This window comes from Ictidomys tridecemlineatus, chromosome 12 (genome assembly GCF_052094955.1).
Source record: "Ictidomys tridecemlineatus isolate mIctTri1 chromosome 12, mIctTri1.hap1, whole genome shotgun sequence".
Taxonomy (NCBI): Eukaryota; Metazoa; Chordata; class Mammalia; order Rodentia; family Sciuridae; genus Ictidomys; species Ictidomys tridecemlineatus.
The window spans coordinates 76,636,773-76,780,951 of record NC_135488.1 but is presented as its reverse complement, the minus strand read 5'-3'; the positions used below and the strand labels follow the sequence as shown (position 1 = coordinate 76,780,951).

The 144,179-nt window shown below is 34.4% G+C and overlaps 2 protein-coding genes and 1 long non-coding RNA gene across 8 annotated transcripts; 1 reads left to right on the top strand and 2 right to left on the bottom strand.

Moving 5' to 3' along the window:
• Nucleotides 1-16,654: 16,654 nt before the first annotated feature.
• LOC120884957 (uncharacterized) lies at nucleotides 16,655-19,518 on the bottom strand. The gene is made up of 3 exons (XR_005727418.2): nucleotides 19,380-19,518; nucleotides 18,908-19,121; nucleotides 16,655-17,903 (listed from the first exon to the last, which is right to left on the bottom strand). It is a non-coding gene; the product is annotated as an uncharacterized LOC120884957 (long non-coding RNA).
• A 27,045-nt stretch (nucleotides 19,519-46,563) lies between these two features.
• Cfap36 (cilia and flagella associated protein 36) lies at nucleotides 46,564-77,469 on the top strand. 2 transcript variants are annotated; one of them, XM_005322023.5, is made up of 10 exons: nucleotides 46,570-46,908; nucleotides 50,786-50,850; nucleotides 51,448-51,549; nucleotides 60,537-60,651; nucleotides 64,501-64,588; nucleotides 66,370-66,421; nucleotides 69,452-69,554; nucleotides 76,162-76,301; nucleotides 76,646-76,795; nucleotides 77,307-77,469. In XM_005322023.5, the coding sequence occupies exons 1-10, from the start codon at nucleotides 46,794-46,796 to the stop codon at nucleotides 77,406-77,408; spliced, it is 1,032 nt and encodes a 343-aa protein (XP_005322080.1). In that variant the 5' UTR covers nucleotides 46,570-46,793; the 3' UTR covers nucleotides 77,409-77,469. The 2 variants fall into 2 exon arrangements, with proteins under 2 accessions (XP_077885285.1, XP_005322080.1); XM_078029159.1 differs by lacking the exon at nucleotides 76,646-76,795 and having other exon boundaries at nucleotides 46,564-46,908.
• A 2,431-nt stretch (nucleotides 77,470-79,900) lies between these two features.
• On the bottom strand, nucleotides 79,901-143,316 carry Ppp4r3b (protein phosphatase 4 regulatory subunit 3B). Of its 5 annotated transcripts, none has more exons than XM_013357190.4 (16): nucleotides 142,692-143,316; nucleotides 141,122-141,177; nucleotides 130,615-130,713; nucleotides 124,387-125,010; nucleotides 116,686-116,763; nucleotides 115,659-115,775; nucleotides 113,716-113,832; nucleotides 103,836-103,967; nucleotides 102,157-102,259; nucleotides 99,114-99,155; nucleotides 97,063-97,221; nucleotides 93,735-93,904; nucleotides 91,722-91,861; nucleotides 91,178-91,341; nucleotides 89,601-89,803; nucleotides 79,901-81,611 (listed from the first exon to the last, which is right to left on the bottom strand). In XM_013357190.4, the coding sequence occupies exons 1-16, from the start codon at nucleotides 142,831-142,833 to the stop codon at nucleotides 81,516-81,518; spliced, it is 2,442 nt and encodes an 813-aa protein (XP_013212644.1). In that variant the 5' UTR covers nucleotides 142,834-143,316; the 3' UTR covers nucleotides 79,901-81,515. The 5 variants fall into 5 exon arrangements, with proteins under 5 accessions (XP_013212644.1, XP_005322081.1, XP_040127289.1 ...); XM_005322024.5 differs by having other exon boundaries at nucleotides 91,178-91,362; nucleotides 142,692-143,314; XM_040271355.2 differs by lacking the exon at nucleotides 115,659-115,775 and having other exon boundaries at nucleotides 91,178-91,362; nucleotides 142,692-143,314.
• Between the last annotated feature and the right edge of the window lie 863 nt (nucleotides 143,317-144,179).

The window sequence follows — 144,179 nt, the reverse complement described above, 5'->3', positions numbered from 1 at the left end:
GGAAGACTATCACCAAGATCCCTGCAGGCCTGGTCACACCAGAGGTATCCATGCTAGCCCACTTCTTTTGATTCTTCTTTCACCCTTCCTATAATCTAATACTTCTATATTCACACCTCCTACCTCATAAACCCCACACCCTACCCCCACCCGCTCTTTGTCTACCATTAGATACTGTAGACCCATATGCAAACCTACTATTTATATTGTAGATACTAGTCAAACACATAATTTCTGTTTATTGCAACAAAATGGTAATTGTCTAAATAGAAGCTATTTGGTCTAAGGCTGCATATTATTTGCATTGGGTGCTGTGAATATTGCTCTCATCTTTAAAGGTAAGGTATTGGTAACCTGCAAGGACACTACAAGATTATAGGGTAGAAATTGTAATGCCTCAGATATGCACTGCTAGAGAGGAAGACACATGAACAACATGAGAAAACAAGGGAAGAAGGTGCCTCAAACAAACCAAGATGCTATAATAATAGAATCCATTGATGGCACAGTAGCTAAAATGTCAGAGTACATTTTAGTACATAACTAAAATGGTCTGCAAAGCACAGAATGATATAATAGAGCAAACACAGGCAACAATTGATCACTCCAACAAAGAGATAATAGAGCAAATACAGGTAGCAAAAGATTACTTCAAGAAAGAGATAGTGATTCTGGAGCATTTTTCTTTTCAACAGTCTCAAGCTTGAAGGAAAAAAATATACCAAATAAAAAATTCATTAGAAAGCATCACCAACAGACTAGATTACATGGAAGACAGAACCTCAGACAATAAAGACAAAACATACAATCTTGAAAATAAAGTTGACCACACAATGAAGACAGTAAAAATCCATGAACAGAACCTCCAAGAATTGTGAGATAACATGAAAAGACCAAACTTAAGTATTATCAGGATAGAGGAAGGCACCTAGATACATACTAAAGGAATGAACAATCTCTTCAATGAAATAATATCAAAAAATTTCTCAAACAAGAAGAATGAATTGGAAAATCAAATAAAAGAGGCTTACAGGACACCCAATGAATGTACAAAATTACAACAGCTCCACACAACAGCACATTATAATGAAAATGCCTACCATACAGAATAAGGATAGAATTTTAAAAGCTGCAAGAGAAAAGTTTCAGGGGTAAATCAATTCAAATCTTAGCAGATTTCTCAACCCAGAACCTCAAAGCTAGGAGATCCTGGAACAATATATACCAAGCTCTGAACGAAAATGGATGCCAACCAAGAATCTTAAATCCAGCAAAATTAAGCTTCAGATTTGATGATAAAATAAAACCCTTCCATGGTAAAAAAAAGAAAGTTAAAAGAATTTACAACAAGAAAGCCTGCACTACAGAACATCCTCAGCAAAATATTCCATGAGGAGGAAATGAAACACAACAATGAAAATCAGCAAAGGGAGGAACTACACTAAAAGAAAAGCAATCAAGGGAGAAGCCAAGTCAAAAATATAAACCAAAAATAAACCAAAATGATTGGAAATACAAACCACATTTCAATAATAACCCTGAATGTTAATGGCCTAAACTCATCAATTAAAAGACATAGACTGAGGGCTGGGTTGTGGCCAGTGGTAGAATGCTTGTCTAGCATATGTAAGGCACTGGATTCAATTATCAGCACCACATAAAAAAAAATAAAGATTTTAAAAAAAATAAAAGACATAGATTGGCAGATTGGACCCACCCCTAAACAAAACCCCAACAATATGTTGCCCTCAAGAGACTCATCTCATAGAAAAAGACATCTACGGACTGAAGGTAAAAGAATGGTAAAAAATATATCATTCACATGGATCATACAAACAAACAGGGGTTTTCATTCTCATATGAGATAAAGTGAACTTCAAACCAAAGTTAGTCAGAAGGGATAAAGAAGATCATTCATACTGCTTAAGGAAATCATACATCAACAAGACAAAACAATTATAAATATCTGTGCCTCCAAACAATGGAGCATCCATGTATCAAACAAACCCTTCTCAATTTCAAGAATCAAATAAACCACAACACAATAATATTGTGTGACTTTAACACACCTCTCTCACCACTGAACAGATCTTCCAAACAAAAACTAAACAAGGAGATTATAGAACTCAATAATATAATCAATAATTTTAGACTTAACAGAAATATATAAAATATGTCATCTATCAATAAGTGAATGCACTTTTTTTCTCAGCAGCACATGTATCCTTCTCTAAAATAGACCATATGTTATGGCACAAAGCAAGTCTTAGCAAATACAAAAAAATATAGATACTACCCTGCATTCTATGAGACCATAATAGAATAAAATTAGAAATCAATGATGAAATAAAAAAATAAAAGCAACTCCAACACCTGGAGACTAAACAGTACTCAGTTGAATGATGTATGGATAACAGAAGACATCAGGGAGGAGATACAAAATTCTGAGAGGTAAATGAGAACTCTGATACAACATACCAAAATCTCTGGGACACTATGAAGGCTATGCTAAGGGGAAAATTTGTTGCATTGGGCTCATTCATTAAAAGAATAAAAATTCACTGTTGCTCTGTAGCATAGTTTAAGATCTGGTATAGTGATGCCGTCTGCTTCACTCTTCTTGCTAAGAATTGCTTTGGCTATTCTGGGTCTCTTATTTTTCCAGATGAATTTCATGACTACTTCTTCTATTTCCATGAGGAATGTCATTGGGATTTTGATTGGAATTGCCTTAAATCTGTATAGTGCTTTTGGTAGTGTGGTGATTTTGACAATATTAATTCTGCCTATCCAAGAACAAGGGAGACCTTTTCATCTTTTAAGATCTTCTTTAATTTTTTTCTTTAATGTTCTGTAGTTTTCATTGTAGAAGTCTTTCACCTCTTTTATTGAGTTGATTCCCAAGTATTTTTTTTTTTGAGGTTATCATAAATAAGGTAGTTTTCCTAGTTTCTCTTTCAGAGGATTTGACACTGATGTACAGAAATGCCTTTGATATAGGGGGGTTGATTTTATATCCTGCTACTTTGCTAAATTAATTTATTACTACAGAGCAGGAGTAACAAAAATGACATGGTATTGGAACCAAAATAGACTTGTAGACCAATGATACAGAATAGAGGACACAGAGACAAACCCACATAATTACAGTTATCACATATTAGACAAAAGTGCCAAAAACATATATTGGAGAAAAGTTAGTCTCTTCAACAAATGGGGCTGGGAAAACTGGAAATCCATATGCAGCAAAATAAAATTAGCCCCATCTCTCACCATACACAAAACTCAAAATGGATCAAGGTCATAAAAATTAAACCAGATACCCTGTGCCTAATAGAAGAAAAAGTTGGCCCAAATCTCCATCATGTTGAGTTAGGCCCCAACTTGCCTTAACAAGACTCCTATAGCATAAGAAATAAAATCAAGATTCAATAAATGGGATGGATTCAAACTAAAAAGCTTCTTCTCAGCAAAAGAAACAAATAGTGAGGTGAAGAGAGAGCCTACAGAATGGAAGCAAATATTTACCACATACACATCAGATAGAGCATTAATCTCTGGGATATGTAAAGAACTAAAAAAACCCCACTAATATTTGAATAAATAAATAAAATTGATAAACCCCTAGCCATGCTAATGAAGAGAAGAAGAGAGAAAACTCAAATTACTAACATCCATGATGAAAAGAAAAAATCAAAATGGACACTACAAACATATAGAAGATAATTAGAAATTATTTTGAAAATATGTACTCCAATAAAATAGAAAATATCAAAGTCATCAACAAATTTCTAGAGGCATATGATATGCCTAAATTGTGTGATATGCATAATTTAAACAGATCAATTTCAAGCAAGGAAATAGAGGACACTGTCAGAAGTCTACCAACCAAGAAAAGCCCAGGACTGCATGGATCACAGCTGAGTTCTACAAGACCCTTAAAGAAGAACTAACACCAATACTGCTCAAACTATATCATGAAATAGAAAAAGAGGGAACACTTCCAAATACATTCTATGAGGCCAATATCACCCTGATTCCAAAACCAAAGACACATCAAAGAAAGAAAATTTCAGACAAATATTTCTAATGAATATAGATGCAAAAATTCTCAATAAAATCCTGGCAAATTGAATACAAAAACATAACAAAAGGATAGGGCATCATGATCAAGTAGGGTTCATCCCAGAAATGCAAGTTTGATTCAACATATGGAAGTCAATAAATGTAATTCATCACATAAAGACACCCAAAGATAAAAATCATATGATCATCTCCATAGATGCTGAGAAAGCATTTGATAAAATACAGCATCTTCTTATGTTCAAAACACTTGAAAAACTAGGGATAACAGGAACATACCTCAACCTTGTAAAGGCTATCTATGCTAAGCCCCAGGCCAACATCATTCTAAATGGATAAAATTTGAAAGCATTCCCTCTAAAAACTCGAACAAGACAGGAATGCCCTCTTTCACCACTTCTATTTAACATAGTTCTTGAAACTCTAGCCAGAGCAATCAGACAGATGAAAGAAATTAAAGGGATACACATAGAAAAAGAATAACTCAAATTGGCACTATTTGCTGATGATATGATTCTATACCTAGAAGATCCAAAACATTCCACCAGAAATCTTCTAGAACTAATAAATGAATTCAGTAAAGTAGCTGGATTTTAAAAAAAATAAACCTATAAATCAAAGGCATTTCTGTACATCAGTGACAAATCTTCTGAAAGAAAAACCAGGAAGACCACTATTTACAATAGCCTCCAAAAATAAAATACTTGGGAATAAATTTAACAAAAGAGGAGAAAGACCTCTACAATGAAAACTACAACATTCTAAAGAAAGAAATTAAAGAAGACCTTAGAAGAAAGAAAGATCTACCTTGTTCTTAGATAGGCAGAATTAATATTGTCAAAATGACCTTACTACCAAAAGCATTAAACAGGTTCAATGCAATCCCAATCAAAATCCCAATGGCATTCCTCATAGAAATAGAGAAAGCAATCGTGAAATTCATCTGGAACAATAAGAGACCCAGAATAGCCAAAGCAATCCTTAGCAAGAATAATGAAGCTGGTGGCAATACTATACCAGATCTTAAATTATACTACAAAGCAATAGTAACTAAAACAGTATAGTATCGGCACCAAAATAGACCCTGTAGACCAATGGTACAGAATAGAGGACACAGAGTCTAACCCACATCACTTCAGTTATTTTACATTGGACAAAGGCTCCAAAAATGCACAATGAAGAAAAGATAGCCTCTTCAACAAATGGTGCTGGGAAAACTGGAAATCCACATGTTACAAAATGAAACTAAACCTCTATCTCTCACCATGCACAAAACTCAGCTTAAAGTGAATCAAGGGTCTAGAAATTAAACCAGAGACCCTGCGTCTAATAGAATAAAAAGTAGGCCCTAATCTCCACCATGTTGGTTTAGGTCCCAACTTTCTTAATAAAACTCCTGTAGTGCAAAAATTAAAACCAAGAATTGATAAATGGGATAGATTCAAACGAAAAAGCTTCTTCTCAGAAAAAGAAACCATCAGTGAGGTGAATAGAGAGCCTACATCTTGGGAACAAATTTTTACCCCTCTCATCAGATACAGCACTAATCTCTTGAATATATAAAGAACTCAGAAACCTTAACATCAAAAAAACAAATAACGCGGGCTGGGAATGTGGCTCAAGCGGTAGCGCGCTTGTCTGGCATGCGTGTGGCCCGGGTTCGATCCTCAGCACCACATACCAACAAAGATGTTGTGTCCACCGACAACTAAAAAATAAATATTAAAAATTCTCTCTCTCCTCTCTCACTCTCTCTTAAAAAAAAAAAAAACAAATAACACAATCAATAAATGGGCCAAGGAACTGAACAGACACTTCTCAGAAGAGGATATACAACAATCAACAAACATGAAAAAATGTTCAACATCTCTAGCAATTAGAGAAATGAAAATCAAAACTACTCTAAGAGTTCATCTCACTCCAGTCAAAATGCAGCTATTAAGAATACAAACAACAGTAAATGTGGCCAGGATGTGGGGGAAAAGACACACTCATAAATTGCTGGTGGGACTGCAAATTGGTGCAGCCAATCTGGAAAGCAGTATAAACACTCCTTGAAAAACTGGGACTAGAACCACCATTTGATCCAGCTATCCCACTCCTCCATCTTTACCCAAAGGACTTAAAAACAGCATACTACAGAGACACAGCCACATCAATGTTTATAGCAGCACAATTCACAATAGCTAAACTGTGGAACCAACCTAGATGCCCTTCAGTAGATGAATGGATAGGGAAACTTTGGTATATATACACAATGGAACATTACTCAGCATTAAAAGAGAATAAAATCATGGCATTTGAAGGTAAATTGATGAATTTGGAGAATATAATGCTAATGGAAGCAAGCATTATATCTCCCAAAACCATAAGCCAAATGTTTTCTTTGATATGAGGATGCAGACTTATAACGGCAAATATTGGGGGAGCATGGGAGGGATGGAGGGACTTTACATAGGGCAAAGGGGAGGGAGGGGAGATGAGGGGGCAAGGCGGTAGAAATGATGGTGGAATGAGTTAGACATCATTACCTTAAGTACATGTATAAGACATGAATGGTGTGAAAATATTCTGTGTACAATCAATGTCTTGAAAAATTGTGCTCTATATGTATGATATGAAATGAATTGCATTCTGCCATCATGTATAAACAAATCAGAATAAATAAAAAATATATACATATGGGTGGAGCCTGGAGTGTAGTGGACATAAGGTGCCAACTTCCACATTGTCTTTTTAATGAAGCTTCATGGGCTATCCTGTACACAGACCCCACATTGATCCTCTCATTTATCAACAAATTATGCCTGGATAAATTTGAATTGTCAACAGCTACTAAGATCTTTGCTTTGATATTCCAGATACAGACAGGTAGGATTTACACAGATATATGAGAAAGAGAAAAACAATTGACCTCATCTTTACCTCACAACTATTCCCAGGGGTTCAAGTCAGAAACCTGGGAATCATGTGGATTCAGTCCCCACATCCAGTTTGTCAGTAAATTTTTTATTTCTTTCTCTTAATCAGTTTTAAGTTCATACCCTCTTTTCCATTTCCAGTTGTTACTTCAGACCAGGCCAACATCATCACTGTTTTATAAACATAACATCTGTAGTCTGCTAGGGCTGCTATAACAAAATGCCAGAGACTAGGTAACTTAAACAACAAAAATTTATTTTCTCATAGTTTTGATAGTTAGAAGCTCCAGATCAAGGTGCTGGCAGACTTGGCTCTCGTGAAGCCTCTCTTCCTTTCTCTTTTTGCTGTATTCCTCACATGGACTCTTCTTTGTGGCTACATGGAGGATGAGAGAAAGATAGAGATCTCTTGGGTCTTTTTCTCTTCTTCTAAGGCTACTAGCCTTATTGAATTAGGACCCCATCCTTATGGCTTCATTTAACTTTAATTACCTCCCTGAAGGTCCTATCTCTAAATACAATCACATTGGGGTTAGGGCTTCAACATATGAATGGCAGGGTAGGCACCAAAATTCAATTCATATCAGCCTCCACACTACAGTCTTCTAAGTTCTCGCTTATGTGCTTAAAATCCTTCATAGTTGTGTGTCTCTCAGGGTTCTTTGGGTGGAGAAATTGACTCTGCTCATCTTAAGTGAGTTTCGGGAGCTTTTAGAATTGAAGATAAGGCGGGAGGGCCAAGCTTGTAATGAGGAAGTTCCTGGAGGTTTCAGTAGCAGGGATCCCTGGACTATCATGGTTGGACACTTACACTACAATGGGTGGACTCTTTCTGCTTCTATTCTTCTTATGTTACATTGTTAAAGATATGAAATTTATAGTATACAACATTATGAATATACTTAAGTCCACTGATTGTAAACTTAAGATCACTTAAATGGCAAATTTTACATTACAAAGTATTTTAATACCATAAAATTTTTTAAAATATTTTTTTAGTTGTAGATGGATACAATATCTTTATTTTTATTTATTTATTTTTATGTGGCATGAGGATTGAACCCAGGGCTTTGCACATGTTCTATCACTGAGCACTCTACCACTGAGCTACAACCCCAGCCCAACCATAAAAATTTAATAAGGATCTTGATATAGCCAAATACTTAACATATTCTGGAAAACAATGAAATATATGGTTTTAAATCTCTTTTTTTTTTAGGGGGGTGGTACCGGGGATTGAACTCAGGGGCATTCAACTACCGAGCCACATCCCCAACCCCATTTTGTATTTTATTTAGAGACAGGGTCTCACTGAGTTGCTTAGTGCCTCACTTTTGCTGAGACTGGATTTGAACTCATGATCCTCCTGCCTCAGCCTCCTGAGCCACTGGGATTACAGGCATGCGCCACCGCACCCGGCATAAATCTCTTTAGAGATTAGATGACTCAGTAATATGTGAGGTTTAATAAATACAAGCAAGTTAAATAAAATTGATACCCTTATATTTGACTTTGGAGATCAAAGAACAAAACAAAGAGGCAGAGAAAGAAGATGAGCAAACCTGACATTTCTCCCTTCATCCACTGAACACCTGTTTTTGTAGGCTTTGTCACTTAGCACTAAACACTGCAAGGACTTTTGGAATTCATTATTTTTAGCACAAAGCACTTTCATTAAACTAACTTAAATTGTTCAAAGGGTTTATAGTAATAATTCTTGGAAAATATTCCTTGATATTATAACCAACATTTATTTCCGAAATATCTGAGGACAAGGGGAAATGGAGAAATGAACGGATAAAACAGACTAGCCATGAATTGATCATTGTTGAGAATGAGTTTTGGTTCATGGAGATGCATTACACTATCTGTTTTATTTTTGTGTATATTTGAATTAACCACAATAAAAAACCTTAAATTCTAAAAAAAGAAAAAGAAAACAGAACTAGCTTAAACTAAGAAAAGAGAAAAAGCCCAGAGACAGTATGCCCCTGATTGCCCCTGACTATATCAGGGGGGTGAGAGGAAAGTCTGAGGAAAGAAGCCTATAGGGACTTTGGTTTCAGTACCAGGAGCACATTTGAATTTATCCTGTCAGTGAGACACAAGAGTGGTGAGATAATTCCCCCAATACTAGGGTGCAGTAAGTTACAAAGAGGGATGTGCATTTGTTTGCATGACTCATGAGGCATATTATCCATTTTCTTCCCTCATCTCCTGTCACCCTGTTCCTCCTTGCACTCCAACCAGGCCAACCAACTTGTGCTCTCTTGATTCTGTGCCTTTCCACCTGCTGTGTCCACTTAATAGGTCTCTCTTCTGATTGTTCCCTAGTGAAGGCCACACCTTCTTCAGACTCAAATCAGACATAATCTTATATTAAAGCCAGATATTATTTTCTACCTCTTAAGTAAGCAAAACATTGAAATAATTTAATAAATTGGAGAGGATGGCCTGAAATGCATACTCATTTATTGTGCTTGGCTTTATACATTGATATGCTTTGGCCATCTACATCAAGATCCAGAAAATGCTTGATTTTGCAATCTCAATTCTATTAACTTTAATTCAGTAATCTCAATTCTGGGAATCAATCCAAAGTAAATAATCCATAACATATTAAAATGTATTAATGAATATACATTACAGTAATTACAGTAGTAAAATGCTTGAAATAGTATTAATAAGGTAAATATGTGCACATGATGGAATACTATAATAAATTGAAATGTCTAGCTATTTATTAATTTATATAAAAACTAAAAAATTTGCTACGATGCCTTCAAAGGATTATATTAATCTGCACCCTTCCCAGCACTGTCCTTGTTTTCAATGACAATGGACACTGTCATTGTAAAAAATAGCTGTTGATGGTATCTTATATCGTTTTATATATTATTTCATAGTGGAGAAATACTAAAATTATATTTTTAAAAAATTATGTCATTTAGGGAGAAATGTGTATCAGATAACATGGTTAAATGTCAGTGTTTTAATTTCTTTTGTTTTCTGTCATTTAATACAGCTTAAATTTTGAATTGAGTTAATGCAGGGTAGTTTTTGCTCCTAAAAAGAACTATCTATTCATTGAAGGCCTGATGGTGTCTTGTTTGGTTTTTCTCTAACTTAGCCATATTTATTTGATTAATTTAGTCCTAATTGTCTATGAAGGACAAATTTCTCATGTGTATATTTGTATTCAACCAAATAAGGAATCAATAAAACATATCAGAATCCTTTAAAATGTTCTACTATTTAGGCTTAGTAATTATGTTTCTAAAAATAAATATTAGGTTTAAAATCCAAATGGTTTTAATATTTTAAAATTATCAAAATAGCACAGGAAAGCTAAGAAAAGCCTTATACTCTAAAATGGTCTTAGTACTTTAAAATTATCTAAATAGTAGGATAAATTTAAGCAAATTATATTTATAGGTGGTTTAAGAACATGGGAAAATGGTATAATGTTAAATAGAAAAACCACTATTCAAGATTGAATATTTATTATAATCAAAACCATGTGAAGCAAATTTATTATGATAAAAGCTATGTAAAATAATCTATTGTGATAATAACTATGAGAAATAGTATTTAAAGTACTACAAAAACTCTGAAATACTCATTTGGCTCTACTGAAAGCATGAGAGAATAGATTATTTTCTTTCTTTCTTTCTTTCTTTTTTTTTGAGAATAGAAGATTTTCTTTTTTATTTATGCCTGTCTATATTTTTCAAATTTTTCTACATTTACCATGTATTACTTTTATATTTAGAAAAACAAAAATATTTAAAGACTATTTCAGTTGAAATAGACAGAAATACAACTCTATGCAAAAAAAAAAAAGAGAGAGGAATTGAGAGGAGTAAGAAGATTGGGGGGTGGGGTGGGGAGAGTGAGAGTGTTCCTGGATGGATTTGGCTTCAGGCCCAGATGGAAATTATATCATCAGGTCTCTTTCTTTCCCCCTCCCCCAAATCTCGGCTCAGACTCCTCTGTGTAGTGACCTCATTTTTTCCATCTTTCAGGCTGCCAGAGAAGTAGGTTGCCCACTGCTCTAGGCTTACATCATCTGCTTTAGGAATCCCAGAGGAAAGAGACCTTTCTCTCCCAATATCTCAGTATCAATTCCAGAAGACTCTTATAGCCCTGTTTGGGCCACAAGCCCACCCCAAGAGTAATCACATGCCTGGGGAATGGAGTATTACAATTAGGTGGGATTGTGACATATGCCCACATCTGTCCCAGAGAAGAAAAACAGTGCCATGCCAGCCAAATTAAGTCAGACTTTGGGCAGCACAGAATGCTACTATGGTTCACTGTCTTCATCCACACTCTTGCCTTTCCAGATGTGCAATTCTAAAAATGTTCTTTACTGAATTTAATGCAATATCTCCCTGTACAGTTCATCTCCCAATGAAACAATCCATTCTCATCCAGTGACCATATTATGTTGAAGTCTAGGAATTCTGGCTGATATGCTTTCTTTTCTCTTAGTCACATGGAGATGGGGTTTCTCTGGTCTTGTGATACAAATATCATCTAAATTTGCTTCTCGGTCAATGAAAAATTCTCTTTAGTGAGTCAATCTTGCTGCATGGATCTACAGGTGTGAGGAGTGAATCTTTCCCTGCCCCTCACATTTTAGACTGCACTACTTCAGCCACTGACTTCTTATTGTTCTGATTATGGAGACTGGATATTGGCTTAGGCTTTGAACAAAGACACGATTATTTCCAAGGTGGGTTTTCTGGCAATACAACTCCCTTCAGACCTGATGGATTTTTGCCAGTTGGATATCTGGGTATTTCACAGACTAGGCACCAGCAGTCTTACCTTGCACTTGAAGTTTCTGTTTCTTAGCTCTTAGCACAGTATCCCCGCTATACCCATCATATAGGCTCTTATAATGGCTAACCTGCCCCTAACTCTGTGACCGTGGTAATGTTTTGCCACAGGTATTGACTTCAATTATGTTTATCATAGAATAACAGACTTGAAAGGGGCAAGGGAAACAGGCTTCTTGAATTTGTAGGTCCTTACCAAGTCCCCAGTGTATTTCCTGCTTCTCTCCTTTGTATTAACTTCAATTTAGAGTATAAAATTCAGTTATTTTTTTTTTTACCAGAGTTCAGCAAGTAGAAATATTATTTGGCACTCCATGGTCCAGGCTGCTTGCTAGAGGCAGAATGGGTCTCCCTGTGTGCTATTGCTTTTCTGCTTTCAAACAAATGAGTTTAGATTCAAACTTGTCCATTTGCCTAGCTCAGCAGGGCTTCCTCCTAGCATCTCTATATTTGCATCATCCCACCTCACAGTAATGTTCAGAGAAAGTGGTATTGTGTTTGACTGGACCTAGATTATGTGTTCACTTCTAAGGGGGCATAAATTACTGAAGAAAGAGAACATCCAGGAAACCATGATGAAGCAGACTACAAGGTCCAATGTAAACTTTACTTTAAAAAAATCTTTTAGTACTTCATATAAAAATTTTCAAAGCTATAATTGTAAATATGAGTAGAAAAGATTTTAAAGATCACACCCTATTTTCTTTTTCATTTATGGTATTAGGGATTGAACCCAGGGCCTTGGACATGCTAGTCAAATAAATGACTTACAACTGAGCCACATTTCCTAAACCTTGTGTTTATATTGTATTTTGAGACAGGGTCTTGCTAAATTGCCCAGGCTGGCTTCAAACTTGTGATCCTCCTGCCTTAGCCTCCTGAATCACAGGGATTACAGGTGAGTGTCACTGTGCCCTGCTGCCTATTCAGCAACTTTCTTAGCTTTTCCTCTACAGGCAGTTTCCAAATATTTAACATAGAGTCTAAATTTCAAAAGTATTTTTATTTTTTTAGAAAGGGCCTTCGTTAGTGTTATATCCATCATTTTTGTTTACATAATATTTTGCTTTTATTGTAATACCTTCTTTTAAAACTTCCATTTATATGCTTCTAATATCAGTGAATACCTATATTTTAAACCTAAAGGAATTTCCCCTCTAGTCAAGAGATTTTAGCCAACTCTGAACCTCCTCACACAGCAAAAGCACTCTTGGTTCCCAGTCCTTTTGGTTTGCATCTTCTGTCTTATTTTCTACCATACCCAAATCCAATCCCCAGATCACTGCAATAGTGAGCCTGGCACACTTATTCATGGATGTAGACTGGAAAATATAACTTTAACATACTGCTAAATTCTTTTTGAAAAATAAACTTTTAATTTCAGAATAATTTTAGACTGATGGAAAGTTACAAAGATAGTACTGAGAGAGTCCTTCCATGTCCTTTATCCAGTGTCTCCTCATGGAAACATCTATAGCCAGGATATCTCTGTCAAAACAAGGAAATTAGCATTTGTATATTATTAACTAAATGCCAAACTAAATGGATTTTATGTTTTTCTACTAATTTTTTTTTTCTATTCCAGGATCCAATCCAAGATTGCATATTACATTTAGCCTGCTAAATTGTAAAACATTTTCAAGTCATTTCCAGTTAAGCTATGACAATAGGAAGAGTATGGCATTTTAATATTTAAGATAAAATGATTCATTAACTAAAATAACATAAGTCATTAAGATACCACTTGTACTGTGATTATGAGCTCCTCCAGGAAAAGTCTCTGTCTTTTGTTTGGCATAAATGCTACATATAGTTTCATAATTCTCTACAGGATGTAGTTTTCACAGCAGTAAGTATTGAAAGAAGTACAAGAAATTCAAAGCATTCTTACTTCTGGTGGAAAATAATCTCATTCTTCCTAATGTAATTAGAAGAGTTGGGATTTTATTCCCATGTCATGCCATAAGTGTAGTGTGAATATAATTTATTAATATGTTACAAATCTGATCCAATCATCACAGTCTGAGCCACAGAAACCACAAAGACCTCACAATCAGATTCTTGTCTAACCAACTTCTCTAGGGGGAAGGATGCTTGCCAACAAAACCCTAGTACAGAGTCTCTCTAGGAGTAATACATTGAGTAATTTGGGGGAAAGTAAAAGTTACTCTGCAGTTTTGTTTTGTTTTGGTACTGGGGATTGAACTCAAGGGCACTCGACCTCTGAGCCACATCCCTAGTCTTATTTTGTATTTTTTATTTAGAGACAGGGTCTCATTGAGTTGCTTAGTGCCTCGATTTTGCTGAGGCTGGATTTGAACTCATGATCCTCCTGCCTCAACCTCCTGAGCCCCTGGGATTACAGGCATGCACCACTGCCCCTGGTGATTGCAGTTTTAAATAAAGGGATTTCAGACTTATAGAGGTCATCTTATATTTAAGACCTTTTTTAAAAAAATCACGTATTGGGGCTGAGGTTGTGGCTCAGTGGTAGAGTGCCTACCTCACACATGTGAGGCACTGGGTTTGATCCTCAGCACCACATAAAAAATAAACAAATAAAATAAAGGTATTGTGTCTATCTACAACTAAAAAAATATGTATTATCATGGAAGAAACTTATATTGTGTTAAGATATTCAGTTTTTAATTATAATAAAAAGTTATAGTTATCTTTTCTTTTGAGACCAATATTTTAGGTATTAAAATAAAGAGCTATAAAGAATTCTGCTTCAAGTCAATTCAGTACTTATTCAACCCAGGAGAATTATAGAACTTTACTAAGTATATATTCTATCTAGTTCCTGCTACAAGTAATAGTTATTTTCAGATACAATCATCAATCACAGGATGACATGTAAGATTTTTATGGAAGCTCTCTCTCTCTCTCTCTCTCTCTCTCTCTCTCTCTCTCTCTCTCTCTCTCCCTCTCCCCATTTCAGAAAAATAAATCTAAAACTTATCTAAGTTATTTCATAAAACCCAAAGAAATCAAAGACAGAAGGAATGCAACAAGGAGTAAGAAAATATTTTGCTAATCATTAGAGTATAAAGAAGGCAAATGAAGGTATTATGTACCTAGGTTTTTATTTAGCAATTTGTTTTCTGAAGGAATAAAGAAAATAGTAATTTTGCTTATTAATAAAAAGGAAATGAAATATTTACATAGTACCTTATTGTTTTTTACTTGCTCATCATGTATGACATCTTAATAATTAACTAGTGATTTTGTATTTTAGGCACATCTACAATGGGTGTTGTCACCAAGCAAATAATGTCTGATTATCCTTTTGAACCTATTTCACTTTTTTTTCTTTTTTAATCTTGTAGTGCTTGGGATTGAATTCAGGGCCTCACACATGCTAAGTAACTCTCTACCATTGAGTCATATCCCTAGCCATAAATCTATTTCAAATGTAACGCGCTTTTTGAAACTGATTGCCTTCCCCACTCTAGCTCCTGCACAAGGCAAAATCTGTACTCTCTCTTATGTGCTCCCAAAATACTTGACCACTAATTTTACTTATTTCTATGATAACATGTATCACATTGCCACTTCTTTTAGGGACACTATCTTATTGAACATTTTATCCTTATAAAAAGTCAGTGATGGTGTTATGGGCCAAATCCCTGTCCCCTGCCCCCCATCCATTTTTTGAAGTCCTACCTACAGTACCTCCAAATATGTTTTTATTAGGAGTTAAGAGCTTTGAAAGTGGTAATTCAGTTAAGCTGAGGCTCTTAGGCTAGGTCCTAATCCAATATGTTTGGTATCTTTATAAGATAATATTTGGACACATAGTCACAGGGATGTGTTCAGAAGAAACTAAACCTAGAGGCTTCTAGCCTCCAGAACTGCAAGACAATAAATTTCCTTTACTTAAGCCATCAAGAATGATATTTTGTTATGACAGCCCTAGCAAGTCTATACAGACACTCAGGCAAATGACACTTGGAAAGTGTATAAAAAGTGGTAGTTTTTCTGCATAATTGGCAGTTATTATGTATATACATTTTGTATTAGGTTATTTATCATTTATTTAGCTTTTAAAAATTTATAGGTCTCTGCATTCATGTCTTCTTTGTGGTTTCTTTTAAGTTTTATAGGTGGTTATTCCTTTGTGTGTTAAAGGCAGTTGAATGAATTATTGTTTTTTTTTTAAGCTTTGCATCCAAAATAATTGGAAGAATTCTTATCCATTAGAAAGCTTCTTCCATGAATAACATTTATTCCCTTAGGTAAATAATTGTGTCCTATAATTTTCATTTGTAGGAATTGGTGTAGAAAAGGGCATACACATAGAAAGGGCATAGAAAATTTTCAGGATTCAAATTAATTCAGAAGGGAAATAGCTCTGGATTTAAATTTTCAATTGTTTTTTTTTTTGCAAATTTGTATTATTTTTCCACAATTCATTTAATTTTTTCAAAAGATTAATTCAGAGCCAGGAAATCAAGTAAGAGTTGATAATCCTTTAATTAAGCATGAGGGGAAAATTCCACATTAAAAAAAAATTGGGTCATAAAATCAAGTCCTACCTATATGATTTGTGGAATCATAATGAAAAATATCAATAGGATCTGGTCATTCTCTGTTCTCAGCATTGCAAAGGATTCCACTCAGATTTACCTCATCTTGAGGACCGTGAAATTGATATGACTTCAACTCCCTGCTCTGACTCCATTTTCTACTCTTCTCTTTTCTCTCTGTGTTTTGCCACAGAAGCTTCCTTGAGGACCCTGAACATGCTAAACTAATTCTGTCTACTTCGAGAACTGATTTTCCTGAGAGGCACATGACTCATCCTTTTCCTTCATTCCAATCTCTCTTTTACTGTCACCTGATCTGGCTTTCTTAATCATCCAGATAAGGAGCATGTCCTGTTATTTTTTTCAGGACATCTATTTATAACTGGCCATTATATACTTACCTGTTTATAATCTTTCTCATTGCTACTAGATTTTCAGTTTCACAAGGATGGGGGTTTTGTTAATAAATGTTGGTTAGATGGGAATATTTGTAGTATCAAATGTTAAAGTCTGAGATAACAGCTTTTAACACTACTTAATGGTATAATGAGCATTGCAATGAAATAGCCAAATAATGTGGAAGAGATGTATTCCACTAAAAATTGGGCACATTATGTTTTCCCAGAAACCACTCTATTTGTTATTTTATACCGGGTAGTTGATCCTTTTGAGGGTGTCCAATCTATTCAGAACTTTCATTCAGTCTTTTAGAATTGTGCTTAATCTTCAGAAGCAAATCCTCAGTAGTTATAAAAGCAACACTATCCAAGAGAAATATAATATGTGCTATATGTAAAACTTAAAATTTTCTAGTAATAGCAACATTTCTTGTAATAGCAGCTATATTTTAAAGTAAAAATAATACTTTTGAATATTTTATTTAACTCAATATGTCCAAAATTTTATCATTTCTACATGTAATCATTAAAAACTTGAATATTGATAAGACATTTTACCTTCTCTTTTTTCCATACTGTCTTCAAAATCTGGTATATTTTACAGTGGCAACACATCTCAATTTAAATGATAAATTTTAATAGTTAAGGTAAAATGTGTTCAGTTTACACCAAAATAAGAAAGTTGTGTGCAACAGAAAAATATTTCACTTTGCTTTAATCTTTAAGTTAGTTAATAAAATTAGATAAAAAAATTCAGTTTGTCAATTGTGGTAGTCACACTTCAAGTGCTCCATGGCTACATGTAGCTGATGGCTTCTGTATTGGGCACTGAAGGATATAGAGCATGGGAACCAATCAGATTGTGCCCCCTCCAGAAGATTTTGAATTTAAATTGTGATACACAGAGAACGGAGAGTTTGGACTGGTCATGTTAACGGCATAATAAAGGAAAGGAAAGTTTCCAAAGCAGTTGTTACCAGGGTCTCCAGAGCTTCCTTGGCTTCTGCCCTTCATGGTTGGTTGGTCAATTCTTTGGATTCTATGTGATAGATTCATATGTTTCCAATAAGATTTTCCCCCTTGAGCCAGCTCATCCTGGTTTCTGTTGCTTGTAATTACATTAAATACCTAAATGAAGGGGAAAAAAATCTTAACACATTTCCTTAAAAGGAGACACACAAAAGGACATAATTATGCATATCTATATATATTTATGCAAAACTGCTTTGAAAAATCATAATTGTCTAAGGTGTTATCAACTCTTAACAGAATGGGGCATAGTATAGATAATTCAAAAACAGTGAATTGATACAAAAGAAAGAATATTTATTTGATTTTTGGAATAAATTTGTGTGAACTGTGGGGTGGAGATGAGGACAGAGCAAAAACAAGATACAGCTTCCTAATTGTTTTACAGGGAATTTAATCAGCATGAATTCTCCAAGAATGACGCTGATCACGCAGCAGGTGCCAGATAAAAGCATGATGATTAACCAGCTGTCGTTGAAAGAATGTGATCCACAATCAAACCGTTTGACAGAAGAAAGCCAGGATGGCTTTTAAAATTAATAACGACAGGGAATTCTACATGCAAATAATCTAGAGATGGTGTTGCTGTCTTTGGTTTCCTTACAGGGTAAGAAAAAGATAATCATACTCTGGGAGGAAGGTATTTAGTGTCTAAGACTAAATGTAGGTTGTTTTTTTTTTTTAAAAAAAAAAAAAAAAAGACTAAACACAGGTAAACACATTTTCCAGTCATTTGTTCCCAGTCCTGAGTGTGTAAATGGAATGGCTTTCGGTTGCAGATACCAAGTCTATGTGATGAAGGGGGATGAGGGAGGTAGGAAAGGGGCGCATATAATCATGAGTAATCTCCTCTGATCCTGGGGAGCTTTGGATTTTCCTCCTCTTAGCATCAGAAGCCAACATTTAAATTTCACAAGGTTGAAAATGGGTGGGGGTGAATGTAATTAAGCCTCTATACTACCAGTTTACAGAAGGATCAGATAAGGAATGCACACAGGGATACAACCAGACAAATACAGCATATGGAAAACTCTACAGAACAAATGTCCTGGCTTTTCCAATAAATAATAAATTCTAGATTATTTTGAAAATGGCACAATTACGTTGGGGGACAGCGCCTCCTCAGGTAGAACACTGTTTAAGCTGGGTTCCCTAGATGCAAATTCTGAGGTGGAGAGTTGCCTGCAGAAGTTTACTGGAGAAATGCCTCTGGGGAAGTGAGGAAGGTGGAATGGTATGCATGAAGTGGAATGGATCTCAGTCAGGTTTCATTCCAATCCTCAGTTGTCCTATAGGGAGTTCTGGAGTAGGGATGTCCTTAAAAGGAGACACATAAAAGAACATAATTATGCATATCTATATACATTTATGCAAAACTGCTTTGACTACAGCATATGGAAAACTCTACGGAACAAATGTCCTGGCTTTTCAAATATATTTACAGATAAATGTATATAAATTTATATATAAATGTATAGTTGTATAGCTGTCCCAAACTGAGAGAAGGGGCCAGGTTATGTATTGTTACTCTCAGCCAGTCATTTGGTTTGGACTTCCTACTGGTAGAGTGTGTACCTTTAGGAGAGGCAGTTTCTTATAGTCCAAGGGTATTCTTAGTGAGGGATACATCTGTAAGACAGCAGCTGACATTCCAAGCAGCTAGGAGATGAGAGTATTGGCCATGAAGAAGAAAGAACTCTGAAAAAAAAAAAAAAAAAAACCACACACACACACACACACACACACAAAAAAAAACATTATTGATTTTTTTCTTCTGTTTTTTTTTTTTTTTTTTTTGGTACTGGGATTGAATCTAGGGGTGCCTAACCACTGAGCAACATCCCCAGCCCTTTTTTTTATATTTTATTTAGAGTTAGGTTCTCACTGAGTTGTTCTCATCAAGAACACCTTGGGAGGCAGGGAGATTTCAGGTTGGAGGACAGCCTCAGAAATTAGCAAGACCCTAAGCAATTTAGCAAGACCCTGTCTCAAAATAAAAATAAAAAGGGCTGGGGATGTAGATCAGTGGTAAGGCACCCCTGGGTTAAATTCCCAGTACGAAACAAATAAAAAAGTGTCCACTACAATAATTCAAACCAGAATTTAATTCTGAAATTATCAGTAATACTTAGCAATTATTCAAACCACAATTTGCATAAAAATATTTTATTTAAAAAATCTAAAATATTATCACAAAAGTTTTGACATTTTATATCTTAAATTATTATACATTCTTTTTTTTTTTTTAAAGAGAGAGTGAGAGAGGGGAGAGAGAGAGAGAGAGAGAGAGAGAGAGAGAGAGAGAGAGAGAGAGAATTTTTAATGTTTTATTGTTTAGTTCTCGGCGGACACAACATCTTTGTTGGTATGTGGTGCTGAGGATCGAACCCGGGCCGCACGCATGCCAGGCGAGCGCGCTACCGCCTGAGCCACATCCCCAGCCCCAAATTATTATACATTCTGATGTAGAGAAATAAATTATTATGCTCTATTCATTCACTAAATATTTTAATTATATAACCATTTTTGAAACTCTTGGTGAGGAGGCCCTTCCTCACTTGGCTGTCAGATTGCCATATTTATTCCCCCACCTCAGTGACCACTCCTTCCTCATCTTTTCTGATGACTTTCCCCCAATTCTGGCCTCTAGATTTTGGAGTGCTATAATAGGCTTAGTCCTTAGATGACTTCTTGCTTTTTTTTTCTAGTTAAATTTAATTTTCTAAATGTTCTTATAACTTTAAATATCATGTTGTCTTGACTCACAGATGTTTATCTCTTCCCTGCACTCTAGACTTTTGTATCCAAATGCTTACTCAATGTCTCTACTTGGGTATCTATATACATCTCAAACTTACCACGTGCAAACCAAACCCATTATTTTCTCCTACTCATTTCCTACAAAACTGCCTCTTCCTATAGTCTTTAAAAATCTGTGAAAATAACAGCTCCACTATCCCAACTGCTCATGCCCAAAATTTTGGACTTATTTATTGAGTAAAGAAAATTTCAGGGCTGGGAATGTGGCTCAGGCGGTAGCGCGCTCGCCTGGCATGCGTGCGGCCCGGGTTCGATCCTCAGCACCACATACCAACAAAGATGTTGTGTCCGCCGAGAACTAAAAAATAAATATTAAAAATTCTCTCTCTCTCCTCTCTCACTCTCTCTTTAAAAAAAAAAAAAAAAAAGAAAATTTCAAATAGTATTCAATTCACTAGTAGATACTTCATTCTGCATCTCTAACTTACAGGACTTTTAAATTTTTTCACATGAACACCACGCCTAACAAAAATTAATGTAATTCTTTATTTTTTAAAAAATATTTATTTATTTATTTATTTATTTATTTTAGTTCTCGGCAAACACAACATCTTTGTTGGTATGTGGTGCTGAGGATCGAACCCCAGCCGCACACATGCCAGGCGAGCGCGCTACTGCTTGAGCCACATCCCCAGCCCAATGTAATTCTTTAATATCATTTAATACCTAGCCTATATTCAAATATCCTTTATCATTTCAAAGATGCCATTTGTTGTTTTATACAAACTAAGATTGAAATAATGGAGGAACCCAATAAACAAGCATAAAATTGATCAGGTGAAATCTATACTACAGAGTAGGCCATGGGGTGGACAGTAGAAAGGATCAATTGGTTGACTATTTAACCCAGAATGCTCAGGAAAGTCCTTTCTAACAAGATGAAATCTGAGCAGAAATAGCAAGAAATTTCGGGGAGAATATGACTAACTGTCAAATGCTGCAAATAGGTTACATGTAAAGTAAGGACTGAGAATTGATCTTTGGACATGGCAACATGGAAGTAATTATTGGGTACCTTGATTAAAATTGTTTTTGTGAATGGTGGAGATAAATGACTGATTGGAATGAGTTTCAGGAGAGAATTGGAAAAGATGAGGTGGAAACATAAAAGAGTTGTCTGTACAACTCTAAAGAGAAGTATGTGTGGGAAAGCTGACAAGTGGGGTACTGGTGAGAAGAGATGTGGAGCCAATAGATGAGTTTTTTCCCCAATGGGGAAATACTACAACATGTATGGTAACAATGGGAATGATTCAATAGAAAGAAACGATGATTGTTTTACTCTGTTTTGTGCTTTTATAATAAAATATCTGAGACTGGATACTTTATAAAAGGAAAGAAGTTTTGGTAGCTGAAAGTCCTATATCAGGCAGCTTCATCAGATCAACTCCTGGTGAGGGCCTTCTGGCTACATCACACCATGATGGATAGCAAGAACACATATGGAAGAGCACACGAGTGAGAGAGTAAGCAAAAGGGTAAGGTGAGAAAGTTATATTCACTGTATAATAATTTGCTCTCAAGGTAATCAATTTAATCCAATAAAACCTAACCCATTCCTGCAAGACAGGTGTTAATCCCTTCAGAGGGTGGTGGCCCCAATGACCTAATCATATTCCACTAGGCCTACTTCTTAAGGTTCTACCACTTCTCAGTACTGTTACACTGGGGACCAAGATTCCTGCATATGAATCTTTGGGGGACAATGTATATCTAAATCATAGCAATGATGCAGAAGAGAGAAAGAACAATTTATGGAGACAGGGCCTTGAGTAAGTGAGAAGGGATTCAATCCAATGTATGGATTGACTTTACACAGGCAGATGGACAGTGTATCCATTGTAACAGGAAAGAAGGCAGAAAATGTGGGCAATGACACTGGCAGACCAGTAAATGTGATGGTGGATGTGGAAGTTCTCAGCAGGGTACAAAGTTAAGTCATCAATAGAGGGTTCAGAAGGTGTTAAAGAGTTGGAGAAAGGAATAGGAATAAAATAGCACATTTGTGACTCTCTCTTTAGGAGAAGAAGAGAGTTAATGGGCTAAGGGATACACTGGGACTCTATTAAAGGCCTACCTGAGTGAGATTATGAATTTTCAGTATCGTCTGCATACTTGTTCGTTTTTTTCCAATCACATTGAACTTCTGGGTGTGACACAGGGAGAGAGCTGGGCTTATTGGGCCTGGAATTTGGCTGTCAGTTACAAGAAAGGGAAAGAGAAGTAACAGATTTGAGAGCATGCGAGAATAATTATAATGTAAGATCATAAAATGGAAGCAGAAGAAGCAAACAGAAGATGAGTGAGAACCAGTGAAAAGGTAATAATGGCCCATAGGTCAGAGGGAGTGGAAGACTTGTGGGAGTCAAGGAGTAACCTGGAAAAATAGATAGTGGTGATAGACAAAGTAAAAATATACAGTCTAAGAATAAAGGAATTGGGAAGATATGCAGTCTGATGCACTGATAGTGGGAATGTCAATTGGTATCACCTCTTTCTTTGGGATGGGGGGCAACATGGAAATATATATCAAAATAATCTACCTATTCAAATTGGATATGCAGGTCAAAAGGATCTATCTATCTATTAAATGCCTTTAAACTAGCAATTTGTCTTCCTGGAATTCAGCTAACAGTTATAGATGCACATTTGCATAAAAGATAGCAGGGTGTTTTTGCAGCATTGTTTGTAACAGCAAAAGACAGTAAACAATCTAAATATCTATCAGTAGGTGATTTCATAAGTAAATTTTGATACACCTCTACACTAGTACAGTATGAAGTCATCTCAAAAAAAACCTTAGAAAATCATTATTTAAAAACCCCAATGATACCTAAACCAGACAAGGACACACCAAGAAAAGAATACTATAGACCAATATCCTTGATGAACACAGACATAAAAAAACCTTAATAAAATGCTAGCAAATAATATTGAACAACACAGTAAGAAGACTGGACATCATGAAGTTGGTTTAATTCCACAAATGCAATAATATTTCAAAAAAGTAATAAATGTAATTTACCATATAAATAAGGACAAAAATCACATAACATTCTCAATAGATGGAGAAAAAAACAAAATTCAGTGCTCATTTATGATAAAATCACTGAAGAAACTAGGAATAGAAGGAACATCATAAAGACTATATATAACAAATCCAAAGTCAACATCATAGCAAATGGGGGGAAAACGAAAAGCATTCCCTCTAAGATCAGGAATAAGACAAAGATTACACTCTTACCATTTTTTCAATACAGTAGTTGAAATTTTGGCCAGAGTTATTATGCAAGAGAAGGAAATAAAAGGCAGACAAATAGGAAAGGAAGAAGTAAAATAGTCACTATTTGCAGATAATATGATCCTATACTAAGATGATCTGTAAAAGCTTCACCAGAAGCTCTTTATTTCTAGAGCTAATACATTCAGCAAGGTGACAGGATACAAAATCAAAATGCAAAAATCAATAGCTTTTCTATACACCAACAATGAATCTTATGAGAAAGATATCTGGAAAACAATTCCATTTACAGTAGCCATCACCAAAAAATTAAGTACCTAGGAATAAATTTAACCAAGGATGGATTAGACCTCTACAATGAAAAATATAGAACACTGAAGAAAGAAACTGAAGAAGATGGAAAGAGCTTCCATGTTTATGGATAGGCAGAATTAATATTGCTAAAATGGCCATATTGCCAAAAGCAATCTACAGATGGATTCAATGCAATCCTCATCAAAATTCGAATTACAGTCTTCACAGAACTAGAAAAAAAAACAGTCCTAAGATTTGTAGAGAAGAATAAAATACCCAGAATAATCAAAGCAATTCTAAGTAAAAAGAGCAATCCTGGATTCATTACAATACTGTAGTTTAAATTATATCACAGACATATAGTAACAAAAACACTGTGGTACTGGCATAAAAACAGACACACACACAAAAAATCCACATAGATACAGTCATCCAATTCTTGACAAAGGTTCTGAAAACAAACATTGGAGAAAAAATAGCCTTTTAAACAAATGGTGCTAGGAAAAGTGGATATCCATATATAGGAGCATGAAACTAGATCCCTATCTCTCACCCTTCACAAAAGTCAATTTAAAGTGGATCAAAGACCTAGTAGTAATTAGATCAGAAACTTTGCAACTACTAGAAGAAAATATAGGTCCAACACTCCAACATACTGGTGCAGGCATTGACTTTTAACAAGACTCCTAAAGCACAAGAATTAATAAGTAGGGCTGAGGTTATAGTTAAGTGGTAGAGTACTTGCCTATCATGTGTGAGGCACTGGGTTCAATCCTCAGCACCACATTCAAATAAATAAATAAAGGTATCATGTCCATATACAAATAAAAAATATTTTAGAAAGAATCAATAAGTGGGATTGCATCAAATTATAAAGCTTCTACATGGCAAAGGAAACAAGACCATGAAGAGAGAGCCTAAAGAGTGGAAGATATTTGCCACCTGCTCCTCTAATAGCAGATTAATATCCAGAATATATAAGAACTCAAAAAACTTAACACACACAAAAATTAATAAATGGACAAAATAACTAAACAGGCAGTTCTCAAAAAGAAGAAATACAAATGGCCAACAAATATATGAAAAATGTTAAACACTCCTAGGAATCTGGGAAATGCAAATCAAAACTACCCTGAGATTTCATTTACTCGTGTTAGAATGGGAATCATCAAGAATACAAATAATAATTAATGCTGGTGAGGATGTTCGGGGAAAATGTACACTTATACATTGTTGGTGGAGCAGCAAATTAGTACAGCCACTCTGAAAAGCAGTATGGAGATGCCTCAAAAAATTAGGAATGGGGGCTGGGGCTATGGCTCAAGCGGTAGAGCATCGCCTGGCATGCGTGCGGCCCAGGTTCGATCCTCAGCACCACATACAAAGAAAGATGTTGTGTCTGCCGAAAAACTAAAAATAAATAATATTTTTTTAAAAAATTAGGAATGGAATCACTATATGATCCAGCTATCCTACTCCTTGGTACTTATCCAAAAGAACTAAAATCAGCATGCTATAGTGATATAGCCACATCAGTGTTTATATGCAATTCACAATAACCATGTTATGAAACTAGCACATGTGCTCATCAGCAGATGAATGGATAAAGAAAATGTGGTGTACATACATATTGGAGTTTTATTCTGCCACAAAGAAGAATTAAATTATGAGATTTGCTGGTAAATGGATGGAACTGAAGAACATCATTCTAAGTGAAATAAACCAGACTCAGAAAGTCAAAAGCCAAATATTTTCTCTTGTATGTTGGAGCTAGACCAAAATAAAGAATAAAAAAGTGGGAGTAGGGGAGAATCCCCATGAAAATAGAAGGGAGATCAGTAGAGTGCAGGTAAGAGGCTTGAGGGAGTGGGAGGAGGAACTAGAAAAGAAACAGTGGAAAGAAATTGGCCAAATTATGCTATATACATATATGACTATTCCACAATGAATTTCACTTTTATGTATATCTGTAGAGCACTGATTTAAAAAAAACTATAAATAAATAGAAGGAAGACTACTCAAATAGAGGAAGGGGAGTGCGGAAGGAGGAAGGGAGAGAAAGGAAAAGTACTGGAAACTGAAGAACAGCAAATTATATTCCATGCTTGTATGGTTATGTCAAAATGAACCCTAAATTCATGTATAACTATAATGCACTAACAAAAATATTTTGAAAACACTATATTTTTTAAAAAATTTTACTTATTTTTAGTATGTAAAAATCAAATTTATTTTTAACTGATTCATAAAACATACAAATTATATATCTTATATATATGTGTGTGTGTTTTATATATATGTGTGTGTATATATATATATATATATATATATATATATATATATATATATATATATATAGTACCAGCTGATGTTCTGTTAGATGTATACATTGTTTAGTTGCTTTATGGTGCTGGGGATCAAAAGGTATTAACCATGCTAGACAAACACTCTTACCGCTGAGCTATATCTCCAACGCAACATTGTACAACCAGGTTAAACTTATCTAAGTCCTCAAGCATTTATAACTTCTTTATAGTTAAAACATTTTCTACTCGATTTTTTGAAAGATACAATAAATAATCTCTATTTACATGCACCTTCCTGTAAAATAGTACACCAGAACTTCTTACTCCTATGGAACTGCAATTTAGTACCTGTTGACTAACTTTACCAACCCCCTTCCCTCCAATTCTCCCCAGCCTCTAGTAACCATCATTGCTGGGTTCTCTCGACTAAAAGGCTCAGGGATCACTCTAGTTAAACTGGGCTAACTGGGATGCATGAAATAACCACACAAGAGACACTTTTTCTTTGGGGTTACTGTGGCGGCTCCTCTGACCTTAAGGGTCCGCAGGAAGAGAGAGAGCGAAAGCACACGCTGACCCCTTTTATTGAGGAGAAGCTATTCAAATGAGGCAAAGGGTCAGGTTTCAGGGGGCTGAGTCTATCTTCATGATGTCCACTGTCAGCAGGTTGACTAACACCTGGGTAGGCCACACCCAAGGGCACAGTAAGAGGGGGGACACACACAAGGCACTTCCATGGAAGATTCTATCCTAAACAGGGCAAGGGGTTATATTACAAAGGAACAGGTGAGCATAGCTTCACCCATGGAGCTGTAGCAAGACACACACATTTCTGTGACTGAGCGCCTCAGCACCTAGCTGGGGAGTGTAACTCAGTCACCTGTAAGGTTGGCCTCCCACACATCATTTTAATCTCAGTTTCTATGAGATTAGCTTTTAAATGTTTGACATATAAATGAGATCATGAGGTACTTGTCTTTCTGGGCCTTGCTTATTTTACTTAATATATAATGATCTCCAGTTCCATCTATGTTGTTATGAATAACAAGATTTCATTCTTTTTTATGGATCAATACTATTCTATGGGGTGTGTGTATACCACATTTCCTTTTTCCATTCATCAGTTGATAGAAACTTAGGTTGTTTCCATTTCTTGGCTATTATAAAGAGTACTGCAAAAAACATGAGAATGTAGACGTCTCACTTAACATACTGATTTCATTTCTTTGAATATATACCTGGAGTGAGATTACAGACCACATGATAGTTGTATTTTTAATTTTTTGAGGAACTTCCATACTGGTTTCCATAATGGATGTATTAATTTACATTTCTACCAACGTTGTGCATAGATTCTCTTTTTTCTACATCCTTGCCAGCACTTGTTATCTTTTGATAGATAGCCATTCTTACTGGAGTGATGTGATATATCATTGTCTTTTTAATTTACATTTCTCTCAAGAATAGTTAGTTTCATATTTTTTTCATATTTGACTATTCATCTTCTTTGAAAAATATGTATTTCGATCTCTTGAGCATTTTAATGAGGTTAATTTTTTGTTATTGAGTTTCTTATATATTCTGGCTATTATTCCCTTATCAGATACATAGTTTGCAAATATTTTCTCCCATTCTGTACATTGTCTCTTTACCCTGATGATATTTTCCTTTGATATGCAGACGTTTTTAAATTTGATGTAACTCAATTTGTCTGTATGTTTCTGTTTCCTGTACTTTGGGAGTCTTGGCCCCCAAATTATTGCCCATTCCAATGTCTCAGTGTGTTTCTCTATTTTATTCTAAATCTTTCATCCAAAAACTCTATAATCTTAAATTTGGACAATCTTTATTAGGACTTGAAGAGTCCTAGTAGAGAAGAAAATGAAATAACCTAGTGACTAATATTTCTGTCAACAACTTTTATAGTTATGTCACTGTTTTTCAGTAGTTTTTCAATTTTTAGCAGCAATGCAATGAACAAAACAGAAAACTTAAAATATGGTTAATAGAGAAAATATAAATGCCAACTTTTATAAATTTGGGGGATGGGTACGGGGATTGAACCTGGGGCACATCCCTATTTCTTTTTTTGAAGACTAGTCTCAATGAATAGAATAATTTATAAGTAATTAAGAAATAGTAGTTAAGGTTCATTGTTTAGAATTAAACAAAGTGACCATGAAGAACCTTGAAAGAGAAAGTTTAAAAGTGCTTCCTGGGGGCTTGGATTGTGGCTCAGTGGTAGAGTGCTTGTCGTGCACGTGTGAGACCCTGGGTTTGATCCTCAGCGCCACATAAAAACAAATAAACAAAATAAAGAAATTGTGCCCATGTATAATTAAATTTTTTTTTAAAAAGTGCTTCCTTCTGGGAAGTCCAATTAGGCATGGAAAAGGGTGGGAATGTACACCATGCTTTTTCATTCATATATTAGTAAGCCTTGCTAATATATCATGCTTTTCTATGTATGTCATTATTGTGATAAGATGTCTTAGAATAAGGAAATTTTAATAAATATAAGAGGGAATAACTTATGATTCATAGTGGGCTACACAAGCACAATAACAACTTGGTGTTTAACTTAAATGAGTTTTCACAGAGGTTCCAGGGTGGCTTGGTTATTGGAGGATATATCACAGTATAAACAGGAGAGGAGCCTGATGTAGAGGAAGGAGGAGAGATAGAGAGAATTACAAAGTAATTAAAACACAAGGTTTGGCTATCAGAGGTAATTTTTAGTATGGTACATTACATTAATTATTTTATTCTGTATCTCATCATGTCCCAGCAACTAGGAGCTTGGGCCAAAGCTAGGGAGAGATGGTTATAATTTAGAAAAGAGTGTGTAAAACCCCTGAGTCTCTAAAGTTGTGGTTGCACAAAGCAATACTGCTCTGTCTGGAAGTGACAGGGAACATTGCTATCCTCTCGCAAGACAGGGACCCAGACAGATACTCAGGCCCAAGAAGAATCCTGCTGGCCACCAAGGCCTTTTTTACATAAGCACATGTAGCCCCCAGTGAATTCTGGGGGAGATAAGACTGTGCATTGCTGTGGGTACAGGGTAAACTAGAAAAAAGAAAAAAGTGTGTGTGTGTGTGTGTGTGTGTGTGTATGTGTGTATTGCCGAGGAATCAACCCAGGGCTTCATGCATATTTTACCACTGAGCTATATGCCCCCAGCCCTATTTTCTTGATGTTGTTATAATCCACAATAGCTATAGCTTCATGTGGCCTATAAAAACATGATAAGCACAGCTGTTTTTATAGCAAAGGGCATTAACAGAATTATACTATGATTAAAGATAGATTTTTAAAATGAAAACAAAATGCTATAATGGTAAGTCTTAAATATAATGCAACACTAAAATAGAGTTTTGAATTGACAGAGATGCAAGGATAAATCTTTTGGGTTGAAGCATTATGGGGGATAAAATGGGATAGATTATATTATTGTTTCCTATTATTTGCTGCCCTCCTTATGAAAGCATTATGTTCTCCAATTAAATTCAATCATTTGACTTGCTTTGGCCTGTAAAATGTATTCAGAAGTGATATATGCCCCATATCTGAACAGAAGTAAGAGATAACCTGTGCCAAAGATTTAACTATAATCATTGCAAAACAACAACAAAAATGAATTCAAGAAAAAGGGGAAAAAGCAAAAACAAAGTAAAAAACAAAAAAAGGAACCTTCTATGATTCAGACACGAGGCAGTCATGTCCTATATGTAGGCTGCTCCTTTAGTCTACATCCTGGAATGAAGATCTGGAAAAGGACTATAACCAACATGTACAGTGAATGACTAGTAAACCTTTGCTGTTATCAAGCCACTGTGTTTTGGGAGAAGTTTGTTTTGCAACATAATGTACTATTATATATCATAACTTTAAAAACCATTTGCTACCAACACCTGGAAAAACTAGTTAAATTTATAACAGACATAATTTTAAGTGCATAGACTCCTGAGAGAATAAGGAAAATCTCCAGGATCTCTAAATGAAAGGCATACTGAAGCAAAATTGGTTTTCCTAAAATGGCACTGCATCTATGAATAGTAATAAGAAAAAAAAAGTGCAATAAATTAACCAACCTTAAAACTGTAGACAAGAAAATGCATAATTCCTTGGAGAAAAGGGGAAATACTAAAAGTTAAAGCAGAAACGAACAAATTGAGTAATAGAAAAGCAGAACACAAAATACACATACCCCAAAACTCGGCTTGTATAAAAATTGTTTTCTAGAGTATTATCTCACTGTTGTGTTCCTTTTTTTTTTCTTACCCTTTGGCTCAATTTCCAAAATGTCATGTTTGATGTTCACTTTGAAAAAATGAAAACATTTCAGCACACTAACAAATAATATTTAACAACAATGAAGTTACATATAGTCATTTAATTATAAGTAGATGTTTTTGCTTCCATAAAAAATAAAACATGGGGCTGGGGGTGTGGCTCAAGAGGTAGCGCGCTCGCCTGGCATGCGTGCGGCCTGGTTTCGATCCTCAGCACCACATACAAACAAAGATGTTGTGTCCGCCGAAAAAACTAAAAAATAGATATTAAAAAAATTTTAAAAATAAATAAATAAAATAAAACAGAAAATGTTCTCTGTTGGAAACTCTACATCTTCATCAAATAGTTGTCATGGTTTAGATCAGTGTTTTTCAGTTGAGTGTTGCATCCCACTAGTAAAACATGAAAACAGTTTAGTGGTGACAACATATTAAAAATAGAAACAAATAAAATTAAAAATATCATAGTGCAATGCATACAGTAAAAGTAAGTACTGCTTCATGAAACATTAGTTTAATTCTATAATAATATATGTACACTGAGATTAAAATGTGTATCTTATAGTAAGTGGGTTGAAGTAAAAAGAAAGTTTGAAAATCACTGATTTATGCCCTTGTAATCAAAAGTGATGTAATATTTCACAACTTGTAAAGCTTGGTCATGGCCCAGTCAGAACTAAAGCTAGCTGCAGCACTGGAAAACTGGTCTGCAGGGTTATATTTTTGTGGTGGACCGCAGGGAAAGGCCAAAATGACCAAGGCAGCAAAGGGCTTAGGGCAGTGTCTCTATGGGTATATTGGTGGTTTAGTCAGCTTTTTCAGAGCTGTGACCAAAACACCTGACAAGAGCAATTAAAGGAGGAAGAATTTTGGCTCCTAGGTTTCAGAGGTCTCAGTCCACAGACAACTGACTCCATAGCTCTGGGCCTGAGGTGAGGTGGGACATCATGGTGGAAGAGTGTGGTGGAAGGAAAGCAGCTTAGGACATGGCAGCAAAGGAGCGAGAGAGAGAGAGAGAGAGAGAGAGAGAGAGAGAGAGAGAGAGAGAGAGAGAGAGAGAGAAAGCTCCTCTCACCAGGGACAAAATATAAACCCCAAAAGCATGCCTCCAATGAACTACCTCCTCTAGCCACTCTCCACCTGCCAACAACTACTGTCCAGTAAATACAAAGCAGCAAATTAATATAGAGATTAGGTTAAAGCTCTCATACTCATTCATTTCACCTGTAAACTTTCTTATATTGTCTTACCCATGAGCTTTTGGGGATACCTCCCATCTAAATCAAAACAATTTGTTTTCATTGCTGTAGTACATAGAAAATTACCACCTCCAAGAGGAGGAAGGGGAAAATTTAAGCTACACCAACTAATATAACTCAATTCATTGCTTTCACCTCTTCTATGTTTTTTCTAGAAGCTTAACCTTGAAATACCCAGACTCAGGAGAACTGAGAGAGAATCACGCATAAATTTAAGAAAAGTATATAATAGAAATAATCTTCCTTTTAACAAGTGAAAATTTTAAATACATACATATGAACTCATTGTCTTCATGAATGTTGATTTTCATTGGTTATAAGATATGCATTTTATGATTTCAGCAAGTGGTAGTTTTTAAAAAGTGAAGTTCCAAGAAGCCATGCCAACTTTTATAATTCTAAACCATTTCACATTCTTGAAAAAAAGTCTCCAGAACAGCATTTCAGAATGATACCCAACAAATAAAGTCTGAAATTTAAAATGTCTATACAAACATACATACCCTGTCAAGGCTCAAAGTTTACTGGAGAAACTCATGCCTTAGAATTATAAGATCTTTTAAAATCAAATATTCTTTACTTTACAGTAGAATTTTCAAAACAATCTTCGAAATCATCTGTGCATGTTTACCATTAGGACATTCATCCTGTTCAGCATTTGTCTTGAATGTTTTATATGCCCATGAACAAAACAGGAATTAACTCATTTTTGAGTCATATAATTCCAGCCACAAAACCCCAGTGAATTTGAACAAAGCACTGTATGAATCAGTGTAAGAGTAGAGGAAAAAGGATGTTAAAAAAGATTCCATATCAGGTATCAAATGGCAGTAACATGAGTCTTTTTTAAATGCTTGCAGCTATGCCTAGGAGGAATCTAAAAGGAGGTTAATGTTGGGACATAAATCTACTATGCTGTCACTGAGTTGTGTAAAGATATTGAAGGACATAAATATATGTAGCTTTTGCATTTTTGGTGATTCATTTTTCTTCCATTATAAAGGAGACTTTAAATATAATTAGTAAGCTAGATTTCCCCCCTATAAATCTCATTGGCTCTTGCTACTTGTGACAAATAGAAAGATTTTGATTGTGGTGTTCCTCCTCCACTGTCAATTTGGAAGATAAGATGTTTTCTAATTGGAAAGGTAAATTATTTTTCAAATCCATACTGGCCCTTCATCAAGTTAATTTCGGTATGTCTGCTCCTGGACCTGTCCTGTACTGGCCATGCTTCTCTTTCTCAACCATCCTTGACTCCTTGTCTTGGTTTCATGCTACTGCCATCTTTTTTCCCCCCTTAAATTGTAGATAGACATGTCTATGTTTATTTTTATGTGGTGCTAAGGATTGAACCCAGTGCCTCACACATGCTAGGCAAGTGCTCTACTACTAAGCTACAGCCCTAGCCCCTATGCCATCTTAATAAGTGTCAACAGAAAGATTTCCCAAGGAATGATTATAAAGAGATTGATTAGTGTTATGTACTCATCTAGCCCATTCAGAAGTGATTTTCTATCAAATGTAATTGATATCAAATTATTGAACATCTATTTAATTAACTGATAATATTATTGTGCCAGTTATTTTTTTTTATTGGCTCATTTTCCCTTCGGTACTACTCTGTTTTCATAACTGGAAGGGCTGGAAGCTTCTATACTTCTTTTTTCTAGAATCCTTTACCAACTGGCTTCTGTTTAGGTTTGGCCACTGGGAGTTACTGATGGGAGATAAGAAATCACTCTGGTCTGGCACCAGCAGTGGAGATGTCTCAATGGCAGATCTGGCACTGGCTAGACGGTCTCTTTTCTGTGAGAAGCTTCAGCACCAGCCATGCAGTTACCTCTAATAGCAAATGCAGCTTTCTTATCTCTAGGCAGAATCCCTTCCTTTCACTCTATCTCCTCTAGCTAGTCCAATACCTGTATCACTGTTTTCCAGAATTAAAATCCTTCTCTAAGAGAGGCACAGTGGTGTATGCCTATAATCCCAGCTACTTGGTAGACTGAGACAGGAGGAACATGGATTGGAGATCAGCTGAGGCAACCCAGAATACCCTATGAGAAAAACAAACAAATAAACAAAATATTCTGTTTGAGCTATGTACAGAGGTTTCTGTTTTCCTGACTGGGCCAATTGGACTGATTATAGACCATACTATTCCCAAAGCTCCAGAGCTTTGGGAAATCAAGGTTTTTTTTTTTTTTTTTTGTTTTTGTGTGTGTGTGTGTGTGTGTGTGTGTGTGTGTGAGAGAGAGAGAGAGAGAGAGAGAGAGAGAGAGAGAGAGAGAGAGAGAGAGAAAGAGAGAGAATAGCGTAATGCTACTCTGGTAACCACTTCTCCCCCTAAACTCTTATCAGGCAAGATTTATGCAGTTCTTAGTGCTAAGCACATGACACTCCATCCAAAGGCAATGAATCTCGTGGTTTGGCTCATTTCAGTGGTACACGTGGGATAACCACTGTGTGGTTTGAGTACTCTGGAATGTAGCTTTGGGCAGTAGTGAATGTTCTTGGCCTCTGGGCAATACAAATAGGTTTTTTTTTTTTTTTTTTCTGTTCAGGGGTATGTGAAACTGAAGTCTTGGGCTCTGGTAGTTATTTGAAAACTCATTAAGAATATTTAGCAATTCATAAGAGAGGAAGGAAGATGGTCAGGCAATGGAGGATATAGGCATCTAACTGAAGGCAGACTGTTTGACAAATAGCAATATTTCTGGGTTTTATTTCATTGACTAGGCACTTAAGTAGGAAACCCCCAAAAGAATGTGTTAATGAGGGTTGGGGTTGTAACTCAGGGGCAGAGCACTTGCCTCACATTTATGAGACACTGGGTTTGATCCTTAGCACCACATAAAAATAAACAAATAAAAGCATTCTGTCCGTATACAACTACAAAAAAAAAAAATGTGTTAAGGAGAATTAGATTTCCTTGGATGGTTTAGGCCACATTGGAAAGGTTGCCTGTGGCTTTCACAATTTCTGGGCTCTTCAAATTCTCTATTCCAAAAACCAGGTAATGCATTTATTTGGGGCCATCTGTACTTAATGTCTCTCTCCCTCTTTTTTTTTTTTCAATTTTTAATTTGTTCTAATTATCTGTCTCCCTCTTGAGGTCTATTTTGTTCATCATTGTACCTCAAAGCAAATTGCTACATACATTTATTTATTTTGTCCTTTATTCATTCAACTAATATTAATTGCCTATTTTATTTCAAAATCAACAACATAGCAATAATCTCTTCCAAAATTTCAGAAGTTAATATGGCAACAACTTGAACATTCTTCTTCTATTTTTAACCATTTATTTATTTATTTATTTATTTATGGTGCTGATGATTGAACCTAGCCTCACATGTGCTAGGCAAGCGCTCTACCACTGAGCTACAACCCCAGTCCAACAAATGAACATTCTTAAGGTGACTTTTCTTCTAACAAAATATTTTCTGGGCATTTCTGAGTTTCTAAGTAGAAGCTACTCTTTCCAAATGATCTCTAGTTATTTTGAAGACTAATTTGCAAATATTCTTCTAACTCTGGTGGGAAGAGCCCTGTATCTATATGTGATAGCCCAGTGCTCACAACCTCAATGAATCTCAGCATTTAGTGAGCATAACATATGTGTAATGAATAGATATTACTTTTGATTAAGAAAATAGACATCAAAAGAAATTACTATTTGAGTAAAATGCTTGAAAAGATGGTAAAAAATAAATAAAATATATGCATATAAAATATTAATAAATTATATATAATGAAATAACATTTGTAGGTATCAACAATATTTAGTTAGACTTATATAATTGAAAAGGAATCCTGATTTACAATAGCACAGACATGAACACATTAATGACCATTAATGGAAAATTTATCACCAGGGCTGGGTTTGTAGCTCAGTGGTAGAGGCTTGCTGAATATGTGCTAGGCCCTGGGTTCATTCCCTAGCTCTGCTAAAAAAAAAGAAAGAAAGGAAATATATGTGTATGTATATCCACCAATATGAAGGGAACTGGAAGATTTTTTTGATAGATATTAAGAAAAATATTACCATGTTTTTAGAAGACTAAAAATTTTAATAATATAATTTTCCTATCAATTAATTAATATACTTAGAAGAATTAGGCAAAATTCTAATAAAAATAATTTGGGAAACCTCAATAAAATAATTTTGAGGTTTATGTGAAAAAGTAAACAGGAAAGAATAGCTAACATCTTTAGCCATCATAAAAAAGAATCTAATATGACATGAATTTAAAAAATGAAATCAACATACAGAAATAAAGAGGACTGTCTCATGTTTATATTATTTTCATGTTTGCATTATTGTTAGCAAAATGTTTTCTTAAGGAAAAATTCAAACAAAGTTTATAAGTTATAAATTTATGAGGACCAAGATCCTATTGGATTATATCTTGTTAAGATATAAGCCAAGGGCTATGGTTGTAGCTCAGTGGTAGAGGACTTGAGGTAGCATGGGTGAGGCAAAGATTTGATCCTCAGCACCACATAAAAACAATTAAATAAAATAAAGGTTAATTTTTTAAAATTTTTATTTTTTATTTGTTCTTTCTAGATATACATGAGAGTTGAGTGTATTTTGATATATTAAAAATACATAGAGTAAGTATAATTTGTTCCAATTAGGTTCTCATTATTGTGGTTGTACATGATGTGGAGTTATACTGGTAGTATATTCATATTTAAGGATAGGAAAGTTAGGTCTGATTCATTCTATTGTCTTTCCTATCCCCCCACTCCACCTTTACGTTCCCTTAGTTCTCATTTGTCTAATCCAATGAACTTCTATTCTTCCTCTCCCTTGTTGTGGGTTAGCATCCATTTTTAAGAGAGAACATTCTGCCTTTGGTGTTTTGGGACTGGCTTACTTCACTTAGCATGGTAGTCTCCATTTCCATCCATTTAACAGCAAATGACATTAAAAAAAAAAAAATGTAAGCTAACCTTCCCAGGTACTGATTTGAGTAAGTTAGTATCTTTTGTCTTCTTCTTCCCCAAGAGTTCAAGAGAATTCAGGGGTTACTTCTCTCACGCCACTAGGACTGGCCTCCACTACCAGATTGCATGGGCTATTTTTTTTCATGATAGATATATTTCAAAACTTGAGTTTAATTTGTTAAGTATTATTAAGTATTAACTGTTAAATCCTGTATTTCAATGTTTTCAGTATCTGAATTCCAGTCACAATTTCATTTAAATTAATTTTCTTTTTTTTTTATAATTAGGTAGCTATCATTATTCCTAACTACTAACAATTATGATTTAAAAGATGAATTTTAAATGATGAAGCTTTAGCTTCAAATGAATGGTTGTTCTAACCTCTCTAAAGTAGTACTTAAAATGTGTTAATCAAAAGATAATTTACTGAAGTAATTCCTTGATCTTACTAGGTCATTTGAAAACATAATGTTTTAAAAATATACATTGACACTGCTTCTACAGAAATATAAAAAACAACATGTGCAAGACTTACCACCAAACCTTAATAATGGAGCTGGATGTGGAGACTACATGTAAAACTGGTGTATACTGAAATACTTATTTTTAGCAAGTATAAAGGGTAATTATCGTAATGGGTGCAGTGAAATGAATTCATCTTTTAAAAGCAGGTCAATGACATAACTACAATTTCTATATTAAAGTGCCAATTCTATTCTTGGAGTTCTCATTAAATTTTTTGCAAGTTCTTAATAATTTCTTAACCAGTGACCATTTTATTGATATAATTATTCACATAGCAAAATGTTCAAGTCCAATATTTAAATCAAATCACCTTTTTTTAAATAAACTAGCAAAAGTTCAGTAGGGTTGCATGCAAATTTATAAAGATATAACTGAGGGCTGGGGTTGTGGCTCAGTGGCAGAGTGCTCGCCTAGCATGCAAGAGACACTGGGTTCTATCCTCAGCACCACATAAATATAAAATAAAGATATTGTGTCCATCTAAAACTAAAAAATAAATATTAAGAAAGATATAACTGAAAACATGTAAACAAAGGGGAACAGCAGCACAAGATATTAATATTAGAAAAAACACATTTCTCAGAATGTCAAAAGAAGGTTGCTCAACATAAATAATTTTAGTAAGCGGAGACTGATATTAATTTGTTAAAATATTGGCAAGTGAAATTTATTTTTCATAATAAGGAAACATGTAGTGTGAAACATTGATAATTTTTTCCAGTACTGGGAATTGAACCTAGAACCTCACAGATACTAGCCAAGCACTATGCTATACCTTCAGTCAACCCTTTTTATATTATATTGAGACAGGGTTTTGCTAAATTGCCCAGACTGGCCTTGAACTTGAGATCTTCCCTCAGCCTCCTGGGTAGCTGGGATTACAAGTAGTTCCACAATGCCCAACCACATTTATCATTTTTAATGCACCCAAACTGATGAAATTTTATACTTTGAATTTGTGCTATCTAATAGCGTAGCTACTTAAATTTAAATTAATTAAAATTAAATAAAAATAAAATTCATTTTCTCAGTTGCATCAGCCACTTTTCAAATCCCTGGGAATCACAGTGAATGTAGAGACATGTTGGGCACACAAAATAGAACATTTTTATCTTGGCCGAAAGTGCTGTCAGACAAAACTTCTTGGAGTATGACCATTTGTACATGGAAGAATCATAATTAAGTTTACAAAAACTATGTTTTAATTATCCAAGCCATAAGTTTCAGAAGCAAGATATGCAACCAGATAAAACAAGGGTCAAATTCCTCGATTACTTTTTTTTTTCTCAGAGAAAGACTTCTTTGAAATAGTAATACTTTCTAGTTAGTAAGAATCACAATGGCTTATTGTAAGTATTATATACTATATACTAATGCCTAAAACATAATATTGTAAAGAATAAATATGCAGCAACTTTTGACTTAGCATAACATTTCATGTGCTGATTATTGGGCATCAGTTTTGCTTTCTTTGATTGAGCAGAGCAACTATTTAAAAAAAAAAAAGCATTTGTCTGTTTTGTGCAATAGTTTTACCAATAGCACACGCAGATAAAGTTAATCTTTTATGATGGTTTTAGCGGGTATTTCTATAATGCTTTGGGGTGGAAAAATAACCTTTACTGATGATTCTTTAAGGTTTTAAATGGTTACCTCCCTTGAGGGACCTTGTCCCTAGTTTGAAAATGGAAGAGGATTTCTCTTTGAGAGTCTTGAGCTCAATGTCTTGGATTCTAAGAATGAATCTTGAAATTCTTTTTACTGTTTACTTCCGAATCCCCTAAAAGGGAGATTATCTGTAGCTTCCTCACTATTTTAGAAGGATAAAGCACAAACCAGTAGCCTCTAATAGTGAATATCAAATGATTCATTAGCATTCAGAGAGAAAGTATTAGAATTTCAACTTATATATTTTATCTCACCCTTTTAATTAATTTCATCTCACCTAATTTTAATTGTTGAATTTTGTTTTTAAGTTATATATTACATAATTATTTATATTCATATGTATGTACTTAGCTCATAAGTAAATATATATCATATAATAAGGGGAGTGGTCAAACTTTTTTTTTAACTGATAGATTAAAAAATTTAGGAACCATAAGTCTAGGCTACAGCAGCTGTCTTCAAGTGAACTAAAATCAGAGCTAAGTAGTACATATAAGCATGTTCTAAAAATTAGTTGTCCTCCTCAAAGTCACTAAAAGAAAAAGAAAAAAAAAATCAGGAAAATAAGTAAGAAAACACAAAGGAAGATATATGGAATAGTCAACTCAGTCATAAAAGGTAGAAGGGAAGAGAAGAAAGCAAAACAGAGTGGGAAATTTATACACAACAAATAAAACAATCAAATAATGAAAAAACTAATAAATAAAGAAATGAGAAAAAAGAAAAGGAACAATAGACAAAAGTACCCTGAACATTTAGAGATAAATGAATCATATTCTGTTCTGAAAATAACTGTCAAACACTTGGAATTTAGAATGCACTTTGTCTTGAGCTCTGTATTCAGGGTCTGGCATAGTGCTCTGCAGAGTATGCACTCAATGAGTAAAGAAAGGATCTTAGGGGCTGGGAATGTGGCTCAAGCGGTAGCGCGCTCGCCTGGCATGCGTGCAGCCCGGGTTCGACCCTCAGCACCACAGCACCCTCAGCACCACATACCAACAAAGATGTTGTGTCCGCTAAGAACTAAAAAATAAATATTAATAAAAAAAAAAAGGATCTTAGCTTATAGCATTTTATAGCAAATGAACATCCTGAGTTAGGATATGAAAAGTCAATGCATTTTTGTTACTTTTTAGCTATTTTAAACTGAGCTGCTGAATATTTTTATAGATTTTGAGAAATGAATAGAAAACAACTTGAAAAGAGAATGGACATTCTGTGATGCTACATTTGCAAATACAATAAAATTATCTAAGGATTTGCGCTCTCTCCCTCTCTCTCTTTTGCTCTTGTTCTCTCTCTCCTTCCTGGCTATTATGTCCTGAGCTGCTTTCTTCCACCAGGTCCTTTTCACCATGATGTTTGGACTCATCTTAGGCCTAGAGGTATGGAGTTAGTTGACCATGGACCAATGAAACTATGAAATCAAAATAAACTTTCTATCTTTAGAACAGAAAAAAAAATCTAAGGAAGGATTCATTGAGAGAATCTGAAGATATGGCAGGTATTCATTTGTAATCCCATAGAAACATCCTCTAGTCCTTTTGCAGTATGTAAGCCAAATATCAAGTAAGAATATTTGCAAAGGACCTATAATTTAGAACTTCTAAAAATTCTTTATGTAGCCAGAATAAAAGCAATTTACACCATTAAAGTAGTGACCTTTCCCCCTCTCTTTACTTGAAAGCTGAATCCATACTATTTAGAGTAGCAATTAGGTGGTTCATTACTGAAGTTCTATATGCTCTACAAATTATATTTGAAAATGACACTTCTGCATTGGTATTTTTGGTCTATTGCTAATGATAACCTTAAGCCATCTATCTGATCGAGAATGCAAACATGTTTTGTTAGAGTTAAAAATCAAGAGGGGTGTGGTGGCACATTCCTGTAATCCCAGCAATTCAGGAGGCTGAGGCAAAAGGATTGCATGTTCAAGGCCAGCCTCAGCAGTTTAGCAAGGCCCAAAACAACTTAACGGGAGCCTCTTTCAATAAAAAAAATAAAAAGGGCTGGGGATGTAGCTCAGTGGTAAAATATCCCTGGGTTCAATTCCCTGTACCACCCCCCGCCCCAAAAAAGTTCACACAATGGAAAATAGGTAATATTAAAAAGAACTGGGTAGAAATGTTTTCATTAATACAGAAAAATTTTCATGACAGATTATAAAGTTAAAATTGGATGTTACCTTGTTGCTTCTGTGTCAATACTGAAAAAATGCAAGCCCTGACTTTGCAATGACCCTGGTCAAGAGACTTGACTTTATAGTCCCAGTTCTCCCATCTGTTATGGGATGAATTGTGCCCCCTTTCCAAATTCATATGTTGAAGTTCTACCCTCTAGTACCTCAGAATGCAACTGTATTTAGAATATAGAGTCTTTGAAGAGGTAGTTAAAATAAAATGAGATATGAGGGTCCCTAATCAAATATAATTGATGTCCTTATAAGAATAGGGGATTAGGACATAAAACAATATAGATGGAAGTTCCAGGGAGAAAAATGACCATTTGTAAGCCAAGGGAGAGGCCTCAGGAGAAACAAACCTTATTTTCACTTCAATCTCAAATTTCTAGACCCCGGGTATGGCAGAGCATGCCTGTAATTCCAATGGCTCCAGAGACTCAGGCAGGACGATTGCAAAAAAAAAAAAAAAAAAAAAAAAAGGTGGGGATGTACCATAACACTAAATCTCCCCTGGGTTCAATCCCTAGAATCCACCCCCACCCCTGCCAAATAAAAAAAAAAATTTCTGTTGTTTAAGTCACTCAGTCGCAACAGTTCTAGGAAACTAATGCACTAAATTTTAATACCATCTTTATTTGGGGAAATCTTAATACCATATTTATTTAGCTCCTAAGATTGCTTCCACATCAAATAGATGTAACACTTTGGTAAAATATAAAGCACTATATAAATATATCTGTTATTAAACACAATCCCTAAGAAACTGAGAAGAGTGAAGTTATTCTGTTTACATCACAGAGGCTTAATGCCAGAAAGAGAGATGCAGAGAAGCAGATTTGAGTAATACTGCAGTAAAGTATACAAGGAGGACAGTAAAAGGAGAAACAAAATAAGATAATTGTTCTTTACTGCCCCACTGCAAATTGTTTTAAAAAACCACCACATATAACAGTTAGATGGCAGAAGTGCTCTGTGTGTGTGTGTGTGTGTGTGTGTGTGTGTGTGTGTGTATTACAGTCTCTTCTTTAACATGTTTCTTTAAAATGACAATTTATTCACATGTAGTAGATAAAAAAAAATAAGAAAATTGCCAAAATGAAACTTTGTGATTCTCCTCCTCCTCCTCCTCCTCCTTCTCTGCACTGGGAATTAAACCTAGGAGTACTACCACTGAGCTATATCCTTAGGCCTTTTTATTTTTTATTGAGATAAGGTCTTATTATAAATTGCCTAGGCTGGTCTGGAACCTCAATTGAGATTTTCCTGCCCCAGCCTCCTGAGTAGCTGGGATTACCCAATCGAGAAATGATTTATCTAGAGATGACTATGCTTTGCATTACTATGAAACATGGAAATTACTACTGATTGTATACTTGACCATGCCATCTTCTTATTCTTACCCCACTGCATCTGCAAGCATTGAACTAAGAATGTGTACACTGTTCTAGTTTGTGTTTATTTTGTGATTGAGCACATGTCCTATGTGTAAGTATCCTGGTTATAAGAATCTCAAGTAGTGAATAAAAAAAAAAAGCCTTCCATTTTAAGGTGAAAATTGAAATAATGAAATAATTTGAAATAAATGAGAAAATGTGTGGACCCGAAGGAATTCACATTACCCACATTTAGGAACAAAGCTGAGAAAAAATGGGGCCAAGCTTGTGCACCACATTTAACTGCCTCTACTGGAACTGAAAAACATTTGGAAGAAATTGAAGATAAAGACTGTAATATGGAGTGAAACTGATAGCAGTTTGTGGCCTAGGCTAATTAGAAACCACACAGATTATTTTCTTTAAAAAAATTTTTTTTTTTTTAGTTATAGATGGATACAATACCTTTATTTATTTATTTTATGTGGTGCTGAGGCTTGAACTCAGTGCCTCATATGGCTTGGCGAGCACTCTACCACTGTGCCACAATCCCAGCCACCCAGATTCTCTATGAAAGGAACAAACTGGCAGAAGAACAAAGTGGGAGTGATAATGGCCAAATTATATCATTATATTGTGTGCATGTATGAATATGTAGCAACAAATCCCATTGTCATGTACATTATGCATCAATAAAAAATGTGTAAAAAAGAAACAAAGTCACATTTCCATTTTAAATTATTATTATTTTTTGGTACAGGGGATTGAACTCAGGGGCACTCGACTGCTGAGCCACATCCCCAGCCCTATTTTGTATTTTATTTAGAGACAGGGTCTCACTGAGTTGCTTAGCATCTTGCTTTTTGCTGAGGCTGGCTTTGAACTTGAGTTCCTCCTACCTCAGCCTCCCAAGCCACTGGGATTACAGGCGTGCGCCAGTGCACCCAGTCTTAAATTAATTTTGAAGACAGAAAAACAGAACAATAAATGACAGTAATCCACCTTGGTCACAGTATTTTAGCCTAAGAATGATAATGTCTTTCTTTCCTTTTTCCTCTTCTCAAGAATTCAAAAACCACAACACTTTACCACATGAATTTCCAGCAAGTGGTGTTTGGAGCATGGATATCCCCTATGAAAAATATAACTTATTACCTTCCATTTAAAGTCTAGATGAAAAATGTAAAACTTCTATAAACAAAAGATAAAAAATTAAATTAAAAGGCAATCTCACCACAAAAAAGGCAATCTCACCACAAAACAAAGAAGTAAAGCATATGCTAATTAACTCAATTTAATCATTCCACAATATATACATATTTCAAAACACATTGTGCATATATATTTCAAAACATGTTGTACATGATAAAGGCAATTTTTATTTACCAATTAAAAGTTTTAAAAAAATTGGTGTTGGGGATGCGGCTCAGCGGTAAAGTGCTCACCTAGCACATGCAAGGAGCGTTTGATCCTCTGCACCACATAAAAATAAATAAATAAAATAAAGGTATTGTGCCCAAACACAACTAAAAACAAATTTAAAAAATTTCTGAAACATCTATCTACAAAATTTTTTTCTTAAAGTGAATATAGACAAACAATTCATTGTAACATATGGCAAACATTCTTAAAGTAATGTATAAAAAGCTCTTATGAATTAATAAGAAAAAACCCTGAACATTCTAATAAGAATCAAAGATATGAAAAGATAACACAAGAAAAAATACAAAAGACTAATTAACATGAAACTGCTGGATTTCAATAAAAAGTGCAAAATAAAATTATATATCTTTTTTAAAAATTTATGTATCATTCTTAACCTAGTCTATTGGCAAAGACATTTTTAAAAATTTTGTTCTAATTAGTAGGCAAAGACGTTTTTTATTAAGATTTTAAAATCAATTTGGTAATTTTCCTTTCGAGAATTTATCTAAAGGAAATAAAAAAAAAAGAAGGGATCAAAAACATATATGGAGGGCTGGGGATGTGGCTCAAGCGATAACGCGTTCCCCTGGCATATGCGGGGTGCTGGGTTCGATCCTTAGCACCACATAAAATAAACATGTTGTGTCCATCGAAAACTGAAAAATAAATATGAAAAAATTCTCTCTCTCTTTCTTCTCTCTCTCTCTCTCTCTTAAAAAAAGCATATATGGAAGTATGTTCCTTACAAAATTGTCTGATTTTAAAAAATTGACATGATTTTTACATTTAGTGGAAATAAGGAGGTGATCAAAGAATAATTGCCATACAAAGAGAAATTTTCTGGAGGTTCACAACACCTAAAAGGGGAGAAAAATGTGTATAAACCTCACAGCAACTACACTGGATAGATGAAGCATATTAACCACATAGTGAGTGAGTTACAAAATCATTAAAGTTTAATTGCCCAGCTAAGATGGAAGCGGACCCCCTCTTTTAGAAGCTGTCAGGGCCATCACAGACATTTTGACTTCATGCTGGAGGGTGGTGCTGATGTTGGAGCTCCAAGACTTGGGAGTCTGAGCTCTTGGTGTGACAGAATGGCTAACCCTTCTGCCATTCCATAGATTCTCAAAGTGTTGGTCAAACTCTTGTGTTTATGTGTACATTTAAGTCCCGTATTTGAAGTCAGTAACTCACAATGTGAGAAGTGGTCCAATAAAGTTTGACAGAACATTCTGGAGGGCAGGAGTTTGCTCATATTCTCGAAGAGAGTGGGGAGTTCACTCGAAATTCTCACACAAGGGATCTGATAGGATGTCTGATCTTAAAATATGCGGACAGGTGTGTGTGTGTGGGGGGGGAATTCTTTAAAACAAAAACATCATGTAGCAAACTACTTAAGCGTTTGGAGTCATTCAAAGCTACCTCACAATGATTCCATTTTAGCAATCGAGCATTGTTAAATAATAAATTGAGGATTGTCAAATAAATCAGGGTATATATTCTCTCGTTGAGCAATTCTGTTCAAATTTATCCCTAGGAATTGAACTGACAATTCTTACAGACACAAATGTGTTTATTTTAGCAGTTTGTTGAAGCAAAAAATAGTTGAATAACTTATGGCACACCCAAACCATGGAGTGAAAAAAAGAGAAAATAAACCTCAACACATTAATGATCACACTTATGTATATAAGTAAGATACTGTGTGTGAACTGAAGGGTGGTTTATGGCTATGCAGTCATGAAGAAAGAAGCTTTACATCTTTATGTAAAAAAGTATGTTAAGAAAAAGTGCTTTGTAACAGTACATACAATGATCCTGATTATGGGATATATTATAAAGTTGCCTGAAGTTATTTGGGGGCCTCAAACACTTTGACAATGTCCTTTGAACACCAGTTCCACAATGGACCCTAACCTGGTTATTTGACATAAGATTTGGTGTCAAAGACATTTATTTAAATGAATGTTAACTTTGATTTTGCCTCTGAAAAGCTCCTGATTCTAGTTAGAGCTATCTTAGCTTGAGAGTTAAAAGAACCCTCTGGTGCTGACCCATGCAAAGTGATTGCAGAGCCAGTAAGTAAACCTTAACAGATCGACTTTTGTTCAGCTTTGTATTTTCAGACAGCTCTTTAATTACAAAAGGTTGTGGGAGGGAGTATGAAACTGGAGGGGACTGAGGAACTGAGGTTACAATCATGAAATAAAACCTTTGAAGCCTTGTCATTCAGAGACTCGTGGCAGCCTTCCGCTAGAAGAGGGAACCCCGAGATTGCTTCTAGGACCTCTGACCAATGCCTACACTTCTGCTCTCCGGCCTAGCAACTCCGGACCAATGGGTGGAAGGCTATCTTTTGATCCTCTACTGTTCCCTTCCAGCCAATCGGAAACGTTCTTTAAAAGCCCCTACTCCTCTGAGGTGTGCAGGCCAGGGAAGCTGGCTTCACTTCCGGGCCGCAGTCTGGGGCGGCTGCGACTGTTGCCATAGCTACCGTTTTACGTTAACTGGTTTGCAGTTCTCATCCAGGTGGCCCCAGCAACCCTTTCCCCGACTCCCTCTAGGCTTCCTGAAGCCGGAAGGCCTTAGCCAGCTCCCGGAATTTGGCCTAGGGATCTGCGTCGCCCCGTGGGGGCGGGATGGCTACGGAAGAAGAGGACGAGGTGGAATGGGTGGTGGAGAGCATCGCGGGGTTCCTGCGAGGCCCCGACTGGTCCATCCCCATCTTGGACTTTGTGGAGCAGAAATGTGAAGGTAAAAACCAGAGCCCGAACTGACAATCTTATTCTTGACTCTCTCGCACCAGCAGTGTCAGGGAGGCGGTCACCACACATCATTTCATCTCCTCCGTCTCCACCCTGGCCGACCAGATTTGGAGCTAGTTCTGTAGGAGGAATTGCATCCACTCCCCCAGATCTGAAAATTCGGACCTAGACGTCCTCCCCAATCTGCTGCACGCCGCGCGTCCGAAAAACATTAGACTTTTAATTCTATGTTCGGTTTTTCACCCCATCCGCACATTTCTGCCCTGGACCCGTGGACTCTTTTTGGGTGGGCTTCTTTAACAGTTTCCCCAGTTACCTGGGAGGAGAAGTGCCAGTTTTCCTTTGAGTTCCTTCTGATCCCTAACATTTTCCTCTGTGGAATCAGTGTAGGAAATAAAAAATAATTCACCCCGACCTGTTGACGAGCCAAAGGAGGGCATGTGATTACTCCCGCAGTACCAGAGCCCGAGATCTCGCTGGGCTCTATTCTGCTTTTTGAGTTCTCTACTCTCAGCTATACCAAAAAGGGGGAGATAGCGGCATATGTTTGGGTTCTTTTTTCTTTCTTTCATTCATTTTTTTTTGAGACATACAGACGTCACATAATAGTTCCTTTGAAGGATAGGCACCTCCGGTTTCTGACCAGTTCACACTTATTCAGAATTCAATCCTGTCTTCACAGAAAGGGAACCAGAAACTATGTCATGGTCAAATGTCTAGATGTTGTCTTGGTTATTTAGCTTGGGCAAGACTTAGAGTAATAACATCCCTCAGTTATTTGAATGTCTTTCTTATAGGTGTTGATGGTAAGGACTTGATGGTCAGAATCAGTGGGATAGAGCTGGGGTCAGTGGGTACAAGCTGCAAGGAAACAAATTTCAGTGAAGGAAATGCTTGGTATCCAGGATGCTAAGGCCTGCCTGAAAAGGTAATGAGTTCCCCCAGGCATTAGCAGTGTTTGAATGGATCAGATAATGACTTAATGGAGATGTTAGAAAGGATTCAGCTATTCAATGGTTTATCATCCTGGATAATCCTTTAAGACTTCTTTCAAGAAGATTCCATTAATCTGGGAAAGATGAAATTTTGTTTGACCACTGATTCTTTATTATATTCTCATTGTTATAATCAAAGTCAAATACTAGTTATTAAGTGTTGTTTTTAAAGGTAATTTTTAAGGACAGTCAAAAACAAAATAACGTACTGGTACTTCTTTTAAGCATTTAAAATGCCATCATGATACTAATGAGGCATGTTGAATTCTGACCTCCTTTAGAAGAAAAAAGAAATTATGTCATCTATTAATTCCATTTATCCCTCTGAGACTATATGCTGAAATGAAAAATAAAAGAAGCACTGTTCATCTTTTTATTCCCAAGTGTCAAAAGTGCACTGAGCACAATGGAGCATCCCTATAATCCCAGAGACTTGGGAGGCTGAGGCAGAAGGATCACAATTCAAGGCCAATTTAGCAAGACCTTGTCTCAAAACACAGGACTGGGTATGTAGCTCAGTGTGTAAAGCTCCCATGGGTTCAATCCCTGATAGATAGATAGATAGATAGACAGACAGACAGACAGACAGAGGCTGCATCTTAGTAATAATATAGGCAATAGTGTAATTTTACAGAGAAGCATATCTTCAACCTCATAAACACTATAGTGTAGTAATTTGGTTTTAGAATGAACTGAAAACAGCTTAAGTAGCAGTTGTATAGAATGTATATGCAGTGTTACAGAGTGGCTGCAGGATAAATAGAAGAAACATGCCAGTGACACTTGAAATAACTGTTTATAATTCACTGACTTGAGCTTAAAATGTGCTATTCTCTACTTTAGATGATTTCAAGATTAGTTTGTACAACTTCATGACATCATCATTTACTTCAAATAGTGCGTTTCCTTGAACCAGAAACTAGGGATAGATATGAATAACAAAATCCTGTACTTGAGAAATATATAATGTCATAGAGAAGACAGGTAAATAGAATAAAATACAAAGTGGCAGGTGTTATAATAAGGATAGGTACATTGTGTTGTATATTATGGGCTGAGAGGAGAGACCTAACCAAACTAGTACTTCAGAGTGTGTTGCAGATCATAGTAATATGACATGACACTTGGCAATATCTCCCCCTACCTTCTGCCACAGTACTGTATTTTGAGACAGGATCTCACTATGTTACCCAGGCTGGCTTTGAAATTGTTGTCCTTCAGCCTTAGCCCCCAAGTAGCTGGGATTCCAGGTGTGTGCAACAGCATCAGGCACTAGAATGGTTGGTAGAGAGGGGACAGGGATGGAGTAAAGGAAAAAAAAAAGGCATGGGTTTTGAAGTGGTATGTGTTATGTTTGGAGTGTTACAAGTAGTTGTGTATTGTTAGGAGGACAAGATTTGGATTTTGGAGTGGTGGGAAGTGAGGTGAAACTTGGGATCAAATCCTGGAGGGTCTTGATTGGCCTTCTAAGGATTTTGCATTTATTCTGTAAGAAAGTGAACAGTTATTGGAAGAGTTTTAACTTGAATATTACAGAAGTTAGTTTTGCCGATTAGGAAGATCATTCTGGAGGAATGAAAAAAATATTTATTGTTTACAATTCATGAATGTGTCCTGGTTTCTTAATTAGATTATAGATTCTTAATCTAAATTGTTTCACGAATAACACTCAGTAAACATTTGTTTTGGTTTTATTTTCACTTCATTTATTCATCTGTGGTAACAAAAATGGCCTAGTCACTTTGAATACATTTTACATTAGCAAAGTTCCAGTACAATAAAATAATTTTGAGACTGTTATAAAAGGGATTTAATGTTTAATAATATTCCATTAGAAGCTTATGAAGAAATTGTTGCCTTATATTGTGGCAAATTAGTTTTCATCTTAAATATGAAGGAGATTTTGTTTTAATATTTTTTAAATGAGAGAAAACTTGTTTAAATTAATATTATATATTATATGTATTTGTGTATATTACTTAATTTTAATAATATATTTAACATTGTATCTAATATATTATCATGTCAGTGTATATGCTTATTTTTAAAAGTAGCAATTTGATATTTTACTCTTTATTTTTACCAGTATGAGGATTGAACCCAGTGGTGCTAAATTACTGAGTTACACACCCAGCCCTTTTTATTTTTTATTTTGAGGCAAGGTCTCGCTAAGTTGCCCAGGCTGGCCTTGAACTTGCAGTCCTTTTATTTTAGCCTCCAGAGTCAATGGGATTACAGGTGTACACACCACTCAGCCCAGCAGATATTTTTAATTTTTTTAGGTCTTTTTTTAATGTTTATTTTTTAGTTTTTTAGGTGAACACAATATCTTTATTTTATTTTTATGTGGTGCTGAGGATCGAACCCAGTGCCTCACACATGCCAGGTGAGCACACTACCACTTGAGCCACATTCCAAGCCCCAATTTTTTTAAATCTTTGTAATCCAGTATATATTTATTTTCATGTGAAATAATTGGTCAAAATTTGGATCTCATAAAAATTTACAGTTTAGCTAGGTGTGGCGGCATATACTTGTAATCTCAGTGGCTTGGGAGCTGAGGCAGCTTCAAAATCAGTCTCAGCACCTTAGCAAGACCCTGTTTCAAAAATTAAAAAAAAATTTTTTTTTAAAGTACGGGCATGTGGCTCAGTGGTTAAGTGCCCCTGCGTTTATTCCCTGGTACAAAAAAAAAAAAAAAATTACAGTTTAAAAAGTAGATTTACATATCTAAGTTGTTTTAAAGAAAAACTGCAGAAATTCAAAGCTGAAGAGCTAAATTATCAGAATGATAGTTCCATTTGTAAAGAATGGATTATAAATTTGTATTAGTGAAATGATTTTTTTACACTATATTTTTCTCAAATTTAGTTTTTGATGATGAGGAAGAAAGCAAATTGACTTATACAGAGATTCATCAGGAGTACAAAGAGCTTGTAAGTATTTTTCACTGATTTTAAAAGGTAATTAGAATAATGATGCTTATAATTTTCTAAATTAAAAAAAATTGATGTTGCTTCATTAAAATTATTTAATTTCACAAATATTATCTATCCTAACAGTACTATCAGTTGTATTAGACTCAGTGGTTTCTCTGAGCATCTCATTTTTATGATTTCATATCTCTTCCACTCTAGAATCTAAGGACTGGAATTATAATTATAGGGATCTTACATTTGATCTTTATATTTTATCATTTTTGGCTGATGCCTGCAGGGAAATGTTAGTTTTTCACTTAGTTATGGTTGTCTTATGATTTTTAATAATGACTGTTGCGTAGCAGAAAAGTTCTGCTACATTGAATTTTATAATTCTGACTTTTATTATTTCTAGTAGAGGAAATATGATTTTATGTGATTTTCTGAAAAAAATTAGCTTTTGTTATATTTTGGTGAAATGACAATATTATTTCAATATAATATTACATAGATTAATGCAAAAGCATTTGAATTATACTTTTTTAAATTGAATACTTAATAGGTATACAATAATTTAGAATTTTTCTATATAAAAGTTAAACTTTCCCTTCTTAGGTTGAAAAGCTGTTAGAAAGTTACCTCAAAGAAATTGGAATTAATGAAGATCAATTTCAAGAAGCATGTACTTCTCCTCTTGCCAAGACTCGAACATCACAGGTTTTTGCTTTTTTGTTATTCTGTTACCTTGCAATTGTAACAAAAATTCCCAGGGTTTCTCTTAAATTTAGTATGTTTGATTGCAAAAGTATAATATTTTAGACATTGTAAGAGGTGAAAAAGATAATTCATTACATAGGGGTTTTCTTTTACAACAACCTTAAAAAATAATAATTTGAGGCATTAATGAGCTGATACAATTAAAAATGAACTTTCCAAAATCAACTGTAATAAGATTGCAGGGTTTATCCAAATTACTGTTTTATTTATATAGATCTCTGATAATTCTGCAGTTGCCCTTTTAGTACATCCATAGTTAATAGTTACTGGGGCTTTTTCGTTTTGGAACTATTTCTGTTGTCTCAGTTCTGTAGTGCTGGGCTGCAGTAGGTATTATGTGTAATTATAACATTTATTGAGGACTTATGCTAGTTGATGTTTTAGACACTTAGTCATCTTGATCCCTCTTAAGAAACTGGTATTTTAACTTTCATCTATATGTGAGAAAACTAAAGCACAGATAGATTAAGTACCCAGTCCAAAGTCCATAGCTATTAAAGTAGTTGAGCCAGTATAACAACACAGGCCATTCAACTGAGAGCCCTTGCTCAGAGGTTGAAATAGAGACATGTTGCTACAGGTAGACTTTTGAAAAACTTAGTTTGGTTTGCCATCCTCTTAGTGAATTTAAAAATTTCTTAGCAAGATGATAGTGAGGATTGTCTGTGATGTGACTCCAAATTATATTTTCAGCCTTTGATCTCTTGTTCTCTTCTCCAATACAGAATGTACTATTGTCATTTCAGACCACTCACTCTTACAAGCATCTGTGTACTCAGCTTTGCTCATGCTGTTTCTTCACCTAAGATGTATGGCCCTACAACCAATGCACTCCTTAGGGCCTGGCTGAAATGCTACTACTTATGGAAGTAGTATGTTGCTCCCTTAATCATTAGAGGGTAGAACTCATTCTATCTCACTGGGTACTTTTATATTTTGGATATTTTTGAATTATAGTTTTCTACTAGTCCATTTGCCCTATTAGATTGTAAATCCTTTGAGCTGTTTATGGTATCTTTGCATTTCTAGTTACTAGCTTAGAGATGAGAGCTTAATTTGTAGTAGGTAGTTTACAATAAATATTTGTTAAATTATCTTATTATTATGTCCTTGAAGAGATTGTTTTGATTATTTAATCTGGCATTTACTGGTACACTTCTCTTTTTTACAGTTTCTTCTCATTTAATGATCATCTCTAATTCTAGAGATAGAAAATCTTTAACATAACATTTTACAGAAAGTGTGTACACACTAATGTAAACAAATATTATATCAGTTAATAATTCTATAAAGCAAAAGTTGTTTTACAGTTTACCTATATATATTATATATTACACATATATATTATATACCATCATTTTAGTTTATGAAACAATAACAGACATTTTTTCTTTTTATTTATTTTCTTCTTTTTAATGGAATAGGAAGAATTTGAAAATTACAGATGATCCTCAACTTATGAAGGGTTTAATGTCCTGATAAATCCATCATAAGTCAAAAAGCATTTAATGCACCTAACCTACTGAACATCATAACTTAACAACATAGTACATTATAGAGTATCACTTGTTTCCCTTTGTGATCATGTGTTTGTCTGGAAGCTCACTGCTGTTGCCCATCACCAAGAGCGATTATCATACTGCACATTGCTAGCCCATGATAAGATCAAAATTCAGAATTCAAAGCATGGTTCTACTTAATGTATATTGATTTTGCACTATTGTAAAGTGGAAAAACTCTAAGTTGGCAACAGTCTATAACTATCTTTTGTTTGTATTATCAAGATAACTAAATTATTTGTGAACGTAGATGTTCAGAATTCAGATATTATGTTCAGATCAAGATCAACAACAGTTTTCTAATTCATTCTACCGTATACCTTTTAATTTGCTTAGAATTGATAGTACAGTTTTGTTATATACAACAAAGCAGGCCTTTTGAGATGGTTGGATCCATCTGCTTATGAGTCCTTAATCTTTCATTTACTATGTGTAAGATTTTGGCAAAAGCTCTTGTACAGTTTACCTTCTTAACCCTTTCTTTAAAAAAAATACTTTTTTAGTTGTCTTTGTTTTATTTATTTATTTTTTTATGTGGTGTTGAGGATTGAACCCAGTGCCTTACCATATGCGAGGCAAGTGCTCAATCACTGAGCTAAAACGCCAGCCCTCTTAACCTTTTTGATTCTTAGTTTTTGCATCTGTTAAATAGGGATAGTATATACTTTGAAATGTTTTTTTTTTTGAAATTTAAGAGATAACATACATAAAGCATTTAGCACAATGTCTGATGTATATCAGGTGGTCTATAAATAAATGGAAGCACTTCTTAATTAAAGATAGCTATTTTGGTGCTTGATTAGGGTCATGCGTTCAATCCCCATGTGGACTAGTTAGATTTATTCTTTACTAGAGTAAATTCTTAGTTATCAGATACTTAGTAGCAACATTTAATCAGTATAAGGATGTCACTGTTACTGAAAAAACACCTTGAAGCACTTTATTTACTGCTTTGAAGCAACCTAATCTTTATACAGGAAAATCAAAATGTTGATTCCAATATTGGGGTGTCTAAGAAGGAATTAAAGAAACAAATTGCTTGCCCTGGATAATTTAGGAGATAATTTTTGGTTTGTTTCGGTTTGGTGATTTGGTTTTGATTTTCTATACAGGCTGCCAGTTTTCATGGATTTGTGCAATTAAAGGAAACTTGGAAAATTCTTTTCATTTCATTAGTTATCATTAGATCTAAACCACTGGTTCTGGCATATTCTTTGTGGATTAAAGCTAGAAAAAGTGGCAAGGAATGCATCAGATGAAGCAGTGTAATGATAAAAAGGTTCAGGGGCAGTGGTTCCTGTCTGCAATCCCAGGGACTTGGGAGGCTGAGGTAGGAGGATTGCAAGTTCAAGGGTAGCCTTAGCGACTTAGTGATGCCCTAAGAAATTTACTGAGACCACGTCTCAAATAAAAAATAGAAACTGGGGATATAGCTCAGTGGCAAAACATCCCTGGGTTAAATCCCCAGTACAAAAAAAAAAAAAAACAACCAAAAAAACAAAAAACACAACAACCAACTTTTTTTTTAAAAAAAAATGTTTTTTAATTGTAGATGGACACAATACCTTTATTTTATTTATGTATTTCTATGTGGTGTTGAGGATCGAACCTAGTACCTCATACGTGCAAGGCAAGCGCTCTGTCACTGAGCCACAATCCCAGACCATAACCAACTTTTTAACAGCATGTTTTTCTGTTATACACATGTGATTTCTTAAAAAAAAAAAAAGTTCATGAATTAAAATATCTTATACCAATTCAGAAAAATATGACAATATAATAAATAGTGAGATATTTATCATTTCAGTTGCCTATAGTTGAACGTCAGGATTTTGTAGTATTTTGCAATTGAAGTGGATAAAAACAATATCTGCTTGTGAGGATAAAACTTATCATTAATTTCAATGCATGACAAAATTCAGGGATTTCTAGAAGGGTTTTTTGTTTGTTTTGTTTTGTTTACTTGATTTACATTGACCTTTATAAGATAGAAATTAATACTTGCAGAAACATTTCTCTTATAATAATTGGCACTGTTAAGAAGATTACATCTGTGATGTTACTATTGAATCTTTTTTAGTATTAGGGATTGAACCGCGGGGTGCTTAACCACTGAGCCACATCCCCAGCCCTTTTTTATATTTCATTTGTTGCTTAGGGCCTTGCTAAGTTTCTGAGCCTGGCTTTGAACTTGCAATCCTCCTGCCTCAGCCTCCTGATCTGCATGTGATTTCTGTGATTACAGGCATGCGCCATTGCTCCCAGTTTACTATTGAATTTCTAAAAGTACACATAGGATAACAGAAAATATTTTGTGTGAGTCCTAGTAAGATTTTAAAGAAGCTAGTAATATTTATTCTTTAGAGAAATTATAGGCTTATAAAAAATGAAGCATATAGTTTCCCTTATTAAAATATTGCATTAGTATTGTATATTTGTTATAACTGATGAACCAGTATTGATACATTAACCCTTCCTGTTGTATACTTGTAAGGGCTTTGCCAAATATAGAATGCCATGTAGCCACTATTACAGTGTTGTAGAAAATAGTTTCACAGCATTAAAAATCTCCTCTATGTTCCATATATTCATTCCTCCTGGCCTTGTTTTAGTTCCCAAACAATGTTTGGTGTTTTTATTTTCTCAGTAATTTTACCCTCTCTAGGATGTCATGTAATTGGGAACATAGTATATATCCTTTCAGACTGATTTCTTTTAATAAGCAATATGCATTCAACTCTTCCTCCATATTTTGTGGCTTCATAATTTTCTCACCAAGTATTATTACATTGTATGGATGTACCACAGTTTGTTTTTCCTTTTATTGAAGGATATCCTGATTATTTCCATTTTTTTTGGCAATTTCTAATTTTTTTTAAGATTTTTGTGTGGACATTATGATTTTAATTTGTTTGGCTAAACACCTGTGAGTGGATTACTAGGTCATCTGATAAGACAAAGCTTAGCTTTTTAAGAAACTTTTAAGCTGTCTTCTAAAGTGTCTTTACCATATTATATTTCTGTCACCAGTAATGGACAGTTTCTGTTTTTCCACATCTGTGTCAATACTTGGTATTTTTGGATTATAAACGTCCTAATAGGTGTATAATGCTATATTGTTTTCTTTTGCCCATTTTTCAGTTGAATTGTTTGTTTTCTAATTGTTAAGGTTTAAGAATTCTTTGTATTTTTAGGTACAAATCCTGTTATAATGCTTTTCAAAGTAGTTTGCAAATTTTCTTTGGGTTTTTTTTTCATTCTCTTAAACAGTGTCTTTCACAGTAGAAATTTTTAATTTTAATTAAGTCTGATTTACCAGTTTTTTCTTTCATGGAGTTTGCTTTTGATGTTGTATCTAAGAAGTCGTCACCAAATCTAATTATCTAGATTTTCTTCTATGTTACCTTTTAAAGCTTTAGTTTTGTGTTTTTATATTTAAGTCTGTGGTTACTTTTGTGATAACTTCTGGTGTAAGGCCAATGGTTAGATTTTTTTTTTTTTTTTTTTTTTTAGGATGCCCATTTTGAGTTGTTCCAGCATCATTTGTTGAGAAGACTATCCTTTCTCTATTGAATTGCCTTTGTTTCTTTGTAAAAAATCAGTTGAGTGTATTTATGTAGGTGTAATTTCAGGACCTATTCTGATTTCATTGATCTGTTTATCTACTACAACACCAATATACCACCATCATGATTATTATAACTTAATAATAAATTTTGATGTTGGATAGTGTTAGTTCCCTGACTTTGTTCTTTATCTACGTTGTGTGATTATTCTGGGTCTTTACCTTTTCATGTATCTCTTAGAATAAGTTTTAATATCCACAAAGCAGTTTGCTGGGATTTTTGTTGGGGTGTGTGAATCTACAAATTAAGCTGGGAAGACATGTTAACAGTTTTGACTCTCCCTGTTTATGAATATGGAATATCTTTCTATTTCTTTGGATCTTTAATTTCTTTCATTAGAGTTTTATTACTCCTTATACAGATCTGATACATACTTTGTTAGACTTATTCCTAAGTACTTCTTTTTTATCTTTTGTGTTTTTAATTTCAAATTCCAGTTGTTCATTGCTGGTACATAGGAGAGCAGTTAACTTTTATATGGTAAAATATATCCTGGTTTAATTCCTTACATGTTCCAGAAATTTAAAATTTTTTTCTTTTTGTATTTTTCTAAAGACAAGTCATGTTATCTGTGAACAAAAACAGTTTTCTTTCTTCCTTCTTAATTTCTTATAACTTTATTTTGTTTATTTTTTCATCTAGTGCTAAGGATGGAACCCAGTGCCTCACACATATAAGGCAAGTTCTCTGTCATGTAGGCACAACCTCAGCCCTCTTCTTTCTTAATTAATAACTTTCTATTAACTCTTCATGTTTTATTTTATTAACTAGAACTTCCAGTATAGTGTTGAATGGGAATGGTAAAAGAGACCATTCTTGCCTTATTTCTGATCCAGTGGGAAAACATCTAGTTTCTTACCATTAAGTTTAATGTTAGCTGTATGTTTTTAAACAGATGTTCTTTACTGGGTGAGGAATTTTTTAGTCCTCATTTGCTGAGAGTTTTTAATCTTGAATGGTTGTTGGGTTTTGTTAGATTCCTTTTCCATATCTGTTATTATGATCAGATGATATTTCTTCTCTGCTCTGTTGATGTTTGTTATATTTAGTGATTTTCAGATGCTGATCCATCCTTGCATACCTGGAATAAATCCCACTTGGTTGTGGTTTATAATTCTTCATATACCTTGTTGTTTTTAATTTGCTAAATTTTGTTGAATATCTCTATATCTTTGTTCGTGAGAGAGATTGATGTGTAGTTTTCTTTTATTGTCTGTCTGGTTTTGGCATTAGGGTAATACTGGCATCATATAATGAATTAATTAGTATTCTCTCTGCTTCCATTTTCTGGATGATATTGTAGAGAATTGGTATAATTTCTTCCTTAAATGTTTGGTAGAATTCATCAGTGAACCCATTTTGGTGCGGTATTTTCTATTATATAGGATTATAAGTTATTGATTGAACTTCATTGTCAAGGCATAGGCTGTTCAAATGATCTATTTCTTCTTTTGTGTTTTGGCAGATTGTATCTTTTAAGGAATTTCATATATATTATCAAATTTATGGGCATAATTACTCATGGTATTTCTTTGTCATCCTTTCAATGTTCTTAGGATCAGTAGTGATAACACTTTTTTCATTTTTGAGATTAGTAGTTTGTGCTTTTGCTCTTTTCCCCCTTAACCTAGCTAGAGGTTTAATAATTTTAACCAGCATGAAAAGGTCCAGAGCAATTACTTTTGTATTCATTCTTCAGTTTATAAAATGTTTTCTCATTTTATTTAATCCCAATACCTAGTTAGAAAGTTGTTCTGTATTTCTTTTATTCTAAGAAGCAAATTTTTAAAAAAATTAGAATTCTATAGTTATATATAGTAGTTGGGTTCATCTTGATAAACTCATATATGCATTGAATTCTATTTCAGTTTATGATCCTCCCCCATTTTCCTTCCTCTGTTCATCTAGATTTTCTTTTGTTCATCTATTTATTTTTATTTGATTGGTTCTTTCTACCTATACATAAAGGTGAAGTTCTCGGTGATATATTTATATATGCAAATACATGATTTTTTAAAGAAATCATTCTGCATGAGGCAATTTTTATCACAATATCTTTAAAGTAGGAATGCATTTTATAATTGATGATATTATAGTTTAATTGGTAGTGTTTTTTTCTTAGTGGCATATAAAACAGTTGTTTATCTTACTAATCTACAGTATTAGGTTCAGTGAAGTACTGTATAGATATTGTTGTTAATATATTGATTTTACAGAAAAGAGATTGAAGCTCTGAGAATTTACATGATATGTTGAAATTCATGGGACTGGTGCATAGTCAAACTGAAAGCAGGCTTTTGCTATCAAGGATTTTTTTCTTTTCCTAATGTATGGACTCTTCCTTTCCTAATGTATCAGTGGGTCTCAAACTTTAATGTTGCAAGAATTATCTGAGGAGATGTGTGGGCACCCATCCTCCAGAGATTTAGATGAATTGTATCTATGGCAGGGCTCAGGCATATGCATTTTATTAATCCCTCTTTCTTGCATTTATTAAGAGGAATCAAGAATAACATTTTGAGGAACCTTGTATTATAAGTTCCAGAGAAGTTATTTAGTGGCATAATCCTATAAATCGGACCCTGGTAGACTTCAGTAAGCAATCACAGAGACTGCCCACATTGTTTTGAGTACTGAACTCTGGGCAGCAGCTTTCAAACACAGCTGAAGCTTGTTTGTCAGGTCCTGCTTTGGGGCTTTCTGGACTGTATTTGTAAACTTAGTGGAAAAGAAACATTTCCTCTTTTCTCTCTATAGTTGACCCCATGTAGTTGTCATATAGAACTGCTTTTTCACTTTATCTTTGTTTTGTTCTCCTGCACAAATCTAGGATGTAAGCTGGTTGATGGGGGAAGGGCTGCTTCCTCTTTCAAATAGATTTTTTTGATGAGGCTTTTGTTGAGGTGTTCTCTGTGACAATATTGCTAATGCCTACATGTCCTTCATTGCCTCAGCATGATTTTGTATGGTCAGCTTTTCCAGTAATATCATGTAAAGCTGGAAAGAATTCTAAATAAGATCTGTTTTTAGGCATTTATATTTTATTCTACTTTTTATTAATTAGTTTGGAAATTGATTTGCTCTTAATAATATAATATTCTCAATAGTTAAGGGAAGTATTAAGTGTGCACCCTAATATTAGACACCTTTTTTAAAATTTCTTGTAATTCTCAGTTGATTTTACATCGTAATTTCTAACTCTGCTTCTTTCTAATAACTTTCTGCATATAAGACAACTACAACAGCATTCACATAATTGTTCATTACACTTACTTTCCAGATTCCATTTATTGACATTTAACTTGGTACTTTTTATTGATTAAGGGATAATTTTTGTAGTTACTGAATTTTTATTAAGCAATAAAATTTAAGTGACAGGAATATAAATTAAATAGATGTTATTTTGGTAGAAAAACAAACCTAAATACTGAAGTGGTAACTTCAAAAAGGTAAGCCAGATTCTTGTGTTGTTTTTTTCAGAGTCATTTAGTACTGGCTCATTTGGAAAATGTATCATGGTTAACTTTAGCTTAAGCATGGGATTTGGAGAGTTATCCTCTTGAGAATTGTATCTTAAAGGATTTTAAAATAAAATCTTAAAATTGTCCATTTGAGTCATCTAACCATAAATGGTAGAGCACTCATGAATTAATGTACTGTTTTGCAATGAAAATTATTTGAATGTGTGGGAAATAGTTTTAAAAATTTAGTCTTCATTTAACCTCCAGATTTCTTTTCACAGGCCATTTTGCAACCTGTGTTGGCAGCAGAAGATTTTACTATCTTTAAAGCAATGATGGTCCAGAAAAACATTGAAATGCAGTTGCAAGCCATTCGAATAATTCAAGAGAGAAATGGTAAAATGTTGAAGTTAGAAATCTAAGTGCTAATGCTTTTTTTTAAAAATTCTAATATGATCTTAAGTGAGGCTGCTTTTTATACATTTATTTCAAGTTTGAAAGTCTTTAGCTGATGTAAGAGACTCAAGAGTGTAGCTGGGTATGGTGGTGCATGCCTGTAATCCCAGTGGTTGGGGAGGTTGAGGCAGGAGGATTTCGAGTTCAATAATGGGGGAAGGGCTCCTTCCTCTTTCAAATAGATCTTTTTGATGACACTTTTGTTGAGGTGTTCTCTGTGACAGTATTGCTCAGCAAAAGCAAGGTGCTAAGCAACTCAATGAAACCTCAGCAAAAGCAAGGTGCTAAGCAACTCAGTGAGATCCTGTCTCTAAATAAAATACAAAATAGGGCTGAGGATGTGGCTCAGTAGTCAAGTGCCTCTGAGTTCAATCTCGAGTACTCCCCAACCTCCCACCAAAAAAAAAAAAAAAAAAAAAAGTGTAAACTTCCTGATCAGTGTATATTGGACATCTCAAAGAAAGCAGACTTGATTTTCTCTTTAGCTTTTGTGTTTATGACACTTTGTATTGGTTATAATTACTGCTAAGAAAAGATTACTCTGCTAGCTTATCATTGTTAAGACTTGAGAAAGAAACTGTGGTTCATGTATATGGGAATCAGTTGGAAGAATTGTTGAAACACATGATAACCTCGGTTTCTGATTTAGTAGGGCTGGGTTGGGACCTAATAATTTTCATTTTTAACAAACTTCCAGCTGATATTGAAGCTGCTGGTCCTGAGACCACACTAAAAACCACTGGTCTAGGGCAATATGATTATTGTACCAACATCAACAGAAAAGAAAACAGAAGGCTCTAGTAACCCTCTTTGACTTTATTTTTTGCCTGTCCCTGTGCTTAAACTCACCTCCCCTGTAGCCCTTTTTGCTTTCGTCCTCACCCCCTTTTTTGTACCTGAACTACATTAAATATTCTGACTTAAAACAATCAAGTTTCTAATCATACTTCTTATTAATATACCGTCTCCTTTTCAAAGCAGATTCTCATCTCTGTTTCAGATTTCTGGCTCTGGTAACGTTATCTTAATTTTTATGTTTTCCTTTGCTTGATAGATTGCTACTGATATTCTTTGTCATGGCCTATAACCTCTTTCATAGTTTGGCAGCAGGACCATACTTTTGATTGTTTCCTGAAGAAATGAGAGCTAAAGTTCAGTTGTACTGTTTACTCTTAAGTGTCTAGAACATGCAACAATAGTGCTTCTATTGCAAACTCTTGAAGATTCTCCTTTTCATTTTTCTGATGCGAGTGGACTCTATTCCTTAGAGCCAGCCATCATCTTAACCATCCCCTAAACTCCCAAGATGCTTTCCACAGCAGGTAATAGAGCTGTTGTCTGTGGGTAGGAGATAATACTACCCTAACCATGAAGAATGCATAACACAGTGTTGTTACTTTTGTGTAAATAAGTTTGGAAAATAGTCTCTTTTTGTCTTTTTACTATGGTTTGATCTATAAAATCTTTTCGTTTTAATATTCCTGAGACTATCCTTTATTCTGACCTGTGGGATAATTATTTTATGTTAGTAAAATTTGTTTTGAGAGAATCAGTTTTGATAAGAGAAACAGTGAACTTGACATTGGACACTACATTGAAATTTAACTGGAAACTATTTAGATTTTAATAAAAAAGGGAGTAAATACCTATAGCTTGACTTCCAGCAACAGAACACCCCCATGAAGAGGTCTAAACAATTAGAAATAATCATCTCATAGAACAAGTCCAGAGGAAAGGAGAAAAGAAAGACAGGTCCAGGGTTGGTTCGTTTGGTGGCTTAGTGATATTATCAAGGACCCTGACATTTTTTATCTTTATATTCTGCCATTCTCAGGATCTTCTCTTATGATTATACTCTGGCTATATCCAATGCAGGCTTAATAGAATCTCTTGAAGAAAAGGAATGCTTCTTCCTGTTCTTCCTGTAAATTTCTTTTATGTTACTAAGATAGCACTTTCATGAAAGCCCTCTAAGAATTTTCTCCTCAAACCCTATTGATCAGGCTTGGGGGTCACTTGCCTTTCTGGCATAGTGAATGAACCTATTATGGTTGGTTTCAACCAGTCAAAAATTACTCCTGGGGTAGGAGAGACCCAGCCTCTTAAGTAGTTGGCTGTCTGATGGCTACACAAAATGTAGTATACATTAATGAGGGAAGATGAGAGTGATAATATGGAGTAATGGCTGGTATCAGACCACAGTGTGGGACAGTTTGACTACATTTTAACATAAACTAATTCTTAGTTTCTGCTACAGAATTTTCATACTTGTATTTAAGAATATTGCTTAATTTAGATCTAGAGATTAGTGTCTTAGAAAACTGCAGGCTATTTGAAAATTGTCTTTGTGGTGAGAAAATTTTGAAGGCTCTCTGGATTTTGTTTGTATCATATCTAAGAATTTGGGGAAAATGCATGCCAGAGCATTATTGTGATGGTTTTGAAGTACATTGCATTATTCCTCCCTTAGTACTTTTAATTTTCCCTACAAAGATTATTATTAGAAGAATAATTTTATGTCCTTTGAGCAAAATTGCACATAAGATTGGCGAGTTTTATAGATGTCAATATTCTGGTTGTGATATTGTACTATGTAGTTTTGCAAGATGTTACTCGTGGGAAAAATTGGGTCAAGAGTATATGGCATCTTTCTGTTTTTTTTTTTTTTTTTTTTTTAACAACTGTGTGTGAATCTGCAATTATCCCAAAATAAATTGTTTAATTTTGAAAATGCATCTAAATATCAAAGGGATTAAAATAATGAAGCTACTTTACTTTAGAGCAGATCCAAAATCCCATAGTCATACATGGATGAAGAAATAGAAGGAAAAAAGGAGGAGACATTCTGCTAATTTAGAAAGTAATTATTAGAGATAGAAGCAGAACACTTATTACCACTCTTCCTGTTTACCAGGAATATATAAGTAAAAAAGTAAATTAAACCTACATTTACAAAATTACATCCTATCAGTTTTTATTGCTTTGGGCTAAAGTTGATATTGCTGTGGTTTATAGTTATTAGATCAATATATGAACAAAAGCTCCAAGGGCAGATATTGCATTATTCATCTTTTTAATACCTCCACAAAGTGCTTAGCACCATGTTTCTATTGCACATAGTAAACAGAACTCTTTTTTAGTAACATTTAATAAATGCTATAATATAATGTTAACATATAATAAATGAATGAAGAGTATTAAATGCCTTTTTTTTTTTTTTTTTTGGTGGTGGTGGTGGTGCTAGGGAATTGAACCCAGGGCCTTGTGCATGTGAGCTATATCCCCAGCCTAAATGCTGTTTTAACAAAATAATATTTTTTAAGCTCTTTCAATTTAAGAGTCACCTTTAAGAACATATTTTTATTATTAATCCTAGCTTAATGATTTCAGTGGTATATTCTCAGATATTGTATGATTCCAGAAGCCAGAAACTTATATTGTTTATTTCCAGATATCTTTTGTATACGTGTGTGTGGTATTGGGGATCAAGTCCAGAACAGATAGCATGCTAGCCAAGTGGTCTACTGCAGAGCTACATCTCCAGTCCTGATGATGATTATTATTTTTAATAGCCAACACAAACAATTACTGAGATATATTTCTAGATAAAATTTTGTTTATTTTTGGTGGGACTTATTTTCTAAAATGAGAAAGAGTTAAAAGATAAGAATAAAATATTTTATTAAGTGATAAATTGTAAACTAATTTTACCTGATGAACTAGAACAGTCAAAAATAAGTGTTTTCAGTTGAGTTGATATTATTCCATGTGGTATTTGATTTTGAACAGGTATGTTACCTGACTGCTTGACTGATGGTTCTGATGTGGTCAGTGACCTTGAACAGGAAGAGATGAAAATCCTGAGGGAAGTTCTTAGGTATACTTCTTTATAATTATTTTGGAATGAATCATTAGTAAATTAGTAAGATAATAACAGTAATAATTATATGTATGTGCTTTTATCCAGAAAATATTATAAACTAGTAAAATATCTAAATTTTCTACTAAAGGCCTTCAAATTTATCATTTTATAACTATGTGAGTTATCCCACATCGAAAATGTTTAGGATCAAAAGTGTTTCAGGTGTCAGGTGTTTTCAGATTTTGGAATATTTGCATAAGCCTTACTGAGAGCATTCCTAATCTGAAAATCTAAAATTTTTTGAGCATTGTGGTGTTGTACAAAAAATTCTGAATTTTCATATTAGGAATGCTCAACTTGTATTATATTTATTTTTCTCTTAGCCAGGAATTCTAGCACTAGGAAAGCCTTCTACCTCTGAATCACATTCCCGGCCCCTTACATTTCTTAATTAATAGGAAGAATTATTTTCTGGTGACTCATGCCACATTAGCCCAACTGAGTCTATTTTTTTTCCCTTTACTCTCACCATATAATTAATCACTAATGGAAAAAAAAGTTGCAGTATACCCAGCCTGAACCCTGGTGAGGTGGGGAGTTAAGCTGAATTCTTCATGGCTTCTAGATCTTAGAATTAGCAGTAGTTAAGTTGTCACATGGTAGGAGACTTGTCTTCCAGACTCCACAGATGCATAGCTGACAGGGTGACTGGACAACATCGGGAGGTGTTTATTCCAGATTAGTATTTTGCAGATCTCTTCTTCTTTGTAGTACATGATTTTTCATCCAAATGCCTTATGTGGGGTAGACATGCAACCCACGAAAGGGGCCTATGCAGAACTAGGAAAGCTTAGTGGGCATTTCTATGGTCTCCTGACCATTATGGAAGTTTTGGAAGGGAGGGGAAATTGTAGCATCTAATTTTTAACTGTGAGAATGTACTAAGATTAGAGGAGAAGGATACCTGCATAACTGTGGAGTGGAGTACCAGATGATCGTTGGGTTAGATGGCCTAGTGGAAACTATGACAGGTGTCCCAATTTAGTGCTTAACTTCAGTGGGTTTGAGTGGTTGTAGGGAGTAAAACAGATGTGTAGGTTGACCTGGCCCTTTCTTGCCAGATCTTAATTTCCATGGCACAGAATGCTTTGAATTTAAAGATTTGAAGATAGCAGGGTATTTGGTACATAGTAATGGTGAAGTTTTGACTTGTATTGGTTGCATTGGTTAATATGTGATCTGAAAACTGATCCATTGTGCTTTTAGACTTTATTTTCTAAAAGCTTTTGAGGTGGATATACTATGGTACAGGTTAGTTATGAACATGTACAAATGTTACCCTCAGCTGTTTTCGTAAGTCAGACTGCCTCAGTGAGTAGTTTGTAAAAATTGATAGGCTTTGGCACAGTGGCATCAGGAATGCTTTATGATAGTTCAGATGCCACTGAAAAAAACAGAATGAGGGGAGAAATGGCTCTTATGGGGGGTATAATTAATCTCTCTAAAGAAAATCAAAGTATTGATTAATGGAATTTGCTATTCAGATTTGGATTTAGGATTTCCCTTCACAATTCTTAAAGAAACGGTAACCATGTATTTTATGTTACTAAATTTTATTGTGCAGTATATTGTCTATTTCTCTTCAGTTGATTGTAAGCTTAAAGCCTGGCAGTATTATTTTCCATCTCTGTGTCCAAAATGCCTTGCTCACAGTTAGCATGTTGCTTAGTTGATCACTGTTTTTTGACCAAAAAACAAAATTTACTTTTTTTTAACCTTATATTTGTATATTTCAGAAAATCAAAAGAGGAATATGACCAGGAGGAAGAAAGGAAGAGAAAAAAAAAGGTGCCTGCAGAACATATAAATACAACAGGAGTATATTCAGTTGCTGTTATCTCTTACTAATTTTGCACATAGTTTTTGCTGTTAACATTTAAGCTTCTATGAAACTACACAGTTCCTCAAGTAGTCATATTTTCATGGCAAGTCTAAGCATTTATATTTAAAGTTTTATACTTTTTTATGCATGAAGTATATACTTTCTTTCCTACAAGAGTGTGTAACCTTATACATTCTTATATAGAAAGTATTTTTTGGGGCAGGGTGTAGCATAGTGGTGGAAAGTATATGCGTAATGTATGTGAGGCGCCCTGGGTTCAATCCCTAGTACCAAAAATAAGTAATTCTCTCTTTATAACTTTATTCACTTTATAAATCTTCAAGCAACCTATTTTTTAAACTCCATAATAAAGACCAAGATCATGAACTTCAAAAACTGTAATACATTTTATGTTTTGGGGAGTTCCTTATAAAAATCTCCCTTAATTTTCTGAATAAAAGATTAAGAAAAATATTTTACTTTTCCATTCTTGACTGCTTTAGTGTGTTGAAACAGCAGATACAGCTATTACCAAAGGTTCCTTGCAGGCTTTAATATTATCATGTAGAAGCAGAATGATTCAGTACCATATTTCTTGGCATACAGTTCTTCCATTTAAGAACCATTTCCTTAAAGTGCCTAATCTCACCTTAATCAGATAATCAATGACCACTGTTGATAAAAGGATGAGCAGAGATCATAGGCTACTTGATAGATGTCTCGCAAAGGGCACATCACTCCTGTGACATTCTTACCCAGTGGCATAAACTGAATCTAACCATAAGAACCTACTACACACCCAAACCAGGGGCAGTCTACAGAACTGCTGGTGGAAGGTCTCAGAGTATCAAGGATGACAAAAGTCACAGGAAAATTGAGGAGCTCTTCCAGCTTATAGGACACTATACATACTTAACAACTCAATGCAACTAGGGACTCTGTCTGTTGCCCCAACCCCTAGGTGGAAAGAGCGCTCAAGAAAACCAGCAAAATATGAATGGGGTGTTGGTATGAGACAGTCAAGTTTCAATGGTAACTTCCTGATTTTGGTGGCTTTATTGTGGTTATATGAAATAATGTCATTGTTTGTAGGAAATGTACATTAAATAATTTGGTCAACCATTTACCTGCCCCCCCTGCCCCCCCCAAAAAAAGTGCCTAATCTTTTCAAGGATATTTTCCTCTGATAGAGCTGTGGGAAGCTAGTATTTATTCTTTCCTGGCTGCTTCCCTTTTTATATTTTCACAGTCTACTTGAGGAGAAAAGGAAACCTAATATAAACTATCTCTCAATCACTTAAATTTTTTCTTTATTTCTTTGTCAGGCACCTACAATCCCAATGACTTGGGAGTCTAAGGCAGGAGGATTCCAAGTTCGAGACCAGCTTCAGCAATTAAGTGAGGCCCTAGGTAACATAGGGAGACCCTGTCTCAAAATAAAAAATAAATAAATAAATAAAATAGGGCTGGGGATGTAACTCAGTGATGAAGTGCTCCTGGGTTCAATCCCTAGTACCAAAAAAAAAAAAAAAAATGTTTTTTTTCCAATTTTTCCTCTTTTTACCAGGGATTGAACTCAGGGTACTAGACTACTGAGCCATGTCCCCAGCCCTATTTTGTATTTTTTATTTAGAGACAGGGTCTCATGAGTTGCTTAGCACCTTGCTTTTGCTGAGGCTGGCTTTGAACTTTTGATCCTCCTGCCTCAACCTCCCAAGCTCCTGGGATTACAGGCGTTTTCCACATTTTTTCCTCTTAGTCATGATACATACTTGTATTATTTTACTGTCTTTAAAAAATCCATTTTACTCTTAAGTACCCAATGAAAAGCAGAAGAAAGAGATTTATCTTTTTGGGGGGAAGGTACTGTGGATTGAACTCGGAGGCACTCGACCACTGAACCACATCTTCAGCCCTATTTTGCATTTTTATTTAGAGATGGTGTCTCAATGAGTTGCTTAGCACCTCGAGGTTGATGAGGCTGGCTTTGAACTCATGATCCTCCTGTCTCAGTCTTCCAAGCCATTGGGATTTGAATAAATTTCTTTTTAGTAAAGGGAAGTGAAGTTCTTAGGTATTAATGAAGATTTTTAAATGTAAAGATATAGAATAACACCAGTTCAAAATAACTATTAGAAGATAGTAATTATAACCTTCTGATTTTATGCAAAACATAGTATGTTTCTTGGATAATATGTCTTAGGGGTCAATGATTTTTTTTTGAGACTTTTTATTATGGAAGTTATCAAACACAAAAAAGTAGAGATGGTAATAATAATGAATCCCCATGTATCTATCACCCAGCATATAGAGGTTTATGATTTAGGTATACATGAATTGCCTAATAAGCTGTATACGGTTGGATTTTTCTTGATTTTTAAAGAAAAACGAATTAATATTAGTTTACTTTTTTCCTATGATTAAACAATTTCTTTGGTTTATTTTTTAATTTATTTTTAGAGAGAATTTTAATATTTATTTTTTAGTTTTCGGTGGACACAACATCTTTGTTTGTATGTGGTGCTGAGGATCGAACCCGGGCCACACGCATGCCAGGCAAGCGAACTACCACTTGAGCCACATCCCCAGCCCTCTTTGGTTTAAATATACTATTCCATTTTAGAAATAGAAGTAAACCAACTGTGGCTACTTTAAGCATTTCATAGTAGTGACATATAGACTATTTTAAACAAATAATGGAAAATCACTTTGTAATTAAATGGTTTTGTTTCTTTTACAATATTTTTTGGTGTTTTACTTCGAGTCACATGAATAGTAAGGACGAAGACTGGGTTTCCACTCAGTTCTTTCTAAGTTCAAATTCAAATCATACTAGTTATCATTAATACTGTGATTTAAATTGAAATGTTTACCTACCTCAAAAAGTAGGAGCTAATAATATGTTAAAAATTTCGGAAAATAGACTCTCTTGGATTAGTAAAAGTTAATCTAAACTGTGTGTGTGTGTTTTTTAATTGGATTTTGGAATTCTGAAGTTATTAGAGGCTAAAACAGAAGAGCCCCCAGTACATACTAGTGAAGCTGCAAAAATGAGCAATTCCCAAGGGGATGGTGAACATTTTGAACACCCACCCTCAGGTAAGATTGAGTTATACTGAATTTTCTCTAATACTCTGAATATGTAAACATTGTATAAAGCATATTATACTCTCATATATTTACCCTCAAAAACCTCAGAGGGAATATTGAATGGCTTCAAAATTTAAAGTTGTTTGTGAATTTAGTTATTACAGGTAAGAAATACTCAGCTGAAAAGAAAATATAGTCCCCATATTTCTAAGTGAAGTCTAGAACCTAGAGCTGTGAGCAAAGCTCTTTGTGAGGGAGCCACCAACATTTGTGCTATGGCTGCAGCATACAAGATATGTTCACATAATGTTTGGTATTCTCTTTCTTGTTTACAATTACATGGTGTTGTAAGCAAAAAGCCAAACTTGGAAGATACTATTAAATTACCTTCATAATGAATTAAAGCACAACTAAAAAATGAGGTAAAACAAAGTTTCCAGATGTTTAGTCAGAAATTGTGTCTTTGAAATCAAATATAATGAAATTCAGTTACAACACATTAGTGTATGACCTTGTAAAATATTTGGAAGATCCACTTTCAATATGTTCTGATTTCTGAGTGACTTATCCCAGATCACTGAGCAAAAGCAAAAAGCTTAGTTAAACTGTGTCTTATCTGTGTCATCTTACTTTAAACCTTATGCTCTTCTACATTTCAGAAAAACTTCTTTAATTCAGATAAGTTTATGTTTACCCATTTTTTTTTTAACATCAAGAGAGCAACAAGAGAGCAACTTAAGTTTTTAAATAAACTTTCTTTGTTGGCATTGTTTTTGGTTCACAGCAAAATTGAGCTGAGGGTACAGAGATTTCTCATACAGCTTCTGCCCCACACATGTATAACCTCTCTATTGTCAACATGCCTCACTTTTTTAGTATACTTTTTTGCAGTTGAAAAATATACACTGACACATCATTATTCCCCAAAGTCCATAGTATACAGGTTCACTCTTGATGTTATATGTTCTATGAGTTTTGATAAATGTATAATGACATATCTCTATCATCACAGTATCATACAGAGTAGTTTCATTGTTCTGAAAATCCTTTGTGCTCTGCTTTCTTCCTACGACCCCTGGTAACTGCTGACATTTTATTATTTCCATAATTTTGCCTTCTCTAGAATGTCACATAGTTGAAATTATGCAGTATGTGTAGTCTTTCCAGATTGCCTTTTTTTCACTTGGCAGTATGCATTTAAAGTTCCTCCATGTCTTTTCATAGTTTGATAGCTCTTTTCCTTCTATCACTGAATAATATTCCATTGCCTGGAGGTATCATAGTTAGTTTATTCATTCACAGGTAGAAGACCATTTTAGTTGCTTCCAGGTTTTGGCAATTTTGAATAAAGCTGCTATAAAGGGCTGTGTAGGTTTTCTTACGTGAATGAAAGTTTTCAGTTCCTTTGGATAAATACAAAGGAGCATGATTGAATTGCATGGTAAGAGTACATTTAATTTTGTAAGAAACTACCCAACTCTCTTCAAAAGTGGTTGTACCATTTTGCATTCCTACAAGCAGAATGAGAGTTTCATTTGCTCTATTTCCCTTACCAGCATTTGGTGTTGTCAGTGTTCCAGATTTGGGCCATTCTAATAGGTGTATAATAGTGTCTCATTGTTGATTTATTTGCATTTCCTTGATGACAAGTGATGTGGAGCATCTTTTTTTTTTTTTTTTTCCTGTTTTCCTCTTATTTTTTGTTTTTGTTGGTGCTGGAGATTGAATACTAGGCAAATGCTCTATGACTGAGTCATGTCCCCCATGGAGCATCTTTTCATATGCTTATTTTTCATCTGTATATTTGGTGATGTATCTGTTAAGTTATTTGGCCTATTATTTTTTGAAGGTTTTCATATTTTGAAGGTTTTTTTTAAGGGTGCTTTAATAGTCCTTTATCAGATGTAGCTTTTACAGATATTTTCTCCTGGTCTGTTCCTTGTCCTCTCATTTTTTTCATACTGTTTTTTGTTTTTACAGAGCAGAAGTTGGGGTTTCCTCCTCCTTTTTTTTTTTTTTCTTCTTTTTCAAGTACTGGGGATTGAATCTAGGTGTACTTTACCACTGAGCTACATTCCCAGTTCTTTTTATTTTTATTTTGACACAGGATCTTGAGAGTCTTGCTAAATTGCTGAGGCTGGCTTCAAACCTGTGATCCTCTTGCCTCAACCTCCTGAGTCACTGGAATCAGAGCAGAGGTTTTTTAATGATGTTCAGTTAATTATTTCTTTTGTGATTTTGGTATTTTATCTAAAAAGTCATCACCATACCCATGACATTTAGGTTTTCTCTTCTGTTATCTTCTAGGAATTTTATAGTTTTGCATTTTAAATTTAGGTCTGTGATCCATTTTGAGTTAATCTTTGTGAAGATTGTAAAGTCTGTTTTTAGATTTTGTTCTTTCATATGATGTTTAGTTTTTTCCAGCACTATTTGTTGACAATTCTCTCTTTTCTTCTTTGTGTTGTCTTTGCTCCTTTATCAAAGATCAGTTAACTATATTTATGTAGATCTATTTTTAGACTCTTTTTAAAATTCTACTGATCTATTTATTTATTTTGTTTTCCCCACCAATACCACACTGTTTTGATTACTGTAGGTTTATAGTAAGTCTTGAAGTTGAGGAGTGTCAGTCCTCCGACTTTGGTTTTCAATTTAAGTTGGCTATTCTGGGACTATTGTCTTTCCATGTAAACTTGAGAATCAGTTTGTTGATATCCACAAAAATAACTTGCTGGGATTTGATTAGAATTGCATTGAATCTGTGGCTTAAGTTAGGAAGACCTCTCATCTTGACACTATTGAAACTTCCTGTCATATCATGAACATGGAATGTCTCCATTTATTTTGGTTTTGATTGTTTTTTTTTTCTTGGTGGTACTTTTCATTTTGAGACAGGGTCTCATTAATATGCCTAGACTGGCCTCAAATTTGCAATCCTCCTGCCTCAGCCTCCTAAGTAACTTGGAATTATAGGCCTGTGTCTCCATGCTCAGACTAATTCTTTAAGATTTTTCCTTGAGGGCTGGGAAGGTGGCTCAAGCGGTAGCGCACTAGCCTGGCATGCGTGCGGCCCGGGTTCGATCCTCACAGCACCACATACAAAGATGTTGTGTCTGCCAATAACTACAAAAAATAAATATTTAAAAATTCTCTCTCTTTAAAAAAAATAAATATCGAAAAAAAAATTAAAAAAAAGATTAGATTTTTCCTTGAATTGAAATCTTGTGCACATTTTGTTAGATTTTATATTTAAACATTTCATATTTGGGGTCTGGTTTTAGTGGCATGTGTTTTTAATTTAAATTCTACTTGTTTATTACTGGTATTATGAAAAGTGATTAATTTGTATGTTTACCTTGTATCCTGTAAGAATAATATCAGGTCTTAAAGAGTTTTCTCACTCTGTTGCCCAGACTGGTCTCAAATTCCTGGGCTCAAGTGACCCTCGTGCTCTTTCCCAGGTAGCTAATATTCCAGGCATGTGCCACCACATCTGGCTTTTTTTTTTTAGATATTATCAAGTTGAGTGAGATCCTCTCTATTCCTTTTTTCTTAGAGGAATTCTTTTCTTCTTCTTATCATCATCATCGTCATCATCAGATACTGGGAATTGATCAAGGGATGCTTTACATCCTCAGTTCTTTTTATTTTGAGATGGAGTCTTTCTTTTTTTTTTTTTTGAGATGGAGTCTTATTAAGTTGCTGAGGCTGGTTTCAAACTTATGATCCTCCTGTCTCAGCCTCCTGAGTAGCTGGGATTATTGGCATGTACCACCTCACCTGGCAGAGGACCCATTGATTTTTAAGGAAGTATAATCTTAGTTTTTAAAACAAATAGGGGGCTTTGAAACAAGCAAGATTATAAAAGTTATTTTTTTTGTCTTTCTTCTTAGCATATCTAACCATTTTTCTTTTTTTCATATTCTGCAGTTTATTAAGTAGAAATAACCTCACTTGAATTATATCTTCAAAAACTCCTACTTTTAGAAATTGTCTGTGCTTTGTTTTAATTTGCTGACCCAAATTTGTTTTTATACCGACCTAAGTATAAATACTTATATTTAATGTTTGTACCTGACATAATTTGAATAAATTTGTTCTGTGGAGTTCCTTATCTGACTAAATAAGTGAAGCTATAAAAAACTTTATCTCTAGCCACATGTAACTCAGTTATACATATTAATGACACAGAGCAAATGGTGGATGCTTTTAAAAGTAATGACTTTAATTTTAAAAAAAATTTTTCAAATGGGCATAGCAAACATCAGTGAATCAGTTCATGCAAAGTGATAGAAATCCATTAAGAAGACCTAATTTTGGCTGGGCACAAATGATACACTCCTGTAATCCCAGGAACTTGGGAGGATCAGAAGTTCAAGGCTAGCCTCCAAAACTTAGTGAGACCCTGTCTCAAAATAAAAAATAAAAATGGCTGGGGATATAGTTTAGTGCTAAAGCACTCCTGAGTTCAGTCCCCAGTACCTAAAAAAAAAAAAAAAAAAAAAAAAAAGACTTAAATTTGGAAGCATCAAGAAGGCGACCTGCTTTCTTATTCCTCTTCTCATGTTTTTCCTTTATTCCAGCTAGAAATAGATAGTATCTGTTCTCAAATTGATGCAGAGTTGCCAGAGATGAATTGTATTTTCTTGAGGCTTTCTTATCTTCCTTTCTTAAAAATCAGAGAAGCTAAGTATTTTGGCTTCAAGTACTTTCCTCTCTGATTGAGATTATACAATATGTTCATCACTAACAAAGTGAAGGCAAGAACTGTCTACCCTAAGTACATGAACTGAATATAAATGCATATATATTCCCTGCTTCTGAGTTAGAAAGTGAACCATCCCTTATCTAGCTCTGTGGTTCCATATTTGGGGGCCAAGTCTACCTCTTTTTATTAATGGCTAATCACCATTAGTAAAAAAGACTTTTAACTCTATCTGCATATTATCAACAACTTGTTTAAACTCATTAATTTCTGTCATAGTTAGCTCTTTCATGGAAACCTACTTTACCATTCAAAGGCCTGTAGAGCTTTTCTTACTTCAAACTCCCTGGCACTGCAGAGTCATTTTACTCACTGTATGCTAGGGTTGTGGTCCTTTGTCAAGTTTCTTGCATAGACAAAGTTCCTTTTCTGGTTTTCTACATTGGCAAGATTATTAATCATTTAGAGACATAGGTATCATGTTTCTCCATCATGTTTTTAGTTCTTTGCATCATTTAAATATCTTTGCTTGTCTCATTCTACTTTGTTTTGAAGCCTATGTACTGAAAATGTTTTTTCTTTCTTTGAAAAGCATAACCTAATCTTTTTTTTTTTTTTTTTTTTTTTTTGGGTACCAGGGATTGAACTTAGGGCTGGAGCCCTATTTTATATTTTTATTTAGAGACAGGGTCTCACTGAGTTGCTTACTGTCTTGCTTTTTGCTGAGGCTGGCTTTGAACTCGCAATCCTCCTGCCCTCAGCTTCCTGAGCTGCTGGGATTTATAGGCATGTGCCACCACACTGGCAACATTACCTAATCTTATAATAAAAAAATGGTTCAAATTTAGGAAAAACAAAAAAAGAAGACTCAGAGGAGCAATTAGAATGTTAATGATGTCTCTTGGAACAGTCAGCAAATACCTAAAAGTATTAAGTACTTAAATGTGCTTCCAGTTTCTGCTTGTTTTAGAATCTTTACATTTTTCTTAATGCATTTGTAGGCTTATAGTTATCTTCACTATGTAAATAAAAAGTTATTGATAATACTGGTAGCTACTGTTGTAAAGTAAAAAATCCTTTAACTTTAAGGTAATTTTCTTTAAAATTTTTTTAAGTTGTAGATGAACACAATACCTTTATTTTATGTATTGATTTTTACATGATGCTGAGGATCGAACCCATTGCCTCACACTTGCTAAGCAAGTGCTCCATCACTGAGCCACAACTCCAGCCCCTATAGTAATTTTCTATAAATGTACAGTTACTTATTTTACCTGCAAGAAAAAATTGGAAGCCAATTACATATTGAAGAATTTGTGTACTATTTATTTGGATTATGTAGCACCCTTTTATTATATCAGAAAGTGGTTCTAATCTTTTAAACAAGGGTTATCTTTTTGTAGCTATAGTACTGTACAAACAGTAGGAGCTTGGCTGGGCGCAGTGGTGCATGCCTGTAATCCTAGCGACTTGGGAGGCTAAGGCAGGAGGATCGAGTTCAAAGCCAGCCTCAGCGAAAGTGAGGTGCTAAGCAACACAGTGAGACCCTGTCTCTAAATAAAATACAAAATAGGGCTAGGGATGTGGCTTCAGTGGTCGAGTGCCCCTGTGTTCAATTCCTGCTACCCCCGCCCCTCCCCCAAAAAACCTCTAAAAATCAGTAGGAGCTTGTTATTTGTTGAAATGTCATTATTCATAATAGAAATTGTCCTAGTTTCTTAAGGATGAACAGAGACCATGTTTATTATTCTCACCAAATGATTGGTATAGTGTAGACAATGAATACATGTTTGTTGAATAAATATGAAGAAAAATCAAGTATTATTGTAACCTCATTTTGGTGACTCTATCTTAGTTCTTAACATTTCTCTACATTTCTAACTGGTATCTTTGTCTAATTGCTGCCAGAAGTTAAAGTGCATTTTGCTAATCCATCAGTGCAACCTTTGGCAAGAAAAGTGGAAATGATGCCTGAAACTTCCTCCTTCCCACAAAAAAGCCTGAAGATTCCTGGCTTAGAACATGCAAACATTGAAGGACCAATAGCAGTAAGTAAAAGACTACATAATTTTTTAAAAAAGTATTTTTTAGACATGGATGGACCTTTGTTTTATTCATTTATTTATATATGGTGCTGAGAATCGAACCTCATACATGTGCCTCATACATGCTAGGCAAGAATTCTACCACTTGAGCCACAACTCCAGTCCCACTATATCAGTTTTTAACAACTTTGTGTTAAATGACAAAGTACTAGGAACAATGTAAACAGCCACATATAAGACTTTTCTTGTGATCTTGAATTCAAACTTTTAATTGAATCTAATTAAGTATTGTTGCCACTTGCTATGTGGATGTGAATTTATATAGTTTCTTCTGTTATTTGACCCAGAACTTGTCAGCTCTTGGAACAGAAGAGCTGCGGCAACGAGAGCACTATCTCAAGCAGAAGAGAGACAAGTTGATGTCCATGAGAAAGGATATAAGGACTAAGCAGGTCCAAAATACAGAGCAAAAAGGAAAGCCTGCGGGGGAGGTAGAGGTACGGTTAGCCTTAGTATGCTTAAATTTTATATCTAGAGGTAGAATAATCAAAATCAGATTATGTGCAGAAGAGCCTCTAATGAATTTTGCTTATAGATTCATTCATATTAACCACCCTGCTAGTGCAACAGTGGCTACATCTTTTCTAGGAAGAGTGAGTTGTGATGATTTTGTGAGGTAGAAATAACAGCAGTTTCTTTCTTTTTTTTAACTTGCCTTGCTCTGAGTTCATAAGGGGTCAGTGGTCTGTCTTACCTAAGCCATCTGAAATGTTTGAAATGTCCTGTCAATATCTGAGCCACCACCTCTAAGAGACTTTAAGAGACTTTTACAAAAAGATTTAAGGAAACTACTTTATTGTCCACCCCCGCCCCCCAAAGTCCTTAGTCTTTTGTTTTTTTGAGGCTATATGTTGGGAATTTTAGACAAATACAAATGAACCCATTTTATATTGTAGCCAATTTTTTCTTTTCTTTCTTTTCTCTTTTCTTTTTTTCTTTTTTTTTAAGGAAATGACAGAGAAACCAGAAATGACAGCAGAGGAGAAACAAACACTACTAAAGAGGCGATTGCTTGCAGAGAAACTTAAAGAAGAAGTTATTAATAAGTAATAATTAAAAATTAGCAAAAGTCCAAATTTTCTTAAAAATAAATTATTAATTCTTAAACCAAGACTGTTAGTTTTAAGTAAATACCTGCTTTTCTAAATGCAAATATAAGCTCATCATAGTAAACATTTGAAATGAAGGACAGTGCATAAGGCAGCTACTTGTACTAATTAATTTAATACAAATTTTGGGGTAATGTTTTCTCTTAGAGGGTATAGAAACTAGTTGATAATGCGTTCATTCATTCTGACTTGGACACCTACAAGTAGATTAAAGGGATTTCTGTTTTCCTGGAGTTTGTGAAGAATGCCCAAAGAGCAAAGTGTTAAGAAAGGAAGAGTGCAAGCTGGGTGACACACACCTGTAATACCAGCTACTTGGGAGGCTCAGGCAGGATAATTGTTAGTTTGAGGCCAGCCTAGGCAACTAAGCTAGACCCTGTCTCAAAAATAAAAAGGGTAGGGATGAAGCTCAGTGCCAGAGCACCCCTGGGTTCAATCTCTAGTAGCACCAAATTCCTTTTTAATTTTTTAAACTATTATTTTTAAAAATAATAGTTTAAAAAATTAAAAAGGAATAGTGAAGAGTACCATAAAGCAGGCTGGTTAAACTTCCTTGAGCAAGTAATGTTTAAGCTGATTGGAAGGGTAATTGCATGGAGGGAAGGAATAACTCAGGTCCTGCAGTAGGAAAAAAGCACACACTGAAGAACTGGAATATATATAGAATGAGTGGAGAGGGTTAGCATATGAAATTGGAAATAGGTGGGGGATTATTCATATTATGTAGGGCCTTGAAGGGAATGTGAGGATTTTAATTTTATAATATGGAGCAATGGGAGGTTACATTATCAAAATTATTTTCATTTTTTAAAGATGCATGGTTGTTATATGTAAACTAGTGGTTGGGCTAAAATAGTTATGGGTTTACCTGGTGGGAAGCAATCCAATGAAAATTGAAAATACCTTGGACAGTCTTAAGGCGAACTGAATATTTACCATGTACACTTGAATAATCAGGACAACTAGGACTTGGAAAATAGAGGTGATAAATGTTAATACTCAGCCACACTTTTTTGAAAAGCTACTATGAAACAAAGGGAACTGCCTGAGCTTGTTGAGGGAAGTGCTACCACCTGGTATAGGTTTTTTAAAAAAAGACCCTAGAAAAGTTTTCTGTAGTCTGTTAAAAGAAATACAGATATCTGTATGTTTTTTGGTGGTACTAGGGATCAAACTCAGGAGCACTTTACCAGTGACCCATAATCCCAACCCTTTTTGTATTTGAGACAAGGTTTCATGAAGTTGGTGGGGCTGGCCTTGAACTTGTGATCCTCCTGTCTCAGCCTCCTGAGTTGCTGGGACTGGAGATGTGTACTACTATGCCCAGCTTTGGTATCCCTTTTAAGTTTCCAATTACAGTTGGGTGATATTTAAAAAAAAAAAAAAGTAGTTTAAACTCCAAACTGCAAAAAAGTATTCTACATTGGTTAACATTTTTTAATTAAAAAATATTTTTTTAGTTGGACACAATATCTTTATTTACTTTTTATGTGGTGCTGAGGGTTGAACCCAGTGCCCCACACGTGTGAGGCAGGCGCTCTACCAATGAGCTACAGCCCCAGCCTTACATTTTTATCACTAGATGGATGAAGAAACCTAGTGCTTAAAACAGAATGATTTCATGTAATTTTTAATTAAAAATAGCTTTTATATTCACTACATTTACAGATATTTTAAGAGGACCTAAGGTATACAAATGTGGGCTCTGGTTTGCTTCAATGAGTGAAAATAAGGATCTGCCTGAGGGCAGTTATTTAAGATGGCAGTGAATGTGGACTCCTATAGTTGAGCTATCAAGGTATGTTTTATTCTCATGTGGATAAAATATGTACCATGAAAACTCATCCTGTATTTCAAGAAAACATTCACATTTCTGCTATAAGGTTTCCATGATGAAGCTGATTTAAAAGTTTCTCAAGTCAGTTTTTTAAAAAGGAAAATTTAAGTATTCATAAGATACAAAGATAACTTCCTACTGGAACTTAAAATTGAGTCAAGAATAAATAGGGAAATATTTTTTAGGTTTGGGCTGCTTTTAGATTATAAGAAGGAATTTAATAAAAACTAAGAAGCTTGATAGAACTTGCTTGAAAGAGTGTTCATATGATCTTGGTTGAAAATAACCTCACTTGTGTTATGAAATTGTAAGGTTTTTATTGTATGTATACCTGTAATCAAAGAAGTAAGAATAGCTTTTTGCAGTGATCTTTGGTGCTGAGATTCTACTTGCCCAAGGCTCACTTTCTATAAGTAATCAGTGACGTTAAAAGTGCAGTTGACCTTTATTGGTTTGGGGCTTTCATTCAGACTGTTGTATGATCTAGTGGCTTATAATAAATTTATGGATGATAATTTTATTGGCTTTTAAAAGATAATTTAAAATGGAGTTAATTTCTATTTACCATAAAACAAACACAAGCATCAATCACGGAATTACAGGGTCACATTTTAATTCCTGAATTTTACAGTTCAGCATTAATATCACCACATGTATACAAATGGTGTAAAACAAGTACAGTGGTATTTTTAATACAAAATAAACATCTGTTTTATGGAAAAACTATACTTCATATCTACACAGACAGCCCATCTTTTCCAAATAATAGCCAAAATTAAAATTAACTACAAAATCTCCAAAACAGGGGAAACTGCTTCAGTTTAAGCTATTCCAGGAAAAAATGGACCCATTAACACATTACAAAGGTGATCTAAAGACTGTAGCTGGAATTACTATTTTTAGATTTTTTTTTTCCAAATGCATTAGATTGTAGTTTGGGGACATTTTTCTCATCTCAGCATGATCTCAGATCATAGATGAGCAAACTAACATTAAAATATTTACAGTTAACTGCTGTTCTAAAAATAAAACATTGTAACTGTTTGCCTCAATTTGTTATTTTAAATTCCTTTAAGTACATGGAATGTGCTTTTAGTCTTTTAAAAAAGCAGCTGTTTGTATTACATACACCCTTGTCTGCTTGTGGGAAAGTTTCCTGTACTGCATGTGACTTGACACTTAACTCCTTGGATCAAAATGGCTTCTAGATATTAAATACTACAATTCAGCACTGTTTTGTTTTTTAAATTAGTCTTTATAAATTATGCTTTAATACTTGCCTGCAACTCTGAAGATAAACACTTTTTACTAACAAAGCAAAAAGGGACTTCAGAATTTATCTTCTACAAAGGATTGTACTGGTAGGTTACTGAAAAACATTCTGTTCTGTCCATTTCCAAGACTCTGAAGAGGATCATTATGGAATACTGTTTTCATGGCTATTATTATCTCAAAAGTGCTGATTTAAAAATTTTATTAACAAAACTATCCATTTTGAATGCAGCTTATTTTTGTCAAAATACATACTGAAAATTCTTGGTGTAGAAAATTTAACGTGTGCTGTAATACAGGGTGTATCTCCCTCCAACTACTCAAAAGGTTGAATTTCTGTGAAGTCTTCAAAGAAATGGTCCCAAAAGCTTGACTACTTCTTTTTTTTTTTTGATAGTTCTATTTGTTTTCCATATTTTTTTTTTTTAAAAAAAGAGGCAACTGATTAAAACAATAACATGGCCAGCACCATTATACAAGTAATGTTATTGGGTTTGCAACTGAAGTTTTGTAACGTTTTTCTAGACTGGATACCCCCCAGAGCAACCCTGCATTAATATTATTTTACCAACCTTTTCCCTCCCCCAAACCTGAGACTTTCCTTGCTGAGAAACTATCTCCCAGGTTCTGGTAACTAGCCTTTTTTTTTTTTTTTTAATTAAAAAAAAAAAATTTTTTTCCCCATTTTTTTACAGCCTGAAAAGGCAAACCCCTTAATTACTAGCAAGCAATCAAGTTCCTGGGAATCCTTTTTTTTTTCTTTTTTCTTTTTTTTACAGAACTAAACTCTCCTAGATGATATACTGAGGATCTTCTGCTACTCCTTGTATATTTATAAGTTCAAGTGAGAAAGCTTTCTGATTCAGATTTTTCCACTCATTGAACAGTTGCAGCATTTTAGTAAGAAGACCACACGTTGGGAGTCCCCCAGTAAATATTTTATGAGCCAAGACGAGGTCTTTTCCTGGGGGATGTTTCTTCTTCTTCATCTTCCTCTTCATCATCTGGATAATCCACTAAGCCAACCAAACTTCCCTATTGAAGAATTAAAAAAATGTTTTAAACAGGTAACTTAAAAAAAAAAAACTTATTGGTATAATTATTAGTACAAATGTTTTCACTAAAAGATATTAGAAACTATTTTTCTAAATCAGACATATCTGATATTAACACATTGGAATTTAAGAAAGGAACTGCCTGAAATCATAAACATTTACTGAGTACTAATTGGTAACATACTCAGTAATCCTCAGCTTTTCTACTATTTCTTATTTTTAATGAAACCTCAGAACTCAATTCAATTCAGCAAAACTTCACTATGGGGAAATGAAGTCTGTAGTCTGTTCATGTGTGTATTTTATTACTTAGTACACATTGTTTTCATTCTGCTTTTGAAGAATAGTTTAAAAGGCTGAAGACATCACTAACCAGTAACATCACCTGGTTACTAAAAGCTAATAACTGAAAATAAGGATGAGGCAATTCAAGGTTTTGACCTTTTATGAACAACGGACTCCTTTTAAGGTCCAATTGAAGCTCTGTACTCTCCAGAAAATTGTAGCAGTACACAGAACTGCAATTACTTTGAACTAACTCCATGAAACTTAACAAATGTTCCACAGGTTAAGAGGGCTAACTGTAAACATTATTTAGTTCAAACCCTTCAGACCTGTGTGGATGAACAAATACAGCTGAAGTATAACCCATCCTTCATACCTAAGAATATAAGCATCTGGTGTTAACATTTTATCAGAACATAAGTAAAACATTACTGTTCATCAAAAAAGGGCTTTGAGCACCTAGAATAGTTATTATGTCTGTGAACTAAATATATTTGTGAGAATCCTACTTCTTCTCAGCAAAGTCATAGGTGGGTCTGAAGTTCCAGTAAGCAAGAGGCAGCATATTAATACATTGATTGTAGTCTTGAGTTCAAATTGCAATGTTTTTACTATATATCTGCAGGAACCTGGGCAAATGATTTAATATCTCTATATTCAGTTTTCTTCATCTGTAAAATTTGCATAGTAGTAGTATTTAGATCTTACTGAACTAGTTGAAAATTAGATTGAAAACACAAGATATAAAAGCACTTTGGCTGAGTACTTGGTATGTAGTGTTCAGTAAGTGCTCTTAGCTACCATTTATCATTATTTCTGTTATTTGGTTTCTAAGTCACAAATTGGGAGAGAAGAAAGAAGAACTGCACTATAAAAAGGCATCAGTGATATCACAAAGATGAACGTGAGTTACCAATACATTTTAATTATGCTTAAGAAGATGTACCATAATGTACAAATATTTCAGTCTCAAATGGTTAACACCTAAATGATATTTTTTGGCTTAAGATTAATAAATTGTCTGAAAAGCCCACCAAAACAATTTAATTTTGAATTTTATTCATATTTCAATGCATATACATACCAAAAACATACATTTAAAAATCATGTTTACAATAAAAATAAGAATACAAAATGTGAAACGTTGGAAGTCAAAAGGCTTATATAATCCAGATGTACCCTATGAAGTTGGATAGATTCCATATTTTTACATCCAGAAATTTATTGTTTTAAAATATCAAGTTGTTAATAAGTACAGGTACCCACAATCATGTTCCATTTAAAAATACAAGGTAGAAAGGTTCTGATGTTAGCACATAAATTCCATTTTATTCTTTTAAAACTTTTGTATTCCATTGTATGGACTCACCCATCAAACATTTTCTGTTGACGTTTGGATTGTTTTCAAGGAGTATTCTCTTAAAAATTTCATTTTTTATAATGACTTTTCTTATTAATGAAGTTGAAATCCATATAATATTCCACATACAAAAATGGTTAAGATGTGAAGTTATTAAGGATTTCTGCACTATAAATTCATCTAGTTTTTTCTTAGCACTAATTTTTAAAAATCATTACATCTGTGTAATTTGAGAACTTACATTGACTATAGCTGTTGGAAGATCGATAAATGCATTTACTTATGCCTTCTAAAACTTCACTGAAGTGAAAGAAATTTACCCTCAAAGAAATGGAAGAGGGAAAAATAGCATAGGAAAGCTAAGGAATATTTGGACAAGAAAAATCAGAGACAAGGTAACTCTTATAATAGAAACCAGAACTAAGTATCTATAATGAGATAAAGAAATGAGAATCAAATTGATTTTTCTTAGAGAACTTCAGAAGACTCACAGTAAAGGTACAAAAACAGTAGGGGAAAAAAGGGAAGACAAGTAAAACAGACAAACAGGTCATTGATTCTGTCCCTCTGATAGCTACGAAATCTGTGTTGGCTTCCATCACCACCATTTATAAAGAAAATAGACTCTATAGAGAAAATAACTCTATAAAGAACTTTGGGACTTCAGGCAAAGTAAAGGGCAAAGGTAAAGTAAAGGCCAGGATGAAAATGAGATAAACTTAATTCTGCAAAACTGAGCAGGCACCCCCCCCCCACTTTCTTTTTCAGGCTCAGAACACCTCAGTGAAGCTTATACTTCCCAGGTGTGGTAGACTAGCTATGCTGTAACAATTAGTTCCTACCCAAGCCATTGGAGCCATCTAAGTGGGTAGTTAAACTAAAGTAAACTACCTTCCCCAAAGTACTGCTCTAAGTCCACATCATAAAAATCACCCTTTTAAAGTATACAATTCAGCAATTTTAGTAAATTACAACCATCATTACTAATGCATCATCACTACTAATTCCATCACCCTCCCCTATTCCTAAAAGTCTCAAACTGCATTAACAGTCACTTTCCAGGGTCTGTCCGAGTCTTTTTTCCCATGGATTTGTGGTGTATGGCTTTTGTGATTGGTTTACTTTGCTTGTTTTTGAAGTTTAATCTATATTGTAGCATATATTAGCACATCATTCCTCTTCATATCTGAATAATAACCATTATTTGGATATACCACATTTTATTAAACTAGTGATTAGCATAGCGGATGGACACTTTTTGGCTATTCTGAATAATGCTGCTGTTAACATTCATGTACACGTTTCAGTTTTCTTGAATATATACTGGGATGTGGAATTGCTGGAATCACATGGTTAACTTGTGTGTTTAATATTCTGGGGAACTACCAGACTGTACTCCGAAGCTGCTGCATTTTTACTTCCCATCAGCAATTGGGTCACAATTTCTTTGCAACCTTGCCAACACTGCTTTTGTCCATTTTTTGTTAAAATTACAATCATCCTAATGGGTGTGAAGTGGTACTTTATTGTAGTTTTGTATTTCCTTAGCAGGCTAATAATGCTAAATATTTATGTATTTTATGTATTTTCTTAGGAAAAATGTCTATTCAAATACTTGTTTGAACATTTCAAAACTGGGTTGTTACATTGAGGTATTGGGTACCAATTCCTTATATGATTTGCAATATTTTGTAGGCTGTCTTCACTTTATAGTAGTATCCTCTGAAAAACATTAGTTTTTAATTTTGATGAAATTCAATTTATTTTTTCTTTTTATTTCATATCTAAGATATCCCTGCCTAATCTAAAGTCATGAACATTTACACCTGTATTTTCCCTCAGGGTTTTATGTTTTTAACTCCTATGTTTACTTCTTTATTCATTTTGAGTTGTTTTGTACATGGTGTGAGTTAGGGATCCACTATAACTTTTTTGCATGTGGATATCCAGTTTATAACATCATTTGTTGATCCTTTCTTTTACTGAATTGACAACTTGTTAAATCTTTTTCTTTTTTGTTTCTGAGACAAGGTCTTGCTATGTTGCCCAGATTGGCTTCACACTCCTGGACTCAAGCAAGTCTCCTGCCTCAGCCTCCCAAGTAGCTAGGACTGTAGACTTATGCTACGGTATCCGGTTACTTATATGAAGCACCAAAAATGTAAGGAAAATATCAAATACAAAACAAAGGAACCATTAACAAAACAAAAGTTAAAAAAGGAATCAAGACAAATTATGAAGAGACAATGTAATTTTTTTCTGAAACAAACCATCATCTAAGTAAATTATCACTAGAGGAATTGAAGTATGCAAGTATGCTTCAACATCCAGTAATTAGAGAACAACAGTATTTAGTATGTATAATATATAATAACATTAATGATATAAATAACTCAGTATTAATAAATCTGAAATGGAATTCAACAATCATCCTTCACTGAAGGAAATAAAGAAGATATATCTTACTAACACATGATTTGAAATATTTTCAAAAAATCAAAGCGATAGTTTTTATATTTCCCTTTTGATATTAACAACTTTTATCTCACCTAACTGCCTTGATCAATACACCAGAACAACAGCAGTGTTAGTGGCATTTTGTCATGTTCCCGATTAAGTGGGAATACTTCTGGTATTTCCTATGTACAAAACTAGCTTTTAGTAATGGAAGTATATATCAGGTTAAGAAATTATCCATTTATTCCTATTTTACATTTGGAATAATTATCAGAATTATAAACACATTCTATGTAGAAAAATACATGTATGTGAAATGATGACTGTAGGTCATATTGTTGCAGTGCTTCTAACTGCAAAGAGCAGGAAATAACTTTAATGTCCATTAATCGGGTTTAATTATAGATTAAGGTATATTCATCCTTTTGAAGTCTATGCAGGAGTTTTTCTAATATTTTCACATGGAAAGATCAAGTGAAACTTTACATGAAAAAAAAATGAAGGGTTGATTTTTTTTTTCTGTGAATCTGTAGCAAAAGAAGTATCTATTTTAGCATTCACTAATCACATTAAGAAGCTACTAAGTTTTTTCCTCAGAGAATGTGTATATAACAAAGTGCTTTGTGTCTTTATAGCATTCAACTCTTTAAAAAGTATCTTTAAAAAAATTTCATTAGGGGAGCTGGTGCTATAGGTCAGTGGTAAAGCGCTTGCCTTGCATGTGTGAGGCACTGGGTTCATCCTCAGCGCCATGTAAAACTAAAGTTGTCTACAGCTAAAAAAAATATTTTAAAAAAATTTCATTAGGACCTAAAGTCTTGCCCATCTTCAACTGTATCAATTGAAACTGGTGGTGAAATAGCTAAACTAAAGGCCACTGGGATAAAGAACTGACATCTTTAAGGAATGTGGCCACAGTTTTTCAAGAGTATTGTGAACAAATTAAATTAGTGCTTTAGTTCTATGAACTCCTATCTTATTTAATTTCAAAATTTTGTGAAAATCTAGTGTAATGGGGCAATTAACGTGTTTTAAGAACAATCACTGTTTTTATCCCAAAAGACACAGATTATATTTTATAATCTGTTGTTAGTGACAAAGGGTTGGAAAACACATTTGTGCTTGCACTTAATTGAAAAAATTGTATGGAAGGATAAGGAAATATCACCAAAAAAAAAAAAAAGGGACAGGAAAACACAGAAATGATTAGTAGGACAAATCCAGAAGACTCCATCCAAATAATAACTTATAGTGAAACAGCAGAAAATGTTCCAAAATAGAAGGACATACATGACTGTTCCATGGAAGAATGACTGTTAAATTTTCAAATGTAGGGCTAAAATCCTAAATGCTTTCATGAAGAAAATAAAGTCACACAAAAAGGATGAGGAATAAGAATGTCTTTAAAAACTCTGGACAGCCATAGCTTCATTTTTTTTTTAGAAAAATTATTGCCAATCTGGTTTTGCATTCAGTTAAATTGTTAATAAGAAACAGTTTAAAATAGAAGATATACTCCATCAAAATGAGGCAGGAAATCAAGAAAAAAACAGAGACATAGGATTTGGGAAACAAATAATATTACAAGACAGGAGAGAAGCAAAAATAAAGTCTTAGAGTAAAGGCAAAAAAAGGAAGCCTCAAGACAATGGCTGTGTAGCAAGTTTTGAGAGCACAGAATGAAAGATTTCAAGAGAAAAATGCACGAAAATAACCTAAGAAAAGTCCTTCAGAATTAGCAACGGACACATAACTATTTTAACAAAAGAAAAGGCAGTACTGATGTTTACTCTAGAAAAAGTGAAAATTTATAAAGACTAACACTACAGAAGAGTATAAAATAAACAATATTTATGTTGTCTTCATTATCACAAACTTATCAAACACTTTTTAAAAAATTACGATAAAGAGAAATAAAGTGCGGATGCTGTAAGGAGTATTAAAATGTGAAGATAAGAAAGCTAAATATTCATTCCATAATAAGGAATTAACAAATTATGTCTGAACTTGATAAACAACACAGCAGCAATAATATATTACTTACAAAAGTAAAAACAGCTATTAAGAATATAAAGCACCAGCTGCTGTGGTGCACAGCAAGTTGGGAGGCTGAGGCTGGAGGATCACAAGTTCAAAAAGCTAGCTCAGCAACTCAGTGAAGGCTTGCTTCAAAATAAAAAATAACAAAGGGAAGGGAATGTGGCTCAGTGTTTGAAAGCCCCAGGGGTTCAATTCCTAGTACCAAAAAGAAAAAAAAAAAAAAATATATATATATATTTTTTTTGCAGAAACATACTACTGATATTTTTAAAAAATATAAATGTGACCAGTATTTGACTTTTGAAAATAAGTACATGTTTTATGTTGATTTAAAAAAGAAAGTGCTAAGCAGTAATCTAAGCATGATACATTTACTAAATAATTTAAATTTCTTAACAAGCCATACAAAATCAGATAACTAAGGCCTGGAGAAATAAATAACTTATTCAAGGTCAAATAGCTAGAAAGAAGCAGAGCCAAGATTTGAACCACACAGTAAAATTCCATGGCAGATATTCTTAATGTCTTGATATACTAATATCAATATATTGGATATACTTACTGAAGAGTGAAAATTAATTTTAAAAATTTCTAGTTAAAAAAACCAAAATGTTTCAAACAGAATCTCATTGAAAATGCTACTTATGTATGTTATATTTAATCAAAAGCCTACCTCAATACAATACTGAATGATTCATTAAATTATGTGCATGTACAAACATGGCATAATAAATTATGTGTAACTACAATGTACCAATTAAAAAAAAGTTATTCTACATTTCTGCTAAATAGTAAACTCAAAGTATATTTCCTGTTCAAAACAAGATGTACTCCTTCAGTTAAGTTTTGTACTACTATAACATTTTCCTTGTTTTGTCTATCTATCTATCTATCTATCTATCTATCTATCTATCTATCTATATATACACACACTAACTCATGTCCTATATTCTAATGCATTTTAATTTTTAAGTTACTCTTTTTGTGAAAGAATGGTTTCACGCATTGAAAAAAATCTAAATAAACAATAGAATAAAAGTTTGATATAAAATTTAAATGTTTATAAAAAGAAAAATAAGCAATGGGAAGTACATTTGCTGTGAGAATTACAGATATATTCTTAACCAAAGATTCATTTACATTAAGAAAAATATAAACCAATTTTTAAACGGCACTATGAACAGACAACACACAAAGGGGAGAATTCAACCTTACTACTATAATAAGTGACACATAATTGGAAAAGAGATATTACATACTCTACCTAACTGGAAAAGATTAAGAATAATTATAACAACACTGACAAAGCTGCAGTGATTCAGGCACACCCATATACTGCTGATGGGAAAATAAACTGATACAGACCTTTGGAGATGAATTTGACAATATGTGTGAAAACATTCTAGTACTTTATCCAATAAAATAATGTAAAATACAACAACTAGTAGTCAAATCAGTGAAATATCAGAATCAACTTAGTACTAAAAAAAACAATTAGGTATGGGGAGGGATGGGGAAGGATGCTTACATATATTATGATATAGCTAAATAAAATGAGATTCTACAGTCAATAACATTTTAATAACACAACATTCTTATAATAAACAGAAGCAGACACACAATGTGTTTATAGGAGTATTTCAATTTTGTGTCAGATAAACTCAGATCTGAAGAAAAGTAAATAAATATTAACTATCATGTTCTGATGGTTTAACTTCTTTCCTCTTTGAAACTGCTCTGATTTTACAAATTTTCTTCAATAAACATGAAACAATTTTACAGATGGAAAAGGCAAAGTTTGTTTTTGTGTAGTGCTAATTCACATACCTTGGTGGCTGTTACTGATGTAGTCAAGTTTGTAGTTTTGGAAGAAGACCCATTAGAACTTGCTGGTGGTGTCTGAGCCACAACAGATTTACTGTTTGTACTGTTTGTTCCATTAGCAGCACTCGAAGAGTGGGAGAAAGTAAATTTGAAGCCACCAGAAGATGTCCTTTTGGGAAGGTTTTCCTTATCTTCACTTTCTTTTGCTAAAAGCAAAAGTAAAAATTTGAGCCTATATCAATAAATAATGCTAAATCAAATCATTTGAAAATAACAATTAAAACATCAAAATAAAACACCGCCTTTGCTTTCTAAAAGGATAGCATGTGTATGGTGATATCTGTATAACCTGGAGTCCCAGAAATCTAATTTTGTGAGCATCAGAGCATTAAGAATCATGTAAGAGGGCTGGGGATGTGGCTCAAGCGGTAGCGCGTTCGCCTGTCATGTGCGGGGAGCTGGGTTCGATCCTCCGCACCACATAAAAATAAAATAAAGATGTTGTGTCCACCGAAAACTAAAAAATAAATATTAAGAAATTCTCTCTCTTCCTCTCAAAAAAAAAAAAAAAAAGAATCATACGAGAATCAGTCATTCTATGCTAGAGTTCTACAATGTTGTACTGTTTTCTTGAAAAGATTCATGTGCTGTCTACTGTCTTCCTCTTCCTTTTATTGTCTTCTGTTCACTGACTCTATACTTCTTTATTCCTTGTTAAAACCTAATAACCTCCCCACAATTAATACTTAAAACATCTAAGATCAAGTCTATCAGTGTCTCATTCCCTGAATATTCCAGTTTCCTTATATTTCTTTTATGGTATAAGCATCCAGCCCCTTTAATATCCAGTTACTTCTATTTCTGTATGTTATTCTTAACAGCATGGCACTCAACACTGGCCGCAATACTTAAAAGTATGGCCTTACTGCTTCTTTCAACAGTAGTAAGAGTGGTACCTATAAGGATTAAGAAGAATCTATCAAAAGATACATATTCCTTATAAGTCCAGGAAATGCTTTGTCTTTTAACATATAAATTTTTATTAAGCATTTAAATGATTTTTGCAAGATAGTATTCCAAAAACGCCAACTCCTCAGGACATAAAATTAAAGTGATTAGTTATTCTGAAAGATAAGTAATAAGATCTTAGTTTTATAAAACAAGTTAGACATATCTGAATGCCGAGGGAAATTTAACTTTTTTTCTTAGTTATTTTCTTTAGGCAAGTTTTATAAAAGCTTTAAAATTTAGAACAAAGTTATTTCTTTGAGCTCAGTTTTCTAAGCTTTAAAAAGAAAAGGTAAAGTACTACAGAATATTTCTTTGAATCTATATATTTTTTATTATTCAATAATAACAGAAATCCTCAAATAATCTAGTAATAAAAATCCCTAGCAGAATTTTAGTGTAGAATAAAGCACAGATTCCATAGAAGGAAAAGTGTTAGTAGATGATAAAATTTCTAAATAAAAACCAAACATGAAAAAAAAAAATTAAACATGAAAAGAATGCCCATACAGATAAATTTCTGTACTAAACAAAAGGAGGCACAATTTTTTTAAATTTCAGAATGTTAATACCTTTTTTAGTGTCCATAAATTTTTCATAACTATCTGGAAAATCATCATCTGGCTTAGATTTTTCAACTGGTGCCACAACTGCTTTTCCTTCGTCCTCTTCATCTTCATTAAACCACATTTCTTCATCCTCTTCCAAGGCTTTTGCATCTCTGCGAAATCTGTTACTACGCAATATAGATGGTACACTGTAAGAAATATATCACAAATATTGAGTAATAATTTAAAATTCATGACTACATTAGTTCCAAGAGAAACTAAGGTAATTTTAACTGTGTGAAAATTATATCAAAATCAACTCAGTCATGGTACAAAATATAGTCCAATTCTCCAAAATATTTTCAGATATTATAAACTCAACTAAAAATTCATCTTGAGTTATCATACAGGGTAGCAAGTCATCATATAATGGATTTGGGGTTACTAGATTATTTGTGCTATCTAGTGACAGAAAATTCCTTGGTAAATTTCAAATAAAAAAATCTAAACTATGGAAATGTTTGGATTCAATTCTGTAAGCTATAAGTACAATATACTCCAGCAATACCTGTTCAGTTTCTGATTTTGTCTGTCTTTTTCTTGTTCATATTTAGTCTTCAATCCTTTGAATGTCTGAACATATTCAATCGATTCAAGTGCTTTATAAAAGTTTTCAACTATATGTGCAGTCAGAGACTTGATATCTTCCTGTATAAGCACAAAATTTACATTTCAAATACAATACAATGTTTGTTAGAAGAAAAATTTTTAAAAAATGTAGTTCCAAAGCTGATTTAAAAAACGTTTTTCAAAATCACTTTCCAAAAATAAATGTCCTAGTTTCTTTATACATGAACCAGGACTCCACAAAAAACTTGGAAAAAGGAGAAGCAATTCACTGGAGCCCTTTTTGGAGATATAAAAAGTAAATGGATTTAGTTTACATCTTTGATTTTTTGCATTTTGTAGCACTTCACAGTTTAAAAAGCACTTTCACATACAATTTCACTTGATTCTCATGATTCTATTTCGTTTTATTATACTGTTTTCTAAAAACACAAAATGAGACAGAGAGGCTGGGTGTTCTGATTAAGAGCACATGGCTTATTACTAAAGGGTAGATGTTAAAATCATATTTTAACATCAATTTAGTGACTTCTGTTTACCAAAATAGCATGTTGTATCTAAATAATTAAGTAGATTTCCTTTGACAATAGTACACACATAGTTCCAATGAAATACATATCTGGAATTCTACTTGTTTATTCCTGGTATATACTATTTTATATGGACCAAAAGGATAATTTTGGGAATTCAATATATTTATTACTCAAATTTACTTTCAGAAAAATGTAAATTCAATTATGATAGCAGGGATGGGATTGTGAACCAACGTATCATTTTGTCAGTACTAGGAAAAAATACATGTTAATAAAAAAGTACACAAATATATAAAAAGCTCTGATTCCTTAAAAAATATGCTATGAACCTGGGTTCAGATACTAGTGAGCCAGTTAACTGCATTCCTTCTTTACTAATATTCTCAGAAAAACAATCTAGTTAGCCAAATAATCTTCATGAGAATAACATGTAATCAGTGGAAATCACATTTATTAAGAAACAACTAGAGAGTAAATTTCTTGCTTTCATTTTTAAAAAATTGTTCTTTCCAACAATGTAGTCATTTCCTTGATGGAATAATTTCTGTGTGTACATGTGCAGTAGAGGTAAATTTGTTGTACTGATTAATTTGTTGTACTATCTTATTCCTATAGTTCAAATATAGCTCTCTCAAGATCTTTTTATGACACATCTTTTGTTGCCTGAAACTGAGACGAGACATAGTTTCAAATACTGATTGTGCTACTAATCAAATGAAAGCTCTTGATCACTTTAGTTATCTTAATTTCCTCATCTGCAAAGTAAGGTAACTGAAGGAGTACATCTAATCCTTGTCTTTCTGGTCTTTCCAACTTAAAAATTATAAGATCTCATCATATCTTTATGTATTTTGCATGAAATGTCTACCAAATTATTTCACAGTCTATCCATTTTTTTTTATTACTACCCTGTAATAGAAAACTACCTTAAATCACATGAATGGTATGCACGATTGAAATGCTCATATATGCCAAATGTGATCCTCAAACATTTGGCCAGTAAAAATGGAACTGACAAAATTAAGTAATTGAGGGGCTATATATAGCTCAGATGGTAGAATGCTTGCTGTGCATGCAGAAGGCCCTAGGTTCAATCCCCAGGACCACAGAAACAAAACAGTTTACACTGAATTTCACTTTTAGGACCTGGATTTGATCCCGAGCAACACACACACACACACACCAAAACCAAAACAAAACACTCTAAACTACAACCACATGGCAAATAAGAATATAATAGTATCTGATTTTTAAAAAAACTTTAGTTTATTAGAAATAGGTTCTAAGACACTTAGAATCACAATTTTAGGAGAAAAGGGGGAATGAAGAAATCACTTGTTTACATATTATTATTTTACTTTTACATATAATTACTTCTTCACAAATAGTTAATTCTTTAGAGTCCTTTAATATAAACTTACCACTCTTATAAATTCAAACAACTCAATAACAGCTGAATTCAACAGATTGTACCGAGTTCCATTATCCAGAAGAGCATTTATAACTGGCTCAAAAAGATTTCCCTTGGTGATGTAACGATTGTAAAATTCATCTTTAAGGCCAATTATCCGTCTCATAAAGCGAAGAGCACCTAATTTAACATAAACAAGGGAATAAGCTGGTGATTTTACTATAATTTATTATTTTAGAAGTATTTTTGCCATAAAGTAGTATATATATTCTTCTATAACAAAAAGTAAAATTGTGCACTAAAACAATTGGGTTTTGAGAAAAATAAAGAGTTCAGGGAAGACAGGTAAAAACTGGTACAACTTTATATCCAGAGTTAACAATATCACAGGAAAAAGTATCTGGGAGATAAATAATCCACTTAGGTGGTCAGCTCCATGGCAAAGAGAAGGAAAAAAATATTAAAAACCTATAAATGACGATGATGATAACACTTAGCAGTGCTTGGTAGACACAGTAAAGATAGTTCAGTATGAATTGGGGCTGAGGTCGGGAGAGGAATGGTATATAGTCTGCCAAGAGTCAAGATAGCCTTTCTGGGAGAAGGAAATCTGAAGGCAGATGTTTCCAGATTTTCTGAAAATACACCAAAGGACAATAGAGGATATCTAAAAACAATCTTTTTGTTTCATTTTTTAACTTTTCCAATGAAGGTTATAATTCCTCTCCCATGATTCTAGCTCTTCCTGTCTTGAAAAAAATCATCTGTGAATTACCGCTACTTTCACATTATAATAACATTCCCTTATTTACCAACTGTATGAGCTATTTTTCCTTGGGAAAGCATGTAGTGTGGTAGATAAAAATATATTTATAAAAGAAAAAATAGCAATGAGCTTCTCATATTTTAAAATATTAAAAAAGAAATTTCTCTTTTAACGAGCTTTTCCTAGCTAAATAAATTTAGCAATATCATTACTAAAATTTTTAGGGAACACAAAGGATTGTGTTTTTAATCTTTTTTGTATCTGATATTGTAACCTTTCCCTCTTAATTTATTCTACAGATAATATCAATTGTCTGTTCAAGAACAGAAGTTGGTTAAATGATCCAGTTGTGCCTGTTCTAAGAAGCTCAAATATCTGAGAATAAAATAGAAACAGGTTACATAAGGTGTAAGTGTATGTTAACTGGAACACCACCGAACAAATGTGGGGAGAAGTGCTAGACTTACAATATCACCTCTTTTTGTGGCAGGATAAAAAATATTTCATTTAGGATTGAAAAAACAAAACAAAACAAAAACCCCAAAACCGAATAACTGGCAAAGGTGTGACCAATCAGGCATCCATAAACTACTGTGAATGAAATGACATGCATGCACAGCTACAGTTACAATGTAACTTTAATGAAAATTCTAAAGCAACATGAATTATGTATTATGAATACATTAATGCTTCTAAAATTAAAATTCAAATAGAGTAATTCTAATCATGATGAACTGAAGAAAACAATTTTTTTAAATATTTATTTTTTAGATGTAGTTGGAAACAATACCTTTATTTTATTTATTTTTATGTGGGGCTGAGGATTGAACCCAGGGCCTCACACGTGCAAGGCGAGTGCTCTACCGCTGAGTCACATCCCCAGCCCCTAAAGAAAACAATTTTTAAGATACTGCGCAAGGAAAAAATTCTTAAGAGTAACAAAGAAAATTATGAAAAAGAAAAAAAGAGGGTACTCAGTAGGTTCTTATAATAGAAATATTTTAACCTCCCAGTACTGGGAACCTGGGTAGTTTACCACTGAACTAAATCCCTAGTCCTTTTACAGGCGAGTGCCACTGTGCCCAGCTCTACAGACATATTATAATGGCACAATAAACATCGCTATTATTTCAACTGATGAGATTAAAGAATAGACAGTCCATAATTAAGACATAAATGTATCTGTTTAACTTACTGTTTAATAAAGGTGGTATTTTAATTTTGTGGGGAAAATGTGGTTTATTTAATAAAGGTGTTGGTATGGTTGTCTTATCCATCTAGAAAAGAACAAATCTAGACCATCACTTCAAACCATATCCCAAACCATCTTTCAGATGCATTATACACCACACACACACACACACACACACACACACACACACACACACGCGCGCGTAAAAAATGAAAGAATAAAAATATTAGAAGAAAATTGTAAAGAATACTTAGAACATAGAAGACTTCCTGAACAAGACAAAAACAAAAAACTATCAACAAAACAAAACAAAACCCCAAAGACCAGGAGGAAATAAACTGTATTTTTTGTTAAAGAACTCTTAAGAAAAAGATAACATGTAATTCACAACAGAGATAAATGAATATTGTACTAAAATTGGGAAATGCAAATTAAAAGAAGAATGGAATACCACATTATCATCAGATTGATACCATTTTAAAAAGGCAATAAGAGTACAGGGATATTGTCAAATGCTTCAAGTTTTGGGGAAAGAAATCTGGCAGCTATATGTTAAATTAAAAAAAAATTATAAAAATATATGTTAAAAACTATGAAGTATATATAAGCACTTTATCCTGGCAATCTTATTACTGGGAAACTATTTTACATAAATAAATAAATCAACATATAAAAAAATTAGTATTTCAGGCTATTTACAACTGTAGTTTGGAGTGGCAAAAAAGCAAAAATAATCTTGCAATCCATTCACTAGAAAATGATACAACAGTTTATGAAAAGAGATTATGAAATGATCTGCTATCTTTAGGAAAAAAATTAATCTATACCATATCAACTAACCTAGAGTACCAGGACTGAGGGGCAGACAAATAAGTATGTTAATATGATTCAGTTTCTGTACAAATAAAAACAAAAAATCCTATGTGTGTGAATATGTTTACGTAAATTTGTATAGCACAGAAAAAGGAATGAAAAGGAAAAAATGTATACAGTTAATAGTAACATTGGCTATTTTAAGATTATAAAAATAAAGGAGGTTAGGGAGATTAAGTTAGTAGAACATGACAGTCTCATGAGCAAAGGGAAAAGATGGCAGGCCTGGTTCTATTAGTGAAATGCTGTCATTGCATTGTATTGTACAACAACAAAAATTAAGCTAAATGGGTGCCTGATTCAAGTTGGGAACCACTGTAATCTACTTCCCTAGCCCTTTAAGAACAGAGACGATCAGGACTTCTTACAATCATCTCATTAATAGCATACACACTGCTCAACAAATAAATAGAAAAAACTTCAAATGGTAATTTAGCTATCATCTCTACCAAAAATATTGTTTCTTAAAAAACATTTTACAGAATGTCCATTTAAATTGTTACTTACACAAGGCCAGGAAAGTATGCTTCGAATTCATCAAGACCAAAACTCTTCTTAGCAAGTCCTTGTTCATAATGTAGTTTTTTATATGATATGTGTGATGTTCCACACAAAATGTAAGTAACTCTAAAATTAAGGCAAGTAGCTGTGCTGTTTGATAATTATCTAAAAAAGAAAGTCATCTCATGAAAATAAAATATTATAATACATCTAAATAGACTAAATAAGCTTATATTCTATATATTAGAGCCATTTTCGTGTCTGTTTTTATGACAATTAAGAAGGCTGTAGATGTATACTTTTTCTTAGGCAGACTATCTGAAAGTTTTATCAGTTTTACCTACTAAGTAGATATTTTCTAACAGAAAGAAAACAATCTGAATCTACAAATGTAATATAACCTTCATTTCATTGAGTTTTCTTGGTAATGCTTCCTTAGTAAGTATTATCATTAATATTAATGATGCTATAAAACGGTTCATACTAAAGAGGAATTACTTCAAATGTTATGTCTAAAGTGCTCAATACAAATCTCTTAAGAAAAATTACTATGCTTTTTAAAAAATATTTTTTAGTTGTAGATAGACGATACCCTTCTTTCATTTATTTTTATGTGGTGCTGAGGATTGAACCTAGTGCCTCATATGTGTCAGGCAAGCACTCTACCACTGAGCCACACTGCAGCTCCAACTATGCTTTCTTTGAACACATCTAAGGGAAAGATATTTTTGGCTATTTGAATATAAAGTGAAAAAATATTACATTAAAAACTATTAATTTTAAAAGCATCAATTCATGATATCCATAAAGAGAGGCCCACTGAAATAAACTAGTGTGCTTTTCCCCCTCAAGAGGCTTTGATTTGTAAATTCAAGAAATGATTATGAATTGCTATCAAATTTTAATGTGTATTAAGGACTTATATGGATAATTATGCTGTATTACAAATGTTTTAGGCAACAAAATAGGAAATATTAAACTGTGAGAAAACTGTGGAATCACAGCCTTACAAAATAGAAAAAAAAAAAATCAACATCTCCAAATACAATTTTTTTTTAAAATACAAAAGATGATAAGCACATACTCTGTGGAAATATGAGCCCATTTGGAGTAAAGCAGCATTCTTTTTCATAACAAAATGGCCATAAAAAATATAATTCTGGTATTTCAAAGATTGCTTCCACTTTAAATGCAAGTAAAAAGTTTTACTTATTCCCAACATAAATAGCCAGGATGTCACAGCCAAAATTCCTCACCATTAAAAAATAATTTTTTTTTTCAATTCTACAATTGTATTTTAAAAAGGATGCATGGTGTTTAACAAATATCTTGTTTACCTTTTCCTACATTAGGTGAAGAAATTACTCATATTTCTACATATCTCTGTCTAACCCAATTTAATTTCTAAATAGTCTCCTTATTTGAAATTAGTTCTCCTGGAATTTTTAATTTATTTTTCGGTACTGGGGATTGAATCCGGGACCTCGTGTATGCTAAGCAAATACTTTTAACCACCGAACTACATCTTTAGACCCCATTCTACATTATTATTAGAGACAGAGGCTCCCTAAATTGCCCAGGCTGAAATGGAAATTGTGATACTCTTGTTTTGGCTTCCTGAGTGGCTGAGATTACAGGCATGAATCCCCTTACCCAGATCTCTCCAGGAAATTTGATGAACCTGGCAGAAAAGTTGAAAAGCTAGGTGCACATAGTATAGTTTCAATACTACCAGACCCACACCTATTATACCTGTTCCAAGTGGAAGTAACAATGTTTAGACTTAGGTTCAAGGATAGTAAGAACAGACAATGCCTTCTTCAAAACCATAACAGAAAATACGCTGCAAATTTACAGAAAAAAACAACTGTTTTTTCCATATTTTGTATTGAGCAAGTGAAATTTCTTCTTTATAATAAAGAAAAAAGTGAACCTATCATTTGATTTTATCTTATGTTGAAAATATGCTTTCCTTAGCCTTATATAAAAGCTTTATACTCTGAGAAAAAAATAACTTAGAATTTGTATTAGTTCAGAAAATATGAATTTATACTTACCAGGGCAAATTGTGTTGTTTTTGTTAGATCCAACTATGTTATCTAATAAAAAAAAATTACAATTAACTACTTCAGTAACAATATCTCATACCTTTCAGATACTTTTATAATATGTAAAACTCATCTTTAATCAATCACCTTTAACCTTCATAATGATCATTAAGAGCTGGCTGCCTTGGTTAGTTATATACATCTATCTGTAATCTTTCAAAAAATTGGGCGCAGATGTGGAATTATTAAAAGACAACATAGGATAAGTATTCTGATAAAAATATAAGAGACCATAACCAAAGATAAGACTGATAAATCTTCTTTTATCTCCCATTCATCATTAACAATCAGGATATTGTTATATCCTCTGGATCACATATTTAAAAACAGAAAATACAGAAATTTTAAAACTCTGGAATAACATATGTTAATGATATGCTTTAAAAAATAAAAGCAGGACATTTTTTTCAGGCATATATAGTTTATCAAGCACATATAGGTACACCGCATAGGGAAACGCATTGCACAGAAAAGCAAATTACACTGTATAAGAATGTATACTGAAGCATTCTTTTAATAGCAAAAAGCTGGACACAAAGGTATATGAGAATTGGAATAGCTAAATTATAGCCTACTCATATAAGAGAATACTGTGCAAAGATTTTTAAATGCTATTTATTTAAAAATAAATAAGAACTCAAGGTATCAATATGAATAAATCTCAAAAATAGCGTCAAATAAAAGGAAAGAATGTAGGTTAATATGTATAATCAGAATAAATTTAATATGAAAAACAATGCTCTATTATACAATAATAAGTGATAAACTCCAAATTCAGCATACCTTGAGGAATGGGGGAGTGGGATAGAATGGGAATGAGAATTTGAAGGGGCATATTTTCATTGAAAAAAATCTGAAAAGAAGTTTAGTAAGTTAGTTTTTTATAAAGCCAATACAGAGTATGAGTATTTGTTCTATTATCTATTTACTTCTGTATGCTAGAAGTGTTTTACTGTAAAATGAACATTAAATTGAGTAATTATAATTTACATAAATGGAATCATTCTATAGTAAAATCTTCTGTGATGTGTTTTTGTACCCATTCAGTTCATATTTTTGAGAACTACTCAGTTGATACATCATGAATCATTTCAATCACTATAACTCTGTATAGTATTCCATTATATGAATATACCATGCTTTATTCAGTTCCCTACAACAAACAATGCAGTAACATTCTTATACCTACCATGTATATGCATAAACATTCCCTATGTTTATAGAAATATATAATCAGAAAAAAAAATCTATGGTATTATAGGATGTGTCTCTGTTACAACTTTATTTTTTGTAAAATTCTGTTTACTTTCTCTTAATTGATTTCCAATGTTTTCAAGATAGTTGCTAATACTCTAGTATGCCCCCACATATTTGCTTCTTCTTCTTTTTGGTACTGGTGATTGAACCCAGGGGCACTTTATCACTGAGACACATCCCCGAGTCCTTTTTTAATTTTGAGATGGGGCCTCGCTAAGTTGCTAAGGCTGGCCTCAAACTTTCAATTCTCCTGCCTCAGCCTCCCAAGGTGCTGGGATTATAGGCATTATCACAGAGTCTGGATGCCCCTGCTAATTTCTGATTTCACAAATTCAGCTGTATACTTATCTAAGTCCTTTGTTTAAGCTGGCATGTGTTATGGCAACATCATAATATGATTTAAATAGGTGGGCTCAGTGGTATACTCCTGTAATCCTAGCAGCTAGGAAGGCTCAGCCACTTAGTGTTTCACTAAGTTTTTAGGGCCTATCTCAAAATAAAAAATAGAAATGGCTGGGGATGTGGCTCAGTGGTTAAGCACCTCTGGGTTCAATCCCTGGTACCAATCAGTAACTAAATACTGCAGGATGATGAAATTTTAGATAGCTAGAATATCTACAGTTCAATTGGATATAGTAGAGATCAACTAAAAACTGATGCCGAATTAAATATATACCTGAAGATACTACTTACAACTGTAATAGGATTCTGTATTCAGACTGCCTTAAAAATATCTTTACGTTTCCACTCCCCTTTAATAAACTGAAACCAGAATTTGCAGCTTATAAATTATAGTTATAATTTACGCAATGAAGACAATAAGGGAATACAATAAAAATGCACATGAAAAGCCCTTTGCTCCTATATACTAGCATATGAGTGTACATTTACAGGTTCAATGAAAATGTTTGAAGAGCCAGGTGCAGTGGTGAATGACAGTAATCCAAATGACTAAGGAGGCTGAAGTGAGAGCATTACAAGCTGGTGGCCAGCCTCTGCAACTTAGTGAGATCTTGTCTCGCAAAAAGGGTTGGGGATGTAGCTCAGTGGTAAAGTGCCCCTGGGTTCATCCCTGGTACCAAATAAAATTAAAAAACATCATTATTTGCTTTAATCAACTTTTTGTTTAACCCTTCAATCAATTTCTGACCCTGACATTGTGAAATAAGAGGGCTTTCACATAATGTTAAATTGTTCTTCGGAATTGATGTTTCTTGTAGGTTTTTGTTTTTTGATCCTGGGAATGAAACCCAGGGAGACCTTATCACTGAGCATACTTGCTCCTTTACATTTTTTTGTTTTTGTAAGAGAATCTGCTAATATGCTGAGAGTCACCTGGAATTTTTGATCCTCCTGCCTCAGCCTCCTGCATCACTGAAATTACAGGCTTGTGGCACTGTCCCCAGCAGTACCCTCAGATTTCTAATGTAGCAATACACTGTCTGCTCTTAACTCTCTCCAGATAATCTATTCTAACTCTGGGGACAGTCTCCTTTTTTAAAGTGTCTCTGTCTCTCTCTCTATCAGTATGTAATACTTTTAGCCACATTTTTTATATCATTCTGTCCCACAGACACTCAGAAACAAGGAAAATCAAGAATTTTACTGCAGTATAAATATTTCAGTAGTAATTTCCCTGTCACATAAAGCACAAAGTAAACAGCATGTTAGTTTTAATATTTATTTCACTTGTATTTAAAAATAGAAGTCCTAAGCAGATAAAAAGAGAACCTACCTTTTTCACATTTGTCTTCTGAAGTATTAGTTAAAAGTGGTGCTGTTAGGACATGCATACAATGATTGTAGAAGAAGTTTAGAAATTCACTTTTCTCAGTTTTCTGAAACAAACAGAATTAAGAAAACATCTTCAAGCATTATTAGTGCAGGTCATATACTAACAACACATTTTAAGATAAGGTGAAAAGAACCAAAAACTAGTTATATAATGTGAAAGAACCAAAAAATGGTTATAGTCACTTTAATACTATTTTTTTTTGCAGAAATGAAAAACCAAGTCTTTTATATTATTTTATTTAATAAAATAAAAATGGAAGTATGATAGAATACTAAAATGTTTTTCAGAACAATTGTTTTTTTTTTCAAAGATGTTGGTGATATGAAATGTAAGAACAATCAATCTTCCATACAACAAGGTAATTACAATTAACAGCAACGTATTCCATACCTGAAGTTGCTAAAATTAGACTTTAAAGTGTTCTTGCCACACATAAACTTGAAGTAACTGTGAGGTAAAAAATACAACCAACTAACCAAACATAAGAATAGCATATATCTTAATAGTTACTACTGATCATTTGTTTCTTATTGTATAGCTTCCTGATTCTTTTCCCAAGAATGTAACAAAGAAACAAATGAATAGTAGTGGTTATTAAGGTATATGCTATTCTCACTTTGCCCAACAATGTTTGGTTAGTCGTATAAAATTCTTTCATCTTTAAAAGAGTATAATTCAAAAGCAGAAAAATATCTGTTTCTGAAGAAAAACCAAAAACATTTAAAAAAAGAAAACAAAAACAAAAACAAACCAAACCAAACAAATGAAAGAAAGAAAGAAAGAAAAAGAAGTTTGGTATGAGCTACCACAATATTAATCCCAGCAAGTTGGGAGCCTAAGGCAGGGGAAATCACAAATTTGAGGCCAGCCTTGGTAACTTAGTAAGACCCTATCTCAAAATAAAAAACAAAAAGGACTGGGAGCTCAGTGGTAGAACATCTGTGGTTTAAATAAAAAAGAAGGAAAACACAGACGTGAACACATGTGCCATGTGATTGGTAAAGTGCTTAAAATCAGGAGCCCCAGATTTCAATACCTATCCAAATTTGAAAAACTGCTGAATTAATTTATTAAGCCAATATGCAAAAATATGAAAATTATAATTCTTTAAATTTTAATAGTTTACAATTTAGAAAATAATATCTTGACTTTTTGCCATTATTTTTCACACAATTGGGCCCACAAACAAGATTTAAAAATAATGTACGTATTCTCTAATTTCAAGGGAAAATAAAAGTAAAAAGGGCTGGGAATGTAGCTGGGTTCAATCCTTTAGTACTGCCAAAATTAAAGAGAATAGAAAAGAGATCCTTAAGAATACATTCTTCTTTTATGATAAAAACTATGTAAAATTCACCCTTTATCACTTTATAGTAAGCTGTTTAGTTGTTTCAATGATATTCATAATGCCATGTATGAATTTTTATGATGTTAACAGATTATCAAGATTTTAATAATTATAAACTCGTATATGATACAACTGAATTGTTACAAGAATACCACTGTTTCTTGAATACTACGTATACAAAGGAAGGTATTTACTATTTGTCAAAATCTCATTGCAAAGCGAGGTGAAACTGCCCATGTCCAAATTTTTAAATATCAGGGTGATTTCTTACATTAGTTGTAGCCAGCATGTTCTCTGGATCAATTAGAGTACGAAGAAGTCCCATTAACTGAACTGCACCTCCTAACTCAGGATCAGTATCACAGATCATCTGTTCAATTACTACATTAATAAGAAGAATATCCTGAAAGAAAACATGTTTCCATTAAACCCCTGATTGGATGTAAGACAAATACACCAACTGAAAGAACAATATCAGAATCATATAAAGAAAAAAAACAACAAACACAAGAGTTTCTTTAAACTTTTTTCTTCCTAGTGTTTTTCAAAATTCTAAAAACACTAGACTGAAAAAATATCACTCCAAAAGAAAGAAATTAAGAAAAAAAAAAAAAAAAAAGAATATGCCCCGGCTTATAGGAAAATAAAAAACACAATATAGTGAATATTGTTCACTAGAGGTTCTACATTAGATTCTCATTCTAGATTTCAGCCTCAGGCATAAATTTAGAGGTTGACTAAACAAGTAGATCACACATTGTGTTATATTAAAACACAGAAAATCTGAAAACCACTCAGCAAAACAAACAAAAATGACAGACAAGGAGTATAACCTAGTAATGTAACTCTTTTAGGAGATGAGTGGATGAACACTGTTATATAATTATCTAATATTAAGTAGATTTGCTATTTTAGCTTTAAGAGTCAGAAAGCAACTGGCAATACAAAATATCTTTGCATTCTATAGATAAAAAAGTAGAAATTCTAAGCATAACAGGACAAAAAGTAATTGGTATGTCAAAAAATGTTTTGACATTAGCTCAGTGGATTTGAGGAACATGTTCTGAGAAATGCATTACTAGGCTATTTTGCTGTTGTTCAAACACCACAAAGAGAAGTTACAAAACCCAGATGGCACAGCTTGTCATATACCCAGGCTATATTTATAAATATATGGTATGGCCTACTAAATAAATCAAGCACAAGAGGAAATGATGCAATCAAGAAAAAAATGGTCCCTTCCTAACATAGCATACTGTTTTGTAGTGAGAGTTTTTTTTTTTTTTTTTCCAAAGAGACAGGATCTTGGCATTCTTATCCAGGCTGGTCTTCAACTCGAGGGCTCAGGCAATCCTCCTGTCTAAGCCTCCCAAGAAGCTGGGACTATTGACACATACCCCCTTATGACACAGTAAATCTGTGTTTGAATATGTTTATGTAAATTTGTACAGGTATAGAGAAAATGAAAATGAGATATAAAGGAAGTTAACACTAGTTATTTTAAGGCCATAAAATAAAGGAGGTTAGGGAGATTAAAAGTCACTAGTAAATGAAAGTTTGATGAAGTAGATGGAAAAGAGAGCAGGCCTAAAAAATGATTTTTAATAGGTACATATACACTCCAAAATAACAAAAATGTAGTTGTTTATTATCAAATGTTATGTAATATACATAATAATATGTGCTGCTATTTCTTCAAAGAAGAATTACAAAATAAATTTCACAGAGCTATGCATTATAAAGAAATGATAAATGTTTGAGAAGGCAAATGTGTTTACCTTGATGTAAATATTACACAGGGCTGGGGATGTTACTCAGTGGGGTAAACCGTTTGCCTAGTGTGAGCAAGGAATTGGGCTTGATTCCCCCTACTATACACACATACACAAATTGACCCCCTACTACACACACATATACAAATTGATAAATGTATACACATATCGAGACACAAAGACCCCATAAATATGTACAAAACAACAATGAGTGTTGGTGAAGATGTGGGGGAAAAGATACAATCATACACTGCTGGTGGGATTGCAAATTAGTGCAGCCAAAAGTTCTTTAGAACTTTTTCAAGACAGTAAAACTTGAGAAAGGGTATAAGGTCACCAAGTGAAAGGAAATCTTCAGGGTCACAGATTATACTTAAATTTTGATCTTCAGAATCTATAAGGCAACCTTTGTGATTATTCAATCCCTCTACCTTTAAAGAACTTACACCAATAAGAAGCAGGCTACAGAAGCTATCTAAAGCCCTCAAGGAAAGGCATCTTCCACTGCCTATCTCAGATATAGCTAGCCATAGCTGAGAGGGAGTCAGGGCTTTGGAAGATAACAAGCAATTCGTAAAATATGAGTTAACCACAGATCTAGAGGTTAAGTCGAACAGAAAAAGAAGGAATAGCAAGATATTCCTATCCCTGAGGTACCCAGTCTCAGCAGTTAGTCAGCTTTAATTCATGACTAAGTTCACTTACAAGTAGTATAGTGGTACTGTGGGTAACTGGTTTATTAAGGACTACCAACCCCACAGATAACAAAAATCTTGATGTGCTCAAGTCTCTTTTATAATACCTAAAATAATATAAATAACTGATTTTGGCATCCTGGCCAGGGTGAGGGGGGGTCCTGGAATCAATTTTCCAAAGATACCAAAAGACAATGGTATCTGGTAGATTTTTTGGTAGCATTAATTGCTATAGTAGAAATCCAACTTTGTTTCCTTGTTCCTTCAACAACCACATGGCTCAGGAAAGAAAACTCATATTCAAGCAGTTTCAGGAGGATAATGAAAAATAAGGATAATGAAAAATGCCTTCTTCTAATGTCAATGACTTGGTCTTAAACTCTCATGGAGGAACCTTAGTTACTCAATTCCAATGTTGTATCACCAAAAACTATTTTAGAGAATCTCCTCTTAAAAGATTCCAATAACTCCTTCCCAATGCCTGTTTACTCGTGTTTTCCTTGCTTTTGCTCCTTTTCCCAAACTGCCACTGTAGCTTCTGCAACTATAACTTTCAATTTATAATGAGTCTTTAGATGCCACTATTGATTTACTTGGTGTTCTGAGAAAGAGGTCTAACACAGGAGTCAGCAAAGTACAAAAGTACCCTACTTATTCCTTGCTTTATAATAAAAATTTTACAATAAAACATTAATTGGGATAAAGCGACACCCATTCATTTTCAAACTGTCAATGGCCAGTTCACGCTACACTGGTAGAAATAAGTAGTTGTGACAGAGACCACAGGACCTACAATGTCCTACTTTGCTATTTGGGACTTAAAAAAATAACAATATTCAAGTGAGTTTAACCAGTCTGTGAAATATTTCAAAGTTCTAATTCTAAATCAAAGTTTTAAGAAAAATGATGTCCCTGTTGGTTTTATTCACTCCAACATGAAACCATTCTTACTTAGAGGCAAATACTTTGCTTTTAAAGTACATCTTAAGCAGGCTTAAGAATAATGTCCCAAACCACACTGAGATCCCATCTCCAGTCAGTACGGCAAATATCAAGAACAATAAATGCTGGTGAGGCAGGGAGCAGTGGTGCACACTTGTAATCCCAGCAGCTCGGGAGGTTGAGACAGGAGGATCCTGAGTTCAAAGCCAGCCTTAGCAAAAGTGAGGTGCTAAGCAACTCAGTGAGATCCTGTCTCTAAATAAAATGCACACACACAAAAAGAGCCTGGGGATGTGGCTCAGTGGTCGAGTGTCCTTGAGTTCAATCCCTAGCACCCCCCTCCCCCCAAATAAATAAAAGTTGGTAAGGATGTGGGGAAAAAAGGGACATTCATACATTGCTAGAACTGCAAATTGGTTGTGACCACTCTGAAAAGCAGTATGGAGATTCTTCAGAAAACTTGGAATGGAATCACCATTTGATCCAGTTATCCCACTCCTCAATATATACATACTCAAAGGTATATTTTAAGAAATCAGCATACTACAGTGAGGCAGCCACATCAGTGTTTACAGTAGCTCAATTCATAGTAGCTAAGCTACGGAACCAACTTAGGTGCCCTTCAACAGATGAATGGATAAAGAAAATGTGGTATATATACATAATGGACTCAGCCATAAAGAATAATAAGTCAATCCTACAAAACCAAAGGCTGAATGTTCTCTCTGGTATGTGAATGCTAAGACACATTAAGGAGACACACATTCGGTGGGGTACAGAAGAACAGAAGTTCATTAGATTCAACATAAGGGAATGAAGGGAAGGGATGAGAACAGGAAAGACAGTAGAATGAATCTTAAATCTCAGAATTGGTAAAAACAAGCTGGACAAAGAAAAAAAAAGTGGATCAAGGAGCTAGATATCAAATCAGAGACTCTGAGTCTAATAGAAGAAAAAGTTGGCTCCAATCTACATACTGTGGGGTCGGGCTCTAAATTCCTTAATAGGACACCCATAGCACAAGAGTTAATAACAAGAATCAACAAATGGGACTTACTTAAACTGAAAAGTTTTTTTCTCAGCAAGAGAAACAATGAGAGAGGTAAATAGGGAGCCTACATCATGGGAACAAATTTTTACTCCTCACACTTCAGATAGAGCCCTAATATCCAGAGTATACAAAGAACTCAAAAAATTAAACAATAAGAAAACAAATAACCCAATCAACAAATGGGCCAAGGACCTGAACAGACACTTCTCAGAGGAGGACATACAATCAATCAACAAGTACATGAAAAAATGCTCACCATCTCTAGCAGTCAGAGAAATGCAAATCAAAACCACCCTAAGATACCATCTCACTCCAGTAAGATTGGCCGCCATTATGAAGTCAAACAACAAGTGCTGGCGAGGATGTGGGGAAAAGGGTACTCTTGTACACTGCTGGTGGGACTGCAAACTGGTGCAGCCAATTTGGAAAGCAGTATGGAGATTCCTGGGAAAGCTGGGAATGGAACCACCATTTGACCCAGCTATTGCCCTTCTCGGACTATTCCCTGAAGACCTTAAAAGAGCGTACTACAGGGATACTGCCACATCGATGTTCATAGCAGCACAATTCACAATTGGTAGACTGTGGAACCAACCCAGATGCCCTTCAATAGATGAATGAATTAAAAAAAAAAAAAAAGTGGCATTTATACACCATGGAGTATTACGCAGCACTAAAAAATGACAAAATCATGGAATTTGCAGGGAAATGGATGGCTCTAGAGCAGATTATGCTTAGTGAAGCTAGACAATCCCTAAAAAACAAATGCCAAATGTCTTCTTTGATATAATGAGAGCAACTAAGAACAGAGCAGGGAGGAAGAGCAGGAAGAAAAGATTAACATTAAACAGACATGAGGTGGGAGGGAAAGGGAGAGAAAAGGGAAATTGCATGGAAATGGAGGGAGACTCTCATTGTTAAACAAAATTACATATAAGAGGTTGTGAGGGGAATGGGAAAATAAACAAGGAGATAAATGAATTATAGTAGATGGGGTAGAGAGAGAAGATGGGAGGGGAGGGGAGGGAGGATAGTAGAGGATAGGAAAGGTAGCAGAATACAACAGTTACTAATAGGGCATTATGTAAAAATGTGGATGTGTAAACGATGTGATTCTGTAATCTGTATTTGGGGTAAAAATGGGAGTTCATAACCCACTTGAATCTAATGTATGAAATATGATATGTCAAGGGCTTTGTAATGTTTTGAACGACCAATAAAAAAAAAGAAAAAAAATAAAGGTCCATCAACAACTAATAAAAATATTTAAAAAATAAATAAATAAAAGTTGGGTATGGTGGCACGTGCCAGTAATCCCAGCTACTCTGGAGGCTGAGGCAGGAGAATCATAAAATTAAAAAAAAAAAAACAACTTATTTTTTACTTGGACATAATACTTTTATTTATTTATTTTTATATGGTGCTGAGGATCAAACCCAGGGCCTTGCATGTGCTAGATGAGTGGTCTACACTGAGCTACAACCCCAGGAGGACTGTAAATTTGAGGCCACTCTGGGCAACAAAGTGAGATCCTATCTCAAGAAACAAACCAAAATATCAGAACAAAAGTTAGATATAATTCCTAATATGACACAATAAAGGAAACACAACATCTGAACCATTTCTGCCACAGAAAAACAATTTGATAACTGTGAGGATACATAAGACAAACCCAAATTGTTGGAACACTGGATCAGAAACTGTTTTTTTCTTGGCTAAAATAGAGATCACTGGGCAACAAATAAAATATGAATGAAGGCTATAAAGGAAACATTATGCCATTATTTCTGTCTTTATTTTTTTAATATTTCTTTTTTATTTGCAGCTGGACACAATATCTTTATTTTATATATTTATTTTTATGTGGTGCTGAGGATCAAACCCAGGGCCTCGCACATGCTAGGCGAATGCTCTATCGCTGAGCCCCAGCCCCAGCCCTCATGCCATCATTTGTGTACCTTATTCTTCAATAGTTTAAAAAGAAAACAATACATATGTAGGTATATATGAGTGTATATAAAAATAATTAAAAGAAAAAAAAAGCAAATGACAGATAAAATGGTAACAACTGGGGAACCACTATGAAGGGTTTTATCTTTTCTACAAATTTGTAGGAGGATCCAATTAGCTGGGTCTGTGCAAATTAGCAAGAACCTGCCTCAAAATAGAAAAAAACTAAAAAAAGGGTTAAGGATATGGCTCAGTAGTTAAGTGCCCCTGGGTGTAATACCCACTATCAAAACCAAAAGCAAAAACTTTTAAAAATGTAGAGAAATTTTAAGAAATGAAATGTGGTATTTTTCAATACAAAATATTCAACATTTTACAAAAGAAATTAGCTTGTGGGTTTCTTTTTTTTTTTTTTTTCTTTGTATCAGGGAGGGAAGCCAGGAGTGCTTAACCACTAAACTATACCCTCAGCCCTTTTAAAAATTTTTATTTAGAGACAGAGTCTTACTGAGTTGCTTAGCCTTGCTAAGTTGACAAGGCTGGCTTTGAACTAGTGATCCTCCTGCCTCAGCCTCCCAAGTTACCGGGATTATAGGCAGCCTGGCGTAGTTTTTATAACTTCTTTTCATGACAAATCTCAGAGACAGAGAAAATATCAAAGCTAAAGAAAATAACGTAATAAATCCTATGTACCTATCATTCTACTTTTGCAATTATTAACTCATGGCCCATCTTGTTTAACCTGTATACTTCCAACCAAATTATCCATATCCTCTAAAAATTATTTTGAAGTATACTCCATATAAAACAATAACTATAATATTTCAGTATAAATCTTTAAAATAAGGACTCTTTTAAATAATAATTATCATCTTCAAAGAATTTTAAAATTCATTCTTAAATGAGAAAATACTTGCCAGAATAAGTAATAATAGTCCCATTACTAATCCTGTCAGATTCTATAGTAAAGTCTACTCAATGTTTCAAAGGCAATTAGTACAAAAATGTGTGCAATCTGTGGCATAACAGACAATATTTACTGCTAAACTGATCCTTCTATCTCAGAAACAATGACAACTGTAAAAAAAAAACTGTTAATATTTCCTTGTGTCTTGCACATATTCGAATACTGTAATATATGTTGCTAAAACCAAATTTGCTCCTTAATAGGAGTAAAAGTTGATTTTTTTTAAAAGGGCATTAAAGTATCAACTATTCAACAAATACATGTTATCTTCTTTTTTCTTCTTAAAGGTCCCAAACAGAATTTAGTACGTAGGGCTGGGACTGTAGTTCAGCGGTAGAGTATTTATTTTCATACACAATTCTCTGGGTTTAACACCCAGCATTGGAGGCAAAAAAAAAAAAAAAAAAAAAAGTAGAATCCTCAATCTTGAAAAAAAATTTAAACAAACTTTAAATATATCTCTCTTCTAGGCTAACAATTACTTTTAAGACAAGGAAAAGTTCAAATTATAAAATTTTTAAGTCTTAGAAAATTCAGAAAATGAAAGACCTTGAAGACTATAATTTTAGGAAAAAGAGAAGCCAGGTTCAATGGCATATGCCTATCACCATTGCTATTTAGAAGGCTGGAAGGGTGGGTGGGTGGATATTAAGCCCAGGAGTTCAAAAAACCAGCTGGGAAACACAAGGATATCCAGTCTCAAAAGAGAAGAAAAAAAAAAAAAAGAAACTGAAAAAGTTCCTTTAACTGTTTCTTCTCTAGTCTTATCCATCAATTAAATGAAAACAATATAATATTGCCAATGAAAACTGGAATCAAATTTTTGACAGTTAAAAATTCTAGAAGTTAACTGTTTAGGATTATCATGATGTGAGTGAGATTTATGGTCAGTTTATGATGAATGCCTTTAATCACACACATCACTAAGGATGGAGCAATGGAAATGTTAATATATTTTTCTTTTTTTAAGACAGCAATTTTTGGCATACTGAGTTATTATTTTCCCCCAGTACTAGAGATAGAACTAGGGTCTCAGATGCACATGCTAGGTAAATAGTCTATCACTTAACTGGAATCCCAGTCCAGGACCATTAATTTCAAAGTTATCTTCTAAAAAGAATGGTATTTTTCTCTATTGCCTAAATATAATTAATTCAATCAATTCCAAAATCAATTCCAAAATTCCTTTTAAAAAAATTGGAACTGGGTAGTGACATGTTACTGTAATCCCAACAATTTGGGAGGCTGAGGTAGGAGGATTGAGATTGCAAGTACAAGGCCAGCCTCAGTAACCTAGTGAGGACTTTGTAACTAAGTGAGACCCTGTCTCAAAATAAAAAAATAGAAAGGGCTGGGGATGTAACTCAGTGATAAAGCACCCCTAGGTTCTATCACCAGTACAGCAAACAAACACAAAGTATTAAAAATACAGGAAATAAAATTTAAGTAGACATTAAGAGACACCAAGGTGGGGTTGGGGGCATGGTTCAATGGCAATGCACATGCCATTGAGCCATGTCCCCATGTGAGGCCCTGGATTCCATCCCTAGCCCCATGGAGAGTGGGAGGATTTAAAAGAAAAAAAGGAAGAGTAAACAAGAAATATGTAAAACTGTAATTTCTAATTAACTCTATAATTGAGTTAACCAAATTAAAATTGGGAATCAAACACCTTCCTTCAAGGCATAGTTACACTTCAATTATCATTTATTTAACACTAAAACAATTTTACATTATAAGAAAAAACACTTAAATTACAGTTATGTGTTCATTTGTCCTTAAAATAATTTGAGGGGAAAATCCTAAATTTTCTGCAATGGGAAGACACAACATTGGTCTCATCACTAAATTTTCATTTCCAAGAAAATTTAACAAGGGAAAGCAATTTCTTAGTTATAAGGATCTGATCTGCAAATATCCTAAGGATCTGAAATTCCATTTCTTTAACTCTTCAAATTAAAAAAAAAAAATCAACATTTAAGAATCTGATTTGAGGACTGGGAATATGTAGTTCAGTGGCAGAGCACATGCCTACTATGTCCATGGCCTTGGGTTCAATTCTAAGTACTGGGGGAATAAAGGAAAGAAGCTGATTTGATTATAATTTATGCTAATACTGGTTTGTTAAATATCTGTTTTTTCTTTGCAATAAACAAACTAACTGCAACATATTCTGAATTTGCCAGTCACGACTGTTCAGAAATCTATTATTTTTGAAAATTTAAGATTACAGTTATGTGTCACGAGCTATGGGCTGTGTGTGGACATAGTGAAAAGCCTTGTGAGGGGATAAGTCTGGCTGTGGGAACTCCCTGGGGCACTCCCCACAGGGATACACCACCTGATGCAGGTGAATTTCCCCCTCAAGTTCTGCCTAAGAGCCCACAGAGCACCTGAGATGGATGTGACCTGCCAAGTTGTCAATCAACCTGCAGACTGCAGGACATCACAAAGCAAGACTCTGCCCCTGAAACCTTACCCCTGCCTTTGATATACCTACCCCCTTAAATAAATGCTGGAGCCATTTTGTCTTCCTCTAGTTCAAGCACCCTTGTGGACTAGATCTACCAGGGGCTTTGGTTTTGTAAATATATTTCTGAGTGTTTGTGTTTTATTATTTGTTAATTATCTGAGATATTAAGATTTAGGGTGGCTAGGATTCCTCTGGCCAAAAGAACCCCCCAATGAGACGCTGTCTTCCTCCCTAAAATTATGCTTTTTCTCACAATAGTTTATTAATACTATTCACATAGAACCCCAGAATTATTACTTACATCATCACTCTGCTGGGCTTCTTGCATTACAAATTCTCGAACCATAGAAGGACTAAACTCTACTAGATAAGAAAATATATCTGTAGCAGCTGATCTGACTTGCAAATCATCCATGCCCTAATAAAAGGAAAGCTAGGTTATTTAGAGACTGTTAACATTTATTCTTGCATTTACCTTTTCCCCACTAAATCCATGTATTACCTCTAAAGTTGAATTAAGACATTGAAGTGCAATCAAAATATACAATCATTTTCTTTCTTTTTATAAATATTACAATTCTGGGGCAGCTCTCTGATTAGTTGTTGCTGGTTTTTACCATCACAAAGAAATATTCACAGATCTTAAATATAAGAATCAGCATAAGATTATAAAGCAACGCTTTAAAAATGCTACCAAAGCTGGGAATGGTGGCACACACCTGTAATCCCAGTAGTCAGGAGGCTGAGGCAGGAGGATTCAGAGTTCAGAGCCAGCCTCAGCAAAAGTGAGGTGCTAAGCAACTCAGTGAAATCCTGTCTCTAAATTAAATACAAAATAGGGCTAGGGATGTGGCTCAGTGGCTGAGTACTCCTGAGTTCAATTCCAGGGAACCCCCCTCTCAAATAAAGCTGCCAAAAATTCAGAAAGGGTATTATTAAATATATACTAAAAAATTTGAATATGCTTCCATCAAAGCCTTTCAGAATTCTATCTTTTGTTCTAGACATAATAGGATTACTCTTCAGCAACTGACTCCATCTTCCTTGACTTGCCTAATAGATGATGCTTTTGAAAACACTTCTTGGGCACTTTTGTCCCTTTCCCATAACTCAGTTTTCCAAGGCAGTGACTGTGGAAACAGTCCCTGCAGTTCTTAAACTGTGGTTCAGGGAATCCTATTGAGGGGTCTAATACTCTTTTTTTCAGGAAGTGTACAGATTAAAACTATATTCATAGTATTAAGTAATAGATATTTTCTTTTTCATTCTCAATCACAAACACAGTGGGATTTTCCAGAGGCTACATGATGTGATAGATCTAAGAACAAGTTAAACATAGCAGTAGCTATGAGAATCTAGTTATATACTATGAAGACATTAAAGGGATCAGCAAAACAAAAAATGGGCAAATGATGCCATGCTCTTCACTAAATTATTTTTGATTTGGGAAAATTTTAAGTTTATGTTAATATATAATGGATTATTTAACAAATCAAAATGAATAAAATTTTCTCATTTTAGTCAGGCACAGTAGGGCTCACATATAATCCCAGATATCTGGGAGGCAGAGGCAGGAGAATCACATTTGATACAGCCCTGGGCAACTTAATAAGACCGTGCCTCAAAATAAAAAATAAAAAGGGCTGGGGATATAGCTTAGTTGTAGAGCACTTGCCTGGTATATACAAAGCCCTGGATTCAATACCTATACCACCAAAAAAGAAGTCTCATGTTAATTTTTCATTCAGTAAATGCCAATGGATAAACTCGTAACTAAATTTTGAGAAACATGCCCTGAACCCATATTGTAATACTAGACTCCTGGGTCCAGTCTGCCTCGTTCCATTCACTGGTCTAAAAAAAAGATATTAAAGAAAAAAAAAAAAAAAGTAAAAAAGAAAAAAAATATTTTATTGGCATCTATGAAACATACTTGTTACAGAAAATATAATGATCTTTCAAAAACATGAGATATTTTTCTTCACTCAGAGATGTATCATATGCAAATTATAACACTGGTATTATAAATTAAGTAAAAATCTGAGAGCTGACATCATTGTTTCAGTAATCATTTTCAGGGGAATAAAACTAAATTAAAGAATTCAGTATGTCTTACCAAACTCTCTTGAGGTGTCAAAAAATAATCTAATATATATTGTACTACAATAAATTCTTTCCCATCCATAATATAAATCAATTTCAAATTCACAATTCCAAAAGCATGAAAAGAAACCATATAATTACCATTACAATTTCAAGAGCAGGAAGAATTCCCAATTTTGCCAAAGTTTTGAAAAATGCATCCCTGTTTTGAGGTTGTAATGTTTGAGAAAATGCACAAAATTCCTTGAAAAAATTAACCTGTAATGTTAAAAATTATAGTGAGAAGATGATAAACATAAAAATAAACTTGGGCACACTATAATGTGATCTGCCACAGAATGAAATTCACCCTTCTGAAGGATCTTGTCTTTTCATAGTATCCTGGCTTCCCAAAACCTACATTCTTTCTAAACACATTATAGTACAAGAGTGCTAAATAAGCCATTTGAATAGAGACCATCCTATAATAAACTATAGCTGAGTTCCCAATGAGCCCTCAAAAAATGATATAATTTTACAAGTAGAAAGGACATCAGAGATTCTGTTTTAAAACACTGATTTTACAGATGAGAAACCTAAATAGGCTTGTAATAAATATAATTACAAAGATGACTCATAGCTTTAAGTCATCAATTTTTCATGATTTCCTAAAAATCCTGGAATCTGATTATATTTGAAAAAGGGACAAACATCTGGTAATCAGCAGTCACTATTCTTTTTTCCCAAACATGTTTTATATCTAAAAATAAAGTTTGTAAATACATTAGAAGATGAAAAATATTTCTAAAAAGACAAACCATGATTCCCTTATTCAAGAAGCATCCTTATACCTCTTGTTTAAAAAGCAAAGAATTTCCCTATGTAAATATCTGTAAAAACAAAAATGTGTGTGGGTTTATAGTTCTGACATAAGACACTTATCTGATTTTGGGATTTATGAGACACTCAAATTCCCTTACTGGGGAAAAACACATTGGAACATCTCAAGTTTATACAAGAAAACTTTAGAAACTTTGAATGATCATTATATAGTTCAATCTAAATATATATCTTTCATTCCATACTTATTGTTAAAAAAAAAAAAAACTCTTAACAAATTCAAGATAAAAGCTATGTATGCCAAAAGGGAAAGTCCTCTTCAAGAATGTAAATTTCAAGAACAGCTTACCAATTCACGCCTTTTATCATCATCTGTAGCCTCATCTGTTAATTGTGCAAAAACTTCAGACAAAAACTTCTCATCTTCCTGCATGAAAACAATTACTATGAAATATTAACAGAAGTATGTTATGTTCAATTATGATTTACACAAACTATAATAAAAATTGATGAGAAGTAAATAGCATTTTCATTCCTGAAACCTAAAATTTCAGAATATATTTATAATTTCCCATAAACTGAATATATCATTTACTTCTAGTTATACATTCAATAATATAACAATTTAGGTAGAAATCTCACTTATAAAGGACTTTTTTTTTTTTTTTGTACCAAGGATTGAACCCAGGGGTATTTAACCACTGAGCCACATCCCTAGCCCTTGTATATGTATTTTATTTAGAGACAGTGTCTTGCTAAGTTGCTTAGACCCTTGGTAAGTTGTTGAGGCTGATTATGAATTCATGAGTCTCCTGCTTTAGTCTTTGGAATTGCTGGGATTACAGGCATTACCATTGTGCCTGACTATAAAGAAATCTAAACAAAAAGAGATATCTAAAAGATGTGGCAGCAATTCACTTTGATACTTTTTCCAGTACCCTTTCATGGCCTACTTACTCTTTATTTTATGTAAACACAATTCATAAAGTCAGCATACATAGCAATACATGGGTGCACCCATATGTATAGCAGCAAGTCACAATAGTCAAATTATGGAATCAGCCTAGATGTTCATCAAACAGATAAATGGATAAAGAAAATGTGATATGTGGATGCTAGAGAATAAAAAAGAAAGAAATAAGAGAAGGGGGAATCTCATGAAAACAGAAAGGAGACCAGTAGAATACAAGAAAGGGACCAGGTGGAGGGAAGAAGGGAGGGAAAATATTTCTGGGTAATGAAACTGATCAAATAAGGTTATGTACATGTATGACTATGTTGAGAAAACAACAATTCAGCCACAGTGGGGTATGCCTATAATCCCAGTTATTCAGGAGGAGGAAGCAGGAGGATCTAAATCAAGGCCACCCTTAGTAATTTAATAAGACCCTGTGTCAAAATAACAAAAGAATAAAAAGGAATAAGTGGTAAAGTACTCCTGGGTTCAATCCCCAGGATCCCACCCCCCAAAAGCAGGTAAAATTACAAAGTCATTTAAGGCATAAGAACTCAGTATATAACAGTCTACAGATAACTGGAGCAGAGTCTTACACGTTGTTGTGGACTCCAAGAATATAATTTTATGAAAAACCACTTGATACTTCATTTGATGACTCTGAAGTATTAAGACAGGTAAATATTAATTTCCCTAGGCACTGCTTAAAAGGGAAAACAAAACATATAGCAGAGTATGTATTTTTTAAAATTTAAATGTGTCTAAAGTTCAGAGGGTTATAATTAAAACGTTACTTGTGGTTGTATTTTGGTGATGGATTGTGTTTTTTATTTTTGCTTCACTATATTTTCTAAAATAAGCAGAACACAAAATTATAAAGAAAAAAAAATGTTGTCAAGATTGAAATTCACCTAGGTGCTGTGGTGCACACCTGTAATCCCAGTTATTTGGGTAGCTGAGGCAGGAGGACAGCAAGTTTGAGGCCAGTCTAAGCAGTTTAATGAGACCCTAGCTCAAAATAAGAAAAAAAAAAAAAAAAAAGACTGGGAATATGGCTCAGTGGTGAAGTGCCCCTTGTTCAGTCCCCAGTATTGCCAAAAAAGAGAAAAAAAAAAAAAAAAGAAAAGAAATTTGCTTTGGGAGATTTATACCAAAAACTGCTAAAGAATATAACTGAAATTGAGCTTTAGTTTTATTTTCAGAATTCCTTCTCAAATAGTTACCATTAGTTTTAATTAAATAGCATGTTTTACAAATGTTTGTAGCAATAATATATGTAGAGCTGACAGTAAAATCAAAAAATACGTAAGGATGCACTTCATCACTTAAATCCTTTCTTGAAATACACTGGCTTTCATCAATGAAAATCACTGGGAGACTGGGGATGTATATAGTCCAGTGGTAGAGTTTTTGCCTTGCATGCGTGAGGTTCTGAGTTCAATCCCCAGCACCAGGTGGGGGAAATCACTAGCTACAATCCTAGAAAGTATAATATGCTCACCCACTAACCATCAATGAGTGCTATTTAAAGACAAAACTCCTTCATTTGCCTAACTCAAAACCATGTTTCCTTCCTTACTGACTTCACTGATTCCTTATGTACTGTGGCCTGCATCATCCATCTTCTGAGGGAACTGAAATGTGTATGCAATCTATCATTTATTCCTCAATCACTTTTTCCCCAAATAATTCTGGTCTCAACATTTCTTTGGGGGGATGGGGGGAATACTTTAGCAGGGAACTACATCCCCAGTCCTTTTTATTTTTTCTTTCCATAAAGGTTCTCACCAAGTTGCCTAAGGTCTCCCTAAATTGCTAGGGCTCACTTCAAACTTGTGATCCTCCTGCCTAAGCCTCTCAAGTCCTGTTATTACAGGTGTGCACCACTGAGCCTGGCTGGTCTCAATATTTTTATTTTAATAAATAAGTACATATTTACCTCCATTCGCACCTTTAATAAATTCTTATCTTCCTATATCTCTCCCAATTAAATCTTCATCCTTTCCTGTCTGAAGATTAACTCTGTCAGAATATTTTCATAGGAAAAAAGTTCCAACTTCTTGATAAATGCAATTTGCCAATTAAATTCTTCTTACATGACTCAGTACTTGTGAGCTGACAGCTGGAACTACATAAAATATTATACATAGAAGCAATCTCAAGTGTTATAATTCATCGGAAGAATGCTTTCTGATTCCTAGTATATTTTCTATGGACTTCAGCATTATTATTATTGATAATATTTCTTAAGATACACAAATAAACTGTTCCAATGTAAATTAAGAAAGTAAATTAAGACAGCTTAAAAGCCCATCACATAGTTGGAATGCTTTTTTCTGAACTTGCTTCTCAAATTAATTAAACTAATCTCTTTAGATCTTTTAGTTTTTCTTTTCTACTTGGTTTTAAGAACTTTTATTTAAAAAAACACAATTGTGCAGGATAAACTGTATGTGGCTGCTTTTCCAGGTAACAAAACAAAACCTTGTGGGAGGCCAGGTGTAGTGGTGAATACCTGTAACTACAGCTGTCAGTACGTTGAGACTGGAGGCATACAGGCCAGTCTAAGCAAATCAGCCAGTATCTTCTTTCAAAATGAAAATATAAAGAGGGCTGGGAGTATAGCTCAGTGGTAATGGGCCCAGGGTTCAATTCCAGTATAGTAAAAACAAAACAACAATAACAAATCCCACAAAAAAATCAAAATAACACAAAACAAAACAAAATACCTTGTGGGAAAAAGGGGTTACTAGAAGCTGGTGTGGTGGCGGACGCCTGTGGTTTGGGAGGCTAAGACAGGAGAATCCTGAGTTCCAAGCCAGCCTCAGCAAAAGTGAGACACTAAGCAACTCAGTGAGACCCTGTCTCTAATAAAATACAAAATAGGGCTGGGGATATGGCTCAGTGGTTGGTGCCTCGCAATTCAATCCCAGGTATTAAAAAACAACAACAACAACAAAAAAAAACTAGTTCTAAAAGACTAAATCAAACTTCTTTGCAATCATGTAAAAATAGACAAAATGAAAGAGAACCTGTTCATCATTTTTAGAATCACATAAATAAATTTAAATTTAGATCAAGCTTTGTGTCATCATTCAAAGATTGCCTAGTTCCATGAGTGGACTTATCTGAGGCTAGCTAGTAAATTCAGAATTCAGGTCTCCCAAATAATAAGACAAAATAAAGTCACACCTAGCAAATAAACTTTGGATAGGTTCCTAAGTTCAAACTTAAGAATGGAACCAAAGCAAAACTCAAGCTAGAAAGGGCCAAATCTAGTAAGATAATTTACTATGTTTAGTCTTATACCTGAATCCAAAAAAAGTCTTAAACACAAAAGAATCACATCATAGCAAAAGGGCTTTTTTTCTTTTAAAGTTATTTCAAGATTTTATGTATTTAATTAGTAACTGAAATCATTGCTATAACCTTATTAACTACAGAATATGTGGGGGAAAAAAAAGAACTAAACCACTAATACTGCTGGGTTTGTGGTATGCTCAACTTTTACCTATGGAATAGTGAAAATATTATATTCAAAGATGTTAAGGAAACAAACAACTGACAACAGTTGGCTTTAGATCAACTCTATCATTTCCAGTAAGGGGAGAAATTAAAACTTATTGTTGTGAGAAGGATGTCATTCTGTAGTTATTTGTGAGGAAATAACCTCATTTTATTGGCTTTTAGGGACTTAATTTATAAAATACTTTTTGAGCACAGCAGGGCGGTCCACACTTGTAATACCAGATACTCAGAAGGCTAAGGCAGGAGAATAACAAATTCAAGGCCAGAAAAACTTGCAGTTTATTAATTCGATCTTAAAATGAAATAAAAAGGCTGGGGGGATAGCTCAGTGGTAGAGCTCAATCCTCAGTATCACGGAGTTGGGGAAAGTTTGAAGCATATTTATTCATTCTGCAACAGGGGTTTTGATCTATAATTAGCTAGAAAATTCAGATGAACTAAAATTTAATGCTCCTATCTTGACGATTTAAGAGAATGCCCACATGTATACTAGAGCCATTATGTACTTTAATGTAATTTCTCAGTTAATTAACCTAATTTAAGCTATTATTTATATGAACCTTTGTACTTCCTTATTTTGGTCCAGTTAGATAAAATGCATACATTTTCACTTGCCTTATTTAATTCATGCAACAGCAGACTAATACTCACTTAAGAAACCACAAGACATGCATGCTAGAAAACCTGGAAACACCTAATACCTAACTAGAAACTTCTATAAAGAAAACCAAGTTGGGCTTTAGGCAATGAGTAGAGGCTATGAACCACAATCTTAATTACTTTCCTTCTCATACATCTTTTTAAGTAGAATTCAGCACTACTGCTAGCACATGAGCCATAACTGATTTGTAAATATTAGATAAAAACCCCAAGCTCCTATGTATTATAAAAGAAACTTAATTATGTGCATGTTTAACCTTCTTCACACTCATTATAGGAGAATAATGAGAAATTTCAGTTTGAAAAACTTATAGTTTGTAAAAGAATCATCTGGAATATATTCTACACTAAAAATAAAGTTACAGTAACAGAAAGATAAATATTGGTTGGAAGTGTCATAGAATAAAGTCAAACAGGTAGTTTGTTCATAGTACTTGGGCATTTCAGAAAATGAATCTCACGAACCAGAAGTGAGTAAGATTTTCTTTTTTATTCTTTCAAATTCTATTTATTTATTTATTTATTTTGGTACTGGGGATTGAATACCAGAAACATTCAATCAATGAGCCACACCCCCAGCCCTATTTTCTATTTCATTTAGAAACAGTGTCTCACTGAGTTGCTAAGCACCTTGCCATTGCTGAGTCTGGCTTTGAATTCGTGGTTCTCTGGCCTTGGCCTACTGAGCCACTGGGATTACAGATGTGTGCCACCGTGCCAGGCCAAATTTATCTTCATTTTTGTAGTACTGAACTTCATTCTGGGGACTGAACACAGGAGTGTCCTGCCACTGAGCTACACTCCCAAAACTTTTCATGAGAAAGGAACTCACTAAATTTCTGAGGCCAATCTCAAACTTGTGATCTTCCTACTTTTGTCTCCTGAGTACCTGGGACTACATGTATGTGCCATGGTACCTGGCAAAACTTTCCTTTTTTTAAAGTTACAGTTGATTTATATTATAAATTTCACAAACCTGTTATAAAATATATGACAAATATGTATCACAAATATTTATAGATTAGTTTGCACAAATTTTTTAAAGTATAAAAGAGCATTTGATGATTCATTGTTAAGGGTTTGGAAACCCTTCTGAAATCAAAACCAGTTAACTGGAAAGCTAATTTCAAGATCCTGACAACAGGTTCTTTACATCAACTATAGATAGTGACTCCCATCTCCTGAGACTGTAATCATTTTGTCTATAAGAAAAACAACATCCTGAATTGTACAGTATGGTTTACAAAACAAAACAAAACAGGTTTTATATATTATAAAAAGAATCTGATGTGTAAGTTTAAACTCCCTCACACTTACTGCAGGAGAGTAACAAAAAACTCATTATTTGTAACAATGATTTGGAGACAGATATCCTATACAAAATATAAAGTAACAATATAAAGGTGAATATTGGATGGAAATATCATAAAAATAAAGTCACATAGCTAAGTACAAAGTCAGATATTCTCAATGATTTGGTCTCAGGATCCCTTTAAACTCTAAAAAAATATGGAGAGCCCCAAAGAGTTTTATTATGTGGGTTACATTTATTGATATTTATCACAATTAAAATAACAAAGGAGGCCTTTGAAAGTATTAATTTTTAATAAGCTATTATGTGTTCAAGTAATTATATATATTTTTAAAATTTTTAGTTGTAGATGGACATAATACCTTTATTTTATTCATTTATGTGGTACTGAGGATAAAATTCAGTGACCAACACATGTGAGGCAAGTGCTCTACCACTGAGCTACAACCCCAATCCCTCAAGTAAGTATTTTAAGTAAGAAACAACTATATGATTCTATATTTTTAAAGTTTAGAAAGGAGAATGGCTCTTTCACTTTTTTTTTTTTTTTTTTGCAAATCTCTTTAATGTCTGGCTTAAAAGACAACTAGATTCTTCTCTGCATTCAATCTGTTGTGAAACACTGATTTGGCTTTAGTTTATGAAAAAATAACACACTGACATGAAGCTGAAAAAGGGAAAGACTCATGATCTCCTTTGAAAGGGTTTCAGGGACCTCCAGAGTTCACAGACCACATTTGGAGAACCACTACAATAAGTATATAACAGCTTCTCAATAAACTTAGTGACTGTTAAGGAAATAACAATGATAATTATGTAGGAAATTGGATATACTCTAATATCACAGTGTAAAAATCTTCAAATGCATGATTACTATATAATGAGGATGTAAAGGAGTAACATGATAAACTCTTATTTACAACTGAAGAACAAAGAATAAAATCAACTTTGCAAAGTCAATAACCTAAGTATCATTTCCTAAAAATTACTATTTTTCAATGTTGGTTGCACATTTAAGTTATCCGGGACATTTTCAGTACAAATACTCATACAGACCCCAATAATAATTGTGTTTTTCAAAATGAAATAAAATATGTTAAAAAAAATAGTTGCATAAGGTGAGGGATGATGCTTGAGTGGTAGAGTGTTTGCCTAGCATGTGCAAGGTGTGGTGGGACATGCCTTTAATCCTAACTATTGGGAGGCTGAAGCAGGAGGATTGCAACTTCAAAGCCAGGCTAGGCAACTACCTTAGAAGATCTTTTCTCAAAATAAAAATAATAAAAAAGACTGGGGATGCAGCTCAGTGTAAAGTGCTCCTGGGTTCAATCCCCAGTACTATAAAAACAGGGTTATTCATAAGGTAACTCCATTTTAAAAATACAAAAAAACTTAAAAACAGCTGCATCAGAGAATACTTACAAATACAATTTGTGTTAAAAAAAACTTTTCTCCTTCACAAAACAAGATAAAGTCAAATTTTCTATGTTTGATAGAACATTTAAAGTAAATAAAGTAGCATTTTTGAATACCAGCTTGACATATGAAGGAACTACATATCTCAAAACAAAATCATGAAGAATTACTTTACTTACCTGCAACATGCTGACTATCTCAACTTTGTTGAAGAAAATAAAAGATGTGAGAGTAGAAAGAAAATTCTCTTCAAAAACCGATGGTGTAGGCAAAATTATGTCCTGAATATACTGTACCCTGTAAGTCTGATGTATTTTTTGCCTTAGTTCAGAGTCTGTAATTGGTATAACTTCTTTAAACTTTGCAGTTTTGGTCAAGAATTCTCTATGTCTTTTTGGCTGAGCCAAAGCAGGATCATATTCAAGGCATCCCACAACATCCATGATACACTCATCAGAAAACATCACCTCAAAAAGAGTTGCCTTATTTAGGAATAAGATTCCTCTAATAATTTCATACAAATGATGTAAGCCTTCAGTGTTTTCTAGGTTCTCACAAGCTTGAAATAGCTGCAGTAGTTTTTTAATATAGCCTTCATTTTCCAAGGCCAGAGCCAGCTTTTCCCTACGGATAGGTGAGGAGAGAACTGAGGTAACCAAGTCAGCAATCTCTTCAAGTTTGTTGAGTTCACACGTGGGCAGGTCAATTAGATGACTGGTTTCAGGCATTTCTTCAAATCGTTCTTCTTCTGATTCATCAATGAGGTCCTGTGTGACTTCTACTGATGGGTCCTTACCTTGAACCTAAAATACAGAAGTAGAGCTAGTTATTTTAGAATTTAAAAGAATTCCAACATTTTGGAAATCAACACGCTGACCAGTGAATTTAAGTAGTTTAGAGTTACCTGAGTCTCAAGTAACTGACCACAGATAATTTCACCTATTAATTTTCCACCTATATTTTCAGGATAGCCTGAATATTTCAGCTGATATTATATAACTGTATAGTCATTTAATCTTCACTATATCCAATAATTTTCCATTTTAAAGAAGGCAAACTCTTCTATTTCACCTCCCCCCACCCAGCCATTAAGTATGATACTTAGCAACCCACACTGGCTGGGATGAGGATACTACTAAGTTTAAACCAAACTAAAACCTCATTCCTTATAATGAGTGAGAAAATAAGATTTCTCCAAAATGCCTTTGAAAAATATTTTGCTTTTGCTACAAACCAAAAGACATAAAGTCTATTTTTAAAAAACGATATTCAGCCAGGCGCAGTTTAACACACCTATAATCCCAGCAACTCAGGAGGCTGAGGAAGAAGGATCAGATATTCGAGGTCAGCTTCAGCCACTTAGTGAGACCCTGTCTCAAAGTAAAATCTAGTAAGTGCTGGGGATGTAACTCAGTGGTAAAACATCCCTGGGTTCAATTGCCAGCGTCATCAAAAATGAATAAAATAAAAACCCAAGAGAACAATATTCATTTAACATCTGTGATAAAGCCTCCAACTTTTAATCTATATCAAAATTACAAAACAATAAATAGCGAACTATTATGATTCAGATTGTCAACTCAGGTTAAGCAAGGCTAAAACAAATTTTCTACAATAAAGTACTCCAAAAAATAACTCTTCATAAAATTTTTTCTAATTAACACAAGAATGCAACTATCATCTTCTCCACTTCAAAACATCCTAAGTTCTACAAATTTCTGTATCCACCAAAACAACACATGAAAAAATGATCTAAGAGTTTAGAGAAATGTAGATACACAGATGCACATAAGTTCTTTTTCTACAGAGATGAATATTTTTACTTTTGATTTTTCAACAGTGTGGCTGGGTTTGGGGAAACTGACACATAAGTAGCAAGATCATAGAGCAATTCACATAAAATGCAAAGATAATTCAGAATTTCCTTCAGTTCTTGGTATGTGTGTTGGCGGGACTTGGGTGGAATGAAGGGGAGCAGGAAAAGAATTATAAAAGTAGCAGTATTTGAGATCTTTGGAAGCCAAAGATGGGTAAAATTTAGATAGGAGATAAACTATCTAGAAACTCAAAACTCAAGGGAAACTGCACAAAGACAGAGAGACAGAAATATATGTGACATGCAAATGCCAAATACCCAGACTGGAAATGTAAACTGATGGCAAATCACGGAATGACAAGCTAAAACACTGAGTAATTATGCAGGAAGTGTAAGCACAGAACCTTCTTAGAAAGTTAATGTGGTTGGGCTGGGGATTGGAGCTCAGTGGCAGAGTGCCTGCCAAGCATGCCCAAGGTACTGGGGTTGGATCCTATGCATGAACAAACTGGTGGGGGGTGGGGGGGAAAGAAGGGAGGCCACGTGTGTGTGGTGTAGTACTAGTTATATGGAATAAATTTTAGACTATAGACAAATTAGAGCATTATTCTAAAGTTTACATGAGCAACTGATTTTGGATAGTGGTGGTGGAACAGATAAGAGAATGGATAGATGAGGAAAAACTAGAAGAGGAATCACAAATGTCTATATAGTATAAATTGTGTTACCAGCAGGATTACAAATTCTTTAAAAGAAACTGGAATAATGAGGGAGGAATGATCACAAGACTGGTTTCACTAAGTCTACAGTGTTTGAATACTCAGCTTACAACAAAATCTGTTGGCTCACTACTCGGGAAAAAGAACAGATAAGTTAACTTTATACTTCAAATAAATACAGCTTGCATGTTTAAGAATAAAATATTCAAGAAGCATTAAATTGATTATAGTGTTTATTTCTGTAATCTAGCTTTAATCCTCACAAATTTCTTTCATCCTCTCCTAAGGTCAACTTTCACTGATCTGATTTGTCAACCCTACATTCATCCAAATATTTACATAGAGGCCATAGGTGTAGTCCACCAACTATTTCTGATTCTCTCCCTTTTGAGATGCATTAGTTATGTTCTTCAATACACTTATTTTTAGCTGTATAACTTAAACTAGTCAATAAAATGCAAGCAAAAAAAAAAAAAAAAACCCACATGTAATATCTGGGCAAAACTTTTAAAATCCCAGCAACTAGGAAGCCGAGGGAGGAACATTCAAGTTTGAGAACAGCCTGGCAGTTTAGCAAGACCTTGTCTCAAAAAAAGAAAAAAGTTGGGGGAGAAGAGTGGTGGAGTAGATAGATGGCAGAGCACCACTGGGTTTAATCATCAGTGTGGTACAGGAAGTCAGTACTCTGATGTCACCTTTCCTTCCCACTTTGCAATATTTTAGAAAAATTAAAATGTGTTCTCTATCAGTCTGGCCCCTGAGTGGCTGTCAGAAGCAAAGTATCTTTCCTTCTAATCCTGGCCTACACTGGTCAAATAGGGAGATGCAAACCCAATCCAGAACCAAAAAGTAAAACATAATTTATAGGAACAATAACTAAATGTATAATCAGCAACATACACAAATATTTCAAGTAATCTATACAATAATTAACCCTATAGGACTATCAGAGTGGCCAAAGCTAACATTCCTTCAAATGTTGGAAAACTTTGCATAAAAATCAATGACAAAGAGAGAAATAGTAACTGAGGGCAAAGGAATTAATAAATGGGTAATTCAACAAAAGAAATCCAATGTTAATAATTGTGTCTCAAGAAAGGTTCAGAGCAAGATGATAGGATCTCCTAGCTCAATTACAACAGATGCCTAGAATGGTGAAATCTTATGTCTTCCAAGATCATCTCTGCTCTTAGAACCTGATATAGGTGAATGGAAGCCTGTAAACTCTGATGAATGACATCTCTGACATTTTATCATATAATATTATGATGAACTGGACTGTTAATGACTAAAGTCTAGTATATGCTAGTATCTATTAATTCTTACTTTTCAGGTTATATCTACTACCATACTATGATATGCATAACACTGGTACGGCTGATTAAACTACTTTTATGTATGTGCATAAATCTTATAACAATATTGATTATGTATTAAGTCAATTGACAAATGGGAGTTAAGCTTCCTGAGGATATGATGCCAACAGAAAATGACTAGCCTGAGGAAGAACTGGATTTTATTAACTACTGGCTAAGATCTATGCTAAACAGTTCTGTACAAATTTATCAAAATGTATAAATTACAGTAGATCAAGAAGGGAAATGAATAATCATATTAGTAAACAAATATAAAAAGTATGTTGTGGCTTTATAAAACAGATGAGCTGTTTCTTCATATCTATCTCTACCTTATACTGGCTCTTTCAAATGACAGGCACATTCACACTCATATTGCTCTGTCATATAAATGATTATATTAGATGTAGATCCTTAGACAGTCATGATCATTTTGATGGGAAAAAACCTTGGCAAAGGGACTGACCTTTCCCAAAGAAAGGTTTGGATCTTGCTCAGCTTCCGAGAGATAATCTTTCTGTACCTGAACTATTCTTTCTAAAGCTGTGACTTGGTTCACCAAGGAACATCAGGCTATTCTGGATATTCTATGCTAATGATATGGTTTATGATAGAAGGTAGTCCACTTTTTGAGGTGTTGAAGACTAAGGTTAGCCATGCTTTTGTGACTGATCCCACTGAAAACCTTGGACACAAATATTTGGGTAAGCTACCCTGGCTGGCAATACTTCATGAGTATTGCCATACCTGGTTGCCGAGAGAAATAAACACTATGTCTATAGGAGAGAAAACTAGAAACTCAAGCCTGGACATAACTTTCCTGGATCCTACTCCACGTATCTTTTTCCATGTGGTAATCTTAATCTGCATCATTTCACTATAATAAATTGTAGCCAGAAGTACATTAGCTTTGATCGGTTCTTACAGTCATTTCAATGAATTATATTGGACCCTGAGAGTGGTTTTAGGGATCTCCCAAACTACCTGAGTAAAAACAGTACAATATACATTTTAGCAAAAAAATTTTAGTACAAATATATTTAGTCTTTAATAGTATATAAATATTCAAAACCACAAATTAAACAGTAAATACTGAGGTGGAGAAGAAGGTATAACCTATATGTTGATCACTGCAAAATATTATCCATCCTATAAATACATGTTATAGTGAATATATCAATCAACATCCTAGTTCTTCACAAGGAGTTTGTCTTCTGCATTATTTTTTTCTTCTTTAAATGTTTACTGAGTACATGTATAGTTACCATGCTGTTAAGACGGAGAGGAAAAGAGAATGAAATAAAACATCACTTTTGTTAGAATTTATAATTTAAGAAGGCTATTCTTATATACTTTCATTAATATTCTGAACAATCTCAAATACATTCTTTCATTTTGTAAATTAGTAATTTAAATAAGTGATTTTTCACTTTTAATGTTTTCTCTATAATATTTTTTATAAATTAGTTCATACCCTTCAGTATGTTTTATTATTTACATGGGTCAGCCCCTGCCCCACTGCACGGAAGAACACATGATCCAAGCTCATCTTAAATCAAGAACAGAAAAGCAAATATTTGTTGCATGCATTGTATATGTCTACAAGTTAAGACTTAATTTCTTAAGTCTTAAGTTAAATCTCATTTTATAGAAAATTTCTCACATGAAATATTCAATACAATCCTCACAGAACACCTGGAAGAGCAAAAAGAAAAAAACAGAAAAACAAAAAAAACAGGACCCTTTCACCATCATCCACAGGTTTAAAGGCAAAACAGTAACAAAAACAATTCTGTTTTTTTTCTATGTATAGTTTATATGAATCACAAAATCTTATTTATTAGTTTTTAATTGTTTATCAGTGGAAACTATGTTTAATATTGTATACTAATAATGCTCTAGCAACATAAGATGCACAGTAAGATACAAGGTAGAAAAGAAACAAAGCAACCATTCCCAGTTAAAAGTTTATTGATTCAGGGCCTCATATCAAATAATTCTTATTTGGAATGGGGAGGCTCACACTACACTTTCTTGAACTATTTTATTAAATTATCTGGCACTGTCATTAGCAGAACCAAGGGAAAAAAATGATTATATTATTATCAGATCCATAAACTAATTCAAAAAACTTAAGTACTAAAAATCATTACAGGCAGGTGCAGTGGTACACATCTATAATCCCAGTGACCCAGGAAATCTCAAGTCTAAGAGCAGCCTCAGTAACTTAGTGATGCCATAAGCAACCAAACCAAGTGAGACCATACCTACCAAAAAAAAAAAAAAAAAAAAAAAAAAAAAGTGGGAGGAGGCTGGAGATATGCTCAGTGATTGAGCACCTCTGGGTTCAATCTCCAGCACCCACCAAATAAACAAACAAACAAATAAATAAAATTTCAGGACTCTGGAGGGATGTAGTTCCGTGATAGAGAACTTGCCTACCAAGGCCTTAAGTTTCAATTCCCAGCGTTGCAAAGAAAAAAACAAAAATTAAAAAAAAAAAAACCCAAAACTTACCTGACAAATTTTTTCCCAGATCTCATCACAGCCAGCTTTTTCCTGAAAACTTAGAGCCAGATCATAGTTCTCAGCTTCTGACCAAACAATTAACGTATCCTGTTGAAAAATAAAAGATTTCTACATCATGATGACAGCAAAGATATGTACAAAGTGTACATAAAGTTGCAGAGAACTGAAACAGAATAGCAATGACAAATGCCATCTGATAAGCACAATTAACCTATACTCAACTGACTTTAGTAATATTCTGGCAGTGAAACAGTACTTTGGTATTCAAAATAACATTGATGAATTTTCTAAAACAAAACAAAAAATACTAAAACAGGTTAGTGGGCTTTGTATGTTACCAAGATAAAACTTAAACGGATTAGTTATTCTTGGCTAAAGTTGTAATGTAGACAATTCTAACCATCTACTTTCTATTGTTTCCAGAAAGTCAGCTGCTCTATTCACTAATGGCCTACATGTAGTTTGCTCCTCCTTTTTAGCTAGTTGTCAACTAGTTAAAATTATGCTGACAAAAGCCAACTATACTGGTGCATGCCTGTAATTCCATTGACTTGGGAGGTTGAAAGGAGGATCACAAATTCAAGGTCAGTATCATCAATTTAGCAAGGTCCTAAGCAACTTAATAAGACCCTGTCTCAAAATAAAAAAAATGAAAGGCTGGAGATGCAACTCAGTGGTGAAGCACTTCTGGGTTAAATCCTTAGTACCCACCCACCCCCACCAAAAAAAGTATGCCAACTAATACCTGAAAAATGTTAATGTTTAACTCTACTTTTGGCTTTTTTTTTTAATTGGGAAAAGCCTTTAAGACCTTAAACAATCTAATGGTGAAATGAAATCACTAATTCTACCTACAGATACTACCAAGAGCACCCACTGATCTGGCAGCTTAGGTTGTAGAAAAATTAACCCAAGGTTTAGCTTAAGTGCCTTACTACAATGTCTTCTTACATCATATTAAAAAGATTGCACCTTTAAATACAGGTTGTCAACCACTATGTTAGAAACTAAGGTTTGGATTTAAATGAAAACACATACAAAAATCACATTTAAATACTAAAGTCACTATGCAATACTCAAATATTTCAGGATTCATAGTAAAACTAAAAATTTTGGGTAGTTGTAGATGGACAGAATGCCTTTATTTATTTTTTTTATGTGGGGCTGAGAATCGAACCCACATGCTAGGCAAGCACTCTGCCACTGAGCTAATAAAGCCCAGTCCCTCATAGTAAAATTTAATAGAGCTACAATGCTGATTTTAAAAATAAACATGAACTGAACATGATGATGAAAAACCTATAATCCCAGCAGGTTGGGAGGCTGAGGCAGGAGGATTGCAGGTTCAAAGCCAGCCTCAGAAACTTAATGAAGCTCTAAGCAACCTATCTCCAAATAAAATATAAAAAAGGGTTGAGATGTGGCTCAGTGGTTAAGTATCCCTGGGTCCAATTCCTGGCACACACATGCACACACAAACAAAAGGCAAACAAACAAACAAATGCAAAAGTGGGCTGGGGGATATAGCTCAGTTAGTAGAGTGCTTGCCTTGCAAGTTCAATCCCCAGCACCACAAAAACAAATACACAAACAATAACAACAACCCAAAACCAACCAAAACCCCAAAACCAACCAAAAAACCCCCCAAAACAAAAGAAACAAACCAAACCATGAACTTAGTTATACCTCCACCAAAAATATAATCTAAAAAATACCTTATATTTAATAATTGTTCATCTGACCAGTACTTTTAAATATTATGGCCTGATGTTAAGAAATGTAAAACTAGGGATGGGGATGTGGCTCAAGTGGTAAGGTGCTTGCCTGGCATGCGCGGGGCGTTGGATTTGATCCTTAGCACCATATAAAAATAAAATAAAGATGTTGTGTCCACCGAAAACTGAACAATAAATATTAAAAAATTCTCTCTCTTTAAAAGAAAAAAAGAAAGAAAGAAATGTAAAACTAGCTGGACACAGTGGCACTTATTTGCAGTGTCAGTGATTTGTGAGGCTGAGTCAGGAGGACAAGTTCAAGGCCAGCCTCACCAACTTTGGGAGAACCTAAGCAACTTGGTGAGACCCTGAGTCAAAAAAAAGAGGGAGGATAGCCCAGTGTCAAAATGCTGCAGGGTTCAATCACCAACACCCAAAACAAAAAACAAAATAAAATTTAAAAGGGCTGGGAATTAGGTCAATGGTAGAGCACTTGATTAGCATGGGCGAGGCCCTGGGGTTCGATACTGCAAAACAAAAGAAAAAACTAGAAATGAGCCCCAGATTAATAAAGACAAAGCCTTGAAAATGAAAATATTGGTACTTTTTGGCTCTAACCACTAACCAGTACATGAAAAATATCCCTTAATTAATCCAGGCCTCAGATTAATACTTCTTATGTGCATATAATCAGGTAAGAATAAATAGAAATCTGTGTTACCACCAAAGTTATCTACTCAAAAGTTTTTATCAGTTGCTCTCAACATCTATGTAAGAGTTTTTCAAACCTTTCTGAAAACCTCTAAAACCATTTTTATAAACAAAATTTTACTAAGAACACACACACACACACACACACACAGGTGTGTGTGTGTGTGTGTTTATGGCACCACCTCCTCAGTCTCTAAGGGGAATACTTAAAATAACTAAAATACATAAAATGGAAATAAAAGGCTTAAAGATAAAATAAGCAAAATTTTTAAATGTTTCAATTACACTGACTCCACATTAACAGACCGCATTTAAGACCCAATATGTACTTAGGGTATAATATACTCATAAAATGACAGCAGATATATATTTATATTTAAAAACAATCCTTTATGCTGGGTGCAGTGGTACATGCTTCTAATCCCAGAAATTCAGGAAGCTGAACATAGAATTACAAGTATGAGGCCAGCCTTAGCAACTTAGCAAGACCCTGGCTCAAAAAACAAAAAGGTGTGGGGAAAGGTACACTTATACATTGCTGGTGGGTCTGCAAATTGGTACAACCACCTGGAAAACAGTATGGAGATTCCTCAGAAAACTTAGAATGGAACACCATTTGACCCAATTATCCCATTCCCCCCCCCCATATAACCAAAGGACTTAAAATCAGCATACTACAGTGACTCTGCCACATCAACATTTATAGCAGCTCAACTCAAAATAGCTAAGCTATAGAACCAACCTAGGTGCCCTCAACAGATGAATGGATAAAGAAAATGTGGTACATATACACAATGGACTTTCTCTCAGCCATTAAAAAAAAGAAAGAAAAAGAAAGAAATTATGGCATTTGCTGGCAAGTGGATGGAACAAGAGACTATCATGCTAAGTGAAATAAGTAACTCCCACAAAACCAAAGTCTGAATGTTCCTTCTCTCTGATAAGTAGGGGCTGACTTACAATGGGGGGGAGGGGGTGTGCCGAAGTCTGGCTGGGCACAAAAATAACTGAGCCTCCACCAGGCACTTGTAGGTTCAAACAGGAACTACTTTTTTTGCCCCAACTCTCACCCACACTCCATGCCCGCTTCCAGGAATACCACACACCAACCGGAACTCCCTCTACTGGACCTTCACCAACCAACAAAAACTCTCTAGGAATCCCTGCTAGAGCTCAACCAGAACTCAACAGGAACTCAAAAGTAGCAGGCGCCTGAGGCATCAGGAGCCGCCCTATTGGCGGACAGCAGGGGTCTAATATACAACTGAATACACAGCCTGTTTCAATCCAGCATCATCCAGTCACAGCAATTACACACAGCTTAACTTCTTAATGGCTCACTGGCATCACCTATTTCTGGCAAAATGCCAGGGGCCATTCCGACTACGGCTCTCAACATGGGTAGGGGCATGGGAATTCACTGGATTGGACCTGCCAGAGTGGGGGGAAGAGAGAGGGATGGGAATGGGAAAGACAGTAGAATGAATTGGACATAATGTTCCTATGCTTATATATGAGTATACAATCAGTGTAACTCCACATCATGTATAACCACAAAAATGGTAAGTTATACTCCATGTATATATGATATGTCAAAATACATCCTACTGTCATGCCTAACTAAAAATAATAAAAAAAGTTTTTAAAAGGGCTGGGAATATAGCTTAGTGGTTAAGTACACTGGGTCAGATTCCCAATACCATAAATCTAATATCCTTTAAACCTTTTAGGAGTGGCAAAGCTCTTGTCACGGGTTATCAGATCATTATCATCATCTCTATTTTGTCACACAGCTCACAGCTAACACTAAAAGTGTAAATATCAGTCTGGACCATTATTGTCTTCATTTGTATGTACTGTTTCAGTCTTTTTTCCATTTTGTTGGGGTTAGAATAGTTGGACTACAATAATTTGTACCTACTGAACAAAGTAGGTACAACACATTTTTCATCAGAGCTAGTTTTTTCTTGGAATATCATATTTTTGACATGACCACCTGCTTAATAAACATTAATAAAACTCAGTTATTTTCTTTTGATAAAATATGGGAAAAGAAGGTTTCTTCTTCTTGATGTCAGAGATTGAACCCAGAGGCGCTTAATTGCTGAGCTACATCCCCAGGCCTTTTTTAATATCTTAATCAGAGACAGGGTCTCCCTGAGTTGCTTAGGGCCTTCCAAGTTGCTGAGGCTGGCTTTGAACTTGAGATCCTCTTGCCCTAGCCTTCTGAGTTGCTGGTATTACAGACCTGTGCCACTAAGCCTGGCAGGAGATTTTTTTCTTAATTCCTTCATATTGTATATTTCATTTCGATATCACTAGTACTACAAAATGGAATTCATAGCCCTTCTTAGACACTTTATATTAAGGCTCTAACCACCTTCTGAAAGAAAGTACAGCTGGGCAGTGGTGTTGCACACCTGTAATCCCAGTGACTCAGAAGGCTGAGGCAGGAGGATCATAAGTTCAAAGCAGCCTCAGCAATTTAGTGAGTTCTAAACAACGCTGTGAGACTCTGTCTCAAAATAAAAAAAGCGCTGGGGATGTGGTTCAGTGGTTAAACACCTCTGGGTTCAATCACCCCTGGTACCAAAAAAAAAAAAAAAAAAAAAAAAAGTCAATCTGGATTAGGACCTGAGTACTATTCTCAGCTTCACTGTTGACTATTTCTGTGGCTTTTGGCAAATAATTTAAACTCTTTTATCTTTCCTGAGAGGAAAATCCTGCCTACATCAAGAATGTAATTATCATGAACACAGTTCTTTTACTGAATTATTATGTCTAGGCCCTGTGCTAAACCATTTTTCATATGTTAACTTGTACCTAGGTAGCTTTAAAAGATAAGGTTCAGAGAAAAAAATTGTTCTAAATCACATAGCTAAAAATTTTCCTCATTCTCTAATCTTTCCAACTATGTATCCTTCCACTTTATTGTGTATTCATTCTTCCTGCTTACAAAGGTCTAATCCATCAGCATGCCCTGTCAATTCCATCCTCAAAATATATCTCAAATCTTTCTGCCTTTAAATACCTTCACCACCACCATATTCAGTCACACATTATTTTTCACTTGGACTACGCAATGATTTCTCAACTAGTCTCTCATTTATTGCTTCTTTCCAATTCCACAGACTTGATATTAAGATTTTCAATTATGTCACTCCTCTACTTAAATTCTTCAAAAGCTTTCAAATTTAATATAAAAAAAATCCAAACTAGAGCTAGGTACAGTGGTGCACATCTGCAAACCCCAGACACTCAGAAAGCTGAGGCAGGAGGATCACAGTTTGATACCCTTCTGGGCAACTTAGTCCCTGTTTCAAAAAAAAAAAAAAAAACAAAAAACAAAACAAACTAGAGAGTGACCACAAGCAAAACTCAACCAAGTATTATTGGATCAATGAGTAAATGTAGATAGTTCAACAAGGCTTAGTTTTAAATTCTGTTTTTAGTTTATATTTACTCCCTCAAAGGAGGTGCCCTCTTGCAGCTAAAAATTGATGATTTTTAAATTAGAACCTCTTTTCCTAAGCTACCCTACCACTAGTCCCAGATGTCATTTATAAATTTTCCCTTTATTATTTTTTTAATTACCACTTCAAAGTTTAATGAAAAATAGCAAGACACAGGACAGTATATTGTATGCTTTTATTTAAGGGAGAATCTATGTATGATTGTGTGCATTTCTGTTTACATGTTCAAACTTCAAGGAAAAGAGATATGTGTGTATATACATATACAACACACACACAAACTCAAGTGGTAATACTGGTGGCTTGCAGTTTTTTGAGATAAAGTCTCCCTAAATTGTCCAGGCTGACCTCAAACTTGTTAGCCACTGCGATTATAGGTGTGTACCCAGCATGTGGGTGGCCTTTAACAAAGAAATTATATGGATAGAGGAGATTTTCTTATATACATTTTGAAGCCTCAACAACTGAAGAGGCTTAGTCAGGAGAATAACAAGTTGGTGGGCAGCCTCAGCAATTTAGCAAGGACCTACACAAATTAATAAGACCCTGTCTCAAAAAGTAAAAAAGGAGTGGGGATATAGCTTAGTGGTAAAGCACCCCTCAGTTCAATCCCCAGTACCTTCCTCCCTCCAGAAAAAAATTTTTAATTTTAACCATGTATTACATAGTCAAAATAGTTCCCCCCTTCCAAACAAACAAGCCTCAAAATGAATAATTAATGTAAGCCTGCTCAACTTCCCATTTTCTTCCAATTTTTCTGGTCCCAAAGACTCAAACACAAGATAGAATCAAATTCTATCTTGTTCATATTAAAAAATTCACCAAATCTTCTAGCACTTTAAGGAAAATATACTGGATCTCTATCCCCTTTTTTTCATAAATCATACTTTCATGTATTTTAATTATTGCAAAAGGTCTTGCTACCAAAACCTCTTCTGCTCTGCCTACCCATTTTATTATTCACAACATTATCACACTGTTTTCCTTAAACACAGTATTATTTTCATTATCTTATGCTCTTAGAAGAACCTATAGTGGCTAGGTATGGCACAATACATCTGTAACACCAGCTATTCAGTATGTGAAAATGAGTCAAGTTCAAGGCCTGTTTGGGCAACTTAGGGAGACCTTCTGTGGGAGGGAGAGGGGAGGTTGGGGATGTAGGTCAGTTATACAGCACTCCTGGGGTCAATTCCCAAATCACAGCAGCAGCAACAACAAACCCCAGCCCAATGGTTGCCCCCTGCCCCTCAAAGCAAACTAAGCTCTCAAAAAACTTATGCCTTTTATAGCAGGTGCTCTAATTCCTTCCATCACAGTTCCTTCAGCAATAACCACCATTAAGACTGAAATTTTTCTGATTCTAGCTTATATCAATCCATCCCATCTCTAATTTTCTACTGCCCAAAGCTATAAAATATAAGTTTACTGTTTATAACATTTTATGTTGACACATACCTGTTATACAACCCTAGTTAAGACTCAACCTTTCTGTACATTAGCTGCCTCTCCATGAAATCTTTTTGAGGGATGGGTTAAAATATTTTACTAGCAATATTATCATCATTCTGCAATTGTTTCATTTTTGATATTTGCCAATAAAACTGAGGTGAGGATTTCCTTCTACCCCCTTCCTAACCCTAACACACAACTATGTTAAATATAATAAGTAAACTTACATTCTTATGACTCTGCTTTCCATTTTGACAAGATCAGTGGAACTGATTTCAAATAACTTAAAAATTTTGACACACATCAGGCACTTTTTTTTCATGCTGTATTATATAATCATTCTTTCCCCAATGTGTTTAAAAACACAACAAAGTACATTCCCTTCTCATTAACTTCTTCAGTATTACACACAGTAAGGAAGAAAGCAATGAGAATGATATTCAGTATTTGACATTCAACAACCTGAATTTATTTAATATGTTTAAATGTAGCAAATCTCCTACAAATACTCCATTCACTCACTAAGTTTTTAATTAGAACTCCCTAATGAATAATCCACTTTATGTAAATTTTGGAAATACTTTTCTAGATTAAATTACTGAAAAACTCAAAGGATGACGTTTAAAAATTAATTTTCATGAATAAAAAATACTAATGTATTTGGAAATCTCAATTTGTATACTTGTAAAAAATGCAAACCAAATTTAAGATTTTGGTGAAAATACGAGAAACCACATCTACTACAACGAAACTAAATTTAACACTTAATTCTTTTAGTAAAGTGCATTTGATTTAAGTAAAAATAAAGAAAATAAAAAACCAGGTTACTCCACTTGCAGGTTTTTCATTCCTATACAAAGTTTTTCCATACCAAAGAATTCCCTGATGAATTTTAATGTTATATAGTAAAAGCAAACTACAAAGCAAAACAAAATAAAAACTAGCATTGAGAGGTGGTGTGCTCCTGTAACCCTAGCAACGCAGGAGGCTGAGGCAGGAAGATCGCAAGTTTGAGGCCAGCCTCAGCAACCTAGTAAGACCCTGTCTCAAAATAAAAAATAAAAAGGGCTAAGGATGTGGCTCAGTGGTTTAGTACCTCAAAGTTCAATCCACAGTACCAAAAAATTGTGGGGAGGGGAGAAGGGTTTGAGATATACAGCTCAGTGGTAACATGTGTGAAGATCTGTGGAAAAAAAATGCTCAAGATATGGTAAACATGTTCATGTATTCATGACAAATGTTTAATTTGATTTGTCACCAAAAAAAGATATATGACATTTTCTAAGTAGAGGAAAAAGCTATTAATTGAATACTAAGAATTTTAAAATATTTTGAAGAACTAATTATATATGAAAGTTTTTAACAGTAAAACTTTTCATTAGTTGTGCAACAGACATAATTTTAGTCCCTTTACTGTTAAGTATTTGTTTCTGGGAATCCACATTTTCAGATATCTTGAAGAAAGTACTTGATGCTGTAAATGTAATTCTAAAATAATTTCTCTTTTCCTTAAAAAAATAAATCTCTGCCATAATAATTTTATATACTATACATGCAAAATGAAAATAATCTAAATGTTTGGTGGGTGTATATCACATATTAGAATTCAATAGTGTGGGCTGGGGTTGTGGCTCAGTGGTAGAGTGCTTGCCTGGCCATGTATGAGGCATTAGGTTTGATTCTCAGCACCACATATAAATAAATAAAATAAAGGTCTACCAACAACTAAACAAAAACCAAACAAACAAAAGAACACAATAGTGTCTTAAAAAAAAAAAACCCAAATATATCTACATTACTAACACATAGAAATCTTCAAAATAAATGAGTGGAAAAAAAATGCAAGTTGCAGAGTACATGTAAGAATATATGACAATTGTATAAAGTTAAAAAAAAACATAGAAGGGGCTGGGGATGTGGCTCAAGCGGTAGCACGCTCGCCTGGCATGCGTGCGGCCCGGGTTCGATCCTCAGCACCACATACAAACAAAGATGTTGTGTCCACCGAAAACTAAGAAAAAATAAATAAATATTAAAAAAAAAACATAGAAGACTACATACAATCTTTGGATATGTATATATACAGAAAAGGTATAAAATCATCTACAAAAAAGAATATACATCAACTTTAGAATAGGGTTATCTACAGGGAAGTAGAGAATGGATAGAATGGGATGGACACAAAGTGGGCTTTAACTCTACCCATAATGTTGAACATTATAAAAAGATTTGAAACAGATATGGCCTATCTTTTTTAAACTGGGAATTGAACCCAGGGGTACTTTTTCACTAAGATACAATCTCAGCCCCCACCCCCCCTTTTTTAATTTTCTACATCACATAGGGCCTCATTAAATTGATGAGGCTGGCAACTTTCCTGGCCTCAGCCTTCTAAGTTGCTGGGATTACAGAGTATGTCCCATTATGCCTGGCAAATATGGCATAATGTTAACATTATTAAATCTAGTGGTGTTACAGATATCCATTATAATATTCTCTTTACTTTCCAATTATGATACATTTCTCATAATAAAAATTAAACACATTCACACAAAAAACTTTAATCACTGCTACCATTTTCAGATTAAATAATTAGGCACCTTAAAACACAGCACAAGTTTTCTTTCCCAAAATAAGACAATAAATGTACATGGGAAATCTATAAAACTGGCAATGTACATGCCCATACAGTACCCACTGATTATTAAAAATATACAACAATCAGAGATCAGTACTTACATGCTTCTACTTCAAAAACTTTTACCTGAGTTAAAAGATTTAATTCCCACTAGAAACAGACTTCCCTTCAAATTTTCTTTTATGCTATTTCCTTCAATCAAAGTGATTCTGAATAAAAGGTTTAGTGTACCAGGTATAAGAGAGATCCAGCTTACTGCAGTTAAGTCTAATGAATACATTGTATACTAATATTAACAAAACAGTGGCTCAATTTAATAATTAAATTATTGACAGTACAAAACCCTCCAATTTTCAGTATGAACCTGTCAACATGGAAGGGAATCACACATGGTCTCTTTGTTTACGGAACATTTTTCCTTGTCAGGAAAGCATTCCCATCTTTGTCAGATTAATATTTCCTTGGTGACAGATTAAGTCTTTCAAATTAAAAAAACAACTACTTGCCTGTTGTTTCTGATATGCAGTGTTTGGATTTATCTTTGATTCTAAGAGTAGTGATCCTGAAAGATAAAAAATAAGTCTCAAATTATAAAACTGTGAATAAAAAACTAACACATTAAAACATTAATAACAACAAGCAGGACACTGTGGTGCAGGCCTGTAATTCCAGCGGCTAGGGAGGCTGAGACTGGAGGATCTCAAGCCAGCCTCAACAAAAGCAAGGTGCTAAGCAACTCATTGAAACCCTGTCTCTAAATAAAATACAAAATAGGGCTGGGGATGTGGCTCGGTGGTTGAGTGCCCCTGAGTACAACCCCCCCCCCAAAGAAACCAACTAAACAAATAAAAAAAAATTAACAACAAAAAAATCTTTTCAGGGCAGAGGTTGCAGGCAAGTGGTACAGCACTTGCCTAATATGAGCAAGGCCCCGTGTTTAATCCCTAGTACTACATAAAACACAAAAATCCCAAAGTGATCATGTCTTTCCACTCTGCTGAACACCTTAAGTAATTTCTCTCCAAATATATGCTTCATTATTTAATTTACACTATTTCATTGTATCCCCACCTACTCCTAAAGGAAAAAAAAATCCATCTAAAACTAACACCCAGACCAAGAAGATGAGGAGATGGGATGATTATTTAAGTTTCAATGAAATGAAAATTTTAAGGTCAAAATGACCATTTGAAATCAAACTTTTAATAAAAAAGTTGCTTTTACTGTATTTCCAATTTAACAAGACAAATTACGAGGGACCACGACCAACATCTGTAAGTATTCAGTATACAAATTAGTGTTGCATTTATCTTTTTCCTAACCCTAAGAACAAAAGAATGCCTTGTAATATAGAAATAAATGCCCTTGACTGTTTAGCTATATATTTTATAATTTAAAAATACTTCACATGACTCGTATCATCAATCAAAGAAATAGAGGAGTTTACAATCTGCTTTGGTGTCCTTGCTGAGATTGTGATGTATCCACTTTTTCATAGCACCCTCTACAAAAGCAGCCCGGAGGAATCCCAGACTAAAGATGTATGTGTTTGTGCATGCACATGTATCGTGGCAACGAATCTGCAATAACCCCAGGAAAAGGAGCCTTCTGGTTTTCCCCCGCACCTGTCGACTGTAGCAACGAAACCGGTTGCTTAAATTTAGTGTTAAAAAAAAAAAAGAAAAATTAAAAGGTACTCATAAAAGTTTCGCTAAATCTTTTGTACAAGACACATAATGGATAAGAATATAACTGATGGAGGTGTCAGCTCCCCAGGGTAGGCAGATCACTATCGCTTCTCTCAGTACTACCTCCCACTCTCTCTCTAAAACCTCTTCAAAGGAGGAACTGGAGAGGAAGGGGTCAAATCCTTAATAGGGACGGGAGGCGGGGGAACGGAGAATCTGCGTCTGACCGAGGGTAAATCCAGGCAAAGTAGTTTGTTTTTACCATATGAGCAGACTCGACACCAATCGCTGTCCCAAGAGATGATAATAGGAGTAACCAGGCTTAGGGCCTAAACCTCGGGCTGCACCCCAACGGAAGAGGCTTATTCTAGGGTCCCAATAACCTTACCGTCGGACTCTGCCCGAACCAGCAGCGACATCCCCTTGAGTTCCTCCACATAAGTGGAGGAGACGTGCCCGGTGCCTCGGTCGTCCCATTGCCGGTCTTCGTTCAGGGTATAAACCTTCACTCGTCGCCGTGTATCCGACATGGTGGCTGCTGTCCCCACTGCTCCGCCCGCCGCCTCCTCGCTCACCTCTTCCGCGACCCTCACTCTTGAGAGACAGTAGTGGCGGCGGCGGCGGCGGCGGCGGCGGTGGTGGTGGTGGCAGCGGCGGCGGCGGCGGCTCTGGAGAGGCCCCAGTTCACCATGGCTCCAGAGGTTCAGCCGCGAAAAGGGTTGACAAGAGCCACTGAGACCCCTCCACTCGGAGTCCCCGTTATCTCTTACTTCAGCCCCGCACACCTCCACCCTCCCGTCCCTTTGCCCCCCAGAGCTCGCTCGCTCTCCCACCGCCGCCGCCGCCGCGGTAACTACTACAGATCCGCCATCTTGTAACCCGATTCTCTCTGCCTTTCTCTTCCTCCTACAGCAGGCTCGCACGGGCTGTCCTAGCAGGGGCTACGGCGGCCGACGAGTGCAAGGCAAGGACTCCTCCGCACACGCTTCCCGGGCCCGAACGCTTGGCGCTATCGCGAGGAGGGGTGTGCCTGGGGTGGGAGGGGCTATGTAGGCCTTCCTTCACTTCCGGCCCCTCCACTTGCGCGAGATCTCGGTTGGACGGGAGGTTCCCGCGAACTCCGCGACTCCTCCGGCGCTGAGATTTGTTTGTGCGGCGCGTGATAGCCAGGTGTGGCTCGGGATTGGTAGGACTGGTACTGGCACGCGAGCTCACAGATCCAGTTTTGAGGAAAAGTGAAGCCAGCTTGAGAAGTACATGTCCTTGAACAGGACTAACCCGAAGCAAAAAAGGAAAGAGACGTGCTTGCAATCCTTAGTGGAAATTCGCCGTCAGCCAGAGACAAAATTTAAACTTTTTTTCTTGTGTAGACGAAGGAACGTGGAGCGCTTTCAGCCTAACTAAAACTCATTATATAATAATTTATTACAGTTGAGCCTCGGTCCAGGAAATGTTATATGGATACCAGTTCTTTAGGAGATTTTTATGTCCTACACAAGTGTTGACAGTTTCCTATTTCCCGCCAATGCCTTTTACCATTAGTTGGCCATTTGAAAAGCAACGTTTCCGCTTCATGAAAATACAGTAGGTTATGTTACCTCGAAAAATAAATCTGTAGATAAGGGGAGTGGCGGGGAGCTACCTTCTTAACCCATCAGAGAATACTGGATACCTTCGAGTCTCTCCTGCGGGCATTTCCTGAGTTTTCTGTCTTGCGCACTGAATAAGCGAAGAACGAATTCTCTTGGCATTCATATTGTCATACATTGTGTAGTGGATACAGGTGACTCACTGGGTCTTAGTACATGTCGCTTATTAAGTCCCTTTGTTATCTAACACGGTCTTTAGAACCCTTTATCCCGAATGATGAAAACCG

Bases quoted from the DNA above. Each gene is read 5' to 3' on its own strand.
- Cfap36 (XM_005322023.5), top strand. From the start codon at position 46,794: ATGGCTACGGAAGAAGAGGACGAGGTGGAATGGGTGGTGGAGAGCATC. The intron at 46,909-50,785 runs GTAAAAACCAGA...TCTCAAATTTAG, and splicing joins TGTGGAGCAGAAATGTGAAG to TTTTTGATGATGAGGAAGAA. The intron at 60,652-64,500 runs GTAAAATGTTGA...GATTTTGAACAG, and splicing joins AATAATTCAAGAGAGAAATG to GTATGTTACCTGACTGCTTG.
- Ppp4r3b (XM_005322024.5), bottom strand. From the start codon at position 142,833: ATGTCGGATACACGGCGACGAGTGAAGGTTTATACCCTGAACGAAGAC. The intron at 141,178-142,691 runs GTAAGGTTATTG...TTTATCTTTCAG, and splicing joins GGTTCGGGCAGAGTCCGACG to GATCACTACTCTTAGAATCA. The intron at 91,862-93,734 runs GTAAGTTTATAT...GTGCTTATACAG, and splicing joins TGTTTGAATTTATAAGAGTG to GAAGATATCAAGTCTCTGAC.